Raw genomic sequence first — 144,179 nt, 5'->3', positions numbered from 1 at the left:
CCTTGCTGCCCGAGACAGTTACTTGCTGCTAATCAACAGCTAAGATTTTTCTTCTCTGTTTATTGATAACATCCTCCTGCAGTGAGAATTTGCCTCAGGAGGTGGTGCAACCCTCCACAAATCCTCATGGGAGGCTTGGGAAAGACTGGTACAAAACAGGGGCAAGAGCTACTGAATAACAATGCAGCCCTGTCTGATCAAGCTCAGACTTTCTTTCCGTTGTGCTGGATATAAACATTGTTCGCTTTATGCAGTTGTATCACATAACAGTTTATATATTTGCAGTGCATTTTCTTATACATAATGTCATTCTCTTAAAACGTGGGATGTGTGCCTATTGTTGCTATTGAAGGTGCTGATGGTGTTTTTTTCTGGGTAGTCCACCAGTCTGATCAAAAGGCAGGATATTCAGGCCAGCCTCGTGCAGAGTTGCCTCTTCACAAGGTTAAAAGCTCTGAGGCTGTTTCTAGCACTAGATCCACAAAGCAGGTGGTTGATGAGATTATTGGCTCAAGCAAATAGGAAATTTGTGGCTGGGCCCACTATAAAAGGAAATTCTTTTCAATGATTTACAAATAAATGAACTTCAGTGGAGGCAGGATCAGACCCTTGACTATGAAGAGTCTTTTTACTGTATATGGAGACACTAGAGAGATCTTTTTTAAACAAGAAATAACTTGAAAGAGTATGAGAAATGGGGGGGGGGGAAGCAAATTAACCCTTTTTTTGACTTTTGGCACTTAACCTCAAGTGGCTTTTTAGTAGAACCCTAAGGGAGTTCATCTGCAAAATGCTACGATTTACAAGTGGGTTTAACTACAATATGTTGCTTTTCAACCACAGACAGACAGGAAAAGATCCAATTGACACCTGCTTCAGACAACAAATGGGACACAAAAGACGAAACTCCTTTCAAAGGGTCTATTTGTTTGTCCCTTGTCATGGATTAAACCAGGGGGCCACTATTTCAGGATAGATTCTGCTCCCATTCCAGTCAATGGAAAAAAAAAGTCTATTTGTGTGAATAATGCAGAACCGGCCGTTGGCGAGGAAACGAGAGTTGGTTGTTGCTGAAGTTTTACTGACAATTCTGTAGTAAGAGAGGATATAGTACTTCTGAAATGCTCGATTTGCAAGCCAGATGTTTGAAATATGAATATTCACACTTGCAGAACTTTAAACAGACCGATGAAAATTCACTGAAAAACAATTGGGAATACAAGAATTTTTTTTAAGAATGCAAAGTACCACAGTGCTTTTTAAAAATAGGTTTTCATTTATTTGATTCAAGTCTAACTCAATTTAGAAAATTCTTCCTGTCTAAAGCAATTTCTCTGTGTGTGTGTAAGAACAGAGAAAAATTGCTGAAATTATGCTTTTTAGAAATTCAAACCAAACAAAAAAAAATTACTACCTCATTGCCAGCAGTTTCATTAAAGGACATAACGAGATGCTAAAGCAGACAGTCCAAATCAATATGCTTAAACAAAACCCCTGGATACAAACTGTTACAGGGCTCCCCTAAACACACGCATGCCTAATAAACAATTTGCACTTTCTGGTTTGGGCCCAGCAGTTGTGCTCCCTGGGTGCGGGTGAGGCCGTGAGCAGTTCGGCTGCAACCCAGCTATGCCTGCCCAAAGGAAAAGAAAAAAAAGCCTGACATGAACATTTTGGCAGCTCTTTGTTTCAAAGAGAACAGAACTTTGTCTACTGCTTGCTGTCCTTTGATTTTTTTCATGGATGCGGCAGTGGATGGGGTTTCCAAATCCCTGTCCCTGCCAAACAGCAAGCCAGATTTTGTCCTCAGATACCTGCCTCTAATCCCCCGGAGCTGCGCTGAGTTTGGTCCACACATAAGCTTTTGCGTGTGTATTTAATCACTGGGGGTGGTGGTGGTAGTTAGAGCCTCGACTGTTATCTGCTGTTCTGCTCTTACAATTATTCTCATGATCACTTGGTTTTTTTTTTCTTCAAACTTCAAGCTACGTGAGTGTATTAAATTAGTGGGACATTTTTAAAATATATATTTCTAATGCTGACATATATATAAGAAATAACAAAGTCAAAGAGGCTCCAAAGCAGAAGACAAACCCCAGTAGCTGCAGATTTTAACTCCCAGCTCCTTACCTCTGAGCGCTTGCAGCCAGCAGTGCTGGCGAGCCTGCCTCCAAGAGGTCTAAAAGCTGCATTTGGGAGTCTTGTGCATGGTGGCGTTTGCCACTGCAGAGTACTCATAGTCTGGAGGCCACTACCGTCAGATGACGCTGCAGAAAGTAGACTGCGTAGGCAACCTATGAGCAGCCAAACCACAACGTACTGTGCCTATCAGAGCACCAGTTCCAATGCACACACGCAAAGAAGGTGATGGTGCACAGGGGATTCCTAACTCTGAATTTCCTGCCTTTTGTAGCAAGTATACAGTGTTAAAATTCCATTAGCAAATAATTTTGTGTTAAATGCTAGTTTTTAGCATGCATTTGCTGAAATGCTTTAAATTGATTGCTGCCCTTTTGACTCCCAATGGTTCCTTGAGGCTAAAGGAGACGGGGGTTTTGTATCAGTTTAACTCTTCTGAGTTGAAACTGAGATACTCAAATACTGTGGTGCAACTGCCCCCTCTCTGCAGGTAGAAACGATGCAAACATAAAGTGTATTCCAATCTGCAGGAATAACCTACACAAATATAAAGCACCTTTTGCTGTTAACCTCACCTTCATTAGGGCTTTCACTAACTTAACAGTTTCATTTAAAAAAAATCAACCCCCCTAACTGAAATAGAAAGAAAATCTATGCATAAAACAGATACAGGATATAAAAGGACTGGAAGGCGTGGTCATTCCTGGCTAATAATACATTTTGAGATATTAGATCTGAATAGATCAAATGGATGTGTGTGAAACTAAAAGCTGATGATTGTTGGTGCATTAGATGACAAAAATGTTAGCAATGGTTAAGGGTGCTGAGCCTGAACCCTGCCCCAGAATCCCAGACAAACTGAACTGTGTTATATGATTGTTACATGGTATATAATCTAATTTAAACTGGACAGCATTTGGCATCTTGGGGGAAAATGAATGTGTAAGTGTTTGAATTAGTCTGTTTTATCTCTTTTGTGATCATCAAGGCTGCAATATCTTTTAAAATGAGTTGAGTATGGCAGCTTTAAATCTGTCTTTAGAAAACACATGGTAATGCTCTTGGAAGCTATTAGACTACAAACAGTTCTGGTTCATGTAGTGCAGTGGTTATGTGTATAATGGTATCTACTTATTGTAGACATCAGTACCAAGGAAAATAGTTGATATGATCATTAAAGAAATAGAGCACTTGCAAGCATAATATGAAAAGAGATATGATACCTCTCCAGTCCACTAGCATCCTTGACTGTGTCAGCAAAATAACTGACAAAGCTCGCTTGGCCTTACAGAAAGAATCTTACTAGAGATTATTAAATGAACTGAACAATCATGGTCAAAATGGCAAAATTCTACCACTGACTGAAAATGATTTAAATAGTAAAAATTTTTTAAAAAGTGGTTAATACACACATATATATGTATGTATGTGTGTATATATATAAAACCTGAGAAGTGATGTGCTAAATTTGGCAAACTGATAAAGCTAAGGAAAACTGATGGAAAATACGAACTAACTTCATTCCAAATAGAAAATGCAACAATGAAGAAAGTCAGAGTAGCAAAACGTGGCAGAAATGATGTTGCAAAAATACTCCCATGCATTGATTGATGCTAAGGGAACCCTACTAACATGGGTGCCAGTGTGGATGCTCAGGGTCCAAGGGAACTTTCCCATGTGAGAAGGGACCTGGAAGGACCAAAAGAAAGGAAGGGAGCAGATATACGAGTGGACAGAAAATGCCTAGTTAAAATAGCAACTGGTTTACACAAAGCGAAATGACCTTTTCCATACTGTTGGACAGAAAGAATGCAGCATCATTAAATGACATGACTTCTGAAAGCAAAAAGGAGTATGCTATTAAAAAAATAATGCCTAGCACTGTAGAAATGAGTAGTGGGATTCAGACAGAAAAGCATTGAAACCAGAACAAAGAATTTCTCCAAAAATCTAAGCATTTTTATGAGACCAAAATCTCTTCCACTGATAGCATAACATTAGCAAAATCAGTGGTCTTCCATCTAGTTTCTAATGTGGACTGCTGCATTTTTTTCAGTAGACATGGATCCCTGTGCAGTTCCTGAGCCTCCTGATGATACATTTACTTTTCTTAGCTGCCTGTTGCTGACCCACAGATTCATAAGCTACAGACTGAAAATCTCTTCTAAAGGATTTCAACCCTTGGAGCTCAGGACACTGTCATCTCAAAACCAATTAAAAAAAGCAACTAGTGATGGGAATGGAAAGATTCTCCATTGGACTTAATTATCTAGGGCAAGGAGAAAACATCCCTTTCATCCAGGGATTGCATAATTGTCTATTATGGGCTACAGTCTTAGCTTTAAAATGAGTGACAAAACTCATGCTGAATTAAACGGAAGAAGGATTTGACCCATGAGGGTTCAGACATTTTGAAGCATCTGATTTGCTGATCACTGACAAAAAGAACCTGGGAAAAATAGTTCAGTACTTAGACAATATACTTGCAATGTCTGATAAGCTTCTTTCTCAAAAAAAAATCAAACCCAAACCAAACAAGAAAACTGGGCTGATTCTGCCTGTCTCCACAGTATACATGTGCATTTATGAGAGAAAGCAAGTTTGCATGTTGCCCAAGTGGAAGTTCAGGCCATACAGAGAAAATAAATTTTGTGTGTAATTTGGGGGTTTCCTTAGGCTCAGGAATGTGTGTGTATATGTATTATTAAACAGAAGTAGAGTATAGGAAATCCAGAAATAGGCAACACTCAAAAGACTGGTCAAGGCTATCGTTACAAATAAAGAAACCAGGCTAAGAGACCAGTTACAGTCTGTGTTAGGCTGGCAAACTGGATTTTAAATTAAGTTTTAGCTGGAATGAGTGTCTGAAGTTATTTTTAGCCTCAGCCATGTGAGAAGCACATGGCTCCATAAATGCATTTCCCTCAAGAATAAGTTAACGGGGGTGGGGTGTGTGGAAGGAAACGACCTAAACAATTAATTTAAAGTTAATAGCTGAGTTAAGAATGTTATAGCTTTATTTTGGAAACATTTGTCATTAAAGCATGTTTCAATTTTGCAATAACATCTATGCGTATACTGACAGTGCATGGGACAGTAGACTGATGGGAGCATTCAAATGTGCCACTATTAGTCTATAGCAGCCCTGGGTCTCCCTGGAGCTGAGCAAGAGGGGAATTATTCATGAGAGCATTTTGGTGCTGCTGTGGTAGACTCTAGCTCTGAAATGCCCCACAAAGGAACCTGCTTTTTCCTCTGCACATTCAGAGAGGGCTTTGGGAGAGTCAGCCTGCACGAAACACTCCAGGAATCATTTTGGAAAAAACTCAAAGAAAAGAACAGTCGTGCAATAATGCTCATACATTTTCACCAAATACAAGGTGAAGGATCCACTGAATGCGCTAAACATGTTTGGCCTTCCAGTGGAAGAGGGAACTGAGAAAGGACTTACGTGTCACAAATCTGGTCTGGTTTCCCAGCTACATCAGCACATCTTACAAAAAGGCAGTAGTTCCTCTACGAACCTCCTCTTTCCTCTGAGTAGAGATAAAGATGACAAAGGGCTTGTGCAATTAAACAGTATCATTATGTCCTCAGTGTGCAAGCTTTTCAGTTAGGGGATCTCCTTAGCTTTAGGAAAAAAAAAAATGGGTGGGGGGAGGAGAGAGATAAATGAGGCTACAGGACTTGTTTATTCTAGTTCATTCCCTGACTCAAGAGGTCACAGGCCGGTCGCTTGGGTGCTGCAGCTCCCTAGGCCTGCAGGTTGATAAGCCAATTCAGTCCTGGTAGGAGAGCAGACACACAGGACTTTGCTGCTTCTGCAAAACAGAGGCATTTTGGTAATTTTGTTAAGTTGACATAGGCAACAAATCGCTGCTGCGATGGCAAATTTGGCTCCCAGTCTTGAGGGTACCCTCTGAGGGGTCTCCAGGACCATCTGTGGCCAACAGGGCCATGCAGTGAGGGCAGCTGGACCTCCATGCTGATGAAGGGCCTGGAGGACTTAGCTGGCCCTTCCAGGTTTGCAGCTTTATTATTTATTTTTGTTGTGCTGGATAGGAGGTGTAAAGGTTTTTTCCCCTCATTTTACATGACTACTTTGTTACGCTGGATTTCCTCTAGCAGATGATCCACACAAAGGTTAAAATACATGCAGTCACTATGAAACCCAGAAAAGGGACTCCATTAGCTGAAATGGCAATGAATTGTATTTTTTGGCATGCTGGAGTCTGAGTTTCACCTCCCCACTTATATGTCCATGTGTGTACCTCTGACTCTGATTTTCTTAAACTCTACAGAAAAGTTTATCTTTGATTACTTCTACTATGGACTACTGGCTTTGCCTCTTTTCAACCTACAGATCAAAGACGTTATGTAAAAAGAGTGCAATTATGACTAGAATCAACACTTTAAGCTCTGTTACTGTGATTTTATCCAGATTTTTTTCAAGGTTTGTATTAACACTCATGTGACTCAATCAGCATTGGTAACCATAAAATACACATGGTAGTCCCCTGCTGAACCGTCATTTGTACCCAGAAGACTTAAGTGGTGCAGCTTGTATTTTATTTCCTTTTTCTAGCCTCTGTCAAAAGTACATGCCCTTATGAAATGTACATGTGATACTTAGAAATCAAAAGAACTACTAATTAATTACATCCCACCTCCTCATATGGAATATGGATCTAAACTAGCATCTAAAACACAATGTGTTCGCTTTAAATAGCCAAACGCAGAGGGACCAGAGAGATCTGTGGGGAATTTTTGGCACCATATGAAGATTCTTTTAGCCCTCGAATCCCCCACCCTTGAATTCTGTGGTGGGTTGGTAGGGAAAGGATATAAAATTGTGGAACTTTTTGTAAAGGCTTTTCTCTTTGTTTTCTATTCTCTTTGGCTGTGCTCTTATATTTTAATACCGTATAATAGTAAGGAACAAGGAGGGTCATTCAAAAATATTTTTTTTTAATCTTTATTAAAAACAGAACTGCCTTTTGCTGCTGCTGGACCACATTTACCTACAAAGCCCTAAAATGGCTGAAAGAACTGTGACCACAGCTTCTACTTAGGGGTTTTGAGGGGTACCCACACAAATCTGAACGACTGCTGGCAGTGGAGAATACCAGTCTCTCGCTAACTTTTTACATGGTGCCGACCACTTCAGTATCAAAGCATTTCCCAGGGGTCCAAAATTAGATACCAGCATTGCTCTTTTACTTCTGAACAAAAAAGATGCTTTGCTTAGGCCTGACTTTTTCCACTTAGCCCCCCTTTCATTAAGGCATATTTAACTTTAATTCACCATGATGGGACAGTAGGATGAATTTAAAGGTTTTGGTGAATGAGGAGGGGATTGCTCATGTATTAATAGCTATGAAGTGCCATAACAGAAACAGATGGAGTGAACGCTCGGTCTTGGCTGTGACATGAGTTAGTTCTCTTGCTTTCAAGGAGTATACGTACATTTGGGCTTTTTTATAGCTATATACATACTTGCACCTTCAGACTTAATGTTACTGTTTGTGCCGGAAAAAGGAACTCTAAAAGCCTGAATAAGGTTTCTGGAAGGAATAAGAAGGGTATAGGGAATATGAGGGTTTAGAAGAGAAGGTTTAATAATTCAGAAGTATTAAGGCTGGCCCAGCCTATTCCAGTATGGAGGATGGAGTGTCTATATTTGCTTTTCCTTCCTCCCACATGCTGTGCAATCCCAGCATCTATTGCCATTTACAAAACCCAACAATAAAGCCCTGAATTACTGGATTTCTTCCACCTGTGGAGATTTCAATTTCTTGCCCAGATTGTAAAGGATAATGTGCCCCCCAGCTTCCATGCCATGGACAAGATCTCAAATTTCTATATGAAAGAATTCAAACTCACTGCTAATACTTATTGACACTAATCAGACGATCTAAGTGCTTTGCTTACTCACACAGACACAGCTACTGGGAATTGAATTGCTGACATAATCTCGTATACTATATGGAACATAACATGGAACTATTAGGAACACTAATATAAATTAGCAGTCATATTTAATAGCAAATAAACAAGGATTAACTAAACATAGAAGTTAGAAACAGGTCATTTTAAAAGAAGGAGAATTTAAATATTTACACACAAAAAGAAGAGCGATACAAAAAAGAACGGTAATTTGGCTTGTATAATGCATGAAGATGTCTGCACTCTCCATTATTATCTTTGATTTTGAAAAAAAATTTCTCAGAAAATTAGGGAAAAATAGTCATTAAAAAGAGGAACATGCCGGGTTAAAATCATATGAAACATTCTCATTAGTGCATACACATCCTACCTTTCGCTCTGATGTGGTTACAATGGTGGGTTTTTTTTCTCATAAAGAATGGCAAAAAGACAACTTCAGTAAATACTGTGTACCTACCAAAAGAAATGAATCAACAGCATGTCATCCTGAATTATCTTGGGAAAAATATCCAGCAAAAATTACAGCAACATCACAGATATGCAGACCAAGTATCTTAGACCAGTCAAAGTATCTATTATTGCTTGTTTTTATCTTTCTCTAAAAGGAAGCTATGTTTGACCTCTAAGGAAGGTCAACAGCTTAATTATTGTACTCAAGACAAAGCTACTCTGTGCACAGGAAATGAAAGCTAAAGAGAAGCACTTTGAAAAGAAAGACGTTTTACTCTCTTAGATAAATGAGACCTGCAAAATTCAGTATTGTTTTTGTCCTGACCAAGTCTTCCAGCTGAATGCTAAGCGATGTTCATCGGGTAAAGATGGCAAATCCAGGAGCCTTCCCAGCTTTCCAACATTAGAGTTGAGCAGGGCAAAGCATCTTGGAAGACAGTAAAAGAAAAAAGTCTGTGCAGGGAGGGGTCTCACAGCCATACTTTGTTAGAAAGCCAAATCCACTTGCTTGAGAAAATGGGCACCTTGAGACATTTTGATTTAAAAAATCCCAATTTTATGTTAGGGCACTGCTTAGAAAAGGATAGCTCAGATCTTCTAGCAAGTTGCAATTTGAAGAACAAGGAAGAAGCAACAGCAGTCAGTCTTTGTGGCATGACACCTTCTGAGAGAACACCTAACATTACAGTTCATCCAAAAAGTCCAAAACAGAAAAAAAAAAAAAAAAAAAAAAAAAAAAAGGGTGTGTCACCATCACAAAATATAAGCACTGTGCTCTGGTGCTGAGCTTTTTAACTAATACTGCTCTGCCAGCTTGTACCTTAGTTTTTATTTTACTGCCACACATAGGAGCTATGAGAGGTTTGATTGATCTTTGAGGTCCTTTCAGTAAAAACGCTGTGCTGTCTTTCGGGTTTGAGCTAGCTGGTGGTAACCAAGCCACCAGGAAGGATAGGCTGTAGCTCACAGAAAGCAAGGAAGGGTACAGCAGGAATGTGAAGTGTTAGGGTTACAGAGGGAATCCAGCTTTACCAAAAAGCACAGAAAAGGGATGCTATTCACCAGTGTTGGAAAGGCGTGGATCTTTAACTAGGGTGGTCTGGCAAAGGATGTAAATCTCCAGCCTCAAGGCTTTTCCAGAGAGGAAAATATGCCACTTCCAGTGAATAATGCAAAGACTGCAGCCCTGCTCTGGGTGGTGGTGGTGGTGGAGAGGCAGTGACCACTTTACCATCAATCAGATGAACGTCCAGATTACATGACTGGATGAACATGGGCAAGTATGTATGTGTGTGCTACCTCTTTCTGGAGCTTAACAATAAATTTTTCCAATATTTGTACCAAAGTCTGTGCCCACTGACCATAAGTAAGCACCTCCATAGAAATGGCCTGATTGTCACCAGTGTAGAGTGTTGCAGCTTCTCCTTTTGTTAATGGGAAGTGTCAGCAAAGTGCACTGTGACAGGCAGGCTGCTTCTGCTGAACCCTCTGCCTATGGACTGAAGAACAAACCTCCCACCACCCATCATCGTACCGTGATGTATTCCCACCCTCGGCACATCCCAGAAGCTCCATTCACCATCACCGCCACCGTCAGCTTTGAAATACCTCCCTGGTGTTATATGGAGGAAGGTGGGAAGTCCAAGAGCCCTTCTGGATTCCTACCTGTGGTATATCTCCACCTGTGGGGCTGGCTGATGCTCATTTTTGGCGGTTTACCTGCTGGGTGGTGACTCAACGGGATGGTGTTTTCCAAGAGCACACCAATGATTTGCAGCTCATGTTGCATTTTCAGAAGTCATGTAGGACTTAGGAGCCTGTATTAAAAATAATGCAAACGACAAATCAATAAGTTAGGGGACCTGTGGAAAAATCAATAGCAGTCATGCAATAAGAAGCTATCTTAATCCCCACTCACATGGAAAATTAATTTGCACAGATAACCTTAATCCTGGCATTTCCTACCATTTGAATACTGAACAAATTATCAAAACAATCTGAACTGCTCAGTCTTGAAGGTTTTATGCACTTTATGCAAAAGTGATCTTTCCAATCCAACATCACCATCTATCCACAGATCCGCAGCAATGTTTCAAACTCTCCAATTTCTGTAGGGCCTTGTTCACTCACAGTTGGCAGAGCTGCTCTAAAACCATCAGGTAATTGGTGTGATAAGTGGCAATGTTCATAAATGCAGGATATTCACTGCAGATGACAAGGCATTTCAGAGAAAGAAGAACCAACTAAGTTTCAAGTTCAAAATCAGGTACTTTCTGTGTTTTTTTCTAACCAGTAGGAAAAAGGGGAAAAAATTGTCCCAAGTAGGCAAACTTTCACTGAAGTCTGCACAGCCACTGAGAACTGATTGGTCTGGGTAACGAGAAAGACCAATTATATACATTTAACAGAAACAGATTTTGGAATGGCTGGGATTGGATTTAATCTGTCTGCATGTATGTATTGACAAAGCCCATAGGCTATATCTGGGCCAAGGCTTTCACAGTCACGGCTTCCAGGATGTAAACTGTCATCTGTTGTCTTTGCTCTCAAATGTAGGACCTTGCATTTTGCTGTTTTAAAACACACATTCAGAGGAGTTTAGTTTACCGAGTGTCGCAGTTTGCCTTGCAGGCTCGATCTGTCTTGTTCATTTACAACTATGGCTTATCTGCAGCTTTTCTAGCAGCTAATTTATTTAATTTTTCTTTCAAATCCTTGATAACAACAATGAATAGCCTGGGGGCAAGAACAAATCGTGCAGAACATTGATAAAAATACCCTCCTGATACACTTCTGTTATATTGATTTACTCATTTAATATGTGTTACTTTTTCGGTAGTGACATTTTAAAACTATTTTGTACTGTCATTTTTATTATCAAAACCATGCTGACTGATGTCATTTGTGTCACCGTCTCTTTAACTAGTGAAGCTCTCTGGAATTTCCTTAGTACCTTGTGAAGTACGGGGGTCCACAAGAGATGTTGATATAAAGTACAGACTGTTATAAGCAAGAGCAAAAAATCTCGGCCTTGAAGCTTGGAAACAACGTTGTAGAACTTGGTTTCAACCAGATCAGTATGGAAATGGACAATATTTGGTTCTGTGGATTAGCAACCTATCCTGGTTTTGATTCTGATGTGTTCAGCTCCCTTTGAACAACATTAAATTTCTGCAATTTACACCTATCAAAAATCTCTATCGTCAAACTACTGAATCGTGCTGATTCCAGCAGCAGCACGACATGGCATTACCAAGTGCTGCCTGGTTTCCACCTGTTACAGTAAATGTCCTGTGTTCCAGCTAAACTGCACCCCAGCTTGCAAATGGCAGCACAACTGGCCTGAATTGTAGGATTTTATTACCTCCTAAAGCAGTCAGTTTTACCTGGTTTTGAGTTTGATTAGGAAAGCTTTGCTCCAGCTTCAACCGTTTTTAAGGGTAACACGGCATTACTACACCTGTTAAAAGTGTAGACAAGTATTTGTCCTTCAGGAGAATGTCACTGCATGGAGACATCACTAGGATACAGTCTTTGACAGCTGACATGTTTTTCTAATTTTTTTTCCCTCAACCTAACTTTAAAGGCTCAGAGAGAGATGGTCTTTGGCTTTTCCCTACCACAGTACATGAATTGTCTCCTCTTTCACACTTCTGTATTTTTAGGCTGTGCATACATGGAGCCATTTTAATGGAATAATAGAGTTGCACTGAAGTCACGGAGTGCTCTCTGAAGGCCTGACAGATAAACAGATGTCAAAGAAAGGGAGTTCCTAGACACCAAGGAGCAGTAGTCAACAGGTACAGCTCTAAGGAACAGCAGGAAGTACATGCAGCTATGTCCAGTTGACATTTCTCCTATATACGCTGGAGATAAATTTGTTCTACTGAAAATTCTGCCTGTCTTTGACACTGAAATCAGACCCTTAACTCTGGAGGAAAAAGGATGCTTAAATGCTGATATCAAATTAAGGGAAATCCAGCAAGAGAGATGTCTTTAGTTAACGATCTGTCTTTTAAGAGACTCCCCACAGATTTCCAGAAAACATAAAGTAGATTCAGCTGCTTTTCCTCGTTCTTCTGAAAAAAAAGAAAAAGAAAAATACATAGTTAGAGTCAGAGATCTGACTTGTCTTTTTTGTTAGGGTACATCATATCTCTTCGCTTAGGATGTTATTTTCCTTTCATCAAGAAGTATGGTTTTCACAGATACACTGTTTACATAGGCACAGGGTCAATCTCTGCATTTTCTTCCACCCCTACTCACAACAGAGAGAAACTAAAATTGCATAATAATGGAATAGCTTTCACCACTAGTTTTAGGGCTCATCCAATATCAGCATTTCGCTTTCAAGAATAACTCCCACTTTCAACACCACAGAGGTAGAACTGGTCTTTATTCTTCATTAAACATCCAGAGGGCCAGATACCCTGCTGGAGTGCATTAGAGTAGTGGCCACTGAACTCAGATAGAACTCATTCTGCATCATGGTTTTAGTTCTTGCGGACTCTGAAGGTTGGTTTCCCCAGATGAAGCCTCGAATGCACCTACAGAGACATATTCCTAACCTTGAGAGGCAGTACAAGCTCTGTATCCTTCATTTTCACACCTACTTCTTTAACCATTTATTCAGGAGGTCAAAGTTTTAAACTGTTTGATGCATTTTTGTAAATCAAGAGCAGTCCTGTTCAGCAACTCTTCCATGGCAATATAAAATTGACCAAAATGTTTGGTCAACAAGAGTATATGAGGAGTCCCAGTGGTTTAGAGAAGGATGGAGAGCTCTAGCTGTAGACTTTGCACCTTAAAGTCTGCTATAAATAAATTTATTCCCTGTGAAGTTCATTCTACTGCTTATATGGCATTTCAGGACATGTCCTATATATACGTAAGCTTTTTCATTGATGTTCCTCAAATTTGTAATGGAAAGATTGTGCTGAACAGTGACACAATAGTTCAATCATACGCCTTTGGTTCTTGACATTTCTGCAAAGACTTCACTCAATGCAAATTTGGGAGCACTAGCTGTGATACACAGTGAGTGCTATCCACCAGTGGCCAGGCAGAGATAGCCAGCCTCTCTCTCTCTCTCCAAAATGATAGCAGTGGAGGCCCTACTGCGCTTTCCCTCATGTATGTTATTCAGATCAGGAGTAGGAACCACCTGTAATAGCTGCCTGGTTCAGCTAATTTTACTGTAATCACATCCTGCATCTTCTCTGATCTAACTAGGTGCAAGCTCTCAGCAAAAATATGCTGGCTCCCTCTTGCAGAATTAATTCTGCAAGTCTTACAGATATTATTTAAAAAAAAAAAAGGAAACCTCTTAAAAAGAACATCTTTTGTCTCCATTAATAACAAAGGGTAGAATTCATTGTTATCTTGATACACTTGTTGCCAGGTGAAGTTCCTTCTAAAGTGTAAAAAGACACTGAAAATCAATGTGTTTCATTGATATAGCACTGATACTAGAGAACTTTAAAAGCCTTTGTTGTGCCGCTTCTTATGTGGAGAAAGTGTCTAACTCTGTCCGTACACACATAGGGAAATGCATTGGTTTCTGTCTGTAGCTTGTGTCTTGGGCTACAGTGAACAAGCACTGCAATTTATACCAGACACTGGAGAATATGAATATTTTCTTTACTACTCAGCTCCAGGAAAGGATAATTACTGTAAGCAAAACCAGATGAAAATCTGAGAATATTTTATGATCCACTTTCATTAAAAAAAGTCTCTATTAGCCTTAGAACAATGGGGCCAAATTCACACTTGGGGTAACATCACTGACATCAGTAGAATACTACAATTAATTTGGCCCATGGGATCTACTTGAAAATATAACATACTGTCACAAGGATGACAGCCAAATTCTGTGGAGAAAAATCTTTCTATACTGACTAATTTGGCTTTAAAAAGACAGCACAGCTGTACAAGTAGTAATCCAGTGGGCTGGATCTTCAAGTGCAACTCCCCTTACACCTGTACAAAAAAGCTCAGTTATAACTAACTACCTGAGAATCTAGCCAAGTGCCTTTTCCAGACCGAATGGGAGATTACTTTATAAGTATTATTTGACACCAGAATGGTGCTTATGTGACATTCAGAAAAACAAAGAGAAAGATACTGGGAGCTAGAATTTAAGAGCAACCAGGTAGCCAAAGATCTAAATGAAATGCTGATAACCCTTGCTAATCCTTTCTTACCCTCTCTCCTTTCTCTCCCACCAAGCAGTCTCCTGAATCACATTAAGCTGCAGGGAGATTCATCAAGAAAAGCAAAAGCCTCTTTTGCTGTTTCTGTCGTCATTTACTTATTTTTAAACAGAAAATTCTTGTCTGTTTCAGTGATGACGTTTTAATGAATCCATCAATCACTGCAAACTCCAAACTAGAATCCTACATAAGAGAGATCTATTTGTAATACGTGACCTAAGCCCATACCTAATGAAGTCAGTTCTCAGGGAGACAATGCAGGTCTTTCATTGCTGTCGTCATGGAATTGTAGATGATTAAGCTGGACAGGGCCTTGTGGGTCCTCAAATCCAATCCCCTACACCTAGCATCACTTTATCCTTGTGTTGTTCCCTTGAGTGCGTTATCTAATCCTTTGCTGACTGATTGCGACCCGCCTTACAACTTCTCTTCCATGGGCAAGTTTCCATTGTGTGTTGCCTAAGCAAGGTCTTGATCACCCTTATAGGTCTTCTGTTCCACCGTATCAGTGATTTTTAGGGTGTTTGGATCCACGCTATCTCCTCTTCCCTAAATGATTTAAGTCTTTCCAACATCACTTTTTGCTTTTCTTGATTTCTCACTCATTTTCTCTTTATGTTTCAGTGCTGCAGGCTCTATTTTAAGGGCAGCCCAGCCAATGCTGCCTCACACCTCTGCCACCATGTTGGGCTCCTCAGGGCACATTCATAGCCAAATCTTTGACTTTTTTTTTTTTGCCGCTGTCATGTGCAGTAAATTCCCAGACTTCACTACATCACGACTCAGTTCTTTCCTTCCCCTTTTATGGCTAACAGACCCATTATGATTTCCTTTTATTACCTTTGCACCATTTCTCTCAGGTTGATGTTTCACAATTCTTACTTTATGCCTCCGCTTTCTCACCACATTGTTGTTTTCTTTGCCACTTTTTTCCTAGTACCTACAGGATCTGAGTTTACTTCTTATGCCCAGATTGAGAGGATTACTTAACCAGTTGGATTGAGAGCATTCTCCCTACCAACTCCTCTTCCCCAAGACTCTCCTCAGTGATGCCACTTAGATGCAAATCCCTAAGATGATTTTTAAAATAAAATTTGATTTTAGAGGAGATCCTGACTCCACATTCAAAACTTCTGAGCTCTCTGTTCTTCACTGACTGTTATTTTGGCCGCTGGTGATTTAATCTTATGTAGATGACTTAAATGAATGCAGTGTGCTGCATCCATGGACAAATATCCCTGCCGGCTTCAGAAGCATCAAAGAAAGCAGTTGCTGCTCCCTCGTGGTCATCAGCATCATCCCTGTTCTGAAAGTTACCATTGCTTAAACTTTGCTTCTATTTATGATCTTCTATGTACTATCTGTCTACAGAGATGCTTTCATCTATGCTCTCGGGTAAGTCAAAGCAAATGAAGGTAATGAAGACTTACTACTGAAACAGCTTAAATCAAGCCGTGCCTGCATCCTCGTGTGACAACTCAGCCAGACTCATATTTGGAGATTGTTAGTAACAACAGTGTCTAAAGTAACTGGGCAATCCTGAACTCAATGATTTCTCTCCATCTTTGTCCACTTTCTTTTTTATCAATGTTTTCACTGACTATATCTCATGCAAGTACTGTCTGTCATGACTGTGAAGCAATTTTAAAACTTAGGTGGCCCCTTGATTTTCAAAGAACAGAAAGAGACCAGAACACTTATATTCTATACAAGACAGAAATCAAAGCTTAGACGTTATCACACAGCTGACCTCCTTCTGTGCTCACCATGGATGGCATCACACAGTAAATCTGCAATTATAAAGTGAATGGCAATTCAAAACTTTTCGAAAAAAATATCTTCATATATTGGGAACGGCACAAAATACTTTGCTGTCAGTGTGCCTTTATTCTTTTGAGGTCTATTGTCCCTTACTATATTCACTACCAAGATATTTCTTTTCCCATCTGTTAAAACCCAGCATGAAAATCAGACAGGGCTCTTGTGCCTGCTTCTCCCTATTTTACACTTGAAAGCTGGCTTTACTCACTGTTGCCAATTTTAGTCCTGGAAGGCTAGTATCACAAGTGGCTAAATGGAGACCACCCTCAGAGAAGAATCCACTTTAGCTGTTTGTCTCTTAGTGATCAAACATGCCCAAATTTCCTTCACAGAACTAGTTCTGAGGAAATATATCACTTTTTATTACCTTATCATTTTCCATCAGGACTGTAAGAGTTCTGTGGAAAAATACTACTGGAGCATCTGTATCTTAAAGCATTGTCCTCTCTCTGTTGGTGTTTGTTCTTGACCTATTTCCACATTATCACTTGTCCTGAATAGAACACCATCCTTATTTCCATCAGCTTTTCTTATCTTCTTTGCAACTGGTTCTCATCTAACATTCCTAGTTACGGAAGAACAATGCACCTCTCTGCTTTTTGGGTCCACATTTTTCCTCCCTTGTTCTAAACAACCAAGGAACCTGTCTGCTGCCATGGACACACATGTCATACTGGTGTGGTGGGATATCCTTTCCTGCTTGTCTGAAAATCAGTCTGTTTTCCCTTTCCCCCTTCATTCTCCCCTGTGGAGTCTCAATCCTGGCTGTCTCCACTGTCTTGTCATTTTGTCTTTGGGGGGTAGTTTCCCTTCCTTTCTTCTTTGCCTCTTAATTGTTTTCCTTCTCCAGTTGAACAAATTTGTTGCTTGGCTTCATCTCTACTGCACTAGCTAATTTCATCCTCTCTCTTTCTCTTTGGTAGGGTTCTCCCATGGATATCTTTTCCCATCTTTCTGTTCTCCAGGCCTTCTTCTTCAGAAGGTGTTGTGCTCTAGTGTTGCTTTTGCTGTCTCCTCAGGACGTTCCTCAATCACAACTTTGAGTTCCTGTCTGAATGTGAAGTTACTTCCACTTGCCTCTTTAGTGCTTACATCATTTCCTCCACGACTGTGGTCAATTACATTTCATACTTCTGCACCTTCCATCAGGTGCTACACTGCATTGACACGCAACTGGGAAATTTTGCAGACACCCATCATCTTTGTGAACCCTTTCCTTTTTTTGTCCATTTCAAATTATTCTTCAAAAAAGCCTAACAGAGTTAGGTACCAAAATTCCACTGATACTAGGTGCTAGGTGCATTGGTTTATAATATATGTTAGAGAAGCAGGAGACTATCGCAAGCTGTTAAGCAATAAAAATCCCTGCAACATGATCTGTTGTGGTTGGACATTTTATTGAAATCCTGGATAGTCATTTGCAAAAAAGCTGACACGCAGGGTTTGGATTTAATCTTCACATTTCCACTCAAACTGTGGCATTGTTTGAACACAACAGCTTTGGGATCCTGGCAAAAGAGTAAAACTGTCCGAGCTGTTCCACTCTGGTTTGAATTATCTCTCTTTTTATTTATTTATTTTTAGCTTTGAAGTCTGTGTACTTTAAAAATCAATGAACATCATATTAACAAGCAGACACTAATTACATTTTAACAAACTGGAAATGCTTGGCTACAAATCTGTGAAAAGATAAATTCACATTTTAAAAAGCTTCCTAATCCAACTGGCATCATTGTAGCAAGACACTGACAAAACCTTCACAGAATGGAAATGTTAAAGAATCTCTTTTCCAGCAATTTTTCCTATGATTTATAATTAGTCTTCATCATTGTACTGTCTTGTACACTAGGTCTGGTAAACAGAGTACTCGTGACTTTTGCAGCATTAATAGAGAAGTTCTGAGATGTAGAAATTAAAAGATCACTCAGATAATAGCAACAACACTTAGCTCTTTTGTAGCTCTTCTCATCAGTTCAACTTAGTGTTTTACAAATAAATCAGGATCACTATCATAGTTTTACAAAGGGATAAAAATGAGGCAAGGAACGCTAATGTGTCTCATCTGCAATTACTTAGCAGAGCAGACAAATCAGAACTGTATCTCTTGCATCCAGTTTAGAGCTCTGGTCCATAGGTTACAGTGGTTTGCTGAGTAATTTTTAAAATCCAGGTACTGGAGTGTGCAGTGCGAGTCAAAGAGTTTGTATCAAGATGTTCTGCATGCTGGGAAATGCCAAAAGTATAATAGATGATCCAGGAACTATAAGAAATATCATGCCTCTTCTGACCACTCTGGCTGCATCCTTGGTGCTAGGGTTTTTTGAAAAGCAGCTCCCACATGAAAGTAGGATCCCCAGCAATGCACAAAACAGTTTCTGGAGAGTGCAGAGAGCCAAGTCATCATGAGGTTTGTGTGGTAACAACAAGGGGAGAGTAGGACACACACAGGATACTTGTGTCAGAGCAAGCTCCAGGAAACACACACGGGAAGCTATGCTTTTGAAATGTCCCCACTGATTTCTTCACTTCTGTGCTATTCCAGAACAGCTGCTGGAGAGGTCAGGAGATGGGTAATGCGCTTCAGACAAGAGTCTATTTGCAGCACAGCAAAAGCCAGCCTGTGCCAAGAAACATTTACTCACTGCAGTGCCATGGACCATATAGGGTCATATTGGACCCAAATAGGCTTAGCTGTCCACTTTATGCTGTGCTCTGCACTGGTAAGATGGACATGCTGCTTGCTGTGCTGTGGAAATGAAGCTACCGAAGACAAGGGCAGCAAACATGATGGTACTTCATAATTCATGGCATGAGAGATCAGTTCCATGCTCCAAGAACTGGCGGATACATATACCTTGTCCCATTCACAGGATCCTAGAGTCAGCTTATGTTTGTAGCAAATTCTTTGAGATGATTTCAAGAAGGGTGATAGGAAAGCAAGCTTCACCCATCACATCTGGCACCATTGAATCACAGAATCACAGAATATTAGGGGCTGGAAGGGACCTCGAAAGATCATCTAGTCCAACCCCCCTGCCAGAGCAGGACCACCTAGAGTAGGTCACACAGGAACACATCCAGTCGAGTTTTGAATGTCTCTAGAGAAGGAGACTCCACAACCTCTCTGCGCAGACTGTTCCAGTGCTCTGTCACACCCACAGTGAAAAAGTTTTTCCTTATGTTCATGTGGAACCTCCTGTGCTCCAGCTTGGACCCATTTCCCCTTGTCCTGTCATTGGACATCACAAGAAGAGCCCGGCTCCATCCTCCTGACACTTGCCCTTTACATATTTATAAACATAAATAAGGTCACCTCTCAGTCTCCTCTTCTCCAAGCTGAAGAGACCCAGGTTCCTCAGCCTTTCATCATAAAGGAGATATTCCACCCCATTCATCATCTTTGTGGCTCTGTGCTGGACTCTTTCAAGCAGTTCCCTGTCTTTCTTGAACTGAGGGGCCCAGAACTGGACACACTATTCCAGATGGGGTCTCACCAGGGCAGAGTAGAGGGGGAGGAGAACCGCTTTCGACTTCCTGACCACACCCCTCCTAATACACCCCAGGATGCTGTTGGCCTTCTTGGCCACGAGGGCACGTTGCTAGCTCATGGTCATCCTGCCGTCCACCAGGACCCCCATGTCCCTTTCCCCTAAGCTACTCTCTAACAGTTCAGTCCTCAACCTAGACTGGTACATGGGGTTATTCTTTCCCAGATGCAAGACTTTACACTTGCCCTTGTTGCATTTCATTAAATTTCTCCCCGCCCAGCTCTCTAGCCTCTCTAGGTCTTGCTGAATGGCAGCACAGCCTTCTGATGTGTCAGTCACTCCTCCCAGTTTTGTGTCATCAGTAAACTTGCTGACATTGCACTCTGTTCCCTTGTCCAGGTCATTGATGAATATATTGAATAGTACTGGTCCTAGTACTGACCCCTGAGGGACTCCACTAGAAACAGGACTCCAACTAGACTGTCCCGTTGACCACAACTCTCTGACTTCTTCAACCAATTCACAGTTCTATGTCACACATATCAAAATGTCTCTGTCTTTTACTGCAGGTAACTACTTATGAGAATCGATTTTCTAGACTTCTTACAGTGTCCTGCTTTCATGGCTACATCTTGTCGTTGAGCTGATTTCCCAGAAATTCATCTGCTGAAGTGACCTACAGGCCATGTCCTTCTGTATCTGCAAAGAAGAGGACAGACTGTTATGCCTGTCCTGGAGCTGCATCGGTTACACCTGGCAGACCAGCACAGGCAGTTGTCACCATACCACAGCCACTTCCAGCGGCAGCCCAATGAGCACATCACAATTATCAGTGATGCTCTGCACAGTTGTCACTGGAATGACCTCTGAACAATTTTCATCAGCAGCATTGTTTTCTACAGATGGTGGCTCAAGCATTAATGCAAACCTGGCTACCCCAGTAGCACAAGTTTTTCAACTCAGGTATATTGATTACAATTAATACTTATTGGCCTTGTCACAGCCTCTGGCAGAAGTGACTCTCCAAAAAGAATCTATGGAAGGTAATAGAGTACCAAGTGTCAGGGACATCTGCTATGACACCCCATGTACCCTGACTTCTCTTAATAAACAAACTGGAGTAACACACAGGGTGCAATAGCTCTCTTTGCCTGCTTCACAGTCACTGTTTTGATATTAAAGACAAAGTTTTCTACCTAGCTGGTCAAAAAGATGTAGCAACTTCTGTAACGCTTGCACAAAAAAATTCTTTGCACACAACTGGATCTAGTGTAAGTCTCCAGGTCCACCATGTCTCTCCAGATCCTGTGCCTCTATATTACCCTTTTCATTTGATCAGCATGTGATATAAATGGATTTATCATTGCTCTCTCATATCACTTGTCTGTGATATGCTACATAGCTGGAAAGAAATGCACTCACCTCTTAGGTAACTGCTGAGCAACCGGTCTGATGCAGACCCCAGGCTCCTGTTCTGATGGTACAAAATTGTTATTTTGTGTGGTTACTTGGGTGGTGGTTTTGGGGCTATCCTGACAGCTCTGAAGCTCTGTCTCGCTAATGGTTAGAGTGAGATTCTCATTATCTTGTGACAAACAGCACTGGATGTACAAGTAAATGAGGGAAACACCTAGATCCTATTTTTTGGCAGCATCTGAGTGGCTAAAATGTTCAACTGCCAGTATTGGAACGACATCTGCCGTTTCTCAGCTGGTGGTGTGCTTTCTTTAAAATTTGGTCCTGATCTGTGCTTTAATTTGAAGAACAATTAAACTTTATGTACAAATAAAAAGCAGATCACATATTAGAGAATCTCTATTGGATTTCTAAGCAGGCTAGGAAGTACATGAACACCTTTAGTGTAAACTGCTTTTCTTGCATCGTTATTCTGTTCCCTGTCTCAGCAGGACAGCAAAATATGTGATGCACCTTCAACCAAACACATTTTGGATAAAAAAGAAAAAGAAAATTAAAATCCTACCTTAAATAATTGCACTCCCATCTCTCAGTCCTCTGTGAAGAGCAGTGGCTGTGAAATAGTCCAGAGTCATCAGTGTTCAAACCCTTCTGAAATAAATGCAGGCAGCTCACTTCACACTGACAGGTTGCTCTCATGGTTGCATTAGTTTTAAACCAACAGTATCGACTTCAAAGCAAAATTTAATCTGATCTACACTTGCATGAGTGATAGATCAAGCCCATTTTTTGTTCAACAGCTTGGGCAGTTCAGATTTGGTTCATCTTAGAAAATCAGCACCATCAGTAGGAAACTTTTATTTGAAAAGTAAAGATTAAAGTCTACAGGAGTTGATGAGGATACCAGGAAAAGCAGGCAGAGCGAGGCAATGCCTAAAAAGCCAACTGTTACACTTCAGGTCCTCTGCAGCTGTGCTTTCCCTTAGACCTAGAGGAGAGAAACTAGGAGGATATAGAGAACAATATAAAGAAACAGGAGAAGTAGATGGGAGAATCACCTTGACAAGCTCAACAAACTCAGGAAATTAAGGCTTTCTAAAAGATGAGGTGGGATAAAGGTACAAGAAAGGGCAAAGAATTCAGATACTCTATCAAACAGACAACTCTTCATAGCATGAAGGTCAATCAAGATTTTATGTAAGATAACAAGATGCTGGAACTGCAGCTTGCCAATAACAAGTTAGCGTATTCATAGTTACAATTCCACTGGATTAAAATATGACAACTTGAGCAATTTTTATTTATTGAAGGCAGTTCTTCAAAACCTTCTAAAACAAGCAGAGAACTGTATCTCCTGGGAACATGCGTGCCTGAAGATGGAGTATATTCTAGGAAATATACGATCCTTATGCTAAATGTGCTAATTCTCTAATAAGTACTCCATCAGATCTTTTTTTTCCTAAGCTAGCTAAAATAAAGTTGCCAATGTTGATCAACTCTAAACCTATTAAAATTGATGTAAATCTGGAAAAACTCCACTGAAATTATGGTAGTGGAAAAGCCAGTGCCAGACCATAGCTAAGCCTCATGGGAAAAATCTAAAAGTCTGAAGTTCCTGGGAGTTTTGTTATTGCACCAGTGGAGCAGGGATTTCTCCCTAAATGTTGCCCAAGCCCAGGGACAGTCAGCCTGTACTTTCTGTAATGTGTAAGGGATGGAAGAAATCAGAAGAGTGCATATAATAAATCAACTGACAGTCTCTGAAAAATAGCTGTCCTGTCTCCTTAATTTGAGAGAGAGTAATGTTCTGAGGGCAGGAAGAATTTGGCTTTAGACAGAAAACATTCCCCTATAGAGAGACAAAAAGTGATCATTCTGTAGTTTAATCAATCTCAGGCCTCTCTTTGAGGGAAATAACATGTTGCCTGCAACAGCACGTGTAATAATGTTTGCTGAAATATAAACTATGGTCGTATACCCCAAGATGGAAGGTCAGAAGTCAATTGAGGATCTGGCCACAGATGTTCAGCAATAGACATCAAAATGCAATATATCCAATGCAGTACTTTTCCTCAAGGAACAGGTTGCAGAAATTTCTCAACCCATCTCCTTCACAGTAAGTGCAGTCACCCTGCATGTAACAAAGCTGGACATCACAAATTGCCAGGTTATTTAAAGACAAAGTTCACATTTCCTAATTTTTTCTTGTCCTATGCTTGGGTATTTTAATATTTATACAGTGAGTCTGCTCTTACCCATAAACACAGCTCCCTTGAAACTCTGCAATGTTTTTCAAGACTGTCTATCAAAGTGAAGAATCATGTGACACCATTTAGTCTTCCCCCAGCCCTTGATATAATTTTCCTAAAGCCAACATTTGATATGATGGAATGTGTTGTAATCAATTCTTAAAGTTATGGCACCACTAGATTTTTATTAACTTACACAAAAACAACAACAAAAATCCAACAAAAAATGGGCCCTCATAACCAATCAGCCTTGTTATATCCTGAAACCTGCTTTAACAAGCAGGGAGTAATATAATGTAATTGGTACTCCACAATTTAATTGTTCTGTTCTTAAATCTAATATTGCAGCTGTGGGTTAAGTTTACACTGCAGCTTTCAAGAGAACATGAAAGTGTGGTACATCTGTGCAACAGAAAGCTAAACATCTCTCATCTGATGTGTTTACAATGACATTTGATAGCGTGGAATGGTTTGGAGTTCATTCTTAAAGCTGCAGAACCACTTTTCAACGCTGCAAAGGCGGCAAAACCCCTCCAATCTCCTTCAAGCAACTCAGCCCACATAAGTCTGACGATGATGCTGCTGCAGGCATTGCAGCAAAACTGCCAGCTGTAACAATTCCTTCAAGTATCTTTCAGCATTTCAAGTATCTTTGAGCATTGGGCAGTGGAAAAGGGGGCAAAGGCATCTTCTCCCTCAGATGACGCAATCAATTACTTGAAAAACCAACCGCTCGAAGTCTGCAATTAGACAAGTAAAACAATCCCTGACATGCATAAACCAGACAAAAATATTTCAAGAAATGTTATTAAGTGGATGACTTTAGCACATTTAGAAATGGCAGAGTTTTCAATTTAGCAGGTGGCTGAACTGCTTATGGTATCTTAAACTTCACATTCTATGTAACTAACAGCTTCAGCATTATGTACTTGTTAGTGAATTTATTAAGCCCCTAAGTAGTTCAAGAAACTTAGGAATGGGCCCATAAATGTCATCTGCAGTTTGTGAACTGCAAGTATCTGACTGTTTTGATCAAGTTTTTTACGGGAAAGTTAAATGGTTATTAAAATTATTTATTACTGCTACACGAGAAGGGAGCAAGCCTGCTGAAGAACTTATGCTGTGATAAGATGTGATAGACTGTAGGTCAAATGCGTTAGCAGAAAAGCATTTCTTTTTATGTGTAAGCCCAGATTTTTGTACATTATGAAGCTTACAGCGTATTAAAGTGTCCGAGAAAGGGTCTGTGGAGGGGAGGAGGCGTTTTCCCTTTCCCATAATCTGCTGTCAGAAATTCATGATCTGATCAAGCTACTTTTCTTGTTCTCAGCATTAGCCACCTTCTAACATTTTTTGTCTTTGGAGGAATGTATGATAGGGCAACTTCGTTAAAGAGGTTACTTTCTGCTTATTCCCCTGTAGCAGTCTTGATTTATGCTCTTTAACAGATAAAAACAATCTCACTGAAGAAGCTCATCTATATTACCATACTACACTGGAATACATTCAGTTTTTAAACTTTATTATTTCAGTCACAATTAAGACTATCTGAAGCCTCTTCATAAAAAGAGGCCATAACAAAAGCTGTACGTTAGCAACTCAATCAATGGATGCATTCATTCTGCATCAAAAATACCGTAAGAAGGGCAGATCTCCTGGGGAGGCAAACCTGTATCAATATTTCAGTCTCTTGAATACAGAAATTTGATACAATAAAATGCAACACCTGAGCTTCCCCTCCTTTCAATTAACTGAGAAATAAAAATTGTCCTTAGAAGGGAAGAAATGCATTTGTATTTTTTAGTTTTTGGGTTTTCCCCCCTTTCATAGCATCATAATGTTCTCTTCATGGGTGGAAAACTTAATCTTCAAGTTCAAGCCTACTTTCTTCATACAGTTCAGGATGAGATGACTTGGAATACCGGGAATATTTCAGATGTAGAAAATCACCCAATTCATCCAGAGCATTCAAAACCTGTAAGACCATTATACTGTGTCAGTTCTCTTGGAAAAGAAATGAAGTTCTAGTAACTTCTACTTTACAGCAGAACAAGAAGATCATAAAAGCATCAATTAAAGAAAGTTTAAAGAACAAACAGGCAAATTTTGCTTTCACTCTCCTGTAGTGAACATCAATGCAGTCATAGATGTACAATAGCATCTATGAGAACAGAATTCACTCCTTCAGTAGGTGATGGTTTATTAGTAAGTATATTAATTGAGCACAGATGAAAAAAGACCTTTTTCTGAAAGCACAGGAAGATAATAAATCAGATAAAAGCTACTTTTGCTTATGCAAAAGGGATGTGTAAGGCAATACTTCAGTATTTCCCTATAGATCCCAAAGACTGGAGTTGCAACTGAATTTCTTAGATGGGACTCAGCCCACAGTGCTGATCAGTCATCATAAATAGTCTGAATAGTTTAGTGCATTTCATTATCTTCTTCTATTAATATAACATGCATAATTAATAATGCATTAATATTGTAACGCAATTTACTTAGCTGAGTTCCCAGCTCTCAGTAGATTCAAAATGCAGCCAGGGAACTCTATAACACAGAGAAGCAGCTCAGTGTTTTGCAGCATCTGACCCACACTCAAAAGCAGCCAACCTTTTGGCATCAAAGAAAACAGCAATTTTGATTTTGAGCCTGTTTCCGTTAAACCACTAAAATGAGCTTGAGAACAAAAAGGAGTAATTTAGTAACGGTTTATGCAGAGAGATAGCTTCAAGGTCATTAAGGAAGTTATTCTTGGGAGCTTGCCCTTTCATGAATCTTTCCTCTTTTTAGTTCCAGGCTGAGATTCAAAACAAATTTTGCCAAAGGGAAGTTTTCGTTGTGCTTGTTACCTGTTGTTACCCTGGATTTAGGCATATTCACAAAGCATTTGTCCTAAAAACTTTCCGTCTGCACGTAATCAAACTCAGGGCATTTTCATTCCCTTGTACTGTAAGGACATTTAAAGAATGCCACAAGTACTACAGCAATGATCCCACTTTCAAAGGCAAAAATATGGCATGTTCAAGAGTGATGGCTGGTGAGCGTTTCAGACCTTCACTGGTACCAGGAAGCTGCAATGTGCAGGCAGCAGGAAGTGAACAGGCAGTGATGCCCCAAAAACGTAATGGGCTTGACATTTGGGAGCTGGCAGGAGGGGAGAAAATCAAAATGGTAACCTTCAGATCAACTTCATCGCCTATTTCTGGTTACATAAGCCAAAATCTGCACAGTCAAACAGCAAATGCTGGCAATGACCAACACAAGCACATAGCTATGCCCTGTTCTATGCAATATTATCTTCACAGTTTTATACCTTGTTAATAACTACTGCACCTTTAAGAGCAGCAGGAATTTTACACTGCACACATGCAAGGCAGATTTTTCAATGTTGTTTGAGAGGGATCTACACCGGCATGGGAGCTGGTCAGCCAGGCAGGCCTCCGGCCTCAAGCTCCATGTGAATCTCAGGATGCAAATGGAGAGGCCTCTGCAGGCACATGTGCTCATCTACGTGAAGGAGTGGCATCTTTAACTGAAATGCCTTCCGTGTTCACAGGTTTTTTTCCTTGACCATCATACTTGTGCAAAGAGAGGAAAAAGAAAGCCTGAAATTTGTTGTTAAGCCCCCCGTGTTTCATGCCTCTAAGTTGGCTTGTTCCGAGATGAAAGAACGTATATCAAGCCAGGCCAAAAACACCTTCGGCAAGAAAGGGAGATGGAAAATTTGAAAGAGTTTATTTTAAACAGATTTCTGACTGTTTTGGAATGGAGGTTTCTGATGGAAGTCTAAACATACTCTTAACAGTATTTCTGGTATCACAGAAAGACACAGAACTGAGACAGGCCAGACAGCACTAATTAAAATTCATTAGGTTCAATCAGTTCCAAATATTATTTGCAATTTCCACCTGTACCCCCAAGGCTGTCCCATATACTTTTGCAATTGAAGACACACATGGAAATATGGAATGAAAATAAGGGTACAGAAAACTTGATTTTCAATTATTTCCATATCGTTTCAGGTTTCCTACTCTGATAGTTTTGACCTCGCATTTAACTTTTGTCTTGCTGTGCTCTTCACGTAGTTCTTTATTAGTGATGACAGATTTGGCCACTATTAGAAATAGATGAACACAACAAGTTAACTATCCCATAATTTATTTTAAAAAATAAAATGTATAAGGCTAAAATGCCTCTAAAGATCAAGTGATAAGGCCAGAAAAACAAATGTAAAAATGAATTATGGAGATTCAAAGTAACAGACACACAGCTTCTCCCAACCTGCTTTGCATCTGAAGTTAATTTCAGCAGGACATCTGCTGTGCTTACCGTGTCTAACATCTCCCGTGTATGTGCAGCTGACACACAAAATCGAGCCCTGGATTCTGTGATAGGAGTAGCTGGAAACCCAACCACAACCACACCGATATTTTTTTCTAACATGCGTCTTGCAAAAGCCCTAAGGATCAAAGAAGAAAAAAAAGAAAGTAAATGATCTCCAGCAAACTGACCACAGAGAGAATACATTCAAGTATAATAAGACCATAGGTAAAATCCTGTCTTCAACTGAAGTGGATGGTAATATTCTCATTGAATTCAACAAAAGCCAGAATTTTACCAGTAGGACTGAGATTCTTTGCCGCTAAACAACTCATGAAGCCAAGTGAGTGCCAAATACTAGAAGTATGATGGCAGAGAGAGCATTGTAGAATAGACACAATTCATTTATGTCAATGAAAGACTTTGAGTGCAAATCAAAATGCATGGGCATTCGCAGTCCCTAAGCATGGAAGAAGCTGGAGCTTCTGGAAGGTAGGAGAGCTGGATTCCTGCATATCAACAGGAATAAAACAATCTGTGTGATGGTTTCTTTGCTCCCACAATTACTCGGCCAGTTTAGGAACCTTTTGTGTGGTATGTACTAGGCCTAGAGCACATAGCTCCTCTAAGCTACTTGCAAATACACCCCACAGCTCAACTCTTACATTATGCTACTACTGACTTCTGGTCTGCACATCCAAATCAGTGCACAACTGCTGCTTGATGGGTACTGAATGGTAAAACATACAAAGACCATTCAAAAATCAGGTAGGGGAAAAGAACATCCATCCAAAACAATTCATACTTCAAAGGCAATGTATCTCTTTTAATGATTACAAATTAAAAAAAAAAAATCCAAATAAAAAATGCTATCAAAAATATTAGTCCAGAGCAAGTTAAAAAAGGATAAGAAAAATTTTAAAAATTCTGAATACTGGAACAACACAAAATTAAGTCTAGGGCTAAATTTGAAATAGAACATAACTAAATGATGAATTCCCCTAACAGTGGATGTTTCTCTTGTGAAGCATCTACTGCACATAACTACATTTTTCACAGTGTATACCAAGCAACTTATGAACTTGAATAGGTTCTTTTTGCCAACAGTTTTCTTTTCAGTACTTACCCTATCTTACCAGGCATATAAAGGAGTAAGGGGACAACAGGAGAATCATCATTGCCATAAATGATGAAGCCCATTTCATGCAGTCTTCGTCTGAAGTACCTTGTGTTTTTCCCTAGCTGGCGCACTCTTTGGAGTCCTGAAATGAGTCAGTCAGGAGAACAGTCAGTGCAAAGATCATAACCGGAGTATAGTAACAGGCAAGAAACAGGGCTGTGGGTAACAGTTCAAGAAAGTTTGGCTGAAATGTTATTTGATTCAGGTGAAAACCATAGAATGAGCTAAATGCAACTGCATCGATGGTTATGGCTTTGTAGGACAGATGACTGATGTTCTTGTACTTGTGAAGTGCCTTCCCACCGGCAGGAACAGCATGTCTTCTGGGGATTGAGAGGTGAACAATTCCCTTTCCTGTATTGCACTGAATAAAGCCTAATGAATGACACATACCTATAGAGAGGTAGTTTTATGCCTCTGTGGATACAGGACATGTAAATGAAGTATGTTCTTTCTCAATATAATTCACCATAAAGGGAAACAACCAGTGTCTACAGATATTGCTACAGATGTCAGTATATGCCTATCTTTTCTCAGTAACAGTATTCCACAGGGGTCCTCTTATATGCTAGTTCTGTGCATACAAGTTTGTGGGTTTTTTTTTCCAATTCTGTGACTGTAATAAAGCTTAAAATATTGCATTTTGGGTCAGCTCAAACTGATGCTTCTGTTGCAATTTTTTAGACAGAGGAAAAGCATGTGATAATCTTTGTTATTACACAAGGTTTGATCTTCTGCAGTTTGTAACCAACATTCAGCATAATTCCGGTTACCTTAATATGCATCTCTATATATAATTCCTTGCTGAATTCTACTCTGTTTCTCTGTCCTCTTATCTTGCTATTATTACCTCAATATTATCATCCAACAACAGACTTGAGTCATTCAAGACTTTCAGACACGAGTTTTGTTCTCTGCATTGCCCCTGGCCTCATTCAGTCATGAATCTACTGATGTGTCCCCCAGCAAAACTGACAGGAGAGTTGAAAACAATTATTTTTAATGAAGGAAAAAGACAAAAAAAAGCAGAGAAAAAATGTGCTTGAAAAGTCATCTCAGCCTTTTCTTTTGTAGTTCACTACGGAGGTTGTTTCTAACAAGTGCGGTTGCTTCCCCACCCGTTGCATACAAAAGGGAAAAGCACACTCAACATTACTGTAGGTAGGAGATACAGTATGTCCTTTCCCCACTCCGCCTACATTATATTTTGTCACTGAGCTGATATATGCACTGCTCTTCCAATTCTATAAGGTGCTGACAGGGATTGTGCCACCTACCCTGTAACCACATGCTGCCCTTTCCCACTGCCTTCCCAGTATCAGTCCTAGATTCACACAGCCACACGATGAACCAAGCCAGGTCTGTCATCTGCCTGACCTTGCCAGGAAGAAAACTGCCAAACCAATGTCAAACAGATCGATTCTCTAAACCTAATCGCTGTGCGGCTGCTTGTGCCTGCCCAGCAGAGGTGGTGGGAACATGTGGTAAGACTGGGATTTAGAGGGATACATCTCAGCTACACTCTTAACTCTCATTTTCCTGCCATTCATCAGCCCATACTTTCAATATTACTTACATTATGTCCCCAGACGTGAACACTGAAGCCTCCAGTACAACTCATTTCCTCTTTTTCAATTTGCTTTTAAGATGCCTTTGCACAGATGTATTACCTTTTCATTCTCCATTTACTTTTTCATTTTACTTCAATTTTCATCTGCTTCATTCTTCATTTACTCCTTTCTGCTGTCACCCTTCTCTGACTGGATGCCTGTTTCCTAATTTCCCATCTTCCTCCTTGTAGCCACAGCGGCCAGTTCAGCATTGGTAGCTGCCATCACCTTCGGCAGATTTGTCCTCAGACCACATTCTGCCCCACCACCTGCTGTGGCCTTTCTTCCTATTCCCTCTTGGCTAAGGTGGGGATCATCACACCTACATAGACCTCTTTCCCATTAATCATTTCTGAGCATGCACACGTTTGAACAAGATCTACTGCTTCATCTGTTCTGTATCTTCCCGAGTCAAGGTTCTGTCAATGTTCTGGCTGGGAAATTTATAGGGAGACTGGGACTTGCTTCACAGTGATCAGTGTTTTGCTGAACAAATTAAAAGATCTCATAAAACCAGTACATTTGTAACTTTATGCACAAAACTGCCCACGCAGACAACCTGTTAGTTATAGTTTCAGTCATTCAGTTTAAAGCATTCAGTGGAAGAGATCTGCTGGGTTAGAAAAGGCCACAAATAGTTTAACCATCTCTCTAATGCTGCTAAAACAAAAACAGCTGTGCCAGAGCAAGGAAAACAAATGAAACACAAAAGCATCCTACTACAAAGCTTTCCAGTCACTAATAAAAACAATAGTCTGTGGTATTTCCAAAAATATTTTTCGTGTAGTAGATCTCAAAGAACCAGGAGGAAATATTGAGGAGGAGGAGGAGAAATGTGGCAGAGGAGATGGCAAGGAAAGGGAGTGAGAGAAGAACTGCAGAATAATGTGTCTGCAGTCTAAAGAGAGACTTTTTCCCTTGTTAGAATTTGTAAAGATGTTATTAGCACTTCCCAAATGCCCAAATTAGAAGGAGGAGGGTGGAGGAGTAATCTGAACTGCAGTTTAAAACCACTGCTGCTTCTTGCTATCTTAGCAGCCCCTAAGCTAGTTTCCAAACTCAAAGTCTACAGCATTTGAAACTACTAGATTTTCAATTAGGGAAAGTTTTCATAAATGCAGATGTTCTTGGCGGGTGCAGTTTAAGACTTGCTGCCTTCTCCTTTCTATTCAGCTGTTTACCACAAAGCTGGAAACAAAGTGTCAGCCATGCAAGATTCCAGGCTGTTCAGTATTTATCAAACCATATGTGCATGGCCCAGAGTTGATCAGTTTGTCTCCACTTATTTTAGGTACCAGAAATTTAGACTCCAAAGCAAGAAGGGAAACCCAGCAAAGGAAACATTAGAGCTGAAAGAGGACTTTTAGGCAACTCCACAGAAGTCAACCACCTCTTCCTTTTCCAATCTTCTCTAGCTAAATCTATATCCTTAACCATTTTGTGATGGGACAAATCCCCTTTTGAGACTCCCTATGGAACTCATTTCAAACCAGCCAATGCCGATGCAAAAGAGCTGCTTTAATGTTTTAGCAACATCCCAGAATAGTAATTTCATTTGCAGGGATGCATTAAAGAGCCAAATAAAAGATCAGAGCACTCACATATATCTGGAGGGGAAAAAAAGCACATTAGGAGACGATTGCTACACACACTGTATTTGTGGGTGGGTGGCTGGGAGGAACCTATTTCTTTACCAAGTGTCAACACTTTCCTTTCTCATGTTAAGTTGTGTGGTCAAAGACCACATACATACATCATATACACAGTCATCTTATAGGCTGTCCTGATAAGAGCAATAAACCCCTTAAAGTTTGTAACTGTATTTCAACGCTCTTTTTTTATTCCTTTATGGGACACTCCAACATCAGATAAGTAGGCAGATCTGAACAAAATGTTGGGTTTTTTTTTGTCTCATTGGCCCAATTTTTCCCTCACGCTGCAGATTAAATCAGTGTAAGAGTGATGAATTCAGTTTAGAATTAGATCTTAGTCCAAATTCACTGTGGTGTGTTTAACCAAAGACACTGCATTTAAAAACTATTTTCTTTGATTATTGAGGCTGTGGTCTTGCATCCTTTGTCATTTATTGGGTGAAAATCTGCAGAGTCAGACTCTTGAGCTAAAATGATATAGCTGTGTCTACTTGAGTGTAAGAATTTACCTGTATGGCACCAATTAGAGGATCAGGTCCTTAGGCAGTAACCTATTTGTTCAAGAATCTTTAGTTTGCAAAATACTTGAGGATTTACAGCCTATGAAAATAGCTTATAACACAGCATGCAGGATATCCAGATCAGTTATATTCCATAAAATATGTGAACCACAATACAGCATATGTTTGGAGAAAACAGCCTGGACAGGGAAAACTGACCCTTAGCTAATTAAAACTAAGCCCACTAATGCTCCAGAGTTTTCAGCTAAAGTTGAGTATGATCTTATTATGAGCTCTACATCTTTTTATTAGCTGAATTAGGAAGGGACAGAAAGAATGAAAACTGAACAATAAATGATTCTTAAATTTCACAAGTTATCTTCAAGCTGCTTGGAACATACACTGATACACAGCCAGCTTACTGAGATTTTGTTGAAATACGGGATTAATTGCCTGGATGGTACAACAAAAACAGATTTACTGCATATGCAACCCACCTACTGCTGGCAAATTCAGAGTTTACATTTGTTGCACCACTTTAAAAATATTTGGTTTACTGCAAAGTTCTAAGGTGTTGGCAATTCTGGGAAAAGTCCAGATTATATTTTTATTTGACACGCATTATTGCGTATTGCCAGTTTTAGCTCATTAATTTCTGCAGGCTTTTAGAAGTCTTTATAGCTCAAAATTAATATGGTTTAGTTTAAGGAAAAATACAAAGAGAAGGCAAGAGAGGGAAAAATGATAAAAGATAGTGGCTTGCTCATAACTTCTTTGAAGCAACAAGATTTTTAAGAGAGACACTTGGAGTAACAGACTTGGTAGATGCTTTATCACATGCCAGGCTATGGCTTCAGGCCTGGGTTCAGTGAGGAGCTGTTCTGGAGTTTGACAGCAGGAAAACATCCTGGCTACACGTCTGAGGGCCTGATCTCAGGCTGCTGTTACCTGGCATATCTCCACACACTTCAATAGAGCTTTGCTATTTGTGCCAGCTGAGGACCTTATCCTGGCAGCGGAAGAGGCAGTAAAACTATCAGCTCTCTGAAACAAAAGTTTGTTTTCCTCTTCCAGAGATGTCTGCTTTTCACTCTTGCAAGATTTTTAACAAGCAGAGAAGCTGGCTGCATTGAATTCCTGCACAAACATTCTACCTTTGAACTTTTCCTTTAGCTTCTATCCTTGGAAATCTTGACTCAGTATATTGAAAACAGGAATAAGCAACCTGTAGCCTTTCATATCAAGATCTCAGGTGTATTTTAATTGAAGGAGAGCTATTTTCCCTGAATCAGTTACAGGAAAGATAATCCCATGCCATACTTTTTTTTGGCATGCCTTAGGCTCTTCAAGACACAAATCCACCTGTTTTAATCTTCTCCAGCTGTTGGGTCATAGGGTCTTTCTAGATAATTAGTCACACAATCAAACTTTTACATACCAGTGTCAGTGTGTCTGTTCAATCTGTGTTCCTTGGATGGAGAACTCCACTCCCTTCTCTCCTCTACTAACAACTAGATAGTAAAAAGCAAGCTTTCATAGGCTGAAAAAAAATTTGGAAAACAATAGTTCTTCCCCACTAAACTGTTGCAGATGGACAGATTTTCTTTTTTTTTCCTCTGCTTCCATTATAAGAGTAACACACATATACCTCCATGTGCATTAAATCACAAATAGAGTGCTATAAAACTAGGCTGCCTAAAGGAAATATGTTGTCAGATAAAAAAATCTATATAAAAAAATGACTTTGCTATGAATTGGGGAGAAGTGAAGACATTTTCTTCTACAATCTAATGCCAGCTAGAAACCTAGTAATTTCAACTTAATTCAGCTGCTAAATAAGCCCTTAAGGACTTATTTAGTCAGTCCAATTTTAACTGTGAACTGCTACAAAACACTTTCCAGAGCAGATTAAGGCGGAAAGAAAGTGACAATTTCAGCTGAAGCAGAAAGGAGAAAAATTGTACATATTCTATCCTTTTTTCATTATTTCTCAAATGAGTCAGCTATGCCTACCCAGCACTTTAACAATATTCAGATATATAATGTAAGCATTCAATGGCGCGCACAAAAGCGGGGACAGAGCAGCCAGCCTTGGCTGAGCCTTATTTACTCCCAGCACAGGTGATTAATCACAAAGCACATCAGTCCCCCTGCTGAAAGCCAGCCAGTGCACAATGTGCTCCATCTGTATCACATTAGGTGCTTCTGAAATGCCAGTGATCTAAATACCGCCGTTAGAAAAGGCACTTCTCTCCTTTGTGCTCCTCAGGCTGATAACAGTGCTGGATTCCTTGGGCAGCGGCAAGCAGGATCTGGAATGGAGAAGGGATCCTCATGCTCTATCCCAGCAGCCAAGACCCGCTTAAAAGACAACTCTGTCATGGAGTTGCGTGTTTCTGTCCCTGGTGGAAGTGTAGCTTTCTTTGATGGAGGACAGGCTACAAGTCACACCCAAGTCTGATCATATGCCTCCTCTGCCTGCAGTTAATACTTATTTGTGAGTCCAGGGGACACCTAACCGTGGGTAGGATCTGCTGGAGGACTACAGCACTGGTTTAACTTTGACTATGGAAAAAGTGACTTCAAATGAGGTAGAATTTCATCAATCCGCAGAGCTCTTGCAAATCACTGCAAACGCTATACTCCAAAGACCCTGCTTCTCCAGATCAACTGACCCTCCATGGATACATATGGCTTCCTTTAGGAGGTGGACTGCGTGGCAGGTGGCTCCACTGGAGCAGCGTGTCTCACTTATTTTGAGTAAAGATGGCAGGATTTAGCTCTGTTTCATCATCCACTGCTGGGAGAACATCTGTGATGTTCCTTTTAGACGAATAATAATCATGACAGCATGTTACCATCATTAGCATTTTCACCATCACAATGACTGGGAGCCCTAGTCATGGAGCCAGTGCTGTGCAAACAGGATATACATTCACTTAAGCGCTTTAAATGTAACCACATGCTTATTTGGAATACCAAAATTAAGCCAGGGTTCAAGCATTCTGCCTGATGAGTACCTGAGAGAAGCAATCATCTCAGAAATAAGCAGAAAAGTGAGAATTTGAGAGGGAACAGTAAAAAGATACACTTTGATATGACTGATTGTGCAAGTTGTTTCGAGCAGGTTCGAGGGGTCCATCACCAAGTAGCTTGCAGTATTAAAGCTTACAGCTACAGTTTCATGATCAGTTCAGTCTGGCACAGATTTATTTTGCTGCAAAAGGGATCATTCCTCTCAGCTCCAGCTGCTCAAGTCCTGGCACTGGGATTCACATAGCCATATGGTAGATTGGATCAGGGAACCAGTTTGGCTGTAGGCTACCCATTTGTGGGAGGGTCAGTTATTTTGCAGCTAGATCAGTTCTCTGATTCATTTCATTGCATGGCTGCATAATCGCTAGTGCTGGCATAAGGAAAACGGGCACGTATAAGGGGATAGGCAGGGGGGAGAGGCAAAAAGGAGAGCGAGACTGCCCTTCCTTGCACCAGTGCTGGTTGCAAGTTTCTACTTGCACCAGAAACGAAAGTTTTTGACTTTACAGAGGACACTGACAGGCAAAGTTAATCAAAAGATTGCTGAGCTTAGATAGCAGCGGAAAATGTTGGAAACTGAACATTTTAAGAAGATGGTCTCCCAGTTATACAAAAATTTAAGGCAGACGGAAATGTTCTAAAAATGAACTTTTTAAAACCAGATCTTTTTAATACCAAGCCAAACCAGAAAGCAGCACTCTGCAGCTTCTTGCAATCTGAATGAGCTCAAATGCAAGAACTCAAAGTCTGCTAAAAATGAAAATGAAAAGTAGTAGTTGCGAAAAGATAAACCAATCAGCATAAATGGCAAAGTAAATTAACATTGTAAAGAAACACTTTCTATCTAAACAATCTCAGGAATCATCTTTTAACATAACAAGGTCAGTGAATTCCTGAGGATAGGGTTTTAAATTTTTCAGCATCCCATAAAAACGTATGAAAAATGCCTATTGCTGTTGGTGAATTATTGCTTGCCATGCCTTAAACAGAAAAATGATGCCTTTGCAAATGCTGCAATTTGCTTTTTACACCACTATAATCTATTATTAGTCATCAAGAAAATTGCTTTACGTTTGCTAGCAGTCTTAACTCTGTCTGCCTAGTGGTTCTATTTTTTACCTATCAAATTTAAGTGTAAAAATATGCTTTTGGTATTCTCAGGCAGAAAGGGAAAACAAAAAAAGGTCTGAGGTCACAGCTGGAGGGGCTGTGTTGCATGCAAGTAAGTGTGCTTGAAAATCTGTGCAGGTTCCAAACACTCTGAGTCAACTACAGTCTCATCATGGGGATGAAACCACTAAGGCAGCTGCTGAGTTTCCTGACGTATCTCCAGTGGTGTAATGAGAAGCCACGAGGAGAACATATAAAGAATATCTATATTATGAATTCTAAAGACTAAATGCCATGGGAAATTCTGCTTCCCATAGTTCCTAATAAATGAGGACAGACACATTTGAGATGAAAAGGCCACAAGAGCTTAAGAGGGGTAAAATAATTATTTTTTTTTATAGACTATATGAACTGAACTGTGGAACTTGCTGCCTTATGACATTACTGAAGGACATACATCAGCCAGAAGTTCATATGCTTTTGAACAACTCTATAATAGGAATTATGATAATACCTATGACATTATGCTATCAAGAATGAATGTGTCTTGTTCTACAAACCATCGATTTTCAGAGAGTCCTATTAAAACACGGCTTTGAAAAATGCCAGGACTTATACTCTACTAAAACTATGATTTTACATGAAAATGGAAATGCATTTGCAATTTTTGTTGCCATTCTCTGACTCTTCTGATACAAGTCACTCAAGAAACAGGGGACTTGGTCATAGTGATCCCAACCTATCCCTGTCTCCCAGGCAGGAATAACTGTGCATATTAGTTTTGAGAGAACTACTATCTTGTCCTAATTCAGCACTTTTTGTGCTTCATTTTATCAAGTCACAGCACAAAGCACAACAAAAGAAGGAAACTGTAATAGCTGGCTATGGGCTCTGCAGTGTCTTCCCAGTCACATTATCCTGACATTAATGTCTCACAACTATCACAAATATTGATATGGGACATACCCATACATTTATAGACGGTTTCTGTGGGATATACCGTGTCTTCTCTGTGTCTTTTTACTTATGTCAGTGCAAGGTTTTTAAAATGAGGACTTCCCCATCCAAACTGGAGTCTCTTGTTGCAGAGGAAGGCAAGCACACATCTTGCTAGTACACTTTCACAGCAGTTTGTAGATCAGAGAATTACAAGGAACATCTGAGGTACCAGCACTTGTTTGGAGGGTCATGAGTTTGCTGTAGTTTCTTGCAGACACATTTGTCCCTCTTCCTTTCCCTCTCCTTCCCCACACCAGGCCTTTTTTTTTTGCAGCCTCTCCAGCCTGTCTTCCCAGCATCTCATCTTGGTCCTAGTCTCCATCCGTATCACCCACTTGTTATCTATTCCCTGTTGTGTCTCCTTTGCCTGGCAGAGTCTCTTCTCTCTTTAATCTTCCTGGCTCACTTCCTTAAATGTCTGACAGTGCAGGATGTACACAGGTGCTCAAAGCCCCAGTTCTCCACCCGGACTCCAGGTGTGGGATACTCTGTTCAAGCCACCCAGACTGAGCTGGAAGGTGCTCCTTTACTTAGTGGATCTTGAGATTTGTCAATGTTTATTTCAAGTAGTGATTTTTTAGAGACTTGCAACAACACAAGACTCAGATGGTATTTCATAGACATGGCGAAAATTATAAACTTGGCTATTGTAATCAAAATCTTTATCCCAAAGCCTGGAGAAACTGAAGATGTTCAGAGGAAAAGTATTTTTAAAAAATTGTTCTCCCCTAGATTGTCAACCTCCTGTATGAACATCTAGCCTTCTTCTGAGGAAGGACTGAACCTTTTTTGTTTACATGAAAGAATTGTAGCCTGAAACACCTGCTGTGGATAATTTCCAGCTAAACAATTTAGGTTTCACAGAATTATTTTTAAAGTGCTAACCTATTCCTTCCACGTAATGAAGCTGTAACCCCTGTGTCCGTAAACATCTGTTGATATCCTGCAGCCATGCATCCCGTATACTGATCCTGACTTGGAAATGCACACCCTGATTCCTTTTCCAAACAACCATATTCTTATTAATTGAAAATAAAGGAAGAAAATATAGGAGATCAACCATTTGGGTAAACACCAGGATAAATACAAGCAGTATTGCTGCATTTCTGGCCTCTGGCGTTACCCACTATATAATTCCACCTATGCTACTCTTTCCAAGATCAACTGCTTAACAAATTAGTGGAGAATAATTAGCAAAAAATTGAAGGGAACATAAAAGCTAAATATCTGGGAAAATATAAAAAACGACTGTGTGAAGTGCTAAAACATATAGAACAAAGAGTTTTCAGAGCAGCAGTTTAAATGACCAGATCAGTTTTCCTTTTCTTAGTTTTCTATTAATCTGCTGAAGAGTCAGTCATGAAGTTCAGGTGCAAGAATATGCTGTGTTAACACATTTGTCATCCCATTATTTCATGGTCTTTTCAAGAAGAACCCTCAAGTTAAACATGGAAATTTTGGCAAAATCTCATTTCATTCTTTTCCAGAACATTCCCAGTATTTTTTGCAAGGCTCCCTCCACTACAGAAATGCCCTCTGGAGGACAAGCCATCAGTGGACATCTCCTTATAAAGGATTCCCCAAATCATCCTGTAGGATGAGAATGCCATTTGAAATAAGTTGCAAAATAAACTCCTACTATAGATTCAACGGGCTTCCAGAGAACAAAGGGTCCATACCACCCTATGGCAACTCTGGTTCACCTGAACCTTCTCTGCCAGGTGTCTCTGCTACACGGCTCATACTTTTGCAAGGACAGCTCACATGCAGGATTCCATTGTTTTCTATGACAGTGGACCAAAGGAACTCCACTAAGGCCGCTGTTGTCCTTGGAAACATAAATATATAAGAAGACACAGTGCTTTCTCCTTCTGCTCTCCCCTCCTTTCTAAGTCACCACCTTCCTCTCTCTGATGCCAAAGCAGCACTGTAGTGTGGTCCAACACAACATTTTTTCCTGTGTTTCTGGTTGTTTTATTTATTTATTTATTTATTTATTTTGTAGTCCACAAGACAGCCTAATGAAGGGAGGCCCACATGAAAGCAAAACCAATAGACTAAAATAATGAGTCTGGCTCAGAAGGACGAGAAACATTTTTACACATCATAGCCAGTTTGCTAGCCTTTGTGCCATACTCTAAGTTGTGATATATGATTTATTCATTTGTTTTTCTACTTATTTACATTTCATATTACAAGGCAAATTGAAAAAAAACCTGACAGAACAGTAATTTATTTCATAAAGGATTTGCAGAAGACTTAATAAGCACTTATTTTGTGCGGAAATACAACATTGTGTCATTAAACAACACTGCTTCTGAAAGACAAAGTGGTGCAAACTCTTAGCCCTAAGACGGTCAGACATGCACATCTTAAAAGACTACATCTTGAACAGAGTTCTCCTGTTAGCCTGCACTGAACTGCGTGCAGAATCACGCTAGCAGAAGATCATTTTTAAGAGGCTTTGAAGGTTTGGAAATGCTCTGCATGTTTAATATTTTACACACGGCATCTATGAGAGCCTAAAGTATATAACTCTTGGGCAGGCTCTGTGTAAGATTGCCCTCTGATGGCAAGCATTTCCTAGAGCTAACGCAGGGAGCAGCTCAGCAGGACAGGTTGCACGTGTAGTCCCCAAGGTAGAAGAAACATGTCAGAGATGGTTTCTTATATTGAACAGGATGTAGGCATCAGCATATACAACCTTGACCTTTCAATTTCAAGTTGGAAACAGTCATTACACTCTGACTTCTCTGTCAAAATGACAAAAGCATCTTTTCCTCATTGTCCACACACTACACTGGACTTCTGCTGCACTTTATTATTGCACTCAGCAGAATTTGGCACTGAGACTCGATTGTCTATCCCTCCTTTTGTACACCAGGATCAGTAAATTCTGGCCACAGTGAAGGGCTGCGATAAATGTCTTAATAGCCTCATGTCTATCACGGTTTGAAACCACCCTTTAGGGCACTGCAACAGAACAGTGCAGAGCAGTTTCTTGCTCTCATATAGCCTTTTACCTTTCCATTCCCACCTTACCCCAGTCATATCTATCAGGCAGGGTTAATACAGAATTACTCTGTTAGTCCTACACAAGGTAAGAGAAAATAGCACAGCACAGTGCTGCTGGACCAGTATAAAAGAAATTGCAATGCAGACCAGGACCTGTACCTTCAACTGCATGTTACACAATGACATGATTCTTGGGCATTCCTGACAAAAAGTATACAAATTCAAAAACCACCAGTCTGAGTTAGGATTTAAGCCCTAGAACATTGAATATGTCTCAGTATCACTTTGAAACAGCAGCAGATAGATATGTCACGGTTATTTTGTGGCTTGCTGCATAGAAAGCATGTTACACAGAGGATTGCATGGTAGCTGCATCTGCAGCTTCAGGAAAAGACTATAAATAAACCTGATTTTTCATAAAGAAACCAAGTAGTCAATTCTTCTGGGACAAAATGTACTTTAAAACTAGCTTTAGGACACTATACTTAATGACTGAGTGAGGAAGGAATTATTAAGATCATCTTCTCATACCATCATTTAACATACACCTTCTTTGAAATTCTGTGCCATGCTTGAGCTGCTCGCAATTTTGAAGATTCAAACTTACAAAGAAGTTAAACTGACAGCTTCTAGCCCATTAATGAAAGTTCATCCTTAGGAACCCCTCCCACGAAGTCAGACAATCTACTAAAGGGCAATTTGTGCACTTCTGTTTGTTGCTGCAAAGCAGAGTGGGCTGGCAACTTACAGAGCCAGAATTCCAGAGTATTTCCGTCCTTGCTGCACGTGGATGAGTATGGAAAAGAAATAGAGTCGACAGTACTTTTAAGTATGATGATTTGTATATTAATTTTCAGCTAGAATTATTTCTTTTGCACTGCATTACCATACTACTTTGCTGCTGGATGACATTTTCTGTGTGCCTGTATGTAATTTTCTGGTAGTACTTGAAATAAGTGCAGCTAAAGAGAGTGGCTTACCTTGTGTTGTCCCGTCTAGTCCCATGAGACATTTCATTGCCCTGATGATTTGCTCTGCTACGGGTGGACACATAGATGTAGCGTACACAGCACTGTGAGAATGAGTTCGTAAAAAGTCCACAAGGTCCTTACACAAGCAAAACAAAGTGTGAATGAGCTTTGAGGTGGCCAAACAGCAGATCTCCCTCTTAACTACTGCAGGAGTGAGAACATGCAAAAGGAAGAGGATGTTTCACCAGTTATTGGTTTGCTTTCTTGACTTCTGCTGTTAATGCATGGCCTGAAGAAACATCAGGCAGGTGCAAATACTTTACAATATGAGCAATTACAGCTGAAACAAAGGTCTGGAATAGAACTATGTTTACTTCTGTGCTAAGACTTACTATAAAGAAGCCAAAATAATCTAAAGACCAATGAACAGCTGCACTTAAAATATTGCTCGGTTCCTCTCTGGGAATGAAGCAAAGCCTGCGTGACGTCAGTACAGTTCCTCCACCACAAGAGGTTACCTAGGAAAAGCAACCTTACTGGGATCTATCTCTGGCTATTAGCATATAAATTTCTTTCAATTGAAACTTCCCATCAGTGTGTCAGGGACACATAGAGTTGACATAGTTGCTTTAACACTTCCTTGTATAACTGAGATCACAATCTTTGAGAAGAGAAAAAGCATTCTGCACTGTATGCATGTTCTAAAGCATCAGTAACTCTCCTGAATCCGGGGATACTGTAGGAATTCAGCACTTGATTAAGACCATCGTTGTTATGACAGCTTATACCTCCCAGTGCAAAATATCAGAATAACAGTTACCACTCTAAGAGCTAAATGCACGTTAGTGAGAAACGGATGAGGCCTGCTTAAAAAACTACCTTTCATAAAAAAAACATCACCAGAAAAACCCTGAAATATAGTAACACAAATTATTGGCAAAAAAGCTGTATGAGTCTATGCCATAACTCCAATGCTAAGGATAAAGATTTACTTAACCTCATACAGCTTATGCTTTGCTGTGTTGCAATTATAATCCTAAGGGTTGATCAAATAGCTGAGAAGGCTTCTGTGCTCTAGCTGATGTAATAAACAGTACTACAGTGAGTTTTTGGCTGGAGAAATGATTGTAAGTGTGCTAAGTGTGCTGAGTGAGCAGCTGCTCCCAAGACCCGGAAGCCCGAGGCAAAGCTTAGTGATACGCACAGGCATGAAAAGTGTGACCCACTTTCTTTTAAGAAAACTTCCAAGGGTTAGGTGATGAATTAGTTTAGACTGCTTTTCACAGGTCTAGGCTTCTTACAATTTCTAGGTGCACTAGCCACGCTGTCTTTGGTAAGAGTTAAACAGTCAATACATGTTCAGGAAGCAAAGGAAAGGAAACAAAGATAATTGATTCTTGATGTATTAGGATAGCCTGTTTTAAGAGCTCCAGGGCCAAAACCAAAAAAGACAGTAAGAAATATACACTTTCTACCTTCTTATAGCCCTTTTATCCTACTCAAGTGCTACCTTTATTAACTTTATCCTGACAACAACCATATGGGCTGTCTAAACAGGCTTCCTACTCATTCAGCAAACTAAAGAAATACATTCAGCAGGGTAAGAAAATGGTAAATAATCAGCAACCACTATCTCTGTCAAGCAACAAAACTGATGACATTTCATGATGGTGCTGATTTTGTTTCCTCTTCTTCTACACCCTCAGTTAAAACAAGCTTAGCTCTTCTTTTTGTTGATATGTTGTTGGCAAGAAGTTGTTTTGTTAATGTATGCAGAGTGAGTGAGGACACAGATTTTACTATTGCAAAAGGCCCTCAGTAATCCTCTTTCTCCATCCTCCTAAAAATGCAACTATGACAATCCACAACTGTTTGGGAATTTTTTTATCAGTAGATGAAACTGTGGCTTTAATCTCTCAATATTGTTCCACACACTGTTTACAAATGTGAAACAAAGTACCAAGCAGTCTGCGTGCGAATTAGTGTAGCGAAGTGTATTTAGTCAACCACAACATGTCTAAAGGTTTCCAAGACAAACAACAGTCATCAGGGTGGCACAGAAACACCCAACTCAAGCAAATTACATAATATGAACATTAGACAAAAACAAGAGAGTCTGACTGTTTGATGTGCATTTGGGATCCAGACAAAAATGGTACTAACAATAGAATAGTGCTCCTGTAAAACAGTCTGAGCATAAAGATAACGAAATATACCATACATAATAATAGGGTACTTCCACCCCCTTGATGTTAAAATGTTTGCGTTTTCATCTTACCTTTTTGCCAGCTATGTATCCTCCAGCTGCGCCAAAGCTCTTTGTGAACGTTCCCATTAATACGTCAATATCATCAGGACTCATACCAAAGTATTCCACAACTCCTCGGCCCGTTGCTCCCACTGCACCGATGCTGTGAGCTTCATCCAAGTAGAGGTAGGCTTTGTATTTCTTCTTCAAGGAGACTAACTCTGGCAATCGCACGATGGACCCTTCCATACTGCGGATGGAGAGAATCATGGATGAACAACAAATCCTGTACTCTCTTTCTCTTTAAGATACTGCCAGAAAATACAGGCATTAATTGCCTTACTCCATGAAAGATCTTCTCAAACCTCAATTTGTATTTATAGTTCAAGGAATAATTGCAGCCCTTTCCCATCTGCAGGTGAACATAAAATAGTCAAACAGTTTTAGAATTCAAACAATCAAACCCAGTCAAAGTCTGAATATTTGCAAATTTTCAACATACCAGAAACGAGAAGCAAAGGTATAAAGCAAGGGGGAGATACTCACCCAAAGCAGCACGATACAATTCACTACAAAACAAATACTGTAATGAATTATAAGGAAGCACTATAATTCAGTCTGGTCCTTGCTTACTTCGTTGTCAGCTACTGTGGCAATATTTGGGATAACAACTCTAGAGCAAATTGCTCTGGTGCAGAGGAGTTGGGTCTAACACACATGGGAGACAGGCCACACAAAATGCACAGATGGTGCCATAACTCTAAGCAGCCCCAGTCTTCAGATTGGACAGACTCAGCGATTAGAAATAGGAGCTCAAACACACTCTTGCCAATTGTTGCTCCCAATACGTACTTTTTAGCAAATGTAGCCTGCTACCTGGTACTCAAAAGGAAAAAAGTTTCCATTCTTTTTCTTTTTACTTTCTTACAGCCGTGCAGGAAAAGAAAATATTTTGAACTTGCATTAATGGCGTATTGAGATTTGTAGAAACAAGAAAAGATGATAAATTTGTATCGTTTGTAATCGTGTCAGTAAGTCAGAAAGCACAGAGGAGATGCACAGCAAAATGAAAGTCCGGGAAGATAAATAAGAAATGCACTCTAATCCCATAAAGATGAAGTATCAATAGTGTTGCTGTGAAGATTATTATGTCTTTACAAAACTTTGTGAGATGACTACAACTGTGCTTGGTTATGCTCTGATGCACTCAGTATTCATTTCATAATGAGTTAAACATGTTCGCTTCCACTAGCTCCAGCGAGCGGGTCTTTAAATTCTAAATACTTCCTCTCAAACACAAAATCAGTGCACTGTGTGCCAGGAAAACCAGTGCTCCGTGGCTAAGGCCTGCGGCTAAGGTGTATTGGATTGCAAACGCTACAGGTTTCAGGTAAGCAGAAATGTCGAGTTTGTTCCCAAATAGAATATACAAAAAAGCAGTGGAATTAATACAACTTCTTGGCAATTTTTAGATCCTGGACCGGTGGATTTCACCAATTGTTTTATTGCCCCTCTAGCTTGCATTATGCAGCTGGAAGTTTGGTACCACAAAAGGAGCAGGATGTGCTTTTAGTACTTGGGAAATTTCTGACAATTTTAGTCCTTCTTCATCCTTTGGTCTCCTGAGTAAGCTGAGAAACAGCTTGGTCTCCAGTTTTGAAGGAGCCTTACGGGTCTCCATTAGTTTGAAAGAACAGCATGAGGGAGCAGCCATGGACAAGGGTTGTCTGTGCTTTTCATACTGGGAAGTTCAGAGAGCCTGGCTGTGTGTGCCTGGAGGCAAATTTTTGGCTGTCAGGTGACTGCTAGCAAATCTTGCCCTTCTGTCTTGCCCAGCCATAGAAGAGGCAGCTGTGGGGCTGTATATTTGTACCATGGTCTCTTGGAGCAAAGAAGGGTAGGCTTGTACCACAAGCTCCTGAAGACTGGACTTTCTCACTTTTCCCAAGTGGCAATTGGCAGCTTGGGGAGAAGCAACTTGAACTACCACAGCTGTTTTCCTAACAAATCCAAGGGCAGACCCACAGTCCTCACACAGCCCAAAGTCAAAGCATTAGTCAGCTAAAAATTATACCGAGCCACTGGGTGTACTTGGGCATGCAGCACCATACGTGCTGGGGATGGCAGCTTTCATCCGCGTCTTTGCTGTCCTGCAGGTTGGCTGTATGGCCAGAGAGTGAGAGTGGTGCCAAGGAGCACCTCTGCAGAGGGAAGTGAATAGGCATCCCACCCTCCACCTTGCAGCAATACTTGGGAAGACCAGCTAGGCAGAGAAAGGCAATAATAGTTTTTCCACATTTACATGGACATCATTAGGCTTAGTGGCTCATGGAGATTCAGATGTGAGAGACAGCATTTATCTTCAAAAAGACAAGAGTAAAAAAGGTAAATTAAAAATACAGAGGTTGCTTTGCTGCATATTTGTGGAATGGAAGCAATGTTGTTGCCGAATCCCAGAATACAGAGAGCTGGTACGTTGCTGTTGCAAGATATAACCATTCAAAGGATTTAATGAAAACTTTTCTTACTTGTGTGAGTAGGCAATTTCTCTTTGAACTCTAAGCTGCTTAGCAAAACAACGCACTTGTATTCAGTTTCAGTGTTGATTTACTGCTCTTGAAAGATGCTGGCTGACAGAAACGTTAGAATAGTTGACAGAAATCCTAACATGGCCTTGAAGTGTTCGTGGAGTAGATAAAGTGCTGCTGGTTTTATACACATTTTCTGTGCTGCCATTCAAACAGGCCTCAGCTCTCTTGATGGCAGAGATGAGAGTTGTTTTGCTGCCTATTCTGTTCTGGTCTCTTTTTTGACCATAGGAGATTGTTTGTGGTATGAACACCGCCCTGTTTAGAATTACTCCAAGATAAAGCTCACTTCACAAAACCCATTGGGTAGCCCAAATGGAAAGTTTACTGAATCCCTCAGTAAATATTGATGTCGACCAAGTTTAAAACAGAGAGCCAGAAGTGAACTGTAATTGTTCTGTCTCAGTCTGGTGGTGTCACTTTTACAAAGCTATTGATCTATTTCCATATCTGCTCAAGCACACAGGGCACATTGAAAAGGCTAAGTGCAGATGAACATAAGCTGGCTTTGCCCAGGCTAGATGTTCTCATTACATGGTATTACAACCTGTCTTGTAGCAAAAATTACTAGCTTGGTGGCAGGGATGTAAATCTTCTAGATTGCAGCTGACTCTCATCTCCCTCGTTTGGCAGGCAGGCACAGAAACTTGCTTCAGTACACACTCAGTCTGAATCTACTTCCAAATGTGAGGAGATAATCCAAAATTTTGGGATCACTGAATTTTGAAACTTGGTTCAATCCCTACTGAGCCACTGCGGTTCTTCCTGATGCAGCCCATGAATTGTGGAGCCAGGTGCTTTGAGAAATAAGAGGCGTTCTCTTGTGTAGGTCACTTTGCTTGGAACACAGGCTCATGCTTGACAGGATACTGACAGGTTTTGTCCAGTTCATTTTGAAACTTCTCAGGAAAAGAGTTCTCTGCATCCTAATATGGTACAACAATTTTTTTTTTTTTTTTTTTTTTTTCTGTCAGGACAATTAATTTACTGATATTCAATCTATTGTCATCTTCATAATTGCATCACTCAACATCTCTAAACATGCCCTATAGTACCACTATCCTTTCAACATTCAAAAACTTTATCTCTTCTCCTTTCAGGCTAGTTTGTAATTGGGAAAATCCTTCCATTCCTGACCTGTTACTCCCAAGACATATGCATTCCATTTTAACGTTTACTTTAGGTATTGTTTTCTTACATAAACCTTGTGCATTCATACAACAATCTCTGTTTTGTAGTTTAGAACAACAGTTTTAAGAAAACCTTGCCCTCAAATACAATTCGATACACTGAAATGATAGAAATGTTAACCTTTAATGCTGGTCCCTGGCCAAAGACATTAAATGTTACCCCATTCTTTTCTGGAAGTCCAGCCACTTAATCCCAGGAAATAAAAAATAACCCTGATAAATTTCCTACGGTATTGGCATTGAATCCCAAGGAACTTCCAATGCACATGAAAAGGCACTGGACAATACCTAACCTATAAGAGCGCTGTTTTCTTAGCTGGAAGGGAAAATATCCAAATTAAATTAAAAGCAGGGAAAAAACAAATGAAAAACAATCTGTTTTGATCAGTTTCTGGAGCCCCATAACTCCTGCCCTGGGCCTTGGCCTACCTGACTCCTAGGTAAATACTTGTGCAAGAGAGCAGAAGCCTACCACAAAAGATGTAAGCGCACAATAGCTGATTAATCCTGAACTGGAAGTGGTAGAAGCCAATGAAAACATTAGTTGGAATTTAAGTAATAGAAATATGATTTAGCAAGTCAGTTTAACTTGTGCCCTGGACACTGCCAAAACTTGTTCACGCTTTTTGTACTGAAGATTGATGGCTACATGTTCTCTCTTTGTTTGGAACACAAAAGGTATATATTTGCTCCTAGGCTAGTCCAAGTTAAGAATCAGCTTTCATTCGTAGTTACATTTACTTCTGATAATTTTTTTTTCTACTTTTAAGATAATAGAGACATTAAAAAGTAAACAAACATATACTTATTGCTATTTATTTGACACGTAGCTTCAGTACTTCCCAAGTCAAGGAGCCAATTCTGCCTTGAAGTTGTAACCATGCAAAATCTGTGGCTTATGGTTTCACACAAGTCTGATTTCCAGAAATGCTCATGTTGGCTAACAATGATCCTTTTCAAATTTTGCCAGGTGCTAAGTCTGGGCTTACGCACAGTGTAAACACTTTAACATACTCTTAATGGAAACAGAAGGCAAATTTTTTTCCATACCATCAACTTCATCATACTAAGACCATGGTGTCCCACATAACAATATTTTTTTAAAGAAGGAAAGCTTAATGTTTCTTTTGCATCTCTGGAAAAAACACTTCTGTAAAAGTTTGCCAAGCCAAACTTGCACGTCAAGACATTTTAACTTGGAGAATGGCTATGACCAAGCTATTTAAATTCTGTATTTCTTATCCCTGAAGCCTAACTGAAGTCTTTTAAGGGCGAGGGGAGGAAGTAGTATTAACTATTGTAAGAAGAATACATTAACAGCACTCTACCTCCTCTTAAACCCTCTAGATGAATGTTAATTTGGCATTTGGCACATCTTCAAGAAAACTAACATTAGCCAATATGGGGTTGGAAAATTTTAATCTGTTTCAAAAATCATGAGCCAAGAAAGGAAAGACCATGCACACAAAAAAATTAAAGAGTGTTTCTAATGTGTCTTTCTCTAGCTTTTCTTTTGCATACGAAACGTTATTAGCTACTTACTGGATTAGACTACACGGCCTGTGAGTCTGTTCCCAGCAGTGCTGTAAGGATAGATCAGCTGTGTGCATCTCGGGTTGGCAGTGATGGCAGGGATACAACATGGCCGGGTGTGGTGGTATTCTCCCTCAAGTCAGAGCAGACTTGCTTTGCAATCAAACCACAATCTTCAATTCCTGATCTGCTTAGACTACGAAAACAACTAACCAACCAACCTAACTACTGCTAGGGCTAGTTTCCAATGAGAGACTATTAGAGAGCTGAGCTTTGTTTTTATTTTACACCTTTCACAAGCAAAGACACTCAGAACATGAGTGGTCTTAATATTATTTAGCCCTTATGGGACTGAAGGATCTTTATGGTTACTTTTTAGTGAGGTTCTCTGAGGTTTAACATGTTTTTATTTTGTATTCCAACAGAAGGTTCTTCAACTTTTGAGAACGGAATCTCCTTTAAAAATGAACTGCAAAACTATAGGAAAAGAAATCTCGATATCAAATATACATCTGGAAATATAGTTATAGTTATTATATCTGTTATTATATATACATAACATTTAACAGTGGGTTTGTCCCACTGCTTGGACCGATCGATTCTGCTGTGTGACCAGCCTACCTACTTCCTCCATAGTGGTCAACATCCAAGGTGAAGGATTTAAAAGTGAACAAAGCTCAGCAGCTGGAGCATTTTCAGCAGACCATGTGACTGATGGGAATATTTGTCAGTAAAATGTTGGTGGTCCACTTAATTTCTGCGTGATCAAAGTCCTTAAATCTGAGCTTTCTTTTAGTAGTGCCAAGCTATGTTTATTTGCAGTTTTTCTCTGTTTATTCTGCTTGAAAGGAGACGTTAAGTTTGCTTTGGATCAGCTGATCTGCTGCCGACCTGTTTCAGCTCTGAGTGAAAGGTGTTTAGATAAGGACTGATTTGTTTTCTTTACAGATGGAAAATGTTAGGTAAAGAGAAAGCACTGACAACTATGAAGTTTTCATGACATAAGATTGTAAAAGATTCCTCACGAAAAAAGCTAATCAGCTCAGCAGTTGCAGCGTTTCTTAATAAAATGGCATAAACAACTGCCCATCCAGACTGGCTCTATTTCAGCAAGACATGATATGATCCCTACACAAAGTTTAATGTTGCTTTCACAAACCATGTCACATCCTGTGAATGAGTGGTTCTGGTTCCCTTCTCCTTGATGCAGATGGCACTACTCCCAAAACTATGCTTCTCCTACTCACCCCCTCTCCTCCTCATCATAGTAGCCTTGCCTAGATCCGTGCAAACCCTATTACTGTTCAGATCTCTGCTTCTTCAGCCCTTCCCTCTTCTTCATAATCTCTACCTCTCCCTGCTCCAGCTCCTTGCTCAGCAGTGGCTCCTGCTCCATGCCATCCACCAGCCCCATGGCTACCTCCCAGCAACCTTCTCCTGATTTGAGAGGTTGCCAGGAGGAAGCCCAGGATGGTGAGCCTGGCTGGTGCCCCTGCTTTGCTGCTCATCTGCTTTCTGGTTGGGTGTAAGGTGCACCACACTAGTGAACCGGCGCTATCTGCCTATGAAACTCTATAATTAAATGGTATTACTGGTGCTGATATTATCTGATGGATTCTCAAAGGCACTTCTCCCATCTAAATTCCTCCAGGGTCTGGGGCTACATGAGATACCACTGTATAATTCTTTGAAAGCCAGTCTTTTAATCGCTTTTCCTGTTGAAGTGTGAGTCCATTATATCTAGCACTAATTACTAGAAAGGTGCTGACGTGATATGTTTAGCATGAGTTTTTAGATTCCAATAGCTGGGTAAGAACTGGGGATGCAAAACTTTATTAGTTCTGCATAGTTGTCTTTTGATCTGCCTGTGCATAACAAACAACTCTAGAAAACTCAGGTTACTCACTTAGCAAAACTTCTGACCTACTATACTCCATAAATATCATCATATCTGTGACAACATACATCAGCTGATGATCTGTCTTGCTTTCACTGTACATCTCCCACTCCACTGTGATTTGCTAAATCAACATTCAGAACAACACACAGGATCTAACTAGAGCAAGTTACACCAGGGCTCAGACTGATGTAATGGAAATCAACATATTTATGAGGTCACAGAACGTTATTTTAACCTCCACTCTCATTAAGATTTTTCTCAGATACCCAGAGTCAATGTTCACTTCACTCAATATATCATTCTGTCCTCAGAAATGATAGAGAGTACTCACATTTCCAAAATACAAACTCACCTGTAAATGCCCTCCACGAGGATGATAATTTTTCTCCATGCTCTGTGACTTCGAGGCTGCCCATATATTATTGCATCCCTCAGCAACTTCTCAAGGCTTTGCATATCTTTATTTAAATATAAGAAAAAGGAAGAAGGAAAAACATTAACAATGATTTTTCTGAAAAACTTTTGACTTTCTACTGGGCACTATTTTTTCCTATACAGAAAAAGATACCATTAAAAAAACCTGAGTCCTGAAGATATATTTCCTTTATTAGTAGGCGAGACCAAATGATTGATTTAATTTGCCTGAATGCAATCTAGTAACAAGGACAGTTACAAAAATCTTCCAGTTATGCACCTTATCTGGGAAACTTCTAGAAATTCTTGGCATAGATTTTTATTTAAAGGCAAAAGGGAATCACTTTCCTTAAGTACTAAGGCTAACTTCAAGTTCTCTGTATAGGTTGCTGATACTCATAATATCTCAACGCTTCCGAATAATAGGTTTTTAGTTGCTTTCCAACATCACCACAGGCTTGTGAATAACATGCACTGCTTCAGCAAAGGTTTGGATCAGGCTGCATGAAGCACATCAGGATGGCAGCAAGAGAAATCTTATCATCCTCAAGAAGGAAAGTGAGTGAAAGATTGTTGATAAGAGAGGGAGAGACAAGTGTATACAAACACATAACACAGATATACTAATTTGTTTCCAAAATATTTGGCACTGGCAGGACTTCGATATAAGGAGGCCTGGAACAACATTAGAAACTTAGCTGCTTTCTCAAGAGCTGAGTGTAGGTAATCTAATAAAATACTTGAAGGAAAGCCTCTAAAATTTTGAAAAACATGGAAGAAGCAAGAAAAAACATCACAGGAATAAGGGTCAGACCAAATGTGACTCTCAATGCAGAGTTGAAATCTAACCAGCATTCTGGTGTCTACATATGAATGAACGTTCTCCAGAATGAATTATTCTTGTACTTCTCAGGAATCTGGATCAACATTTCAAAATGTTTTCAAAGAACATCTTACAGAGAATTGTAATACCCCAAGGAACACACAAATCAGCTCAAATTATGAGTTGAGAAAATCAATGGTGTTTTTTTCAGAATATAACTCCACTTTTCCAGCAACACATCTTAATGCAGTTATTATAACACTTTCTAAAATAGGACAAGGCTAATCTTTAAAATACAATTGTCCTGACTGAAGAAAGTACACCTTAGCTATATTAATGTTGACCTATATCTTGGTTTCCACCTGACTGGAACCGGACCATTTACACAGTAGCTGTCCATCATGAATAACCTGTGGCCTGAGAGATGCCCAGGTTATGACCGGAACTCTTCCATCCTGATATCTCACCTCTTGCTAGTACCATTTACTGTTGTCAGTGAATGATAAATTTCTCGGAAACACCTGTGCCAGTCTGCACCTTACCGTGTAATCTCTTGACCTAGCAAGACCTTACTGTAACTTACAAAGCACAACACACGCATGATAACTTGCCCCTTATTTCAATGGTGCAATCATCTGCACAGCTCAATGAGCTCTAAGATTGAAATGCTATTATAAATAATGCAATGCAGACAGCACAGTTTCCACTAGATGGCAATCAAGGAAATAAAAGTTCCTTGGTGGTTTAAAAGCAGAATTCATAACCCAGCTAAGCATTTGCAGCATGTGTATATTTCACAAAAGCTGCTCACCTTCTCTGCTGTTTTGAGTACATAATATTCAGAAATCCTTTTGAGTTCTAAGAATTAAAGGACTCCACAGGATGACAGAAAACTCAGTCACTCAAAGTAAAATTTGGTTGCCCCCTTTGCTCTACTGATGTCATTGTCATCTAAACACTTTTGGGACCTTTGAAGACCTCCTCTGAATAACACAAGGTCTTTCAATTCAGTATTCTGTTTACACCTCAGTCCTGGTTGGTTCTAGACTTCAGGAAAATCAATTTGCCCAGTCCTCTGAGCTAAAAGCACAGTTTGAAGATTCAGTTTTAACATACACCCACATGAAAAGAAATAAAGGAAAAAGGAGAGGATAGAGAGAAGCGAAAGGTATACAACTCTGTTTAATAGAGCTGTTTAAAAAAATACATGGATGTGAATAGCTCCTCTGCACAAACTAGTGTGGAATATGAGACTGCAGACAGGGAAGAAGCTCTCTGAGGGTTGAGTTTGCCTGAATTTACACATAACGTAGTCCTGCTGGAGTACAGGCTAAGGACATGTCTGTTTGCAAGATCAGGTCTATCTCACTTTGTTTTTTGATGTCTCATTCTGAAAACATACAAGTGTGACCCTTTCTTAGGCCTGTAACAGTCAACACAATTTGTTTAGGTGCAAATAAATTTTACTGATATTTTTACTCTGTGCTTGTAGTGCCTCATTTGGAAAGGGGAAATTGGGAGGAAGAGAAAATTTTATTACCTTTAATCTTCCCCCCCCAAAAGCTGCTTCTGTTATTCAAAGTAAAGATGCAGTGCTCTCTTTGTGTTTGTGCTCAGACTTCCCAGAAAGTGGGATATACTGAACTCCAGGAAAAACAACAGTGCAACCCCAGGTGACTTTTGGATATCAAATTATTTGTCCATTAAATATAGCTAGCCTGTGAAACACTGGGACATTGAGAGGATGAGTTGCACAAGTCCATCTTGACTAACCAGTTACGGGGAAAATAACTGTCCTTCCTTGTTTGACCATCACCAGCACAGGCTTTTCGATGGTAATGGCTAACAACCATTCAACAGCTGAGGAAGTGGTATTAATTAGTCAAGGCACAACCAAATCTATCCTTGTCTCACTTTCCACCTTCTCCCTGTGGTATGCTGTCCAGATATAGAAGATAAAATTTCCTAAGTAGGGACTGTGGATCTCTTAGGTTTTTTTTCGAATTTAATGTAGACTTGCATAATCCTTGTTTGAGATCCTTCACAGTTACTCCAACAGAAATACCAACAACACAAACTGCCAGTGGGTTGAAGTGAGCCTGAACCTGGGCGGGCAGCCGTGTGTCATGCTGCCTCCAGTGCAGGTGGGACTCCAGGCTCCTGGAGGAGCCCCTGCCCTCTCCCAGGCACACTCAGTGCCTCCTTACAGGGAGACACTGCGTCTCCACCCCTCATCCTTACATTGCGATGCTGGGTATGTCATCACCATTCCTCTGCGTGGGCTGGAAATCTCCTGTGTGATGTCAGCTGAATCCTTTTTAATTAAAATAAACAGGCTACTACTACCCTTATCACATTCTTCTTTCCTTCAACTTGTGTTTGCCACTCTCATTTGCAGTTTCTAATATTTTGCACTCTTATGCAAGTTCATGCAGACTCTATGGCTACCTACCCCTTCCATCCTCCCATGCAACCACCTCTCCCCTGCAGTACATCTGCTGCAGCATCCACCTCCTTCCCTCTTGCTCTTCCCCAGCTGGTACCTTTCCTGGTCACTGTCCTTTCGTGGGTGACTCTGGGTGACTCAAGTGGCTACCTCCAAAGCTGTCCCTCCTTGCAGATCTCTAAAGCAACAAAGGGAAATCACCGCAAGGGTTTTGTTGATCATAACAGTAACTGTAAGACTATAGAAAGTGGTTTTCATTCTAGTGAAAACAAGTCTGTGAGAAGTCCCTGGCTGCTGGCACAGCTCTGAACAGCGAAAGCATCTTCAGAGTAACTTTCCTGAAATCACAACTTTGAACATCTTCCTTTGGAATGGGGTGGTGGGAGTGGTGATTACTGCAGCCACAGTAACAGTCTGAGACTCCCCTCCCTGCCCCTCGTTAAATACGTGTCTCTGTGAAAGTAAGGGGCAGAATGCTCAGGAAAGCTTGCTTTTTGCACTTGGCAAGTCAGACATGGCTTTCTCAAATCAGAGAGGGCAAATGCAGACACAGCATGCTAGGAGCAGGATATACCAGTCTCCTCTCTGTGGCAGCGTCTGTATGTGTCACAGGGAAATACACGCCCAGCCGGATTAGGCTGCGGTCCACATATCTGGTGCAATAATCTTGTCTCTGATAGTGGCCAGAGGCTTCAAGGAGGACAAAACCTTAGTGGGTAATGTGTCTTTCATCCTCGTTTGTAATAGCTATAACACTGCCCTCCCATCTTAAATTCAAGGGCCGCTTACACCTTTGGAAAAAAAAAAAAGTTATTAAGTGAACCATCTTGTACTAAGCCACTGAAAACTCTTTGGTTTCTGCAACCAAAGAGATTTTTTGCTCATTTTTACCTGTTCATTCATCTCTTTCATTTCCCCCCTATTTTATTTGCTTACTTGCTTAAAGGCATGCACTTAGAGTTTTCCACTTTTTTTCCTTTTATTTCCTTCTTTTTTGCTAGAGAATATATTTGCACTGAAAGGTGAGGGCCTTCTGTTACCTAAAAGGTCTTTCACTGTGAAGTACAATTCTTCCAGGTAGCTGTGTTTTCTCTTTAAAGTGTCCTCATGGCACACATATCTGAACTCCAAAGCATTAATTTGACTGGGTAGACTGAGAAATATCAAAGTTGGATTAACATAAATTCATAACTGTTGTCGAGGCAGGAAACTATATTTTGTATGGAAACCTGAACAGCTCACACCTGGATGAGGCACTTCTGTCATCAACCACCTGATTTGTGAGAACCCAAAAAACCCCTTACTACTTTCACAACACTGAAAAAGTGCGTAAGGAGGAGCTAGGAATGTACTACTGTTGATTCCCATTTCAGATGTGGATTCAAGCACCAGATCAGAGGCCAGATTTTCATCTAACCAAGGTGCTTGGTTGTGCCTTACAATTGCCTGCCGTCCTCATAGTATCACTTGTTCTGATTGCATGTTGAAGTGCCCTTGCAATGAAGGAAACTGGAAATTTTTTTTCCACATGGCCTAATTTCTGTGCGTAGTCATGATATTCCCACAGACTGCTCGTACAACTGCAAATCTAAACCTGAAAACGTGACCGCAATTGAGTTCCTTGATGCTATATGGGGAAAATGTAGTAGAAGTAGAAAGAATAAACAGCTCCTAAGCCTTGTACAGCACCTTCTTACACAGGCTGATATGAATAGAATTGACTTGGATGTAGTTAGCCAGTAACACACTCATCTGTCCCCTGAATGAACAGAAGATAGGCTCTCACCTGATATTAGTATAAACTGCTGCACCTGATACAAATGTAAGACCCAGAATTACTGTAACAGAAAACCCTTCATAAAATCACAAGTTGATTAATGGTTAGCTATTTGGTTTTGCTTTTCAAGTTTTATTAGAAGGGTCAAGGGATTTTGGCTAATATTTAACCAAGATAAAGGTCAGTGGTTCTGAAAAAGTGCTTTAAAATATACGATATTAATACAAGATTGTTTTAGAAATAAAAAAGAGCAGGTGATAAGTCAGTCTCTCCCTGAGTCAGGAGATAAAAACATCCAAGGGTGTAGCTCCCATATAGCTGGAGCCCAGGCCTGGTAAGGGTAACATCAGACACCTTCTGACACAAAAGTAATCAAGGCCAGGCCACTACTACCACAGAGGTGTGGAGGTGCTTTAGCCTCCTACCTTCCTGCCACTGTATTCTAGCTTTTGGACCATGCTTTTGGCTGTATTTAAAGTGTAGAAATGCAGATTTTTTCCACCTTCTTATACAAATCACTGCCTGGAAAATGGTAGCTTGGATGGTGCCCACATCACAGTAGGGAAGGCAAAAGGCAGATGCTTTATGGGCAAGTCAGAACAATTTTAACCCACTAAAAACACTATGGCATGAACTTAGGATGCTTATGTCCTAAAATAAAAAATAATAATTAAAAAACATCCCCCTGTGCCCATTCCTCAGAACAGGGGCTCAAGGGAGCTGAGCTTTGCTGTCAGTATCCACAAAAACTCACAGGTCCATGGAACAGAAAAAGTCCCTTAAAGACCAAATGTGCTGCGGCATACTGCTGTGACATTGGCAGGGTGAAGACTAGCAACAGCGCTAATGAGAGCCCACAGGAAGGGAATGCCCTGTTCAGTAGTTTTTAGTTACAGGCCTGAAATGGAGTATTCTCTTAAATTTTTTCTCACACAGGTGATCTGTAGGTGCGTGTCTGTGTATTTCTCTCAGCCCAGACCTGTAAATTCCTGTCTGTTTACAAGGAAGGGATCACTCACTGGGAGGCAGGATGCAGGGCACATTCCTATGTCCAAATAAAAACGGACTTTTAGGTCCACAGCACATTTTTGTTCTATTATTCACCTTAAGGCTTGAAACCTTCTCATACACCTGCACAATGTTTTTGTCAAAAAGTAGAAACATCCCAATGCCTTTTATGTTACTTAGGAGAAGCATAGAGGTCTAACAATTTAAACTGTTCTAGAAAAACTCTACAGAAAAGTGTAATGCCTAGGGGAGCTACCCACTTGTTGAAATAGAATTTCATTAACTTTTGTAAGAGTAAGAATTATATTATACATAAGGCAATAGGTGGAGATTACTTCTTGGCTTACTAATGTAATAAACCATTATTTACCTTTGTGTAATGACAAATAGATCCAGCATTACAGATCATATGCTTTGAAATAAAATATAGCAGTTTTACAGAATTAGCTACAGCATAGCCTTTGAAAGATGAATGTGCTTCAGTAGCAAGTTTAAAATGGCAAGGTTTACTCTCTTTTCTGTGAAATATTTTTACCATAGCATGAAGTTTCCTATAATTTTTCTTTTAAAGATAGTTTTTCCATAACAAGGAAAAAAGGGAGGGGAGAGAGATTTACAATGCCAAGCTTGTTAGAAAGGGAGGTTACTACCACACACCTGTGCGTGTTTTCTGTATAATATTCAGGAAGTAGCTGGTTCAGAAAATATACCATTGCTCCACTAAATTGTTACATAATTATTCCTCCTCATTTTGATAACTACTTATAACAACTGCAACCAACATTCACACCTCACCCTTCTCCCGGTGTCTCTTCTACACATGTGCAACCAAGGAAGCCAGAGCCAAGGTAAATACGTTTTAGGCAGTTTTGTCAAGGGTATTACACAGCATTTCAAAAGGGGCTGATGTAAGCAACAAGGAGAATGGAAAAAAGTCTGCTTTCTCAAGCTGCATTCTAATAGCAAAAAAGGTAACTTCAAAATCTGCTGCCTGATTTGAATTTATTTTGATTCTCCTGCACAGAAAGCATGTGGTGGTACTGCCTGGAATCTCTTCTATTGTCTTTAGCATAGGGCAATATTGGGTCAAACAGTATGTGTGTGTGGCTTGGCACAGCTCCAAAGAAGGTGAGCCAAGTCATGCCAGCACCCAACCTGGCTCTGATATATGCAAGCAAGCACAAAATGCACATTAAGCCCTAATCTGTTTTGATGTAGGACTCACATTTATTCTTTGTTTATGCGCCTTGCTGGAGAATAGCTCCAACTGCTCATCAAAGGGCCCTAGCCAAGCCTTTGACACAACATCTTCCAGTTGATGTCCAGAGCCAAGATCTTTAAAGGGTCATTGATTTCCTTATATGAAATGACATACATCAATCCCCTGTCCTTGGAAAGAAGAGGCAGAGGGTATTGCCTTTTTCTAGTAGAATACAGAGGAGGATGTTAAAAAGCAAGACAAAACACATTACTACCTGATGTTGAAATCAAAGCTTTTTAAGAACTTCAAGTGGTAACTCAAGGTACAAAGTTTTCTATTCATCCACAAGGCAAATACAGCATAAGGAAACTTTCTTTTGCATCAAGCACTGTGACCTGGATAATGGCTTAGTTCCCCTGTTCATAAGCATGGCAATGGCAGCACTAACATACTCTCGATAATTGGGGCATGTATGCGCATGCCTATATATATGCTACATATCCACACATGAGCAAGAAGGATAATCTGGGAGCATAAGGAACACAGCTCTGATCTAACAAAACAAACAAGCACCTGCCTAACTGAAAAGAACCTTCCCAACACAAACTGGAAGTTTTGGTTATGTGTGTACTTAATTTGCTGTACTGGCTTTGTATTATACTACTCTGACAGATTCACAAAGAACAACACTATCCACTTTGTTTTGGGTGAAACTTTGCATCCTGCAAAGACAGTTCTGCTGGATTACGCTTTCCACTGCTATCGTTCCCCAATACACACCCTATCTTCTCCAAAGGAAAAGGTACATGCATACATTTCTGCACATGTGATTTTAAAAGCTGTTGGTGATGTGGAAGTCACGAGTATGATTAAGGAAATATTCAAAAGAAAGAACTTTCTAACCATGGAACTAACATACTGAGAGCTCATAGTGGGCCGAGAGAGAGAGAGCATGAATGTGTGAAGCTGCCTCATATGAAGTGCTCTCTAAATGCAACTTAGGTTAAGTCTCAAGGCCTATGAAATTGTGATGACAAAAGCTGACACTAAAATTCCAAACAGTATTTGCATAAGTTTCCACGGTTTCATTTTGAAAACAAGTTAAGATCATGTCTCATAAATGGTATACAAGACTGACTGGCAAATTGACTCTCTAATCTAGAAAACAATGAGTTTTTCCAAAGCAACCTGGATGGGCTTCCACTAATGTTTGCCAAGACCCTTAAAGGGTTTGTCTACATTTTCCAGTGCTGGATTTGTGCTTTTCGGACAAGTCACTATCATCTTTAGGTTCATACATTATTCACAAAAGAACACCAGATTTAATTTATCATAAGTGCAAGTAGAGGCTGGTTAGGTATGAGCTACAATTCTATGATTCTTGGGAGCAGAATGAAATATTGGGGGATGGTAGGGACAGAATTCCTTAAAGCAAGAATGAAAGCTCAAAGTGATGTCTTCACTGCTTCCCTAGCAGTTGAAAGCAATACACTCCTCGAACTGGAATGTTCTTTGAAATGCTGTGGGAAGTGACACAAACCATCTGGGCTGCACGCAGCATAGATGGGTGGAGAGGCTGAGAACACTTGGATTTGGGTAGCAAGAGGTCATCCTGCAAGACATAATGCAAACCCATTTGAATGGGATAAGGCGCTGAACAAAGGAAGAGTTGAGAAAAGACTGGTATAGCAACCATGCCTAGCATATCCAGATTCGTGGAAGAGAACCAAGATGGGGTATGCTACAGGCTAACATATGAATAATTACTTTTGTAAAAACATTTATGTTCAGATTATCTTTAATTCTTGAATGATCTTCAGAAATTGCTTCTTGCCCAAATTATGAATAGATATTAATTATAACAACATCTTATATTATAATTATAGTGTGCTTTTCATTCCAGTGGACCTTTAGGCCTTTTACAGCATATGCATAATTAATTTTGCTCACCTCAGGGCTGAACACAACACTTAATAAAGAGAAGGGACTGTATTAGCTATTAACAAAGGTGATCAGACTTTTCTCATTCCTCACTACTTCTCTATCTTCTTAACATCTGTTGCAATCACTGCCTGGTGGCAGCAATGGGGATGGAAAGGAGAATTGCAATGAGGAATAAGGGTAAAGAACAAGCTCTTGTGATCAAAGCCAGTCACAATGTCTCTTACAGTAACCACAGCAGCATTAACAAAATAAAAGTTAAAAAGCGTGAATATTTTAGAAGATAATTATATGATTGCAAAGTTAATGTGTGATTTCTATGTTAAAATTATACTTCAAAGAATATTTGGGATGATGCTCTTGATATAACCATCTGCCTTGTTGGTATAGCCCCCTGAGAATTCAAGGTAACCCTTTCAAACTAATGCCACATTAATGTAACTCTGGTTGCACTGAAACTGCTAGAAACAGAAGCAGGAAGCACGCAGTATGTTTTTGTAAGTATGTTTGTACTATTTCGGCTATAGTGACAATAACAACAAACCTTTGTGACAGCACACAGTCATTCAGCATGTCAAAAAGACAGCACAAGATTAAGACTTGATTTTGGATTTTGAAAATAAGGTCCAACTTGATGACCCAGATCCTGCACAATAGCAATTATAGTATTACACTATTAATTTTTCCCTATCAGCTATCACTCATAATATTGAACGGTTAATCTTTCTGCTTGGACAAAAGTATCATTCGGGAGCTGACAGCAAAGCAAGCATTGAACGGAAGCTTTCTTGCCTTTGAGGTGTAAACAACTCTGTCTCTAAATATTTCCAACTTCAATACTCACTATTATGCTTGAAGATTCTAATAGTAGCACCTGAAAGCCTTGCACCAAGAACGAGAGAAGTGTGGTTCAACTCATCACTTAAAATGAGGCAGCCCTGTGGAGAAGGAGTACAATAAGCATCTGCATGAACTGGGAGGCTATTGACATGCGTGTGTCAGCTTACATGTGTGTCTATGATATAACATTGCACCAATTAAGTTGTAAATATTACACATGAACTGGATTTTCTGACACTTTTCTGAAGATGCCAGGATGCACTGCAAAGGCAGGCAGAAACTGTGGGATCAGATTCTCAGGCATTCCCACGTGGTGCAAAGGAGCCAAATATTTCCTGTAACTAGAAAGTAGTGAATAACCCTAGTACAGACTAATTGCTTTATAGTAAAATCAAATTAAGTTTCTTCCTCTATACCTGTCTGCAGTCTATTTTGCGTTGCAAGAAAAATGCAGTCACAACCCCGTATATAAAGATGGCATGACAGCAATGTAAGAAGGAGTAATACCGAGGCTGGACTGACATCAGCACTTTGGGCTTCAGAAATGAGATCAGGACAGACTGCTGCCTCATAAATTCCACTCCCATTAAGATGTAAGTGGAGACTATGCACCAGGCAGAGTCTTTCTCTGGTAAATGCATGTGCAGTTCACCTGTAGCATATTTTTGATTAATTAACCCAGTTGAAAACTCATTTTCTTTACAGAAACTAAAACAGAGATGCAGGAGAAATAACCTTGTGTATTATATCAACTGTATCCAGGATTCATGGTTGAAATTCAAGCTGGAACCCTAATTCAGCTCTGCTTTGTATTACACAGTTTGTGCTGTGTTTTCATTAGCCAAAGAGCAATACAACATTAAGTAAATACTTATTTTGGAAAAACAGATCATGCCTAGGTTGAGAGATACACAAATCTGCCTAAAGACTGGTATGCAGAATAACTGTAAGAGTATGTGTATCTTGAGAAGAAAATGTAGCTGCTAGGCTTAATTATAGAGGACAATATAGGAATAAATTTAGGAATAGGGCAATTACACAATATCTGTAATATAGATAATATATTATAATACTATATAATATTAATATATACTAAATTGTTATAGTTATATTCTATATAATACATATATAGTATTATCTTTAGTAATAGTAATATCTTTATTTGTGCCAATTAGATCTAAATATCCCACCTCTGACAAAGGCCTGAATCTCCACATGAGGCCAGCCAAGTAAGGGAAAATTATTTTATAGCTAAGCAAGGGACAAGCATCTTATGCTGTTACGTATGCTGCAATTTCATAAATTTACCTTTATTAATTCTCTGTATCTGTTCCCTTTGAAACTACTGAACTTCTCCAGCACCACTGCAGCTTGAAGTTCGTGTTCTGGGCAGCTGAAACATTTCTCCCTGCTCAACTCTTGTATACAAGTATTTTAGGAATCTTACAAAAGCTGGATTCATCTTCAACAGTGACTGAGGAAGTGACTTCACCTCTATGCTGGTGCTTCAGAAGAAATCTTTATCATACGCCACACAGTGAGTTCATTCCAACTCCACCAAGAGGGAAACACTCTTTCACATTTGCCTGACATACTTCATACTGTTTCACACTTGCATGAACTAAAGAGGAGCTACCCACTTTCTCAGGTAACAGCACAGTGTATCTGCTTTTTATGTCAGGAGCTGTGATGACAGGATGATGGATTTTCATGCCTTTGTGTAAGCACTACAAATTGGAGACAGTGTCCCTTCAACACCAAATAAGAACCCAACTTTTGTCACATGGTCACAACTTTAGACTTGCATGTACTGCCAACTTTCTTTGCAGGGCTGACTGGAGATCCGTTCATCAGGAATGTTAAACACTATGCTTTCTCTTTTCTGCAGGTGTTGTAAAACATATCTTAATAGTTATCTTTTACCACAGGCAGGTGGGCAATATGTCTGCAAGTATCTTCATCCCACAACACCTGAGACATGGGATGCAACATCTGCTTAGTCTTTACAGAGAAGCAACTTCATTAAGAGAAGCTAAAGAACCATATCACTCATCCTTAAACAGACAGTAGGTTCGTGTGACAGCAACACCCAGAGCTAGAAAAAACGATGAAGAAGCATATTTAAGGTCACAGGGTCATCAGCCTTATGACTCATGCAGTCCTGGTATCAAGCTTTGTTCCTCAATCAAGCCTTTCCACTTAATGCATGCCCAGAATACTGCAACAGTTGCTAAAACAATTAATAAACGATTGTTCTTTGTTTTCCTTCAGGAAGTACTCACCTTTCCAACAAGGGCTGGAATATTCATCGAGTTAGTTGCAAAGCCCATGCCAAACACCATAGCATCTTCCACACCAAGGAACTTGGCCACAAGTTTCTCTAGTTCTACATGTTTGTCTAGGGTGCCTGCAGAAATAAGTACAGGAAATCTTAAATCTCATTAAACTGTGCAAGTTATTAATTCCAAGGACATTAAACATACAAAAGAACAGGCTAGAAGCATGTCATTAAGCTATATGACCTAATGAAAGTTTTCCATTTATATCTTGCACATGTGGGATAATGCAAGAAAAAGCAAGGATGCAAATCAGCTATAACTAATGCTAACAAATACCGTTGCTGTTAAGGTAGCAAAGTAGTTGCTTTGGGAAAAAGTTTCGTTTTTCCATAACAACAACTTTTAACAGTTTATTCTGAAGAGTAATTTTTTTGCCTTTTTCTCCTCCTGCAATGAGTAAAAAAACCCCTCCTTTTTATAGGAAATGTGGGACAAACATCTCAGGCATTGTTGAGTTCTCTCTGGATGTAAATTCAAAACTCTTTGACAGCAAAATTATTCATTTTTTTCTTGGGTGCCTATGTATGTGTACAAAATCCTTAATTATTATTTTATACGGATAGACAAACAAAAGCATTCTCCATTATTTTTCTACTTTGGAAGGTAAAAAGCTATGCCACTCCCTCTGATTGATGATAACTGTCCTTTTTCCTCCCTCTCAACAGTCAAACATAAATGATAAGGCAACACTAGAGAGCCTTCTTTATCTCATGTTACTTATCTAATATTAGTGTCTGAAGTCTCCAAACAAATAAGATGTTCCAGCTACCTGACAAAAGCAGTATCTTCCCCACCCAGCTCACAATGGAGGATGACACAATACAAAAGGCAACAAACGAAAAAGTGGTGTTAAGAGATCGAGACAACAAATAACTTTGAACAGTAATGAATCATCTCAACTTGCCAGCTCTCTAGTCTTTGGTTGCCTGGCTGTGCATTGCAGGTACCAAGGCAGAAGGAACTCATACAGGATGATCTGTAGGGAAGAAAAGAGAGTGGCGTGTGGATTTCCCCTGTGAATAAGGCTGTAAGCAGGAACAGAAGAAAAAAAAAATAGGGAAGTGAATACCTCACCTCGCTTGCGCTGCACAAATTGATGTCACAATAAGACAGGCAAGGTGAATTACAATTGATGGGAACAAGAAATTCGTGTTCACTGTGATGGACAAAGGGCAGATGAATGGAGGAAGACAGAAGCTTGGCTAGAGTGTCTTGACAAGAATGATGAGGCAGGAAGATCACAGAATCACAGCACAGTTTGGGCTGAAAGGGACCTTTAAAGGCCATCCAGTCCAACCCCCCTGCAATGAGAGGGACATCTTTAGCTGGATGATCTTACCTTCATCACAGAGGAAAGCTTATTAAAAAAAAAAAAAAAAAATATATATATATATACAAAAATAGCAGCAGTACAGTTTCAGCAATAGCACTAACTCAGCTGGTTACAGTGAGGTAGTGTTTTCACTATTTTTTTTCTCATTGAATATCCAAAGTAAGAATGGTATTCTCTTGGAAACAGAATGTAAAAAATATCATGCAGGTGGGTAACTCTCCAATAGCTAGGGAGATAAGGAGCAAGGATATACATTGAGCTGGGTTGTCTCTGGCTCTATGCTCTGATGAGTTAGGTAACATGGCACAGAAAATCTGACTCTGCAGAACCTCTAGTAGATGTGAGCTGACTCTGCATTTGAGGATGGCTACTTTTTGCATTTGTAGATCCTGAGATACACAAGGATACATGCTGTCTGTGCACGCAGCCACCACTTAGTAGTCAAGCTTCATGAAACACAAAACCACATAGTGTTTCAGAGCTGAGCCACTCACTGGAAGATATGTGTGAGAATCTGTTTTAACTGGGAAGCCCAGTAGGTCTCGGGGTGTATTTCTATGGTTTGTTCTATAGTTTTTGCATTTTGGCCCCAGTTAGTCTTCAACCTGGTTACAGCACTCATTGACAACTGAGGGTTCCCGCATGGGCAGCTGCCCTAGAGTTCCCTTTAGATGTTATTTTGTCTCTTGAAGGCTACTGGCACACAAAGAGAAGATGAAGTCTGAAATGGAAGCTTGAAACTGACTATGTTATGGTCATAGCTTGAAATAGAAGGAGGTTTGTAAAAGCATGAGAAACAAGCAGTGCATGCTTTGCAAAGCAGGCATTTTAAGGCATGAGAGAATTGTCCCCAACTCTTCCAGGGGTAAATCTGACACTACTGGGGTGAAGTTAAATTGCTTTTTAGGGTTGCATCACATGTTTTCTGTTTTTACAAACAGGAAAAGCCTGGTAGCCAGTTGAACATGAGCCAGCAGTGTGCCCAGGCGGCCAAGAAGGCCAACAGCATCCTGGCCTGTATCAGACAGTGTGACCAGCAGGAGTAGGGAGGTGATGGTGCTCCTGTAACCAGCACTGGTGAGGCTGCACCTTGAATACTGTGTGCAGTTTTGGGCTCCTCACTAAAAGAAAGATATTGAGGTGCTGGAGCGTGTCCAGAGAAGGACAACGAAGCCGGTGAAGGGTCTGGAGAACAAGTCCTGTGAGGAGCGGCTGAGGGAACTGAGGTTGTTTAGCCTGGAGAAGAGGAGGCTGAGGGGAGACCTTATCGCTCTCTACAGCTACCTGAAAGGAGGCTGTAGTGAGGTGGGTGTCGGTCTCCTCCCAAATAACAAGGGATAAGACAAGAGGAAATGGCTTCAGTTGTGCCAGGGGAGGTTTAGATTGGACATTAGGAAAAATTTCTTCACTGAAAGAGTTGTCAAGCTTTGGAACAGGCTGCCCAGGGAAGTGGGTGAGTCACCATCCCTGGAGGTATTTAAAAGATCTGTAGATGTGGTACTTAGGGACATGGTTTAGTGGTGGAGTTGGCAATGCTGGGTTAGCAGTTGGACTTGATGATCTTAAAGGTCTTTTCCAACCTAAACGATTCTGTGACTCACTACAGATTATTCTGTTCAAGCATCTATTAGATGAACCAGAACAGAGCAGCATGGTTTTGACTATTTATACTGATTTTGTGATGATGAAGAGTGGGACATTCTGAAAGTGATCGATTCCTACTTATTTACCAATCTTAACAGTGAATCCAGATGATACTGTATATCGCTATTGCCTACAAATCCTGGAACACAAATCGGAATCGTTGAAAAACTAAAACCTGAATGACAAGGGTTTGCAATATATTTTTGGGCCCCTCTCTACAAGAAGGATATTGAGGTGCTGGAGAGGGTACAGAGGCGGGCTACCAAGCTAGTAAAGGATTTGGAGCATGTCTCGTGTGAGGAACGGCTGAGGGATCTGGGGTTGTTTAGCCTGGAGAAGAGAAGGCTGAGAGGAGACCTTATTGCTCTCTACAACTACCTGAAAGGAAGCTGTAGCGAGGCAGGGGTCAGTTTGTTCTCCCTAGTAATGAGTGACAGAAAAAGGGGAAATGGCCTTAAGCTGCACCGGTGGAGGTTCAGGCTAGGAAGAATTTCTTTACTGAAAGGGTTGTCAGGCATTGGGACAGCCTGCCCGGAGAGGTGGTGGAGTCACCATCCCTGGAGGTGTTTAAGAGACAGGTAGATGTTGTACTTAGGGACATAGTTTAGTGGTGTTGATAGAGCTAGGACAAAGGTTGGACTCTATGATCTTGAAGGTCTCTTCCAATCAAAACTTTCTATATTCTATAAGCCCTAGCTTTGAACTACTTTAGTTATAATGGCAATATAGCAGGTGGTAGGTGAGGTGTTGCAGAAACAATACAATGCCCATCAGTACAGACAGTGGGAGGTTTGTGACAGGTTTGTACATCGAGTAGAGCTGATAAAGTGTATCAGCTGGCATTTTCCCAGGTTTAAAGTAAAAGGGGTATTTATTTAATAAAATATGCAATTATTTAATCGCATCAGAATATTTCTCCAGTATGGGTCAGTCCTTGGACACCATATAAACTGCAACAATTATATCACTTCACTCCACTGGAGGAAACAAGGAGTCAGATATGCTCTGCTGGAAAGAGGCTTGTTCACTAGCTTTCCCAGCAGGTCACAGCAACAACCCCGACAAGCTTATACAGCAGTACCAGACAGATGTAAATTTGATTCAAAGGAACTTCCACTGGCATAAGATTCTACATTTCATGCTACATAAGAAAGGCAATAATCACACTAGTCTTCATTAAATACAATGTTAGCAGTGTCAGGTCAGGTTATCCTGGCCCTCAAAATGCCTTGTGTTGTGCTGGATTCAGACCAGCATCACGATCTGGTGAATGGAAATGATATGCTAGATATATTTTTATTAATACACTGTATACACAGATACCTCCTATACACAGATATTAGAATTTTTTCCTATGCTCTACCTGTTCTGATTTTTATGCTGACTACAGCTTGATTTGACCCGAGAAATGAGAATATACGCCAGCTTACTGGGAAAGATTTAAGACAAAAAGGAAAAGAACAAGCTACCTGCATCTTTAAGAGGCAAGACAGAATACTTTCCTTTGAAAGTTATTCCTCACTGCTGAACAATCGTATGCAATAGAGCACAGCAGGTGCTACTGTGTTTCAGGATTATACAGGTGTTATGGACAGTAAAATTGAAGATCTTCTCAAAAGTGGACTTTCACGTTGTGAGCCACGTCCAAAGATTCCGATGCTTCTCAAAGCAAATCCTCTCCTTTTCAAAATCTGATGACCCAGTTCCCTCCATTAACTTGCCACTGCACTCTGGGGACAGGGAACATGAAGTACACTCTGCTTTGGTAGGCTTTCATAGGCTTACTCACGCTCTTGGGTTGAAAGTCATTGTCAGTCTAGTAGACAGATAAAACTTGAAAATGCACTTCCCATGATCTACACAGTCCATTATTTAGCTTTGACACTTCCAGCTTGGACAAGGTGATTTATGCCACTGGTTAGCCTGCCCAATACAGTCTTTCAGGTTCTTAAATGTTAATGACATGTACTGGTTAAACTGCTGACACTGGCAAGAGTATCTTTTCATAGAATTTTTCATTTGGAATTCTGAGACCCAAAGAACACAAGAAAATACCTCCTCACTTCAAGTTAAACAAAAGCTGGAGGATTAAACTGATATAAGCAACAAGTCGTTGAAACAAAAAGAACAGATTCCCAAAAAAGCCACTTCGACGTATGAAGAGCAACTAGGAATCATATGGATCACTGATGTGACTCACCAAGGTGAATAAGAACCTTACTCTTTGAAAATAACAGTTTATCAAAGGTATCCTTAGGAGGGCGGAGAACAGAATAGAACACCTACACTTCCCCACTACATTTGAAACTTAAGTTCACAAAGTCAGTCTGGTAAAACATTTGTCAGAGACGAAAAAATAGTATTAGTGAAACACGTACACACTTTTACAAAAGCAAGATTGGATGAGTTATTGCTAGAAGGATGAAGAAGCAGAAGATGTAGAAAGTGTATTATTTATTTATACCATTCTGCAAGAGTGGATGATGCAGGTGGTATCACTGTCCTACAGAACAAAGCCCAAACTTGTAGAACGCTACATACTGGCAAGAGAATGGAAGAGAAGCACACAGTAATGGTACGTAGCTGCCTAATTTAACACTGCATGTGCATAGGAGAGCCCCAAAAGTGGGTTCTAAGGAAGCATTTGAAAAAAAGGAAATGCTCAAGCTTTCTTAATGTTGCTGCCAGCTGATAGTGCTTTCACACCACAAAGATACTGTGGGTGTCATAGAGATAATAAAGTACCTGTGTAATTTAACTGATCCTCAGAACAAATTTTTCGTTTTAACAAAACTTCTAGTTTAATTTAGGTCTTCCAGATTTGTTTGCTTTTTTCCTTTGCAAAAACACAAGGCTAAAATTTATAGTTGAACTCCAGCCTCTTCATGCCAAAGCCTGGATGACAGTGTCTTAAATGTCTAAATAATTGCATGTACATAGAAAACATTATATATTGAAGATATTTTGGGTTTTAAACAGGTCACAAGACCCTTAGTTACTCCTGATGCCTTCAGTTGCACCTGCCAGAAGATGGACTGTCAGAGCTTAATCATGTTTTACAAAGCATACTATTGCAATGGCGAAATACCGGAACAAACTTGACCCTTTGAACATAAGTTGGATCAGTTATATATGAGAGGGTAGGCATAAAAAGGAAAACTATGTTAGCACAAGATGTTAAAGAAGGAAAATTCCTCTCATGAACTGTTTCCTAATTTATACCATACCCTGTCAGAAAGTAGCCAAGATTACAAAATATATATACACACACACACACACACACATATTCACATTTATGTAGCTGTATTTCTCCTCAAGCTTCTACTTGGAAACTGTAAATTATGGGAACTTTAGTTCTTTATCTCTTTCTTCTAACTGAAAAATCGACCATTTATTTCTATTTCTGTGTTTGTACAGTACTGAGTTTAAAATAAGCCCTGGCCCTAATTAAAGCTTTGAAGTGGTATAAAAGAATGTCCAAAAACCTAATTTTACCTTCTTGACATGCTGCTAGAAATTCATATTAGGCCTTAAAACCTAACAGAAGGAAGTGAAGGAGATGGAGCTACTATCGTAGTTTAAATGCTGGTGCAGGTTTTCAGATCTGCTTTTTAGAAATCAGATCACAATCGAATACAAAAAGTCCTCAAACAAAAAGCCCTACAACTGAGTGCAAGCTAGGCATTAAAAGGTAATCTCCTAACCATGCCCTCTAGAATGAATCACCCTGCAAGTGTTCTGTGCAGGCTCCATCTTGTCTTTTGGTCCAAGGCATAATCACAGGAGAAGGATTTCAAAAGCCGGGAATCCTGCTTGGCTGCCTAAATAGCACTAATGATACATTTGCTCCTATTACTCACATATGTCATCTCCATAAGGAATAATGGTGAGTTAGATAAATAGAGCATTGGAACTACTAGCTGCTCATGTGACAGCCCCATCACCACTCTGATGCTAAGACTGGGAGTGTCCAGGTCACGATAACCTGCCTGATTTAGAAAAAAAATGTGTAACTACTGATTTTGTTATCATCTGCAATCAGCAAGCAGGAAATAGTGTTAAATAATCATTTGCATATTTCTCATTTAATAATTTTAAGTTGATTAGAAAAAGTTGACTATAAACGTGACAGGATGAGCTCAGACAAAAGGCTTGTGAGCCTGCCTCTGATAGCAGCCAGCTCCCACTCTAGCCATTAAAATATATTGATTTGCATGGGGAAAAAAGGACTTCACATTCAAGTTGTCATTCTTTTCATTATATAGAGGGAATACATGCTATTTCAAATTTTAGTTTCCTATTATTAAGATGAAAGCAACACTTTTGAGAGGAAGAGTAACATAAAAAAACAAACCCAAACAACATAGTACAGATTTTTTGGGGATAGTTTACATGAAATATGCTAACGTTCCAAATACTCCAGTTACTTGAAAAGCTGGTATCCAGTTACTTAAATCCTTCCTCATTTAAGAATTACTGTTTATTCCTGGAAAATAAAACTTCCTGCTTTTTCATGTCCTGATTGGTTTCCTGACTTACAATGAACTCTCCAAAAAAGTACAAAGAATTGGCTTTTTCTGCACCTGCAGGAGAGACTGCTGCTGACAAAAGCTCTTTTAATCTAAATTACACCCACGGTCAGTTTTGTCAGACATGGTAGGTGCAGATCTCTGTGTCCTCTCTTGACACCTCACACAGTTAATGCAGCATCTTTTCCTCTGGCTTCGGAAAGTTTAACCTTGCCATTTAGAATGCTTTTACCATTCCAGGTGAAAGGTCCTATCGTTCCTCCCAGCCTGTCCCGCTGACCAAGAGGGTCCTCATTCCACATCTCCAGCTGCTCCAAAATTTTCTGAAGGATCTTACTTATGCTTAAATTTTTGCTGCCAAGATCCTTCAGGGACTACTTCCAACCCATGTACCACTCAGAACTGAAAAGTCTTTCACCTCTAAGCAGATCAGGATATCAGCAGTTTTGCCTTCTGCCCACTATCTGCAAACAACCACTTTCACACATTCATCCAAGCTGCTGCTCTTAGAAGACATGCTCCAAGCATATGTGCAACTCTTCTTGTTGATCTCTTTAAAGTGTCTTTGCTTAATGTCTTTTTAATCTTAGTGTCCTCAGAAACACTGAAAACAGCCGCTACTGTTTCGTTAGTTCCTTATACGCTATCTCTATCATAAATACTGCCCAACTTTATAAAAATATGAGTATGTGTACATTCCTGATGCAAGCCAAATTTGTACAATGATTTGTTAGTCCACAGGTCCAGTACTAGTGATTGTACAGCAGTGGCCACAGGCATATAAGTAACAATATAAATACTAAACAACTGATTACATAAAATAACGCTAAACAACTAGTATTAGATGCACTGTGCCACACAAAAGGCCCCTTTTGCCCGTAATCCTTCATCTGACAGTGGTCTTGTATCAATGTCTGGGGAAGAATGAAAGCAGGACAGATATAAATAGAGATATATATACACACACACACACATGCACATTAGTATCCCAGTTTCTAGCTAATTTCAGCATAAGGACACCCTGAGTCAGATAACAGTTTTGGTATTTCTGGTAGCTATCAATGATCTCTCCTCTGGATGTCACCACTGTCCCCTGGAATGCAAGGGAGTGTAAAGTTTTAACACCTGCAGCCTCCTTTGCAATGAGTTCCTTGGGTCTGCCAGCCTCCGTGTGAAAAGCTGCCTCCTATATTTAGGTGGAAACCTTCTACCAACTTCATACAGTGCCCTGCAGATCTTATAGTGGAAGAGACAATGAACAGCCAACTGACCACTCTTCCATGCTACACATAATTTTGAAGATTTCTATAATTTCCCCCTTTAGGCTCTTTTCAAGCCAGATGACAGGCATTTCTGACAGCTGAAGACAGCTAGCCCAGTAGCTCTTCACCCAGAAGCCGTTCGAGGCCTTTAATGATCCTTGTTGCCCTTCTCTGCCACTTTCCAGTTCCACTAAATGTTTTTGACCAGAACTGCACAGAGTACTCAAGATGACAGTAAACCACAGCTTTATGCAGTAGCATACTGAGGTTCTACAGTTGGCTTTCTGTTCACTTCCTAGTAATTTCTAGTATTTGACTTGCTTTCTGACCACCGAACAATAAGCTAATGCTTTCAGGGAACTACCACTTATAACCAAAATATCTTGCTCCTAAGGGATAATAGTTAGCTTGGTCTTAAAAAAAAAAAAAAAAAGAATATACTTTTCTTTTAGATTGAATGTCCCACAAAAGCCTCAGGAATGTGTCTTAAATGACACTCTTATGCTAAGAAAGTAATTTATTATTATTATAATTTAAAAAGGGCATGGAATTAAAAATGGAGTGAAAAGCCTTAAATCTGTTTGTGGAGGACAAATCTAGGAAGGCCAGTCACTGTTTTTGTTTCCTCTCCTTTTGTGCTTAAACAGGAATGTCTGTTCAAGTGGCATGTGCATTATTATTTTAGAGAAAGCATGAACAGAGCTTCACCGAAGTTAATTTCTGAACTATGTTTACACGCAATCTTCAGTTACTTTTCTAGGAATGTAGAATAACTATTTTACACTTAGCAAGGTTTAGCTTCACTAAGTTTCCTTAATAAAACACAATTTTGTAAAGATATAAACAACTATGTTAAAAAGTCCATATTATCTTATTCTGAGAGCAAACTACCTGCAACAACATTCTGATGTGACAGCATTTTGTACCACTCCGCAGTCAGCACAGTTATAAGAGAAGTAGTTTAGGCAGAACACCACAAAAGACAGTTTTACCGTCATGTATTCTTTCAAACATCACTTGCATAAATTCTGTTTCTTTGTTTTCCTTTCCATCTGAAATCTTCTCAAAGTAGTAGAATGATCTTTCCCAAAAAGAGAGACCTACCACTGCTTTGAAGTAAGCTCCCCGAACATGCTAGGCACCTACATGCACATAAGCAGAACAGTACTTTCAAAGTCAGTTTGAAATCACAAATATGTTCAAGTGCTCTCTTGGATTAGGACCCCACAGGCAATTTATAGCCTTGACTCCTACACCTCACTGCATTTGTACTTCAAACCACTTTATCTCAGCCACACAATAACAGTAAAAGTTTTGAAGTCTTATCTGCTCAGGAATGAAATCATTCTATTCTATTTTCTAAAATGAAGATGGTAAATCATAATTAAAAAAGTAAGAACTTTATACAGACTCTTCCCTACCTCTGTCTCGAAAGTATATGTGTATATATTCTTAACTTGGATAGAATTTCTAACATCTGCTCAACTGCAAACCAGAATAGAGATGAAGTAGTACAAGAGGGTAAAGGAGAAAAGAAAAGAGGGTATCGACGCTCCAACGGAGCCAGGGCCAATGAAGTAACCATTGCTCAGAATTGCTCTGTGGAGTAAACTCTCTGTCCACTGACTACACAAGCAAAGCCTCTCGGTTAGCTGCTTAGGACAAAACGTTATGACTGCTCAATCTACACCATCTAAGTGAGGTCTTAACACCATGCTTTCCTATTTTAATAAGTCCTGATGTGCAAGCTGCTCCCTGAAATCCTCTCCCCAAAAGGCTGATATTGACAAGACTTGTAGAACATTCTTTATTTGTAGCCCTTTCTTGCGTTGTGAATAGTCTGAATGAAGTTCAGAGGGCTATTTGTTGTGAAAGAAATTAGAATGAATCTAAAACTTTGCCCAATCTGTCAAGACAACTTTGAGTACTGCACAGGAGTTCAGATGAAGAGAAAGTCCTAGAAATCTGTATACATTGGCTTTCAAAACAGACTAGGTGAAGTTAACTAATAAGATGTTTAATATTTGGAGACAGAATCAATCTTTTCATAATTTTTTTTTTTTGAGAACAAGTCAAACTTATGCAAGTCTTCCATATACAAAACTCTGCCAAAGATAAAGAATGAGGAACACCAGGCATATCCTCTGACGCACTGAAAACACCTTGGAATGTTCTCAGATAAAACAGAATCCAAGAAAAAAATACAGAGAGAAATGTTCCTTCAACACCTTCGATGACTAGTAATGGTGATCACTTTCAAGCATGCAATTCAGGTTAAACAATGTATTGCAGTCACCAGATGGGTCACCTACAAAAGGGAAGCGCGATCAGTCTGTAAACTCTCTCTGAGTGGCGTCACTGACATATCTATTATTGGCAAATCAAACCATGATGACAAGATAAGAAGCAGATGACAAGGTTTGTATTATTATTTTGCCTGGAAATGAGACTTTAAATAAAAAACCAAATGAGATACAATATTTTTTCCATAAGATTTCTGGAGGAAAAGATTTTGCTTTGAGTGATACAAAATGAATTTTTTTCAGGCTGCTGGATTAAAAAAAATAAGTCCGTAAAAGACTTGCCATGCTGGGAAGCTTGTCTTTTTTGCCTTTTGACAGCTCCCAAGAAAGATAAAGCCTGAAAAGAAACCTTCTCTTGCATTCTTATGGCTGGAAATTGTTTTCTCTGAAATGTATCTGATTGCACCATCAGGAATGCAAGGCTTTTTTTTTTTTTTTAGATATACAATTGAAGATAACACTACATGCAGTCTACAAACCAAAAAAGCTGACAAATCATAAAGGACATATAAACCAAAAAAGTCAGATGGAGCCTTCCTGTATTTATTCCTCAGAAGCACAGTAGAAATTTCTATGTTGTGCCCATTAATGTCTCATAAAACATTACAATATATTCTTAGAATACGGGGTTGAAAAAAAAATAGCATGTAAAAACATTTTACTGATCAGAACATTCTGTATGTGGTAGCTGATATAAATTTATGATGCAATTAAATTTGCCCTAGAACAATTCTTGAAATCTCAAGGTTTATTTTACTTCTTTAAAAAAGTAAGCCTGCTGCTTCCATCATTAAATATCCCAGGCCATTATATGACACATTTATTTTTGCTTTTTCAAAAATCAGTAACATTTTTCCCTCAAAAAAAAATCCCTGTGTGACAATGAATAAAACACAGCATCACTTTCAATAGTGAAACAAGTAATTGTTGATGTGATTCTCTAAGTATTCAACTACTTCAAGGTATCTGTAAGAAAAAGCATATAGTTACAGAAACTTTGATGACCATCTAGCTGTTTACTCACCCATTTCTTGTCTGGTACTGCAGATTCCTGTCCCATATTTTTGTAACTCTGTGGCCACAGTTTTCAAAGCATTAACATCCGTTTCCGCAAAGCCGAGGTAGTTATAAGAACCCATATTGATTACATTCTTGATAGTCCTTCCTGTAAACCTATAATTAAAGCAAATTTTAAAGAATAGTGGAGCTTTCCTTCCAACTCCAAACAAATAGAAAAGAAAAAAACCCACAATTTTCCCTCCAAATTTTGTTCCACTGTCAAATTCCTATTTGGGAATTTCAATCCCCATACTTTTAACGTCTTGAAAGTTTTTATAGCCTTTCTATTTCCTGACTAAATACTGCATCCTGCTCAGAATATTTTCCAGATTCTAAGCTGTAGATAGCAATATACTGGTATTAGGTGAAATGGTGCTTTTATGATATAAACAAACAAACAAACAAAGCTAGGACTTTTTATATGGAAGAACTTCCAGACACCATTTTTTCAAGCAAATTGTCAACAGCTTCCAGAAAGTTGTGAGTGTTCACACACACACACACAGAGAAATTAAACATGAGGAAAATGGTGTGGGATACATTCTGAATAACCTGAAACCTAGTCAACCTGCATGTTGTCTATGTGATGAATTTCCATATCTATTTAACTCAGTAACAACTGCCATACACTGAAATCGTCAAGCTGCAAACTGCTTAAAACGCTCTGCCAAAGACTCACTGTGTCATTAAGTTTCCACATTTATACAATGCAAGAAGTTATGGTTTAAATCCTAACCACGGGATACAACAAATTTTGTTGTAATATTCTGCCTGAAGGTCTGTTGTTACAAATGAAACGTAAGCAGTCTTGTACTGCCACAGCCAAACAACACCCATTTGTGACAGAGTTCAGTCCCTTCCATACTGCATTTCCAAACAATATTCAGAAGAAAGGGGACAGACTGTCAGCATGGTACTGCTTTCAGAAAAAAAAATGCTGATTTATATTAGTTGAGGATCTACATATGAAGGGCTCAGTGCAACTTTCTGTGCTTTGCAGATGCATCAGGAGTATTCTTATGAAGCCGACAGCTGCAGAGTGTAAGCTGACTCACCTAAATGTCCAGTTGTAATCATCCGTAATGCGTTCCATGATGTCAAATTGTGGCCCTGGGACACTGCAAATTGGACGATTCCAGTTATCCCGTATTCTCATATAGAGGTTTCTGGTGTAAAAGTTCTCAAAATCTTGATAAAGTGGCACAAAATCCTGGTTTGAAAACAGGTACATGGTTACATCGCTAGGAAAATGTTTGCTTCCGTACCCAAGTTATTCCCATTAAAAAGGAAAAACTGATTCATTAGCAAACAATGATCTGTAACAGCCACAGGTATTTATGTCACAAAGAACTCCAATCAGCAAATATCTTACTTTAATTCCCTTGAAATACAGTGTTGGCTTTTTTAGGGTGGCGTGGGTTTTTTTTTTGGTTTGTTTGTTTTTTAAGTTGTCAACAAGTTGGCCTAATTCTCCAGTCCAATGTTTGAAAAGTTGGAAATGGAAGAACTGATTCTTTCACTTGGAGAAAACAAATCCTACAAATTGAGCATTTTGCTATGTGTGGAGCAGGTTGCAAAACTAGGATAAACAACTCATTATTTTTCATTAAATGCTGCTTACATCAGATTAAAGCTAGTCCAATGTAAATGATCTAGGCATTATTGGCCTAGACAGGACACGCAAACACAGCCATTTAAGACAACTAGTTTGGTTGACAATTAATTTCTCTCTGTGGATTTTACTTGGAAATGAAATTAAAAGAAAGGTATAGAATCTAAACAAAGTGTTATATGAAACAGCAATATAGCCATATTAGACACTGGATACAGTAAACTGATAAAACAACATGGCATGTAGTTACATATGTGGGAGACTGGAAAATTAAGTGAACATGCAATCCGTGGTGGATGGTATAAAGATTTAACTGGCATGTCTGGAATCAAATAGTTCAACAAATGGCCAAATTGTGAAGTGAATTGAAATGGATATTCCACGAGAATGCTGATAAAAAGTCTGCACCATGGTATTTCACTAAGTAGCACATACGTTTCTGAAAAGTCAAAACAGGAAACAATTTCAGGGATTTTATTTGTAAGAGGAACAGTAATACTATTCGGTTTTTTCCTACATTATGCCAGGTGTTACTGTAAATGGTGGCTCAAACTGCACAGAGAAGGAGGAGCAACAAAAAAATCTAAACAAAGTTAGAAGGCAATTGACCTTGCTGAGGTGCAAGTTTCACTTAGAACTATGCAGGATGAAATAATTTCTAAGTCAGGACTCGCAAGGATTCAGGCTACAGTCGCTTTGTGCTGGGACAACGATTCCCAAGTGCTCTGTGACCAGCAGTCCAGCAAACGTCAGTCAGCAATTACAAAGATGTTTGCAGTGTCTATCACAGTGAAAGACAAAGTAAGATATGTTGATGTGACAAATAAAAATTGGGGTTTAAGAGACTTGGAGAGATGATATTTAACAATAAGGCACTTCTGAGTTTTCTCTTTCTGTGGATTGACCTAATACACTGAGATTCTATTTTGCTGAGAGTATTCTGACACTCTTAGAACAAGGTGAACATGTCTCTGGGTGAAAATTACGATTTTACATATATATAGGTACATACTCATACACATGTGTTTAAGTATACTGCAGTGCGTGTCATTCCTCTCATTCCTATGCAACGCTCTTCTCTAAGATGAAAGTTGTCTGCCTTGTTACTTTGGTAGGTTATTGTACATAACTTGCAAGCAGGGCAAAACTCAGCTGTGGACACGTGATATCTTTTTCATACATACTTTTTGTTGTTCTCTCTCTGCAGCAACGTTACGTTTTTCTAGTCCCCAGGCTCTCATAAAATCTCGCAGGTAGCCAAATATTGTTCCCACTCCAAAACCCACGAAAGTAAGAACAGCAACATACATTGGTGCCTGTTCAAAGTGCTCAATAAATGTTTTTTTGTAGAGAGTTCCATTTGATATGCCATTCTTCTGAAAATATAGAACAGAAACTTGTGATTAATACATTTAGTCTCATCAAAGTTTAGACCTTAGACCTTGAGGCAAATCTTTTTCTCTAATACACCACAAATCAGGAGACACATTTAGATCTTACACTGTAAACAGCTGATGCAACCTATACCTGAAGAGGAGGACCTTTAGCACTGCAGTTGTTACTGACCACTACAAGTGTCTTCCATTTTCTGTCCTCTCCAACATCCTCAATTGCAGGTGTCTTCAACACCACTCCCTTGTCTATTTTGAAACATGTGAAACTCATGAAAGATTGGCAACATATTATTGTGTAATTGGACAATTATTTCAAAGGTGATTAAATGCAAACCACAATACTTTGTTCTTGCAAGACAGAACTATAAAAAGGGAAGGGCGGCATTAAAAACTCACCTACACTGCGCCTGAATTTGCTTCTGGAAATCTTGTGTAACCCATTGCAGCAACTAACCTATATACAACAAATCCTGTCTAAAATAGGGCACGTTCTTCAGATCTGAGGAAGTATCCAAACCAGCTATGATTCCAGCCTTCTATTTCTCTTCTGATTTTGCAAATGCTTTTAATAGTATTTTCAGTGACATCTTCCACACTTCTAAGTGTACTTAAAAAAAAGAAAAAAAAATAAAAGAAAAAAAAAGAAGAAAAAAAGAAAAAAAGGAGACACCCACAGACACCCTGCTTGTTGGAATTAGTGACCCTATTGTAAACGACTTCTAGAAATTAACAACCATGTGTCGACAAAATATTTTATCTTGAAAATATTCTAAAATTTCCTTTTTCAAATTAAAGCAGCTAAGTTTTTCAGTTGAAATCTTCTCAAACCAACCAATGTTCAGTAGCCTTATCAGATTTTTCTACGTAAGAGAGGTATTTCTGCAAAATACGACAGCATTTACAGTTACCGTCTAGTAACAGCCATTATTATCTGCATATTATAAAGCAAGATATATGGTCTATGAATGATGAAAACCAAGAGTCTTCAGATAGCTCAAGGTTAGTACAAGGCTGGGAGAAAAAATTAAACACAGCAACAACTTGTCTAAAAACAAAAGTGGGGAAAACAAAGAGCATTTCATCCATTCCTAGAGTCCCACAAAAAAGTAGAGAAAGGGTCTCAGGGCTGGAATAACAAAAACAAGTGGATTTGCTGCTTCTGGAAAGCGGATGCTTTTATGCAGCACTTCAAATCCAAGCATTGGGGCATGGGTGACTGACTGAACATCATGAGGAAGTTCAACAGCTTCAGCCAACATAAATGCTCAGTGGAGCATTTTGTATTACATTACGATAACATGTAAAAAAGTCAACAGCAAAGTTTTATTTGGAAGAAAGAGGTGGAATTTGGGGCTGTGCATTTAAAGCACCTAGATGGTGGATACAGATGTAATTACGCTGTTGCTGGCACCAAAATCAAATACAGCAGATCTACAAATGCCTGAAATGATTCAGAGATCACTAGTTACACTAGTCACACTAGTCACACACTGGATGCTCTGCTGAATTGTACACTCACAAGAATATTATTATCTGTAATAACACCTGCGGTAGAGAGTACATTTTCTAGCTCCGTATCTCAAATGTAGCAATTCTAAGTAGCAGATGACCAGACAAAGATTCTAAAACCAAAAATAGATAATGATACTTTTTTCAGTATATTCTCACAACTTCCAGCAATTGGTAGCTTTGAGATTTCAGGAGCCTGAGATTGTTTTTTTGCATTTAATAGTCAGCAGGAGATAACTATGAATTTGTTCATCATTTTTGAACCCACAAATACTGTGGAAATGAATTGTGAATTTCGATAATTGATTTAATCTGTAAAAAAAGTATTTGCTTTTTTTATTATAAAATTACCTGATAATTTAATTTCACAATTTACTTTGATCATTGTCTGTTCAGCTTTCCCACTCAACCAATTATACAACTCACAAACTTCTGTACCAAAATGAATTCTGCCTTCCCACTTATCTATTCCCAAACCGAAGATTTTTAATCTATTTAATTCTAGCCTAGCCTAGTGTCCTTGTCCTTTACACAGATATAAAAAGAAAAAAAAAATCTATATTTTAATGCTCAACTTTCTCTTCAATCTACAAAGTTCAATAGTACCTTTTTGAGTTGCAGAGGAAGGGAATTAAAACTGCATACGCTTGAGGGCACAGTATGGATTTATACATCTGCAAATGATGCTTTGTCTCGTTTTCTGTTTCTTTTTTAAAGATTGTTAACATTCTGTTTGCCTTCTCACCACAGTTCACAGTTTCAGAAAAATCTCTTGTGTTTACAATATATCCTTCCTCAGCTGCAATAAACACCTGATTTGTACTTCTTAGGATAATTTCCCTCTCCAATTCATTAACTGATTTTTATTCAGTGACCTGCAATTTTGTCTACAGTTTTATCAGCATTACACGTTAGCAACAAGACCTTTCTGCAATGTGGGTTGTCCAGAGTTAATTTTTCACTACCCTGAAGAATTTGGTGTTGTCACCTATTTCTCCTCACTGCTTTTTCCAGACCATTGGTGAAAATATGAGAGAACATATGTCCAATAAGAGATTCCTGTGGGACTCCATTCCTTGTATCTCCCTGGTCACCTTTTCAAAAACCATATCTCATTTGTAACCCTCCATTTCTCTTGCAAAAAGTTCGACTTAAGCAGGAAGCCCAGAGTTACTCAGCAATTTTATGTTTGTCTTCCTTTAAAAATCTTGAGTAAACACCATTTGTGATTCGCTATCCACATTTTATTGGCTTGTTTTAAAAATTCCACTGGCGTTCCAAATCAAAATAGTTTCTCACTATTTTGCCACAAAGTAAGTATACTTTCCAGGCACTAATGCAAAGTAAAGACACCCAACACAGAAAGGCTATAGATGAAATTAATGAATGGATGTTATACCATGAGTTTGACAAATCTAGGTTTTCATTGGCTTCTTGGAAACCAAAAGCGCAATCAGGATACGCAACTTCTGTGTGTTCAGTCTCTGCTTAGCTTATTAGATCATGCTGTCTTGCACTCTCTTGATACCAAAGGCCACACTGGCAGCTCAGCCTTATAACTCTGTAACACATAGTTATAGAGAACCCGTGTCAACAGATTTGGCAGCAGCCTTAAACCACAGCTGCAAATTTGCTTCCAGTAATACACTCACAGCAAGAGAATTCCTGAGCAAGATTTTATTGCCAAGGAAGTCAACAAGAGTGATGCCAATGTAGTAAAGTCAGCTTTAAGTACTCTTAGATCCCCATATTCTGTAGTTACTCAAAGTATTTTGAAACTCTCCCCTAATGAAGAATTCCCTTCTAAATGCCTTCAGTTTTTAAAATGGAGAAATTAACACTAACAATAAATCTAACTGCTATTAGAGTGGGCATCAGTGTAAAATACTGGATACAATGGACAATCTTAATCAAAATAACTTGCTCTATAATAATGTAAACTAATCTCAAAGTCTATTAAGCACACTCCTGGCAACACCTTTATAAAGAATAGTTGCAAAACATGACATTTGCATTAGCAAAGAAAAATAAAAGATGGCTATGCAATAGCATGAAAAATCTTTGTTCATACTACCCTTAAAGTGAGGAGAGGATTTTTCGTTGCATTTAGGTCCTGCAGTCTCTAGAATAGCGCTCGTTGGCATGGGCCAGATTTGTATCAAGGGGAGAGCTAAGACTTGAACAACATAGACAGAGTGTCACAGTAAACCTGTGTACTGGCCCTGGTTAGTTTACTAGCAAATATTTAGCCGCTCATGCTGGCTTAAGTTAGGAGTAAACTTGTGTGAGTGGAGTTGTGTCGAGGAAACTGAGAACCAAGAAGTCATGTTTTCATACAAGTCTGTTCTGTAGAGACAACATAAAGCCTAAAGAAATCCAGAAATCCAAATTTTCTTTTTGAAACCTCTTCTTAATTAAATATTTTCTGAGCTATTATGGCCACATCTGATACAGCAGCAATAGATGCAGACAGGTATATCCTTGAAATAAAACTACTGGGAGAATAAAGTCTTTGTCTTTAAATATAAGTTCCCCACTAGGAATAAAATCTGATCCAGAAGCGGATGGAACTTTGTTTTACACTGCCTCAGTTTAAGAATACGTCATCTGTTTCTGGATCAGATTTTGTCATGTTGTTGCATACAACCCATTAAAAAAACAATGCAAGTTGACTGATCTACCTAAAGCTTCCAAGACAGATATATATACATGAAGAGAGAGGTGTTGAAAACTGTGAATCAAGCGATAGCCGTGATTGCTCAATATCTGCCAGATTTCAAGATGGCATTGGAATCTTGAGCAAATTGCGACAGTGCGTTGCTACAGCTAAAAACTGATGGGAGAACAGACTGATAATCACTGATGCAACATCTGATTGCTTGCAGATGGTTTGATTCTAAACAGATGTTCCCTCACTAATATTAGAAAAAAAGCACGTGGGACAAGATCCTAAATGTAGGTGATTTTTAGATGTCCTAGGACATGTGAGACAGCCACATGGGGATGACAGGATCTATAGAGACCCATACCCTTCCAGAGCAGAAGCTGAAGACAGGGTACTACATGGTTCCATTTTGGCTGCAAGGTACAGCTGAATCTTACTCAGAGCTTGCCACTGGATAGTCACAGTTTGAAGTAGGTGATGTGCAATTCTATCCCCTATGGATCACTGTCATCAGAAAGCTGGGTCTCAAAGAATAAAACTGTCAGGTTCTACGCAAACCCACCAGGTTGACTGCTGTAATGATTACGTTTTCCCAAAACCGTCGTACCTAGGCATCCATTAGACATTGGAGGATTCTTAATGATTGTATGCAGTCCCCAGGAAAAGAGAAAAGGAATCTGAAATTATGAAAATCAGAAGTTTCCTATAGTGAATATATTATTGACACAAATTGCTATCACTTCACATATCTCTTCAGTTACTGGTAATGGTATCCTTCACTTTAAGTATGTGGTTTCTTTTCTGTTACAACACATTTCAGATCTTACAGGCTGAAGTTTCTAAAATGAAAACCAAAAATGGCTACATGGGGAGTTCATAGCTTACTGAGCTATACAGTCAAGACTTAAAAATAGTTGTGAAACATGTCTAGAATGTGCTAAAATGAAGGTCACAGCCTCTTGCAATGTGACAAAGCCACAGGAAAGTAAGGTCTTCACACAACACAAGCTATAAATAGCAACCAGACAGAGAAATCTTTTAAGTTCTTATTACTGTGTGTCTTCAGAACCCTTGTTTAGACTGATTATTGATTTCTGCTGAAGTTTCAAGAAAAAATATATACCTAGTAGTAAGGCAATCGATAAGGACTAAAAGTAAAATTTCCAAGACTGTCCAGAAGGTTTAGGAAAAATAAGATGTCTTCAGAATAACTTAGGAATCCATGCACCATTGAACTTGCCAAAGATTTAGAATTTAACAGCTGAGGAACTCTGAAAAGTTTGCTCCCTGTAAACAGTATTTACTGCTGCTTGAGGTTTGTATGAAGATTCAGTCCTTTCATGATACTTTTTCACAAGCACCAGGAAATGGCTTTTGATTTGTTAATCAACTGTCTGTCTAACTCCTGACTAAAAACTTGCAGCCTCTCTGTACAAATTCATGACAGCATACTACAGGCAAATACCAACAAAGGTATGAGAAGACAGGATCTTCATCTTCCAGACTTCCATGATGTTTTCAGTTGAGCACAGGTGAAACTCCAACATATTCACCTTACAATAAATTCTTTCAGCACCAAATAATCAAGTCTTGCAATGCCAACTATGATGCTAATACTGTGAAAATACAGATGTGAATGACAAGCACATTAGAAATATACTGTTAAATAGAAAATACTGTTCTATAATTAGGAAAACAATACCCTTACTATATAATTTTCAGACTAACACTTTACTCTGGTCCTAAAATAATACTTTTGAGTGCAACATAGGAGGTTGGAAGGATGCAGAAGACTTACTCATAAACAACGTTCAGGAAGAAAAGAAGTTGGTCAAAGTCCAGAGACAGTAGGGGCAAGAGTCCAAACTAGAACAAAGATGAACTGGGAAGGTACACACTTCATTGTTTGAATCTGGTAAGCTTTAATGCAGATATTTATATCAATTCAAGAAGTGTCTTAGCCTGGTATGCCAGGATGTCAATTTCTAGCCCTGCACATGCTACAAGCAATGTGCATTCTGGCATTGATGAATGTTTATTTGCAACTATCAGGTAAACTCTCTACTGTGTGCAATTTTTGCCAAGCTTATAGATCAGCACAAGTTTTCATCTGGTATGAATTCAGTCCAGCAAGTAGAACCGCACATTGCAGAATGGTCATACCACTGTGTTTGTCAAAAGAAAAGCCACATACGTCTCTTTCCAGCACAGAAGGTTACAGTGATGCACACAGACTCAGGACAGATGCCAGTGGCAAATGGTGAAAATGCAATGTGATGATGGGGACAAAAATCTAAGGAAAGGCTACTTTAAACTGTAGGTTTCAGAAGCTGCAATATAAGCCCTAACAGATGCTATCCAATACCAACTAACCAAGGCACTTACATCAAACAGTATGCAGAAGATAAAAAATATTGCATAGTAAACTCTTCTCCCAATAGCTTTACAGTTGTACATTGCAAGCAATAGCAAGAAACACTAGAAAGAAAAAGGAATACGTATGCCTGATACAGCTCTTATTCTGTTTGCCATTATTCCCAGAAAATTCAAAGTGAACTCAACATAACTAGGAAGACATGAGGGCAAAGATGGAGCTTACAAATTTCAAATTATTAGAGACAAAACGATGAAGTTCACTACCCAGAGAGTTACTTACCAACACCAGAAGGTATTTCCTAACCTTACAGCAATTACAAAGTAGAAAGCCAGGCACGTTGAATCAGACAGAACTGGATGAAACGCCTAGGTTACAGCAATCCTGGCATAGTTCATGGCGTCAAGTTGCAGCAAGTGTGTGCTATTATTTCCAAAGTTGATAGTAAGCTACAAGATTTGCACTGCCTGGTCACATCAGAATATCGCCTGATCATTCAAATCCTATGGTTTTGGCTTCAAGAATAAACAAACAAACAAGATGATGAAGTGGTACCACTTCAAACACTGTCAGTTTCTGCACATCACTGGTGATGATCTACTAATACAGGAGTTTTCTTCCAGAAGTGATTTAGCATTTAGGGATTCATTCCATGGATCTCATATACATTTTTGATAAGAAACTAATATTTGTTGGGATCAAGATTGTAACTGAATGGAAAGTTACCTGAGACGATCTAACCAGACAGTTAGTGATTTTGCCCAGTGCGGATTCTAAGCCAAAAAACTACATGAAGTAATCCACCAACTAAATTTCCCACAAGGGGACTTTGCAAAGAACACCAGAAAATGTTTTACCTAGCAACAAGTTGCTCTCCCTGCAAAATTCCCTTGTGATGAAAACGCTATAGTTGAACAGACAGATCATATGCACCAATTTGCATAACTGAGTCGTCATTGGATCCCAGAGTTTTTCCCATTACGTAGCACAAGAGCTTCAAACAGGGCCAGGATTTTGCACAGGTGACAAATGTGAACGCATTAACAATGAGACACATATTCCCCTATCAGAATGGATGTGTCCCTGAACTTTCCTGGATCACGCCAAATACATCACAAGCTTCAATCTTAACCTGTTAAAACATCAGAAACAGTCTCAGGCCATCATTGGTTCCTGAGACGGCAGCACCAGTTGTGATTAAGACTTCTGGAAGGCATAACACATCAGGCCTCTTGTTCGAGCACCACAAATGTAATTTACAGCATTCACACTTCCCACCTGAAAGTTGCATGTCATTAGAATAATTTGTACACTATTCTGAGAGTTATGCACAGGTTAAGTTGAAACACTGTGCCCTCCAAGGCATTTCTATTATTGCAAGGATTAACGTATCATATTTCAGAAAGGTGACAACAGAGAAAAATCAATGCTGGTTTTGTTAATGCAGTCAGAGTTTTAGCTGGATTTATGTTATCTCTTCCAATGTAGTTAACTACTTTCAAATGATATTTAAATGCAGATCTCTTGGCATACCATGGATGGAGAGGAAAGAGAGAAATATGGAACACTACAGTAAAAAAATTACCAATTTAATAATTGGGAAAGCAGAATTTCTCAAGAACAGCTGGGAAAGAAGTAATCAGGATTTGTGTTGCTAGTTTTACAGGTAGGGGAACTAAAAACTCAGTAGGAATTTGACCATCTGTGTAGACAAGTTCCTTCTCTGACCTGGCATAGGACTTAAGCATCAAAATAGAGCCCTAAGGAAAAAAAAAACCCACATTCAGAATAAACTTATTTATGGTATAGTATATAGGTTTTAGGACAGAATAATTTGAGGAAGATGAGGGAGGCAGTCATCCCACAAACATGCCAATAGTGTCACAGCACATCACAGCCGGAATAAAGTTGAGTAAATGAATAGCTTGACACCTTCAAACATAAGACGACGGGAATTCATTTAAACAAGTTAGGCGACATGGCAGCTGTGCCCATGGCATAACTGAGGTCAGATGGACTATATACCAAAGCCAGCATCAGAATTAGCATATGTGATCAAATTGATGCACCATTTCACAACATGACATGGGCAACCCACCTAACCTCAAATTATCTTGTGAGAACCCCAGAAAGTTCAGAGTAAGCTGGATTCACCAACTTGTGCCCTAATGCAGAAAAGCTGTATATTTTAACAGATGACAACCAACTACTTACTTTAGATTTTTTTTTTTTCCACCTAAAACTCACAGAAACAGTAACAGCCTTCTCTAGTTATTTTTTGTTTGGAAAAGATCAAGAAAAGGTGGTTTCAATCCATTATGGTTAAGTAATGCCCACCTCTATACCTAAGAGGAGCTCACAGATGGCCTCCTCCAGAATCCCAGAGGTGGTACAACAGTTCTGCAAGAGGCTGTCTCTTCTCACTGATTTCAATTTCTGCCTTGTACAAGTGGAAAAGATGATCTGGACCTTGATGACCTCTTAATGTCTATTTAACTGTAACGATATTCACTAACAATTATTAAATTGGCTAATTCTATCTTAGAGCTCAAAATAAAATAATTGTGTTCTACTCTAATTGCTACAAGATTAATGAAAAAGAATCTAGAAATAAATTGTTACTTGATTTTTTGGTTTTAGTACATTAAACATTAAAATTAGCTTTGTAAGTTGTTCCGGTAATTATGTTAAGTCATAACACTGAGGATGAGAATGGCTGGCTTTCTCTCATCTGAACCTTATGTAAGCAGCAGGTTCACGGAAATCACCCTTAAACAAGTGTTCTCCTCAGGTTTTATAGCAGTCTAGACATAGACAAAAAAGAAAGTCCTCACCCTACCATATACTAATTTTTGTCAGTAGATCCACATCTACCTAGAGGCAAACACCTAGAGGCTGTGGTTCTTGGCTGAAAAGACAAGGATTAGGAAAAAGCAGTACACCAGAAATTTGAGACAGAAATCAGGTACAAGAATATTGAAGGAAAGGGGTGACTGAAACATGTTTTGTTTGTTTAGCAGAGGAACATGCCTTTTCCAATGCATAGCAGGAAGTAAAAAGTCAGTTTGAGTTAGTCTTTGGATTTGAACAATTTTTAACCTGTTTTCTAAGAAAGCAATGAGTTATGCCTTCACATTACCCCTCTATCTGCAAGTATCCCTCTAGTAGCTTTTGAGCTCATGGACTAATTTCAACCATATCTGATGGAAGAATAGAGTTTTTTCAGATATGAACTTTCATGAAAGCTTCAGGAAAATCTGACCTTGATAGTGCAAAGAGATCCAAATCCATGGGCTGAAGGAAAGACAGCAGTAACTTGGCTCTTTAGCCATTCTTGGAGTGAATGACACTAGCACAACTGTAACGACCCATGAGTCAGCACCTGCACAGCTCTGAACAAGGTTCGGCACATTCTGTCTCTTGCCTATCTGGAAAGTAAGGATGTGGTAGGCAAGCTAGGATGTTCTGTAGTGGTAGAAGATGGTGGACACAAAACAAGATGAAAGCACGCTTCATTAGACCCCTTGCTTATGGAAAAAAGTTGTGGACATTTCATAAGCCTTTGTCTTACCTCCAATATAATTTCTTCCTATATTGCTTCAGGCCAAATTAAAAAATCGTATTCAAAACACTGCTGCACCTTGGAAGGAGTTTAAGAGGACACTAAGGTCTCTTCACTCAAAGTTTTCATTTATACAATCATAAAATCTTAGAAATCGAGGGACTTAGGAAAAGGAGGAAACAGAACAGCAGAATAACAGATTTCAGGAGAGCACAACTGTACTCAGAAATAGCAGGCAACTCTATAGGAAGCAATATTAAAGCTAAAAGGAGCTAAAAACCCACTCCAGCCATCTCTTAAAACATCAACACTATTGGCAAAAGGACAAACCACTCTGGTGCTACTAAGCAGTATGCAGGCCTTGGCTGAAGTAGTCCATCCAGCTTTGGGCAATGCTTTTTGAGAAAGAAGAGGTGAACCAAATAGAGAGAGCTGGGAAGAGAAGTGTAAAGTCTGGTCAAGTAAGTTATAAGGAAAAAATGAAAAAAAATTGAATGAAAAAAATTTGAATTGTCTAGTAAAGAGAAGAGAAAACCCTAATAAGTGGCAGCCTAAGAGTCTTCAAACATGTAAAAGGTAACTGCAACAGGAAGAGAATAATCTATGCTCTGGAAAGTGTCAAGTTGCTTAAACTACAGCCAGGGTGATCTAAATCAGATGCTAGAAAAAACTTTCTACTGATAAAAGCAGATAAACATGAAGCTAAAGCAATGGAAATGTTTAAAATGGGTATAAACAAAACTGTCAGGAAAATTTTGTGTATAGTCAAAGTTAATATTATCTAGCAAAAAATATGAGAAAGCAGTGCTGTTAGTCTCTTAAAATCTCAAAACAGACTAGCAAAGTTTATGGACTAAGAAGCTCCAGAATAGCCTTCAAGATATTCTAGCATAAAACTAGCCCTGGATAAAACAGTCTGCCTTCTTGGACAGAAATGGACTAGGTGACATTGCAAAATACTTTTAAGCCTTTTTACCTATTTTTCCCATTTACCTTATATTCAGAATCCTCACCATGACATGAAATATTGAACAGAAAACACCAAGCACTCCAAAAATAGCTGATGCACGTTTTGCATAGCCTGAAATGCAATCAGATAGAGAGAACTTCTAAACCATGGATGCTGGAAGAAAGAAGTAGGTATACAGAGATTCTGTTTACAAGTAAAATAAAATTGACATGAGTCTGGCTTTTGGCAACTTTTTTCTTCTGTGGCCACACGAAACCCCATTATCTCTATCTCACTAAAATCTTTATGTAGCACCGTTCAGTCCTCTGAGAGATAAGATAATATTCTTTTGACTTTTCCATTAGGATAACACTTCTGTTCACACATCTGTACCTGTGCTTCTAAATTTGGGAAGCACCTAGATAGACCAACAGTAGTTGGCAAAGCAAAAACTAGGAAGGACCATCTAGAAGGGATGTGCTGAAGGTCTGATTAGTCATACACTCTCCTGAGCAACCTGACATGTTTCAGGAATAACAGAAAGTGCCTATACACCAATCTTATTCCTCTAATATGACCATGGTCAACAAAACCCAAAAGGAAGGGTCGGTCTCTCAGAAACGAATGTAGTTTTAAAGCCCATTATAATTCAATTATTTTAGCGTACCAGTAAAACAAATAGCCTCATATGTCTGAAAAAAAATTTATTGTTGTTTAAAGTCATACATGATATAACATTCTGCCTTTCTATAATGCCTGCTACAAATATATTTGTGCAATAGGGCAAATAACAAGCAATGACAAAAGGTGCAGGTGGAGAGAGGTTTCAAATTTGTTCTGACAGTTTTAGTTCATCCAGTAACTGCTCTGAGACATGAACTACATATTTACATCTTACCATCTAGCAGAGAAAAATATAATTTACTTCTGAGGAATGTCCATGTGTGCAAAGTAATATGAACTCACTAGCATGTCCCATGGTATAAATCAGTTGAGAAAAATTAATAAAGCTCAGTTATAGTGGAGGACAAAAAAATAAATTACCTTGGGTCTCATGAACAAAAACTCCCCACAAAATCTGTCTAAGGAGATGCTCCTATAGGTAAATATTTCAGACATAATACTTCACAGTGAATTCTGAAACAATACTAGTATACTCTGATAACTCCTTGTTTTACATTCTTTCCCATTCCACAGGGAAGGAAGCTCTGTACTCCCTTCATTATCATGTAGGAAATTCATCATCCTAAACTGAATTAAAAAATTTTATGTGTCCATCCTGACAGCTCCCTTATGGACTAATGCAATAACTTTAGCATGTGAAAAAAATCAGTTGATACAAAACCAAGAATGACAAGAAGGATATACAGAAAAACCATTACAAATCAAGAATATCCCCCTTTGGTGACCAAATTCATAATTCATATCAGAGAGTATGGTTGTCTCTTTTTCACCCCCCCTTTTTTCTTCATTTTCATGGATCAAAACTAATCTCTTAGACCATAGTAGCTGATGGAAGACAAAAAGTGTAGGAAAACATTATTTGAAGTTCCTACTTTTTTTTTTTTTTTTTTCCTCCTACATTCTGCTCAGAGGAAGAAAGTGAAAACTATTAGAACAAAACTCAGGTGGAACTGCCCAATGGCAGGGACTCATGAGGCAGAACCCAAGGCCTATCAGTGGGGAAATATGGCTAAGGCACTGTGAGCTCTAAAGAAAACACAACTCAGTACTTCAGTACTCAGGAAATGCAGCTATGGGCAACAGCACAAAGCCCTGGAGAAACTTCTAAAAAAGATGAATCTTGCTTCCAGAAAAAACAGAACTGTCATCTGCGAAGGCTAAACTATGTGATTAGCTTGAATTACCTGTTTAAATGATTGTTTGAATTATGTGAGGACCTGATGTTTCCAACCATGACTCTTACTCTTCTCTAACCAACAGCGCTTCCACTCCAGGCTGGCAGGAGATCACGCGTAATGGCCTCCACTGCCAAGCTACACTCCTTATTTTGCAGTAAGTCAGTCCATGTGGCAGGCGATTTCTGCAATGCCTGAAAGCAAGGTCTTGCCTCAGTGACATGCAGGGGCTCCTCGCTCACAGCTTGTACAGGAGTGGGCAGGCTTGCAAACTGCTTCCTGATGCTGAGTTTTACAAAAGCAAGATACCTTGGCAGAACCTTCCCTCTGCAAGAAGTAGTGGCTCTGGAATCAGACTCAGCTCAATCAGAGCAATGGTCTGGCTTGAGTTTTGCCTATATCCACACAGAAAGAGATGGCAGTTCATATTCCCATCCAGTTCTAGAGTCCAATCCCCAAAGTGTACTATAAGCCCTAGCTTCAAGTCAAGTTAAAAGAAACAAATGAGAGATTTCTCCTTTTGGCTGAAAGGAGAATTAAAGTGGTTCAGACTAAACTAAGAGCTTAGTATAGCCATGTCCACTGAAGCTGTTGTGCGGAAACAATGTAGAAATGTACAGTGAAAGGCACTGGCTTCCCTGAGGGACCTTGAAAGGTACCAACGAAAAATTATGCCCATTTCAGACGAGTCGGAGAAAAGCGTGCAAAGAGATTATATCGCTTCATGTCAAATACCCTAAAACATAAATTCTGTGTTCAGGTAGTTTACTTACAGGTTTACCTTACCAAATGCATTGTTGCTTCATTCTTAAAGAATCACTATAATCCAAAGCATGGGTATAAAATCCAGTATCCTTTGTTATTTATTAATGAACAAAACAGATTAGAAGTTGTTTTGGAAAGAAAAAAAAAACCCTGAACAACAGAAGAGTATCCAGACTGAGATTCTACCATAGACACACTGCCCAAATAGGTAGGCTTGGCTAGATCTATCCATTGTATGCCAACATTGGTTGAGGACAGAAAGTAATAAGATTGGATCCTACAATATGCCTTGAGAACTGAAAAAGCAACTGTCAGACAGTGCAATGGTAAGTGGAGACTCACAGGAAGAAAATAAAATATAATTATGCTTAAAGTTCAGATTGTCACTTATGCCTTGACTGGAATGGAATACCAAATCTTGTACCCTTACTCAGGTGTGTCACACCATGTAGATTGTTTGCATTAAAATAAAACATAACTTCTGGGGGAGTGAATTCATGCCAAGAATGGAAAATATTTGACACAGGCATTCCTGTGCTGCCAGGAGAAATGATCACAGACCACAGAATTTTGAAAGATTTTTATTTTCTGTAGGAGCCATTCCAAAAATCTGACCACTTATTTTGCAAAGCAGAGCTGAATTATTTTGAAATTCCATATATGTCTCTGTGTCTCTGTAGTGAACAAAAGCTGTGTTACCAGCTTTTCTGTGTTACAAACCTCAGTAGAATAATATGGAAGGCTTGCATTCCTACACAAAAAACCTGCAATTCTATCCTCATTTCCTAAGTTCCATCTCAGTCCCACACAGACCTCATATCTGCTTTTGGTATCTTAAAAGACATACTGCAGAGAAGACCACATTTCCCCAGAAATACTACAGCCCAAATTTGGATTTGGAAAGAAAATTGTAAAATTCAAGAATATGCTTCAAGAATGTATAACAAAATGAATTCAAGCATTCTTACTAGCCCAAATGAACAGAACAAAGGTGTTGCAAACAGTTACAAAAAAGGCTAGAGTTCTCCTAATGGGAGTATGGTAAAAAACTGGCAGTAGCAGCCACAGCAAGCACTACTGCTTTTGTTTTAACTTAACTTTCAGTTAATGTATTTCACTTCAGAGTACTATGTGTTAGTCAATACACACATTGGCTGTGAAATAATTAATGTTTCTGCAGCTATCTGCTTGCCAGTCCTACTTATTTGATATTTGCAAGAAAAAAAAAAGGAAGGGAAAAAAATAATCGACTCACTCCCTTTGAGGTTACAGCTGCTTATAGAGCTACATCTTCCCCTCCTTGTGCCATTCCTTCCCCTCAGCTCCTTTGCCTTCATCCTGGCTGAGATCTCCTGCCACAAACTCAACCCATCCACCTTTCACCTCCTCTTGGCTTTCCCTCTCTAGCCTCCGGCTACACCGGCACCTCCAGTGAGTTTGACACTCCCCTGACCTAGTTCTCACAGAGCATTTTGCTCCCTCGGGCAGCTCCACCTTACACCACCTGAGCACTACCACACAGCTGAACACAGCTTGCTCCTCTGGACAACCAAGCAAGCCAGACTCTCCAGTTCAACTGCTGCTTTATCTCACTCCCCAATTTTCACCCTGGCTGGCCAATTGCCACTTGGGAGAGAGCTCTTTGTCCCTTCTATTGACTAATACAGATTTAACTGACCTTGACTTGAAAGTGAGAAGGAGTTACAAAAGTTCAACTATGAGTCCTTGTCCCTGATCCTGCCACTTGAATAATTAGAAATTGTGCCAGACAGGTATGGCTTATTCACTAGCATGCTTTTCTCATAACAGATGTGACAGTGGGACCTAAACCAAACTGTTTATTTATAATTGTAACCTGCTTACCTTATGACTTTGTATCTAGCTGATAAGTAATCTGAATATGCAAAAGTAACCAATATTAGATAAATTAGATAATATGTAGCTCAAGAGTTAATTTTCCTATTCCAAAAGTGACCAGTATCCGTACATAAGGACCTATTTCTGGAAAACTTAGGGTCATCCTTCCCATCCAATGTCTTACATATGTGTGCGGTTTTGACTTCCCCCCCCAATTTAATTCTCTTTTCAAAACACAGAATGCTGCAAAGTCCCGGCAATGTTCTTACCTACTTAATTGTTAAAACAGTCTTGTTTATGAGCTCTGCTAAATCTTACATGTTGAACAATATGGGCTGACCAAAACCCCCCAAAATCACAAATTCCTATTCAGTTTTGCAATGATCTGCCAGAATATGTGAACAGATAAAGTGTAGGTGGTGTCTGCTTCTTTTAACCACGGCTAAATGAGGCTAATAAAGAAACAAGACTCCAGCAGTTGTTTCAAGTCAAGAAAAAATGTTCTTTGTCTAGTAGCATAGAAAATAATACTGGTTCATTTGCTTCTACCGCAAGTTTCAAGAAATTGTGCCAGAAGATTTACCAGCAGACTTGGTAATTGTTTGTCATCATGATCTCATAGTTAAAGCTGTTTCCTATTCCAGGAAGGTATAGCTGGCAAATACGATTGCCTGCACATGATCGATACCCATCTCTCATACCTCTGCTGAAATATTGCATTGCAAACCCTGTGTGAGCCCTGTGGAAATGGCTGGGGTTTTTTGCCACACAGCTAAGTGTGCATGTAGCACAGCCAAGAATGCGACACACTGTGCAATGGTGAATAAATGTAGCCTTGAAATATTAGCCACAAGCCAGGAAGACATACAGGGCTGGAAAAAAGGAAGATAGGAATAAGCAGCAAACAGCGAAGCCTGCAAACAAATTATTGTTAGTAAAGCATGGTAGTTACTTAGTTACTTACTGAGAAGCGTCCGGGTGCGGATATGTGTTGGTTAACTTCCCCAGCAAAACATCACTCAAAATAACATAAAAACTAAAGAATCCTCAAACCTTCATCTGCCAGTCTTTTAGACTACATTTTTAAGGCAGAACCCTTCCCTGACCATCTGGTTAAAAGCTCTTTAAAAGGCTTTCCACACTGTTCACATGTTATTCTACGGGTAGCATTGAAAAACAAAATATTCTAATTATGACCACCTAAAGCTCAAGGAAGAAGTAGTCAAAGCTCCATAAAATGCCTAACCATCAACCTTCAGCCCCAGCTTACAGAAACTAACTGTCACAGAGTGACAGGCTGGCATCCATTCCATTTTTGTCTTTATGCTGATGTCCTGAAATATAACTCCACTATTTGATCAATAGGAGGTGAATTGAAATCATGCAGTGCTTGTGAAAGGGGTAAACGCCAGCCAGATTACAATGATGAGTCTGCATCTGCTTACCTTTGGACTAGTCTCCTCTAACTATGAAGAACCGCTGCATGACTGAACTAGAATTGAATTACTGCAAAACAGTAAGTATAACAGTTAACTGAACTCAAGTTGCATCTATAGACAGACTGATAGAGGAGAAATGTCCCATGAGAAATGAGACCAAGATACATTTCTCTATCCTGTCTTACTAGCAGCAACTAGAACAAGAGATAGGTCAACTGCTTTATACAATATTGATAACAAATCACTGATATTTGAAAAAGTGGGAAGACTTTGATGAAAACCCCTGTGAATGAAGGTACACTTAATAGATACTGCTCCTATGTGTACCAAGTGTTTTACAAGAAGAGGACAGAAAGTAAAGTCTTTATCTCAAAAAGTTTACAGACTAAATAAATTCCAGAGAAATGCAATAATAAGATATGCACCATGCAGAAATGAGTTGGAGTAGAAGTAAACAGAGCACTGTGAACTCTGTGAATAATAAATTCTGCATGTGTCTCATGTTGACTGACTTTGGTGTCAAATAAAGCAACACACTGACAGAAGCTTCCTTCTTATTTGGGACACAGGTCAAATATCCTTTCTAACTGCAGATTCTCCAGGGTGCTGGAGAAATGAGCTCACACTGCAGTTTCTCTTTCAACAGGGAACGTGCAGAGCCTTTCTTCTGTGCTCAGCTGCCTGCTTTAAGGAAAGAGTGGATGATATGCCTTTGTCAAGTCTGGCTGAAAATAGCTGATTAGTTCACAAGTCGTTAAGGAGTTGACAGACAGATAGTATCACTAAATAAGTCTTGTTTCTATAGGAAAGAGACCAAAACCAATCAAGATTGTATAATGTTACCATGCTGAAAGAACAAACTATGTAGGTGGGTTTTTTTCCCCACACATACAATCTCCTCTTCCCCAACCACATACATTTTTGACACCTATAAAGTGTTCAGCAGGGAATAAAAATAAGCAAGCCTTATGTTTTAAGAATCTGCATAACTTTTCATTGAACGGAATTTTGTTTCCTGTAAATGTTAACATCTTTATAACAAAATCACAGGATAACAATGTTTTGTTTCTCATGAGGTACATATGAAAAGTCAAAAAGGACAGTCTTATAATAAAGTGTAGTAATACTGACGAAATAAATTAAAAACATGCTTCACTTCACTTACACAAACCCATGCAATTCTCAGCCCACGTGAAAGACAAGTTTTCAAAAGGTCTCCAGTTATACTGAATCACTGATATTAAAAATTATTAATAGTGTCTTATCTCTGCAAATTTTAAAATATTTTCCACCTATTGATGTGTAAAGGAAATTTTTACCTTCCAATTTACTTGATTTAATTATGCTGTGCTGAAAGCATAAAAAGTTCATGCCAACATTTTCAAAAGTATCAATTAATTGATACTTTGGATTAGGGGTGAGATGTAAGCTGACAGAGCTCCATTTTTTGTCTGTCATGCTTGGTAATGCCATCTTGTTCATTATTAGCAGAGTCTCTTGATTTTCACTCTTGTGTAACCTCCAGAGATGGATCTCTAATGCAAAAACCACAATGATTTCTTTACCAAATCAAAGAGGTGATGACAGGACTTTCTTTATATAGTAAGATAATAAAGAGATTTTTCTTGTCACAACATAAATTTAGGAAGAGCCAAGACGTTAATGAAGTGCAGAGAAAAATCTTGCTGGAAATGGAGAGGTGAACCTGTGTGCTTGGGAAGACATTGCAAATGGAGGGAGATGGAAGGATCTTGTAGACATTACTTTATGCTGAAAACTGCTGCTGTAACAAGTCCTCTGTTAGGCTTCTAGACTGAGCACCAATGCCCAAGGGCCAGGACTTTGGGGCCAGCCTGCTCAGCCATCCATCCTTAAAACTGACACAGGAAAAAAAGGACAACCTCCTTGCAGCCCTTCTTGATCCTGGTATATCTCTGGTTAAAGACAGGCCTCTTTTGCAGAATTTTATTTCTTTATCTTTCCCTGGTGAGTAAGCGATGTGAGGAGGCCAATTAATTCCTTTTCAGGAATGTAATAATTTTCACCTCACCTGAGACAAAAGGTTTAAACCCAAGGTGAAACTGAATTTTATTAAAGCTACTTCTCAGTTCTCAAAGCACATCTCCTGTCTAATACACAAACTTACTCATAATTATTTTACCAAGTCTTACTAACACACACAGCATATCCAGCATCTCACACTACTGCACATCAACATATCAGTTTCATTAATATACATATGAAAATAAAGACAGATAGCAGAATTTATAAGCTTTCTATCCTTGAAAACATCTGTAGATTTTAAGAACAAGCAATTAGACTTAGCATATATCAACAGCACACTTGTCAGAATGAAAAATAGAAATGTTAACTTTTTTATGTAAAAGGTGTAGATTTAGGCAAATGCTGGTTTTTACTCTGGAATTTGTACTTGTTCTTGCTTGGTTATGGATAAGAATTAGATTTTAGAAATGAAGGTTCTGAGTTCAACTTGAGGAAACATTGTTAAGAAGTGTATTGAAACCCAAAAAATACTAATAGACAAAAGTTCCACCCATAATCTTTTATTTCTTAACCTAGGATGAAACACAGAAAGCAGAACCTCCTTTGTAACACCCCTTATATATTCACCTACAGATGCACCAATCCAATCCTTATGAAAATCTCACTATTGGTTCTTTTATAACTTAAAGCAAGTGAAACTGATAATAATGGCACATAGGTGAAGGATGATTATGATTAGAAGAGAGGAAAAAGGGTGGAGATTGCATCAAAACAGTTTGAACGGGGTTTGTTTCCTTTGTGACCAAAACAAAACAATAAAAAATGAAGATTTCCCCCTTTGGGATTAACACACCCTCGTACCTGCTAGAACCTCCCAAACAATCTTACTACCCACGTATGCAAACAAAAAAGCTGTTTATATAACAATGATGCAAGGAAAAAATTGCACAGGAGAGTGATGCCTTATATAAAGATATGACATCGAGACACATGCAGACTCAATTTTTGTGCCAGAGACAAAGTAAAACGTTCCCTTAGAGCATGCCTGATGTCAAGAGATTGCCAGAAGTTCAAAGGCTCAAACTCATGAACTTTCATGAATATGACCTTAAAAATCTGGCAAAATATAATTGATTTTTCTAATGCTTTCTTGAACCATGAAATACCTTCAACAAAAGCTCATTTGCTTTCAGTTTTTTTCGTTGTTTGACGTTGGTACCTGTGTAGCACCTGAAACGTCGAGGCTGATCAGCAGGTGGCCTGAGTAGGAGATATATTTGATCAGATCACAGGTCTGGGATTCTTTCAGGGAACAGCTGACAATGAGGTACAATGTGACAAGCACAAGTGGTCTTAAGTTTAATTCTCAAGTCATATTCCCTGGCCTCCAAGGTTCCCATCTAAATCACTACAGTCACTGACACATGGCTGCTAGGACTGGGTGGAAACATCTGTATCCTGCCCTCTCCAGACAGTGGCTTGGGTGATCTTTATATAATCACAGAACGGCAGGGGTTGGAAGGAACCTCTGGATATCATCTAGTCCACCCCCCCGCCAAAGCAGATTCATCTGGAGCAGGTTGCACAGGGCTGCGTCCAGATGGGTTTTGAGCGTCTCCAGGGAAGGAGATTCCACAGCCTCCCTGGGCAGCCTGTTCCAGTGCTCTGTCACCCTTAATGTAAAGAAGTTTTTCCTCATGTTCAGATCTCCCACACAACAGTGTGCACAAACATCTGATCACACCTACTTTTACCCTCAGGGAGTGCAACCTAAGGACCACAAAAGGAGAAATGTCCCTTTCAGAAGACAAACAAAGTTTTGTGGAGACACAGGAATGGGCAGGAAATTGAAATACAGGGACAGACTGAGGCACTATCTTGCAGAACAGCCCCAAGAAGCTCAAGAACATACAAATGGCTGCTGTGACTCCATGTGTAGGCTGACAGCTTTGTGACTGTGAGAAGATTAGCCAGGTTGAAGTCTCAGATAGCTATGTCTGAGTCACAGAGAGGGATGCATGGCAGCTCTTCAGACCACATGAATCATCAGAAGCTACAGGGAAGCAGAAACTCAAATGGAAGTTCCTGGAGGAAGCAGAGTGCAGCATGATGTCAGCTGAAGTTGTTATGGATCTCAGCTCGTCACCACAGAATTGTCTTTCCATATTCCTGTTGCTAAGTGAATAAATCCTCACTTCTTGGTAGGCTGGGCAAAAAACCCAGAATTTTTCGGAAGAGGGGGAAATGACAGACCACGTGCCAAAGCCTGTGCTTGGCCAAATGAACAAAGGAAAGGATACAGCTGAATCCAAAAAGACTGAGATGATCTGAAGAACAGACAAGGCTTTGGTGTGTTACATCTACACTGGATGTTCTACTAGAAATTCAAAATACTTTGGGAGAGTGAAAGTCACCTGGCCAGAATAGGCTAAACATTACTTTGTGCTGAAGACATGGGTGCACATAGATGGTGTCTGCCTTGGAAATTCAGCCCTTCACCTTGCAGTTTTACACTAAATTATCTCACTGAATGCTCTAGCTATCTGGCTGAATCAATATATCCTGCAGTGAGAAACGCTTCAGCTCCTCTCCAGTCTGGCACACAATACTGCTGGTCCTGCTGCCTGCTCTTCTCCTTAAATGACATTTCTCTTCCCAATTCAACATCTGTCCCACAATGGCAACTCTCTCAGACAATAGTCTCACAAAACTTCTGGCTTGGTTGCTTTCTAAAAGTGTTTTCTGTGGAAAAATTAGCTGCCAGGAATGGTAGGAATTCTCTGGCTGGTCATTGTAGGAAATTTAATTTTCTGTTTTGCTGGTTAATGCCACAGTCCTAGACACAACAAAAGTTAATTTTCTTTAAAAAGAAATTAAAAAAAAAAAATCTATGAGAAAGTTCCTACATATGTCTGCAGCAGAAACAGAACTGCTTATCATGATAAATTAGGGGATCTTTATGGTTGTCTAGTACCCTATAAAACAGGATTTGAATCACCACTGCACACTTGCAGACAGCAAGCTGTGAGAGGCAGCATGATGTTATCCATTATTCTAGTGAAAAGTCAGGTTTCATAGAGACTGTGGGAAAATAACGGAAGATCAGTAAAAAGGATTATAAACAAGTGACCTGCAGCTGAGGTGTAGAAAAACACATTTACCATACTAATTGTTGTTTAACCTTGTGTGTTGGACAAGTAGAACATCTGTGTTTCAATAACACAGGCCTGTGATAGACTTAGAGGCACCCTGTTGAATATGCTTGAGATTCCTTCCCTGCTGTGGGAGAGATCAAAGCACAGTGGTAAAGTACACCTGCACAAATCCCTGAAGTACAGGCAAAAAGAGCAGGTTTGGTGATCCTCTAGCAAGGACTGAGCTCTGCTGTGACTTTGTCCCCATTGTGTCTCTCTGCTGGGGTGCTGCTTTGAGGATGCCCTGGTTGGTGATGTAACAAAAATAAATGTATTGTTTGCTTTTCATCCACGATTTTGTGTTTGTTCCTGCATCCTGCCAGTGCTAGATCACACAGAGACACAGACAGTCCCTAAGCAGCCGTTATCATTCTGTCCATTGTATTAGTGAACTTGCTTCTGCAACGGAGTACAGCCAGCTACACCCCTCACCGACATAGCAGGTAGAAAATGCATATTACCTTACTTATTTCTGAAAGCTAGACTGCCACTTACAGCTTGCAAAGATAATTCATTCTCATGCTGAAAGGACATAAATCGACAGGCAGTGGGACTAGCCACTTCACAGTTTTCTTTTACTAATTACCTCTACTGAGCAAGAATTACCCCTGCTTGCCAGCTCTACTACCCATAGAAGCCTCACTGGTGTTCTGCATCAATTCTGTCCATTTTTAGCTCACCACAGCTGACTCTCACCAGAGAAATGCTGCCTTCTTACACTAAAGGGTCACAGACTCATTTAGACTGGATGGGCCCTCAGCTGTTCTCTCATTCATCCTTCATCCTCACATTCAAAGGCAGGTCAACATGAAATTCCCAGCACGGTGCTAAGGGCTTTGCACAGCTGGATCCTGAAAACCTCCGTGATGGAGGCCCCAGAGCAACATGTCCCAGTGCAGTGTTATCTGCATCTGGATTTCCACCCCTCCTCCACCACCCCTCCCGCCCCCCCCCCCCCCCCCCCCCCCCCAATATAGGAAACCTCTCCAGCCTCCAGGCCAAGTATGAACCATTAACCACTATCGTTTGAGCCCAATGATCCAGCCAGTTATTAACCCATGTAGTAGTCTACCCGTTGAGACTGTAATGTCCTAAGTAGCATATAAGGATGGTATTGCTAAAGTCAACGTAGATTACATCCATCACTCTCCCCTCACTCACAAATCTAGTCACTTCATCATAGAAGACAGTCAGTCAAACATCATCTCTATTTGTTACACCCATGCTTGCTATTAGCATTTACTTTCCCCTCTACGCTCCCAGAAACAACATTTACTAGAAATGATCTATGTTTTGAAGACAGGTGGAACATTTACCTTTCTTAAGTTATCAAGGTTCTTCTTTGATATCATGACATTTCAAAGATGATAGTGTGTGATATCACTATGACATCAGCCAGCACACTTGGATGCTTCCCTTTTGGTCCCATGCACTTGTATGGGTAGAGATTTCTCAAGAGATCCATGGTTAATCTTCTTCTACTACTGGTAGTTTGACGACACAGAGGCTTGGAAGACTTTGTTGGTGAAAACTGAGGCAAAAAAAGCATGGAGTACCTCAGCCTTACCTGCATCTGCAGTCACTAAGTCACCCACACCATTCAGCAATGGGCCACATTTTCTGTGTTTATTCATTTACTACTAATGTAGCAGTAAAAGCTCTTCTTGTTTCCCTTGATGTCCCTTACAAATGTTAACTCTAGATGGGTTTTGGCTTTCCGAACATCATCCCTACATGTCCCTGCAATGTTTCAGAATTCTTCTTTTCTAGCCCATTCCTGCTTCTACCTCCTGTACATTGCTTTTTTGCACTGGAGCTCAATCATGGGTTATCTGGTTAGCTAAGCCAGTCTCCTGAAATGTTTACTTGTTTTCACAAGCACAAGGGTGAACTGTTTTTGTGCTAAGAAGAGGTTGTCCTCAAAGACCTGACACGCTAAGTCTGTTCAAGCCAAATCAAATCAATACATGCTATTTTTGTCAGGGCTTAAACTTCCAAAATTTATTTACCTGAATTTAGAGATTTCCATGTATTAACAGGGTAGTGACTCCAGCCCTGCTGGAAACTTACTTATTGTGCTATGTGAAAAATCTCTAGCCTTGCAGGTAAAGTCTTATGCACCACACTTAAAGCTTTGCTACAGGAGTCATTGACTGTTACATGTGCCTACAAACTAGTCATATCTCAGTTTGCAGAAAGATGTCTTCAACATTTCCTGCTTCCAATGCATTGAGCTCATCACATAGCAGGGTAGATGGATGACAGAAACAAGGGTGTGGAATTGAGACCTGTGATTATTAGACGGGAGAGCTGGTGCAAAGCAATGAATTTCTAGGGCTCAAAACCAAGGAGAAGAGAAGGTAGGAACTGAGGATGAGGAGGTCATGGCTGTGGTGCTGCTGAAGCAACAGATATAGTAATAGGCAGAGAACTCTGACTAGAAACCAGTTCTCAATACCTTCCTGTTGTCACTACAGCTCTGAAAGCCGGAGGGGTTATGAGGATTGCACTTTCCACTAATACATGCACAATGGAACAGGTCCAAAAGACTTAGGTGCTGCAGGTGAAACAGTCTGGGGCCAATGAACTTCCCTTTCAGTTTGTTTTTAGCCAAAGCAATGCCAAAAAAATTTAAGATATTTCAGAAGTAAGTGATTCTGTTGGTAGGTCATTATGGTTGCACAGCTGAAGCCGCAAACATTTGGAAAGGCTGTAGTGTGATCAGCCTTAACCCTCCCTCCTTTCTCTTATCTTATTAATAAGCCTTATCACATTACTGTAATTGTGGGAATTAGATTTTTTTTTTTTTTTTTTTACCGCAGGACTCATTAACATTTATATTGAGTTTGCATCCAAAATTCCCCAGTTACACGAACTATTGCAAAAGCACATGAAGTACGTGCTATCTATACATGTGAGAAGACAGAGCACAAAGAAATTACAGGGGGCATCTACAACACAGAAGAAAATTATTCCTATGAGAACAGTTGCATGGCATATTCCTTTTATGTCTCTCTTTTTAAGCAATCAATGTTTTCTCTAAGGCCTTCATTGAGGAGTAAATGACATTGTAGTGCAGAAAAAGGAAGAAAAGCAGGGGAGCCAAAAGCATGGAAGGGACTAACATTGTCTGCAGAGTAAAACAGTTCAGAGGAGGTCCAGATGTCACAGGACAGAAGGTAAATATGATCATCTTCCAAATTTTAGAGCCCCCAAATGCTGGAGACTATCAGGTTTTCGGGCTGTCAAATAAGTGGGGCAGACGTTACTGGGTTTGATCTGGTCCCAGGTTCTTTTTTGCTTCCAGAAAGGAGCATGAAAGCCCTGAGAAAGGCTGTAGTCTTGTTCACTGCAAGTTTCTTCCAAACTACTACCATTCTTGGTGCAGACCAGAAAAAAAAGAATTTTCAAATAGCTTTATAATGACTTGGTGGCTCTCTAAGACATCCAAGGAGATGATCTATCAAAGAAAGAAAATTGTTACATGTGTACTGTAGGAAAAAAACATTTCCACTGGACAAATATATTTATAGTTCTAAAAATCCAAAGTCCTCTACAACTGACACCAAATCAACAGCAATATAACAGCAAAAGAAACCATCACTAGGAAAATACCTCCTCCTGGATAGCACAGTTACATAAATAAATAGGTTACCTCTTGAATTGTGCTTTGGATAAAGGCAAGTCCTGACTACAGGTTCTGGAAGAACACAAAGAATCTGCCTGTATTATAAATACTAACAAAGTGGAAGACATGGCCCATGACACCCCTCCCAAAGCTTAGGTCTTACTTTGGCCCAACTTCCAAAGAATGCAAGGGTGCAGCATGGTTGGGGGGATGTGGTTAGGCCTCGTGTCCATTGCTACATGGGAGTCTGCTATCGGCTGGAATTGAGTAAATCAGACTTAAAATAATCAGAGAAGCTATTCAAACAAGCAGTACCACTCCAAAGTGGGGTATCTCTTCTCCAAAAGCAACAGCTTCTCTTCTGCTAGGATGCTTCACTGCTTCTTTATCACTCAACTACCTGTTTTCCTGGCCTTGGTATGCCACAGATTGCTAGAAGCAAAGAGAGCCTCCCTACTCCCCCACATTTGATCATCCCTAATTACCTTCCCCAACCCATTAAACAAAATCCTTTCTTCAGAAACCTGGGGGTTTTGCTGTGTCAGAATTACGTCTCTATTTCTGTCATGCACACACCGACACACAAAATGATTTTACAACATTAAGATGCAAAACACATTTTTCCTGAGACAGTGTTTTCAAAAGTGGTGTTTCCAAAGTCCGCATTTCCTGAAGACAGTGCTTCCTGTGGGCTCCCTAGAGAAAAAGGGTTTATGAAGCTAATTTCTGCAAAGCCTGATGTTCCAGTCAGTCAGTTGTGTGCAACTATTGCTACACGTTTCTGGCTTAGAAGCCTTCACTGTGCCATGCTCTCGCTGCAGCCTCTGCACCACCAATTGCCTCTCTCCAACCAGAGCACGTCTCCCTCATCCTCTCCTTGCAAAGTAACACAGCTGTAACTAAACCCAAGAGCTTCAAACTGCCACAAGTCTCAAGTGCTAGAACCAGCATCATCAGTCATGTCCCCTGAATATCCTAGAACTATATTTCCCCTCCTATGTAGGGTGTTTGATGGTGAATTAATTTACTCTATAGGCAGCGAACTACATATACATGTGTGTGTTGTGTCAGAGTGTTAGGGAAAACTGAGGCAAGGTGCAGAAAGAGCAAAAGACGAGGAAGGGAGGAGGATGACTGGAATCATGACAAACCTCAGTCTAGTTCCTGCACAGGCTTCCTTGTGCACCCAGCTGCCATATTCCCTGCTCCTCAGATCCCAGCTGTAAGGTGGGAAGAACACCTCAACGAGGTGTTGCAAATATAAACACACTGGAAGACTGTGTGAAGTCCCACACCTACAGCAGTAAGTCATGTAAACAGATCAGGTAGGAAGGAACAGTATCTGTTCCTGCAAAATGGCATAAAACATAAGTACTGAACAGGGTGAGGCAGCTGGGGCGGGGAAACAGACCAGACAGGAATGGGGAGATTCCTGCCAGGAATGAGATTCCTGGTTCATACAGGACTCTTGTCTGTTATTGTTCCCTTCTTTCCCAATCTGTGTTTGAAGCAGGAAGAGAGGGGAAATGGTATGTAATTCAGAACACTGTGCTAGACCCAGACTTACTATATCTGCCTTTGATAAGCCTCCTGAACTTTCTAAGGCTTCACTTCCTCACCACTTCCTCAGCCACGGATGGTATTTGCCAGTGGTTCAATGCTTCTTTCACACATCACAGGGCAGGGTAAAACCCCTTCTCCTCCAATCACATTGTGCTTGTGCTTCACTAATCTATCAGGCACATCTACTAACATTTCCTTCATTTCATTGCCACCCTTTTCAGGCCAATCTTTATCTTCTTTTTGCTCACCTTCAGTAATGTTCTACTTTATTTCTCTAGTCATGTCTATCCTATTAAGGAGGAAATCCTAAGTAATCCCCTCATGGGAGTTTACGGCTTTCAAAACCGCTCATTTACAGCAGGTTAACAAAAACTGAATGGCAAGGATTAGTCCTTGAAATACGCCACTCGAACTGAAAGCAAAGGTTTCAGACATCACCGTGGCAAATAGCAAGTATATAAAATGTTGAGGAGATGTATGTGATATATAAAAGGATGCTAGATTAGGTTTCTGGGAGCGAATCCCAAGAATGGCCTTTTCAATCATTGCACAAGCTTTTTTGCTTTCCTCATCTTACACAAGCCAATGACTGGGAAACACCCATACCAAGGGAGACACCTAAAGCCAGACGATCATTAAACAGGACACTAGGCGTGCCTTCATTAGAGTGCTAGGCTAGGTGCGTGAAAGCCCCATTTAGAGAAAGATAGGAGATAGCAGTTTATTTGTGAAACAGCAGAGCCCTCACCACAGTCTTGTCTAAAGCTTTCAACAGGGATGGTCAGGTGAGCGCTCAGGCTCCAAAAGCAACCTTCTCCATCCCCTTCTCACCATCACACTGCACTGTAAACCCAGCCTTTTTCTAGTCACTACAAGACTTTCTACTAATGATCACATCAAGATCCAGAATTGGGACACTTCAAGACAGACAGTACGTCCCCAGTCCAAACAGGTATCACAGACAGAAAAAATTTAAGATTTGGGGTTTTTTTGGCAAAAGCAAACCTTTGGTTTTGTGGTTCATTCTTTAGGATGCTACATACCAACTGTTCTACAAAACAGTTCACATAAATGAGAAGCGCTGGTTTCAAAGAGGACAGCTTGAGAAAATAGTAAGTAAACTGACTAGGATTTTAAGTGGTACAAGGCTAGAGAGCAGGCATCAGCAAAGTACAGGCGTCAGTTAAACCAACCTTGCAGCAATGTAAACATCAAGAAAAGAGAGCTTCACCTGCATACATTTTTTTGGTTATACTTGTACAGCAATAAATCACACTTTAAAAAGCACTCCTCACACGATTTCGTTTGATAAAACAACTTTATGCTAGTGATTAATACTTTGTAAAGTCAACTCCACCATCAGTTCAGCTTTAGCAGGAAGCTACTACATTTCAGTGTGCATGTGTTGTGTTTGATATGAACTAGAGGCTAACTAGTCCACAGGACCAAAAGTACATTGCGTGAGCATTCGCAACTCTTACTGCAGTTTAGGATGACAGAAAAAAGAAGCAGCTTCAGGTCCCAAGGTTATAAAACTTAACACAGAAGCCTAATCCATTCAACCTGTTCAATGGAGACTAAGACCGCCATAAAACTAGATTAATAAGTAATGTTGCAACTACTTATTTATTTTAAATATTGAGACAATTAGGGTAAACAATCAAACCTTACCTTCATTCCTTTAGTAATTCCATTTTTCTTATAGATCCCACTTTTTAAGAAGTTATTCTGTTTCTGGTGATGATGATGAAGATGTCCATTGCAGACAGCACTGGGATTAGCCATCTGTTTAAATTAGTCAGATTCTCAGTTCTTAAGGGTGTCTCAGGCCTTTCTACTGTAAAAAAGACAGTGGGATGAGCAGATAAAGTTCTTGGTTAAGGCCTGAAAGGTATCCAACTGGTCTGTCAGGATTTTCCGGGATGAGAGGAGGAACTATCTTTTGCAATATCTTAGAAACTTAAAACTGTTTCTTTCATAGACCTTCAGCCCCAGCAAGCTAGAACGCAAAATACATAGCAGGAGGCGTGCTCTTAAAATCTCTGAAAAATACTGCTCATTGCTGGCTCTTGTATGAACACCGCTTCTATGAGTCAACAAGAGTGCTGCAGCTATCAAGAAGTGGGTGGATTCAGAGGCGGAGACACTTAAAGATACATTACCTCTTAAATATCTCTCACTGAGGAACATTTTTTTTCTCCTTATTACACTCAACATACAGCTACATTATTCCACTTAGAGTAATAAAATGCTTTGAAAATTTAAACAGAGTAATCTTTAAAATTACTTGGTTAATCTTGGTGAGACTATATCGCCTGAAAAAAGTATTTCGCTGAGTAGAACGGAGAAACTTTTTTCTTTTCTTTTTTTTTTTTTTTTAATCTCGTCTTATACAGGTAACAATATTGACCCTGAAAGGAAATGGAAAGCATTTTAATATTAAAATGAAATTTTATCTACAGCTAGAAACAATGTATTTGGCCCTGTGCTACAGATGTGTGCACAGATGTTTATTAGAGTGAACTATCCCCTTAAACCTAGTTTGGCCAGTACTAGGATAAATGGTATGCTCTTAAAATTAGGAGAAAGGGACTTTTGTAAAGGTGATTAATTTAGTTTTAAAAGAAGTCAGGCTTTAATCACATGTGAAACTATTAAGCAGGACTAACATACATCCTTGCTTTTAAGACAAGAGTTCATTGATTGCGGAAATACTCACATATATTGTCTTTGCTGAACCCCATTCTCATGTTTCAGATTTTAGTGGCAAAACATAAGAGTATAAGCATCTCTGGCAGCATTTGATAGAATCCTTTCCTTCCAAAATAGTTAAAATTAACATGGAGACAGATTAAAGAAAAGCTGTATTATAATACCCGTTGTGGAAAACAGTAAGGATGAAAGGCTGGGAAAATAAAAATACTTGAAGCGTTTTAATTAGAAAAAATTACTATGTCATCTTGGCAATGAAATGTAAGAGATATACAGAAAAAGCAGCCTACAGCTTGAGTACGTGGAATGCAGGAGATTAAATGTTAAATAAGCTACTTTGAAAATATGTAGAGAAACACATTACATTCATTTTGAAAACTTGTCTTTGACATGTATTGAATTGCTAAAACGTATTTTCTACTTTGAAATGCTTTGCAAAGTCGGATATCTTCAAATTTAAAAGAAATATCTGTACATCTTTCCTTTTGCATTTCATCTCATTTCATACCATCCAGTGGTCTGCAGAGACTTCCATTAAGATCTGCAGAAAACCTCCATGATACTCTAGAGTAGCACAACTGAAAAAAGCTGTTCCTTTCTAACTAGTTTTGATATTTATATCTGTGGAAAGAAGTCTTTTACCTACATATTCCAATTAATAAAACAGTAGTAGTTTTGGTCAAGAAAATATCCCTTTAACTGACTAAAATGACACAGAAACAGTAAAACACCAACGTATTTTGCTTCACAATTACAACAGATTCATCATCAGAACTCTGATTTCCAAGATTTTTGTCTTTTTGCTGTTTTTCCTAGGCAGGAATGCCTCATTTCTATGTGAATCAGTCTTTTTTAGTCTTCATTAAGGCATTTTTAAGGATAACTCAATTACAGATTAATTGTGAATACGTAGTGATAAGATAAATTGTTGGTCATGATAAGTGGCTAGGAGTTCATATTTGCAAGGAAAAGACTGAGATGAGGACAAGCCAGACGTAGGCGGAAAGAATGGTCGCTAATACTTCCCTGCATATCTATTACCTATGGTACTGTGATAAATGGAACAAGATAACGTAGAGCATGCTCTCTGCACCTGTCAACCCCCTCCTACCAAAAAGAATTCTTCACATGGGAATGATTTCCTTGTTTGCCACAGCAAATCGCGCATCTGTAAAACATGCCATCTGCTCAGTCAGTTACTGATCATCTTGACCCTATTGTCATAAAGGTAACAGAAGAAAACTTACCAGGGTAGTGTTCTTCCCCTCAATGGCTTCCAGTGTCTCTGCTAGCACCTCTGCCAGGTATGCTTCCCAACAGATTCAGTATCTTCCAGGGCACAAAGTGATATCATTAACATCTCATGTGTGTCTTACTCTTTTTTTTTTTTTTTTTTTTTTTTTTTTTTTCAATTATGTTTATGGGGGAGTGGAATCTCTGATTAAATAACAGTTCAGGTGATGCAAATTCTGTCTCTAGTCCCAGGCTGTAAATCTACACTTGTTATGTTTCAAGGCCCATGAAATACCAGTTCCCTTATAAAACAATGAATTAAATATGCTATATTAATTTTAATTTTCAATGGCTCTAACATTTAAGAGACTACATCTAAATATGAACTTAAACGAGCAATTTTATAAACCTCAGACAACAGCTGTCCTTCTGTACTTCTTTTAAGCACGCTTCAAAAGCCAGAGCTCACGAAACAAATACCACTAGGGGCTGAGTAAAATTCCTGCCCTGACTCCATTCAGAGCAAACGATTTATAGAGGGGATGAAGCTGGCGAAACACACACAGATGATCTGTAAACAGGATGTAATATTTCTCCTGCAGCAAAAAAAATGTTGAATTGTGCCCTTCATAACTCCATCTTACTCAGAGCCATCTGTTACTTAGGCTTCTATATTCATATATATCACACCACTGATTAGCTGCATCTAAATCTATTAGTCAAAAATATGAGAGTCTATGCTGCCTGGACATTGGAGCAAGGACCCGATGACTGTATACTTTGCCACATCGAAAGCAATACCCTGTCTCTTTTTACTGTGCTGGGAAGTAGGAGGAAAAAATTACTGTACTTCACTGCGGGGCACCCCAATCCTACTAAGTGCTTCTCTTCAGCAGCTTGGGTACTGGTCAGAAGTAACAAAGCTGCTCTTCGTACATTGGCAAGAAGACGGTGAATTTCTAAGGTTACTAGCAGACCACACACCACGTTCTACATGGATGCTAGTAAAGTTTGTAATATGCAGCTACAATTACTGTAAATCTGTAGGAAACCCACCAGTGAGTTCCCAGGGTCTAGGTTTTATTATCATGTTCATGCCATTGGGTGTTTGCTGCTGTACCTCTTGAAATAAGGACAGAAGCGTTTAAATCCTTTGTAAATGCTCCAAGAAAAATGGCTGAGGAGTGTGATGTGAAAGTGAAGTAAAACACATACAGTTAATTAGCCAAGGTTTATCAACAGAACAGAGAGCAATAGGAAGGGTAGGGCTCTGTATAAGCAGTCTCTCAGTACTTGAAGAAAATAACTTTTCTGCTATGCACTACCATTGTTATACAGGATGGGTTAAAATGCTGACCTCTGCTCAGGCAGTCAAGAAACTAGGACAAAACCTTCTAAACTTCCATTAGACTTTTGGCCCAGTCAGACCATTTAGTGTCATTAGAGCATCCACAGGGTCCCCATACAATAGCGCTACTGGATTACCTACCAATTAAAAAAGTACATGTTGCAGGAAAGCGTGAGAGCTGATCACCAGAAACCAGTAAAGTCATAAGCCAGAAAGATTTCCACAGGATTCCTGCTCATCCCAGAGAACAGTTAGTTATGGCATAGTTACGAAATAGTCTTGCAATCTAGTTGCAAGACCTTGATAATTTCAGTTCATGACAGATGCAAATTTACATGCCACATGAAACAATAGGTATCTACACAAAGACATTTACTAGCTTTATCCTTATTTTCACTGGACAGGAGCTGAAAAAACTGTGAGCCCAACTCCGTTCCTTTGTTAAAAGTTAGTTTTAATAATCTTTCAATTAGTCGCACAGCATGTCCCACTAGTGGAGTGCACAGTTAAAAAGCCTTCTTGCTCTCCCAATCACTTTTCTTACACCAGAAGTCTACCTTATAAATTCTGTATACCACTGATGACTTATTCTCTGACTAGGATTCCAGTCTGTTTGGTACATGTGGACACATTGATATCTGAAACAATTCCTGCCTCAGATAGAAGTCACGATATAGCAACACCAGTGAGACTGAAATAAATGAACAAATAGGGAGACACCTATAACTATAACAATAAAACAACAGAAGCAAGTACGAGGTAACAGCTGGCCAGTCATCTGCCTGGGTGTCTTTCCAGATTCATTGAGACTTCACCAGCACCGGCTGTAGGCTAAACTTCCTAAATGTTCACATGGAAGAACCCTTAATCCACATTTCCTGCTTTAAGCCCTATCTAGCCAATACATATGTGGGAATGAGTAGCTACATTCTATGTGGGAATATCAGCCTACACCTGGGTGTAAAATCTCATACCAATGGTGATGGGTCCCCTCAAGTGCCCTTGCACAACTACCCCTTGAAGGACATACAAAATGTTTTGAAATTGGGCAGGAAATAACCCTAGAGTGTCTCAGAACTGAGACCCATCACATGGGCAGATGCACACAACCAGCACTGCAACAGAGAGGACATGGTACAACAGGCAGGGCTCCTCCAACTCTGGCAGGTCCCTGCATCATCTGCAGAGCCCTGGGGCTAGCACACTTGCCTTTTTTCATGTCTGCAGTCTGTGAGCTGCAGGGGAGAGAAGGGCACAAACAAGCTCCCCTGGGGTGAGGTAGAGGGGACTATATACTGAGTTACATCAGATCTTAGTGGCTGAGAAGATCAAGCACAGGGAAAATTTGCACATTTTACAGCTTTACTGGGCTGTATGAAATTCTAGAAGAGAGGATGTGAGATATCCATAACAGGAAGATCCTGCCTACAAGGTAGTCTTGCACCACTTAAAAAATCAGTTCCCATGAATTTGCTGCAGAATGCTCACACTCTGTCAGGAAAAGCACAGCCAGATGTGCGGGCACAGGTGCAAGAAGCCATGTCCAGCTGTGAAAGCTGAGTTAGCCCTAGCAACCAAGAGCCAGGGGAGCAGGCAAGGACTTGAAGAGTACAGTCTGACATGCCTAGAGCTGCTGCACCACAGCCTGTTGTTGGATCCAACTGTTAAACAAACAGATTAGACTTATTTAGTAATTTGATTGCTCCTTATAAAAACCTTTCTGGGTGAAGCAAGAATAGTAGTTTAGCAATTTTATCCTGTCAGCACGTACAAATGACTACTGTGTGCTAGGAAGCAACCTTTTTTTTTTTACCTACTTATGTAAACTTCTCTAGCTTTTGCTCTACAAGTATGTATCAAATCTTAATGAGTTTTCCTCAGCATTGCTCCTGTTCTAACGGACATGGAGATTGACATTCTGCTGGCAGAGGTTCCTCCTCCACACCTTGGACTGCAACTAAATCTTAAAAGGGATGGAGGTCCCTTTAAAGGCCAGTGGATGGAGAAGTGTTTCTTGCTTCATAGCTCAAAATGTGACATTAGGCTTCTGAACTGCATTGGTTTCCCTTAACAGACATTTTTAGAAAATTCACTCTGGCTTGTGAACTTCTTAGGGATCACGGATGCAGGTATCTAAGGAAAGAAAGCCTGTTGTACAAACTTGCAGTCTTTACACGTGGATTCACACATTTGAGGGGCCCACAGAAGACTGAAAATTTCGCTTGGTACACTGTGAAGCTACAGCAACTGTTTTGCATTGAAAAACCTTTACCTGTCTCCTCCCCCACACACCCCCCAAATGGGCCTTGAAAGTTTGTTATTATTTAGTATAGCAACAGCCCACATGGATTTGTTGATTTTTATCACAGACGTGAGATATTACTAACCTACTTTCAGGCTCAGACCTCAAGGAGTGGCACAACAGCGTGATTCTGTGTGAAGCCACGTGCGCACAGGTGCATGAAGAGAGCGCTTCCACAAAGAAAATATGTAATTTTGAGAATTCGTATTGGATGGAACTAATAAAAAAACGTTTGCAAGGGTATGAGGAAGGGAAGATATTTCCAGTTATAATCACAGGCTAGCAGCAAAGCAGTGATATATATGACTATTTATTGAGAATCAAAGGTTTACTTTGATGTGAGTCAGGTCACTCAACTGGTCAGAGCATGAAATCTACAGTATACAGGCATAAATCAATACACCCAAAGATATGGAGAACCAGGCACCCGATATAAACTCTTGTTAGACCACCCAGGCTGGCAGTTCCATATGCTTTCAAAAACTTTTCTTCAGGCTTGTAACTCCTATGAAGACAGGGGTGAATTCAGTTTAACAACTTGATTACACTAACTGGGTTCATGAAGGGATCAGAAAACATTTTAAAAACAGATGACCCTTCTTATCTCAGAAACTGTTTGCTTAAGGGATTGAACAGAAGTGCCAGTGAAAGAAAAGAGTTTTTGACAAAACGCTGCTGAGAAAGGGATGAAATACTGGTAATTTAAGTGGAGATATGTTTCTATTAATTCTTCATTTTGAGGAGAAAGGAGAGAAAGTTTCCTCACACCTACATGAAACTATGTCTTTTCAGAGGGAAGTTCAAACATTGCTGACTAGAGCAAATGCCTTACTTATGCTGCTTGCACACCCCTGGCACAGAATGTGTTCTGGATATGGCTTCCCACCAGCTCTACGTCTTTTGTTTCAAATTTGTTGTAGGGTCTTCAGAACAAGGCTCTCATTTTGCGTATTGAACATAATGGAGCTCAATCATGCCTCCAAGTGCTTATATAACACTGGAAATAAATGATCTTTTCTTGAAAAGTGGAATAAACTACCGCAGAGAATTTTGCTGTTTGGTATCAGTGCAACCAGGTCTAGTTTTGTGCACTAGTGAAGTTAATTATCATAGAATCACAGAATGGTTTGAGCTGGAAGGGACCTTAAAGATCACCTAGTTCCAGCCCCCTGCCATGGACAGGGACATCTTCCACTAGACCAAGCTGCTCAAAGCCCCATCCAACCTGGCCATGAACACTTCCAGGGATGGGGCATCCACAGCTTCTCTGGGCAACCTGCTCCAGTGTCTCACCACTCTCACAGTGAAGAATTTCTTCCTCACATCTAATCTAAATCTACCCTCTTTCAGTTTAAAGCCTTTACCTCTTGTCCTATCACTACACACCCTTGTAAAAATTCTCTCTCCAGGTTTCTGTAGGCTCCCTGTAGGTACTGGAAGACGCTGTAAGGTCTCCCTGGAGCCTTCTCTTCTCCAGGCTGAACAACCCCAACTCCCTCAGCCTGTCCTCACAGGGGAGGTGCTCCAGCCCCCTAACCATCTTTGTGGCCCTCCTCTGGATCCGCTTGAGCAGGTCCACGTCCTTCTTAGGCTGGGGGCCCCAGAGCTGAATGCAGCACTGCAGATGGGGTCTCATCAGAGTGGAGTAGAGGAGGAGAATCACCTCCCTCGACCTGACGGCCATACTTCTTTTGGTGCAGCCAGGATATGATTTGCTTTCTGGGCTGCAAGAGCACGTTGCTGGCTCATATTCAGCTTTTCATCCATCAACACCCCCAAGTCCTTCCTCAACTAGGGTTGAAGTCTTTTTCTACTCCTGCACCATAATAATACATTATTTAAGTCAGTATATGTCAGTGGAGTGACAGCAGTAAGTTCTTACTTGTGGCAGACATCTTCAAATTCTAATGATTTTTTAACCCTAAACTTTTGTCAACAGTGTGTCAGCAATTTGCATAAGTTTTGGTGGACTTTTGAAAAACACTTTAGATTACTAAATCCATAGATCATTTATTATAGACTAGTAAAAGAGTGCAGACTGACATATTATAACCAGACCTAAGCTTCATATATCAGCACATACAGATCACTTTGGATGCTATTCTTGAACTATATAAGGAAATTACACATTTAAAATCTTCAGTTTTTATTCCAGAGCCATTAATGATGAAATCTACTATTCAGGCCTGTGTTTAGATAAAATTATAAACTATTCTCTGTTTTTTCCTGTTTATAATCAGAAGTATACTTTTTAAATATCCTAAGTCTGCATTAGCTCAGTTGTGTAAATAAATGAGGTTGTAAGTTTTGAGTAGAAAAAACCCAACACTAGGCTTCCAGGTAGGTAGCCAAGTTTCTGTTAGTCAATCAGATGTATTATGTTATGAAGGAAAAGCTTCATGGTTCAGGATAACTCTGTTACCATGCTTAGTAGTTTGAGGTGTCTTCTTGGCATGTGAGTCTCATAGAAACTTTTGTAGGTCAATTAATATTTTAGGGCTGTGCTTGTCTGGACCATTTAGATCTATTAAAACTTAAGGTAAGGTCCTCTGCTGTTTTGCTGTCACTACCATTATTTTCATAGTCCCTTTTAGTTTTTTTTTAGCATCTATAAGCTGTAAGTTAAATTATAATATCCTTTGTATGATCTAACAAGTTTGCACATAATATATGCAAAATAATATATAATATACGTATTTGGGATATATCTTTTGAGAAATGAGGCTCCTAACTTATTTTTCTTACGCTTTTGTTTATTCTAACATAAAAATTAAATCCTCAAACCACGTGTACTGTGTATTAAAAGTCCACCACTGTCATAACCTGATCGAAGGAAAATTCGGTCACAGTTGTACTTTCCTCTGAAAATATCTACTTAGCCTCACCATTTTTGTCATAATGTAGATTACAAAATTATTTTAGAATTGTTTCTATTATTTACTGGATATAGTCAATGTCAGGTATTGAAATATCATAAAACAAGTTTAAAATAATAATGATTTAAGACCAACTCCTTTCTAAAACTTTCAGATGCCTTTGAGTCATATTTTCGAGTATTAATGCAAAATAATTTGTCATTATTGAAAACTAGGAATCTCTCCTGGCAAAAAGTTAAGTTCTAACAGTCCCAAATCACCACAGTTAGAAACCCAGGCTTTGCTGCAATATTCTCAAAGTGTTACTGTAGGGTTTGCAGGGGAGAGGGATTTTTTCCCTGATTTTTTCATTTCGAAGAATTCTGCTAACTCTTGAGTGCTGAGAGAAGTTGGTACAAACATTTTTGTAAGATCTTTTCAGATGGACTTATAGCACTCATGTCAGGTAACAAAAGGAAATAGAGCAAGCTGCTCTGTTTTAGGGAGAAAATATAAGAAATTACCTTGGATTTTGTATTTGGGGAACTACTCACACTCTTAGCACAACGATTACAAGTTTACCTTTTTCCACTCATTGTATAAAATAGTCTTCTGGCAGATAACCTCAACGTTGTGAGAGCAGTCAAGAGTAAAAGAGGTAAATAGTTTATCACTTGTAAAGGGGGCGATCAGAGTTTATCGACATCTCACTTTCCAATCTGGATAAAGCAGTTAATTTTATAATTTTAAAGTTTTTTTTCTAAAGTACACCATTGTGAATACTCCTATTCCTTCCAAACTATAAGTATGCCCCTGACAAAACCCGTGTATTTACCAAGGCACAGAAGAACCTTCATAAAGACTCTTATCAAGAAATACGTTACAGTGAAAACTTGTACTTGGTGTTCTATAACAACCTGTACTGCAGGCCTGAGTAGAAAAAGCCCAACACGTTTCCTTTTTTGTGGAACAACAACATTTGCATTTCTTTAGTTACAAGTCCTGCACATCCTTGTTCTTCATGATGTACAATAAGACGACAGGAAAATGGGTTGCAAGCCATAAGCATATATATTGTCCCCCTGGTTTCTTAAGCATTATTACCAGAATTTGTTCTCCAAGTATATCCAGATGTCAATCAGCTGTAAGTACTCATAACATTAGGAATTTGTTGGCATTTTTGATATGGGGTATGCATATCCTGTTAGGAATCTGTACCCAACTCCAGGACATTTGTGGTACCTGACACTTCAATCTCCTTGCAAGGGTTAAGATATTACAAATTGCACAGCTGCTACAGTTCTGTCCCTATCTTATTTAAAAAAAAAAAAAAAAATCTGACTGGAAAGTAATGGTCAGACAAAACCAACAGTAATACAGAAAATCAGACCTAGACATAAAGAATAACACTACAGTAACCAAGAGCCTGCTGTAAAATCACAGCAATAAGCACAAGTAAGTCTAGTGTTCTATTTTGCTCTTGCTTCTCCCACTTACAAGTATCATACAATTACTACATTCTTCCCTAGTATTTAATTAAGTTGAATCTGCAATTCTTACTCCTTAAATGAAAAATTTCTTCATGTAGCTAGACCCAGTGAAGTCAATAGAACTACTTACCCAAGCCAAAGGCTGAAGGAACTTTACAAGCACCAGGTAGAGACAAAACCTCTTTCTTGGGAATTCTACTTTTCTCTTTCACCAGGGATGTGATCCGTAGCCATGTAACCTCTATAGTTATCCAAGACAGACTTTGGTCTACTTTTCTGAGACCTCCCACCAATCAGGCTAATTTGTTTGCTGGGCTCCATAATTTGGAATGAGCCAGTGTGGTATTGTCACTGTTTCCAGTGGTTGACGTGATGAATGGAGCAGGGACAGCTCTGTGCCGTCTATTGCTTCCCTGTGTCATCACCACATCAATTCAGACAGGTCATTCTTAGCTTCAAACATCTGGAACATTAAGACAACTAATACTTAACTAGGAAGACAAATCTCCTTAATATTACTAATAAAACTGAACCAAAAGACAAAGCTTTATCCTATGTTTAATGACGAAATTTCTGTCTCTGAACAGAAAATTAAGAAGTGGTTTCACACAAAGCTTACAGGTAATTGCTCATTGTTCTTGTAATGTAGTTGTTTGGTGCTTTTGGAAGCATGAGATTTCTACAGGCCTAGATGAGAACTAGTAATGCTACCCAGTTTTTGTTTTGTTTTGTTTTTTTAAAAAAAGCGCAGCATTCCAAAATACCCCAAATACATTCTTTGATTGAACAACAAGTGGCTCCGTTTTGCAATTCTTACTCATTCAACAAAGCACTTCATGTGATTAGACCCAGTGAGGTCAATAGCCCGGCTCAACCAAGTAATACTTATGCTTCAACACCTTTTTATTAGCATTACTAAACTTACTTGCCTTCCCCATTGCCAGTGAACAAATCATTTCAAGATGTGACACAGAATTAGATTATTGTTTTAAATGTGACTCCATACATGGGCTGTCTATAGTCTCATTTCCTATTGTCATTGCCTATAGTTTTGTTATTCATCATTTCAGTTCTGTCCATTCTATATCTTAGGAAAATACAGGTTGAAAGAGAAAAAAAAATAATCTGTGCTTATTACCAGTTATTACGGTAAAGAGCTGGTAGCTAAGTTGCCTTACAAAAACGAAAATTTTTTCATTCAGTTTCCTCATGATACTTTACTGTGCTTGACATTAGTTATTTTTACTCTACACTGTCAAACAGATGGAAGAAATCAAATTATTGTTCACTTTACCTACCTACTGTAAAATTTCAGGAGGTTTTCCAGATCCATTTTTTTCTATTTTCACTTGTGCAGAATTTCTTTTGACTTTTGAGAGTTTTGCTCCCTCTACGGCTTTGCAGACTTAGCTGCAATTCTTTCTCAATTTCATGCCTCTCTGAAGTCAATGGAGCTCTGAAGAGGTACCAAGGGTAAGACAGGAGGATGAAACAGTGAATGAGGATTTAAAAATTCACCTTAGAAATTGGTCCCAAATACAGGAATGGCAATGTCACAAAATTATCCAAAGAATTTTTAAAATCCACAAAGTTCTGAGACAGATGTTCTTTGAGTTGGTTTAAGCCTTATATTTAATCACACTATATAATTTTTTCAACAAAATAGAATGTTGTTGTTCCTTACTTGGGGTTATTTATATTTAAGATTCAGTGTACAAGTCTGAAACACCCTGCCTTTGTTACAGAAGCTTTCAGAACACACTCTGGTATTCCAAAAACACTGCCATGTTTCAGGAGCCAGGACTCCAAGAGTTCAGCTCACAGCTGGTATATATACCAGAGAATAAAATCATCTGAAGGTTTCCCAGAGCATCAGGTTTTATTTCAGTACATTAGTTTCACTCACAACATTTTCATTAAACACGCTCATGTTCTTACAGGAAGCTAATTCATGATTGGAGTCTTTTAACTGTCATACCAAGACATGAGAAAACTAAAGCTTCTTTCCTGTGGTGTTCATTCGTTTTCATATTCCATATAATCTCTAATTTTAATATTATGCATATAAGTTTGACAGACCTCAGTGAAGAAATGAAATCAAGGGTTGCTTTTTTCCAGTCTCTATGTTTCTCTTTTGAAACAAATCCTTGTCAAATACAGCAGCGTATTTTGTACCATTGGAGAAGGCTAAGCAAGTTGGGCCTTAGAGTACTTTTAGGCAGGCCTCATTCCACTCTCCAGCTACATCCCTTACCCTGGAATTTAGCAGCCTACTGCTTGCAGTGGATTTCTAAGTAACCTTTCCTGCACATGAGACTGCAACCCAGGATAGAGGTCTTGTGCTGCTTTTTCAATGTTGCTAAAATTTCAAGCTATTAAGTCATCAGCTACAACTAGCTCTGAGACTAGTGCATGTCCTTCAGTTCCAATGCTTTCACTGTAGTCAACAGATATCTAAAACAGTCTTTTACATTTAGTAGTTCTTTTCCTCACTTGCTATTTACTATGCCGTCAAACAGCAACTGATGTCATAGATTTTCTGCAGCATTAATGCAGTTTCTTTGCATAAGGTTTCCTTCTGTTCCTTTGCTGGAGGGAAGCCTACTAAAAATAGAACAGAGGTGACTCAAGACGGGGATAAGCAAAAAACCGAATACTCAGCAGGGTAGGAGAGAACTGAGGGTGGGGAGGAAGCTTAATAGATTCCGTTTTCTCTGAAAACAGGTGTATAGAGGAAAAGGGTGGAGCAGCGATTGAGAACTGTCAAGAGAAATTCTGGAAATTGAGGTTTACTATCCTAGTTCTGTGAAAGAAATACAAGCAAAAAAGTCCTTACTCCTTCCTTCCTTCTCATAGCAACTGCTATGCTTCAAACTCCAACCTTCCCCCGTCAGCTCTAGCAGCCAATTTAGCTCCTAGGATTTTTAGTCCTGGTAATGGAGACAGCTGAACCGTGGCTGTTTTACTGCCCTAGCTGCTGGCTGTCCTAGATGACTGCCTCTTTTACATTACTCTTAAGGCAGTCATTAAACAGATCTGGTAAAGAAGCACTAGTGTTTGGAGGCCAATTTCTACAGCCCTATGAACCAACTAACTTAGATCAACAGCATCATATGTGCTGTGCCTTGTCATGTAAGATTTTCAGAATTCTGATACTGTTTTTAACCCTTTTAAAACAGTATGAAGATTACATCTTTATCTCTAGATTTCTGAGGTCACAAGACACCGCTATTCTTGAATCATTATATCATTAAATTCAAGATCAGTACAATTTTACTCAGACAGTTTGGTGCTCTCCTGGTTCATAGCCTGGTGCTCTATTAGTGATCTGGGTTTGACTGTAGGATCTCTCCAGAAATTTCTCTGATTTAACCAGAATTCCTCAACAATAGAAAATGTAATACTTTAGCAATATGTTCAGGATTACCCAGGTCCAGATTTTAATGTTTAAGACAAAGACACAAAACACACACACAAAATTAGTAGTCCCATGTAAAACCAAAATCTAGAGAAAAAAAAAAACACCCTGTGATAACTCTGCAGCAAGTTGTGGCCCTCTCCCTAAGAACAGACTCAGACCAGAGTCTATGTAGGCCTAGTTTAGGATTGCTTGTATTCTTACTAGCTTAATCCACTGTGTCTTACGGAAACTTGACAAGACAGTTAGATATCCACCCTGACATCAAGCTCAAAAAGTTTCAGACCAAACTCACCTTCCATATGATGCTTAGGGCAATACTTTAATTAACTTCAGGAAACTGTATAATTAAATCCCAGATTTCATATAGTATAGAACAGCAAGTAAATCATCCACATATTTCCTCTTTTCCATATATGCTTACTTAGAATTGTCAGTAGACTTTACAGGAACTCAAACCACTGTTCACCATCATGACCTTTTGATAACACAGAGCAACTTTGAATTCAGACTTTTTGTCTAATTAGTCACTCCCAGAATACCAGAGAAAGCTTTTCTTGCAATCATCCCTGCCTTCCTACAGTCACATACATAATTTGAGTATTTCCAATCAAATTAATACAGCTTTTCACAGTGTAAAATTTAAGGCTGAGAATAACTGCTTATATGATACAGCAAAATTCCTAAACCATTCACCAGGACTATGAAGGTTTCCTAGTTAGTTCAAAGCCAGTGCTCTTAATATGTATTTACTGGGTTCACATTTGAGCTATATACTGTAAGAGGATTCTCTTCCCACACAGCGTTGCCAACTGTCACAGTTTCATCAACAGTTTAATAGCATTTAATATTTTCTCCAATAGCCCTAGCTCCTGGAGCAATGGGACTTTGTGAGATTAGCTTTATATTTGTTTGGTTTATTTGTTTGTTTTGTTGGTTTTTTTTTTAATGACAGTAGAGGAACACTTGAATTAGTGTTTTTTGTATTTTCATGTGTTCCTCTACAGGCAAAGGCAACAACATGGTGACTTAATGAAAGCTGAGATTTTCAGATGATAAATGGCTGTGGGAACTAGGCTACAAGATAAATAACCAATATAGTGAGATCTATGTTGAACCTGAAGCCTTGGCAATTCTTGTTATGCAGCATTTTGTAATATTTATTATCCTCTGAGACTGAGTTTCAGTGTTTCTTCCAATAAAATCAAGTTAATAAATTGCTTTTTTGATTTTTAACTGACCTTCTACACTTGAATTTTATTTTCATAGCTTAGTTACAGATAGAAAGCAGTTCACATTATTTCTGCTGTCCAGGGATTTAAAATTTCACAGATTTTTATCTATGTTTCAATATTTCTTTTTGGGTCAAAATCAAAATTGTTTAGAAAGCTTTTTCCTAAACAAACCCTTAAATTCCGTCTAGTTACCAGTTTTTGTTGTTGTTTACCTTTTGAATTTGTCTCCAGAGGGAGAAGATCCCATAACTGATTGACCATTTTTATAGTGGGAGACAGAAGTTCAAATTCATTCTCTGCCAAATTCACAACAGAGATTCTCAGCCCTCTTCTGCAGCATGGACTTAAACTGCTAGATTCACTGTCTTTCTTTCACTTTCCCAAACTATAGCCAAATAAAATTTTATTCATGTTCGTCTAAGGGAAATTTTTCAGTGAAACAGATGCACAGGGTTACAGAAGTAAGTTCTGGTTTGGGAAAATAAGTTCAGAAATTCCTGAACCTTCTATTCCTCAGAGTTTTGTTATACTTTCTATTTTTAGCAGTTTATAGCATTTTTTTAAAATAAATAATACATATTGTAAAATCAGTTATAAATCCACAGAATGTAGACTTTAAAACTTTATTCTCTTTAACTGAAGACTACTTATATTTTTTTAGAGGGCACTTCACCATGGCCCGTTGAGATTTGGCTCAAATGAGCCACTGAAATGATACATTACAAGGTGCAGCATCTTCACTGTAGCTGTCCTGGTGCTCAGTCATAGCAGCTTAAGCTTCATAACCAGTAAGATTAATGTCAAACGGATCTCAAGGAGGTGCAAGCATTAACTAAAATCTAGAAGAGCACTAGGTATAGCTATTCCACTCATTCCAGTTCTCTGGCAATTACTGAGTTACACTCCAAAAAACAGAACAAACATGAAGTGGAGTTTTTCCTGGCACACTATATGGCATCAAGATATTCACATAAGAACATATTTTGCATTTGTTAGCTTTTTACAGTTCCCAAGAATCTTCTCATGTAGTAAGATGTCACAGACATGAAGGCTCATTTTCATATTTATCAAAAACTTGTTATGTAAAAACTGGAGGAATAAAGGACTGCTCAGATGAATGAACTTGTACTGACCTCTGATGGCTGTGAATGTGTATGAAACACAGTCCTGCAATTATTTGTGCTTCCTTAGGAGCTCCAGTGCTCTGATTAAAATAATGTTGACATGACAAGAAAAAAGCTTTTGAGATAGAAATCAAATGATTTATAAGGGAGTCCTGGAATTATTTTTTCTTTGCATCAGCATTGTCTTTTGAAAGCATGGTAAAAATGTATACAAGCCCAGTGTTTGCAAAAAAAAAAAGTTATTTCCAATGGAAAGTCTGTTTTTCTGTCTTTCAGCTGTTTGGAAATTTCACAATAAGATTTTATTAAAATACCCGTCCACCTTATTCTTTCTTAATAAATAAGTTTCTCTTTCTGATCATAGGTCAGAAAACACATGAAGCATGAAAATATTACTGTCAAAATCTCCCACTACATAAGACCTGATTCCTAGCACTGCTAAGCTGACAGAAGCACATGAAACATGTCACTGTCAATATGCTAGAAACCGTCTTGAGATCTTTGGAATGGGCCCACCTGGGCCACCAAAAACGTCATCGAAGTTGGGGAGAAGCTGCCTTTGTTCTGGCAAGATTTTCTCACAAGGGTTTGTCCCTGAAGGAAACACTGAGAATTTCTAGATCTTTATCAAGGAGTCTTATTAGCAGCAACTTTCAGCCTCTTAAGTGGAAATACCACTCTCTATTAAAAAAACCACAAAAACCCCCAAAAAAACCCCAAAAAACAGAGCCACACCAAACCCCAAAATCAACCAACACATGGGTCTTGTGGAAATAGCCTAAACAAGCCCCAAAAGCTTTGGGAATGAAAGAAACAAGTGCCTATGTTCCCTATCTCAGGAAGGAGCCACAAACGAAACATCTACTTAAGTATCTACTTTTCTGTAGATAGACCTACATTTTGAGTCAGTCCAAAAGAATCATGTCTCACAGAAGTGCAATGGCAGAAGTAAAATGCAGTATATATCATCAAAATTACTTTTGCCCTTTTCAACAATGTACCACTATGTTTTCAAGAAAATCAGCTGGTCACCAGCATACGGTTCCTTTCCAAAAAACTGTTCTGTGAGAGTACCATCTGCTCCCTCTATATGTCCAGAGTCACATTTGATGACTTGGGTGACACAAGATATAAATTAAAAACTGATTGGCTTGATTCTTTGTGTTTAGCTTGAATGGCTGAGGAGCAAGAGGCTTTATTTCCTCTTGGTTCACCGTGTTGCACAGAGCAAGGCAGAGCTGAGGAAACAGCAGGCTCCCAGGATGAAGCATAAGGAAGGTGATGAAAGAAGCACTTTGTACTGGTAATTTCTTATCACTTCTACATGTGTTACCCTGAATAGGCAGAGAGGATCATGCAAGTGTAATAGAGGAGGTGATCTGTTCTCTTGTCCTGAAATACTTCTGGTAGCATCAAGAACTTGTTAGAGTGCTCAGAACCAACAGTGAAACCCTCAAAGCAGTGTACTTGAATATAGGCATGTGGACATGTGACTAGTGTTACTTCTGTGCTCCATCTCAGCTCCATATTCAACACCCCAATACATACTAGCTGCCCCAGGAAATCTGTTTTTATCCCTAACAACAACCAACCAAACAATAACAGCAGCTATCTACATTAAAGTCTTCAATATTTATAAAACATTCTTCCTGAACATTCAACATCACAGTGTTTGTAGAGATCCAGTGATAAGGCATTAGAGCCAAGTAATGGTTCATAGCTGATTCCACTCAACTAATTCTCTGGCACAGCTGGAATTCAGTGTAGAAACTGGGAGCCTTCTCACTTTCTCCTGTTGAGTTAAATGTGGATGTTTAGCGCATATTTCCTCCTGCCAGTTGGGTCTTCGTGGAAGATAGCACCAGGAATTTCTAAAATTAAAAGAGACAGAAAAAAACCTCTTGGCCTCTATAATCAGTCTGAAAATTCTTTGGTCTTAAAAGTTGAGTCCAAAGTCATTCAATTCAAGAGAAAGATTCCTATTTGTTTTGGTGGGCACTGAACCAGCTCCTTGGAGCTCAAAAGCACAGATGGGAACATTAAACTAGCTGCAGAATTTCCATCTTGTTGGATAGTCTCACTTCTCATGATTTTATTTTGTCCTACTTTGGAGAAAAATTCATGATCCTGAAATACCAAACACACTGGCAATTCTGAAATGCCTTTGATAATTTGATATTAAACCTGGAAATATAACATAATATTCTGTCAAAATACAAGGAAATGAGAAAGACAAAAGTAAATAAAATGCAAACAAAATCAATTCCTTGATTTTTTTGGAAACATTTACAAATATATCTGTCAATTATGTAGTTGGGATGGAAATAGTACTGCAAAAAATTATTTTGATGAAACTACATTGTTTCCAAAGGAAATGTAAAAGCAGCAGTCTTGGCACAGCAACCCCAATACCCTAGACGTTGCCAAAAGCCTCTCCTGAATTACAGAAGTTCGGTTCTGCTGCAAGGAAGGGGCAAGGAGGGTTTTATGTCAACTTCTTGTTGATCGCACAAGGCCATTAAAAGACTGTTTCAGTGCTCATTTTAAATTAGAGGAGCCTAATTACTGCACAATCTGACTGTATTCATATCAAGACAGAGTCTTTAAAGGTTGAACTTGCCAGACAGGATCTGAATCCTTCTGAAAAGCTCTTGCCAACCTCAGCTAGCTGGAATCTGATACTGAATAAAGCAACTTAAACCTAAAGCGGTCATTAAGAAAAAACCCAGCCTTTGAGGGAAAAACTCTCAGCAAAATCACAGCATCCTCTCTACACCTATTTCCACTTTCTCCAAGGCTTTTTATGCTGCCAGAAAAGTGGGCTTTGACAAAATCAAGAACCTTGCTTGTCCGACGTATCAGACACTTCTGTAGCATGCTGAAGTATCACTACTTGTGAGCCTTAAATACAAGCAGGTATGATTCTGTGTAAGAAAGGATAAAGTAAAGTGGTCATGAAAGAACAGGTTCTTAGCTTACACTACCTAGATTTTTTGAGAGGCAGGTCATATTACATGTCATAAATTGAGTTAGAAAACACAGCTGTCTTAGTACAGCACAGCACTCGGGTGAAGTTTAAGATCAATAGGAAAAGTACTCCTTTGCAAGAGAAGAGACAGAATATCCTGAGTGATTCAAATCACAATTCTTTTTGCCAGAGAACTGTTGAAAATTGGTGCCTGGGTGGCACCTGCAGACTTTTTGCTGCACAGGCAGCAAGCAGTGATGGCTAGCAAGCCTTTGAGCTATAGACTGCTCACACAGATACATTTCAACATCCAAAAATACATCCATTTTATTTCTTATTTTAATAATAATGGCATATTAAAATGTCCTGAGAATACAGTGGGTAACATACATATGTGCCTTGATAGTTTAAATTAAAAGACAGCATATATACACACACACACACACATATACACATCATCTACGCTGGTTTTAACTTCTGCCCTGGCTTGGATTGTACCAGTTGGATGGTGCCTTAATATTGAGCATCATGATTCAAGACTAGAAATTCAAGCCAATGTCTTCAATCACTGGAGTGTCCTTAATGCTGAGAATGATTTGTACAATCTGAAAGAATGAATAAACTTCTTGGGTCAAGTCCTTGCTTGATCGATGACTTTTACAGCAAAGGGTCACAAATATATTATAGGACATACAATTCACAGGTCATTTTCTGGGATAATCACCCAATTAACAGGAAAATCAGCCAATTTATCAAAGTTTTGAGTAAGTTTGAGAGCATTATGCTAAATCCAGCTTCCGCTCACTTGAATTTTGGTTTCTGAACTGCCACTCTTAGCACAGGTTAATGAATATTTCTGATCAAATCTATACCTAAGGCTTTTTGAAGAGTGTTTCTGATTAAATCTATACCTAAGACTTTTTGAAAGAAGATGATGAATTTTGTTTTACCATGAAGTGGAGGAAGTAAAACTAAATTCATACTTAGTGGAAGATTTTTCAGATTGTGAGAAGCAGGTTTTTCTAATCTATATTGGAAAGGCTTGGACACTCATAACTTCTTTACTCTCTTTAGTAGACCGAAAAATATTGCTGGTAATATATTTTCTAGAATTATATAAGAGTATTTGAGTTGAAACATTTCACGCACTTTGTTGACCTCAGAGTTATGGTCAACCCTTGTGCTGTTATAAAGTGAGACTGTGTGCTAGAAAGTTCTTTATAATGCTATGGCTTTCTTCAGGGCACTCAATGCAACTTAACCAGAATGTGGGTTGTTGGGAGATATGTCAAGAGAGGAACAGGTACACAAGTGAACTTTTAGGAAAATAAGTGAAAGATATTTCCAAGTTAGGAAAGCACAATACACTAAGAGATATCAATCAGTATTAGTACCTAAAATAACCCAGTATAATTTCTTTAATAGTACAGTCAGGAAATTCTGGGTGCAGCGGGAATGTAAAAAAGATTTTTTTTTTTTTTTTTTTTACAATGATATACAGACTTTTTGCCATTTTACACTGAAATGAAGAAGTCAAGTGACACAGGAATAAGGTCAGGATCCTGATTTATTAATTGATACTTAACAGAGAATAGAAACAATTAAATAAGAATCATGGGAAATTGAGTTTGTCTATTTAAGTGCAAGCAAGTCAGAAAATCTCAGGCTGCCACTCTGGGGTTGAAGGATAAATTGTGCAGAGATATCCAATACTGTTCCTATGTTAATTACACCTGCTTTAGTGGAGAGCAGATGATAGTGGCATAGGAAGCCTACAGCTGGATAAGCACTTCAGAAGTAGATAAATCTGAGCAGGTACATCTGGTAAAGAGAACAGCAGAGTGCCACACATGAATGAATCAAACTGAAATATACAACTGAGTAATGAACCAGGAGAGGGAGGAAGACTGCTTGCCTATGGGAAAAGATAAATTACTTCCAAGACAAGTATTGTACCGTCAGCATTGTGATCTCCATACCAGCATAAACTAGGAATGCTGCAGTTAATTCATTCATTGCTCAAGGTGCTCTGTGTTTTAGATGGGGTTATTGGTACACACAAGATTGTGTGAGGTTTTGAAAAAAAAAAAAAAACAAACCACAACACAGCAAAACCAAAAGACAGCAATGTCAAAGTACTTCAGTTTTACTGTGAGACAAATTTATCTAAGTCAACCTTAGGCAGATGTATAGCACTGATCTTGTAAATTGAAGTGTCTTGGCTTCACTATGTTTTACCTCAGGAAAGCTAAGGTGTATTAGTTACCCTCAGGTTAAAAGTGGGGGAAAAAAAAAAAAAAAGCCATAGTGAAGACGAGTAGTCAGTTTAATTTATTGTAAGGTAAGTAGAAAGGTTGTGCCTAGATAAGAATATAGCACTGGCCTTACATACCTAGCCAGAGGCAAGCACCTGAAGTGTCACCTTTCCCTTCAGTATTTGTAGTGACATAATCCACATTTGTTATCTTGCTCTAACAAACTCATCTATCTTGAGCAATGAAGGCAAAACCTTATTCTACTTTGGTTTTGGGGTCAAAGGCAAAGCTTGGGGAAGGTTATTAACACAATCAAACATATTCAGAATTGCTGGAAAACCATTCTGTTCTATTAAAAAAATTAGTTTGCTTTTGCTCCCAAATTTGAGAGTTTTTCTTTTGCTTTCAGCAAACATGAAGTATCTATTATCTTCTGTTGAAGCTGTTTTACCGTTCCCTTGCCTTCAGCACAAACTAATACATCAATTCCTGTGTCCTACTCCAGATTTAATTTGAGAATTAAGTTATTTATGCAGAATAAAACTTGTACCTTCCTCTGAGGTTAGGGATCTGTCCCTCTTCCCCAGGAGCTTCTGGAAGTGAATACCCCCAAACAGCAGCAGTCAGCAATTTCAAAACCAGATCATTTAAACTAAAGGGGAAAATCCAGGCTTTACAGATTAAAATGGAGGCAAAGCCATGGAATTCCTATTAAATATAACATAAAATCAGAACCAGACTAGACTTTTTTTGTTACAGTTTGCTGACTAAGCAATAATAAAACCTTACATAACAGAAAGGCCAGCTTCTCTTAAAAACAGCACACAATCTGTGGGACATCTCCCCTGAAACTGTCTAACCTTTTTCTTCAATTCTTTCAGGGACCTTGTGTTCGGGTGAGAAGACTCTTTATTAGCAAGAGGGACATGAGCATTACTCCTATTCTAATAGTTGCATGTACAAAGACTGGAGTGCCTTTGCAATTGAATTGTTAATTGAGTTTGGACTGAGGCCACAAAATTTAATTCCTATACATATTGTGAACATGTTCGCCTATCAAGGGTACGAGGTCATATCAAAGAGTAATTCTGATCCTCTGCTAGGGGCTACAGAATTTATAATTAATAAATTCTGCCTATGTGATTTAAAAACTCTCAGAAAGTTACAACCCAAGTGGCAGGCGTTCAGCTCACAGTAAGATCTGTAGGGATGTTAATAAGCTGGCCTGCCCCAGCTGGTACCCTTGTTCTTCCAACTGGATCGATTCAGTGTCAGCTCAAGTTATTTAGAATGTAATATTAACCTGCTGATGATAACATATGGGATAAACGCATCACAATCAGAAGCTGTCACAGTGTAAGCCAAATTACCAGGAAAAAACCAACAGCACAGGAATTCAGAATATGAGACATGATTATCACATGGAATGCAGTGGTCAAATTCTTGGTGTTTGCAAACAATTTGAGTATCTCCACCAAAGCAATCACACGTCAAATATTGACAAAGGATGTCTACCACAAAGCATGGCAAAAAAAATCGTTAGTGCAGAGCAACCAGTCTAGCCTTCTGCTCCGTTATTTAGCATAACAAGTTATTAGGACAAGTCCAGGGACAAGCTAGCTTTCTGTTCTACACTGACATGCATGTTGAGATCAGCTGCACATTTGCTCTCCCCAAGCAGTGGATCAGTGCTGAATCCCTCATTGTTGATGGCAGCTGGCCACATAGTCCTGCAGTTACTTGTTACTTGTGAAAAGATGCAGAAAACCTCTGTACAACCAGTAACGCGCTGATGACAAAGCCTTGCCTACACCCCAGATGTCTGCAGCACTCCTAGGACCCATTTTCACATGCGTACGTTTTCTTTTAGTGGACCTATGCTCAGCCTGGGTTTAAACTGTCCACAAACACCATCTGCTCTTGCAATGAGCACTGTACTTGTTCCTTTCAGGGCTACCGGCAGCCCACACTGGGACCTGGAAACCAAGCATGTTTCTGCACGATCCAACAGATGGCTGTCTTGCATCTCTTTCCATTAACAGCCATATTTCCTATAGAGAAACAACTGTCACTGTTCTCTGGAATCTATTTCTCATCATGATTCTACACAATTTTGCAAAAAGAAGGAATAAGAAATTTCCTAAACTGTTCCACATTGTATATGGAGGAAATTTTAGCTATGACACAACTGATGCACTGCTTAAATATGAAACTGCTATAATAAACATTCTTTTTTTTTTTTTTTTTCGCATAAGGCCCCATCAATTACTATACCAGATTATTTTTCTACTTTTATTTAAACCTTTTCAGTATATTTACATTCAGCAGAATTAAAACAATGAAAGTACACAGATATAATCATCATCTAGCATAACTAGGTAAGAGTATCTGGTCTACACCACCTAGGGAATCAGAAAAATGATCTAACAGTTCTATCTAGCCTTTAGAATCTGTAGGTCAACAGTTATTTATATATCCTAAGCAGACCTGACTAAATATCACAAAAAATGGTGAATAATTTTGTCATAAGCACTGTTGGCTCATTCAGTTATTATATGTAGCTTATTATTATTAACTGCGTATGTGTACCTGCGTAACAAATGTCTTTAGCCCTGAAGATGTTCATGAATCCTAAATACTTCACAATAGTCAGTGAGTAATTATTCATGCTGAAAAGTAATATTGCAAGTCATTATGGGTTAGATGGTTTTGGTTATTTTCTCATCTGAACAGACTAAATTATCTAACCATAGTGTAGAAACAGAAGACTTGCCTAAGCAGACAAATCAAATGCTTGAAAAAATATCAGATTCTTAAAGAAATAGTGGCAGGGAGTAGTTCATAAAAAACCTTTGTAATTTTTTTTTTTTAATAGCAAGAGTCAAAAGAATTTTTGAACAATTAACACGTTCATAGAAAACCTCATCATTTCAGGAACAGGACAAAAAGCAAAAAAAGATTAATCAGTTCAATAGTTCATCAAGAATAATTTTGAATACTTCTAATTCCATAACGGACTTAAAGATTTACAATTAATCACCACTGACAGAGTAAAATCCCCCTATTATTGGGGATTTAAAATAACTTAGACTGCATTCTGAACAACTCCGTTGTTCAACAAACATAATAAACACATCTAGAAAGGGTATTTAGTTCAGACTAGTGGACAGAAGAGCTAAAGACAAACTGAAACATATTGCTTGCAGATATTTGCACAGATACCAGTTTTAATTCAATTTTGCCTGTATTCACATTTGCAGTTGGCATTCCACAGAGAACGTGCATATCAGATATATACCAGCAAATATTTCTGCAGTGGTCACTCGAAAATGTACCAATATTTATTCTTCAACACTCTCTGCCCACAGAAAACTGTGGAAGAATCCTCCCTGCCCCATTCTAAATGCTTTAGCCAAAAGCAATAATATTTTGGATTTGAAGCACATTCTTGGAGCTTCATGTAATTTACGCTCCTTTATATGCTGGGGTCAAAAAATAGCTGCTTTCTCCTCTTAGGAAATACATGCAATGCAATATGAAACGTAGCCTTTAGGAAGAGAACCCAGGGCAAAACTAAGGACATAGGACAACATGGTAGGATTTTGTCATTAAAATCTCTATAGTTTTAATGTATTATTTGACCAAGCTGAAAATCAGCTAGGGGTTGTAATTCCATTTTCAATAATTTATGATTTTTTTTTACATAAACTTACTACTTCTTAGAAAGTAGACTGTCTAGACTAAAATTATTTTTTAAATAAGTAAATATCTAAATAAGTATTTCTGGTGGAAAACAACACAATGAATCCACACAGAAAAACAGTTTCTACTATTCCAGGATAAAAACTAGAATGCTGATTAAAATTTTTATGGCTCAGCCATTGAAAGAACAGAAACACTATTATATGACTAACATGTCAACTCAAATAGACTATTACCTCGTCTGACCAGATGTCAAAGGGAATTTATAGCTCAAAGTTACTCAGGTAGTTATTCTAAACAAGAAATATGTTTGGAAAAAAACCCAAACCTGCTAATTTCAAAACAAATAGGGAAAATAAAATTTATCAAATACAATTTCTGCTGTTACTTACTTAGCATAACACACTATTCTTCAGTATGCAGTTCCTGGGCTTACAAAACTGTGCTATCGGACGAAAGAGAATGATAATGATAGAAGCAATGCGCAATAGGCTTGATTTTTTTCCCTGTCATAACAGAAAAAAATATCTACAGTTACTTACTCTGGGAAAGTTCATACGGTATCAATTCCTTGTCTTGCCTTTTCCCTCTTTCTTGGCAGTGGATCTTTTTTGACATTGCAGAGTCCAAACACGAACATAAGGCCAGTGGATGAGGCCAGAATCAGAGAGGAAGAGGCAGGTGATGATTTTGCGGAACGTCTTTGCCTGAGGAAAGCAGAGTCCAGTCTCCTCAAGTTGCCAAAGACTGTGGGGATGACGATGAAGAGCATGGACCCCAACAGCCCACCAGGATGGTCAGTCACTCAGAGGAAGTCTGCTGTTTACAGTACATTCACATGCTGGTGAACAAGAACAGGTAGAAGGCCAGGGATGTGCCATTGATTGCAGTCATGATATCCCTGTGGTCCCTTTGTTCTATGACTTCATCCTGCAACAACATTTGAAAACAGAAGAGTGAAAAATGAGCCCCTGGGTTGAAAGAGCATAGGTATTTTTATAATCTTAGGCGCCCCTGGATGTAACTCACATTTCTTCTGCAAACTGAGAGAAGACAATTTTGCCTTTACTGTAATGCCCGTGTGTATTTTTTGAAAGCGTATACTGCCCAGCAGGTTTTTCATCTGCAACAGTTGATGGCCAAATATTTTTGTGTAGCACTAAAAAGAAATCAATGGCTAAGTTTTACCGGGAAAATATCTAGCCCACATTTATGTGACTGCTGAATATATTAAAAGACAATACATTTGTGAAGTGAAACAACCACAGGTAAATTGTTCCTGGTCCAGTAGTTGACACAGCCCATAGTCTGAGGGAAAGTTTTACGGTTTGCGTATGTCCTTGCACAGTGGGGACTCACAAATCGAATACCAACACAATCTTTACTGAGAAATAATCTCTTTTCAGACTCTAAGCAACTCTTAAAATCCATTGTCTCATTATCTTGCATACAAAAGGTTTCTTTCTTGCATGACTTTATTTATTTATTTATACACAAGACTGTTTTCTAGTGCTAAGACACTGGGAATTGTCCAGGCTGCTGGGTTCTGCTGAAGTTGCACGACCTCTTCATTGACACTTATCTCCATCTCCAGCTGATACAGTGATTGATAGTCAGTCTGTCATCACAAGCGGGCTATCACCCACAGATGAATGTCATGGCCAGGTCTCTTTAACATACTCCAAGATGAAACTTAAAATCCCTAGCAGTCAAAAATAGCTTCTGGCATTGACTGTGGAGAAGAGCACCATTCTGCAAGTCTTCCCTGCAAGCGCATTGAAGAGGGCACCAGGGAGAGGGGCACAATGGGATGTTGCCAGGACTCCTATCAATATGAGTACTTATTCATTCTGGTCTTGGTGGACATTATCAACACCTTCTTCAAAGAAAACTGCATTTCATGTTTACAGCTAATGCATTCATTATGGAGCTGTCAAACCTTTTACTGTGACTTTAATTTGCTTTCACATCAGTTTGGCTAAAACTTGGGATTTTTCCTGCAGTCTCCACCCCTTCTTTTACCAAATTCCCTCCTGCTTCAGAATATTTTAACTTTCTATGTTTCTGATTTGAAGTTAGTGAGACCTGCTGCTCTGGCAAGTGAACAAACTAGCACGGCATTTCTAGATATGGGCAGAACACTTCACGGTATGGCAGTCTGCAAGAGAGCGCTTCTCTCTCCCAGAGCTCTTGAGTTTCTGCAGTGCCTCACAGCCCTGCCCAGGAATAAGTTTTTTTGTTAGGAAATTCTTCACAGTTTTTGATGTTGGGGATGATATGCAGACTTGGCCTCCTCATCAGGGTGTAGCAGCTTCGGCAGACCATTGTCACTGGAGCTGATTTAAAAAGTACAAGAGAGGCAATTATGATTTGCCTACATCTGCACACTTAACCTCCATGCTCATTTTAAGACTGTTGATAATATTAGGTTGCTATGCATAGATTTTTCTCTACTTTACACGTACTTATGCTTGGCTATTTCAGATTAACAGGCAAACCACAGGAATCCCATTCCTGGATACAATATGGTCTTGGAAGATTCTCATGGTACCCACAAACCAGTAGGTCTTCAGCAATACCTATATGGGCGAAGACTGTGTAGATCATTTCAGAAATTGGGTAGCAAAGAGGGTCTGTGTGAAAGAGATGTCTTCTAGTAACTGTTGTCACAGGAAAGAAGTAGTTTATCCGTAGTTGATCTCTCTTTCTGTAGAGGTACAGGAAGATCACACAGCTCTACATCCAGATAGGTTAGCTTCATGAAAACCTTATCCATCCTTGAACAGGAGAACCATTCTGGATTTCTGCTTCCATACTCTTCTAGAGAGGAAAAGACTTACACCCTGGAGGAACCACTGGACAACAGAGGCAACAACTATAAATACTGTTGGAGAAAATATCCTATTTTTGTAACTGGAGTATGTTCATAAAGATATCTTTTATCAAGTCATACGTTATAGAATGATGTTGATATAAAAAAACCCCAACAACTTTCACACCCAGAAAACAAAGAAAAAAAGGGAAAAAATGCTATGGAAGAAAAAAAAAAAAATCACACACACACACTAGAAAAAAATTCCACTATTATGTCGAGGTCAGTAGCAATAATCATCATCATAATTTCCTCCTTCCTTTGCACTAATATATGTCTTTTTCGACTATTACATACTTACTAACATCCCAACTGGAAAAGCACATACAAAGAGCATGTGGGCCATCCTCTTCTCTGAGGATTGTCTCATAAATAAGTAGGTGAAGTCATTATTAAAACCTCACCAGAGGTTCTTTCATTTAAGGTTCTGAACAAGAAGAAATTGACTGCGATTGTAGGATGTACACGCTTCATTGCTATGACAGTAAACGTTAATTATTCCCAGTCTTTCAACAGAGCATGCATGTACGCTGCTGATCAGATGGGACCCTGCTCTCCTACCGTTCAGTTCACTTCCTTATACACCGTTTGATTTCTAAAAATATTTTCTCATGTAAGCCTTGTTCTCTCATGGATTTTGCTCCTGCAGATGTAGCATGTCCTTATTCCCAGGCCTGCTATGATTTTTACTAAGTTTAACTTGACAAAACAATCTTCAGACTAGCTTCAGACTAGGGACTAGGATAGGCTTAGGTTTATTGACACCGTTGTTATGAAGCTAGACAATGAAAGAACAATGATGGGTGGTAGCACTGTGTAAAATGATTTGACTTTCCCTACTTATGACCTTGGATTTTGTTGCTGAGGTCAGGATACGGACAAAAGACAATATCATAGAAAAAAAGAATAGCAACTATCTTCAAAAAAAGAAGTGAATATCTTTCTCCATCCAGCCACTTACTGGGAAAGTTTATAAATGAACTTTCTCAGTTTCCTGACTGAGTCAGAAGGCTGACAAAGAAACATAGGTCCTTGAATCTATGAGGTGCTGGTTCATATCCAGCCTAAGAATGGTGAGTGTCAAAATTATCCCCATAGAAACACTGTTCATATTAAACAAAACTGCTGAGGTAAAAAGTAGAAAAAAGAATAAATTTCCAAGAGGTAGAAATGCCATGCTCCTCATCACAACTGGCACTCTTTAATCTCTTTTAGAAGGCATCCGATTAACATTAAATCTAGAGATATCCCCAGCTAGCAGCTCAGATACACTGCTGGAGAAACTTATTTTCTAGATCAATATAAAATTAGCAGTTTCTTGGCTTCTAATGATTGAGTGTGTACTCTACTTCTAAAGTCAGTGATAAAGCACATATTTACTACAATGGAGCAGAGCTAATGGAACTACAACACTGCTCTTTAGCAAATACCACTCATACATAATAAAACAACAAATTTTCACAGCTCAGACCTAGACTAGGACACAGAAGATCTAGATTCATCTCCTAGGTCTATTTTAAAGTTCCTGTGTGATTAAAAAAAAAAAAAAAAAAAGTCATGCCATCCCTCTGTATCAGAGTTGTCAGATCAGAAACAGAGCAAAGCAGCCTTCCATCGCTTGACTTCTTGTCTTAGACTGAAGGGATCAAGAGGATTTATCCCCATCTCCTACCTTCTTGAACACCGAACTCATAGGAACATGGTGTAATCATGAAATGCTCATGTAGGCACTGAATCCCATGGGCACAAGTCTGAAACTGGTAAGACAAATATTAAGTAAAGGGCTGTTTGAGCTCATGCTATTAGGGCAGCTAACAGACGACAACTCCCATTTGCTCTGGGAGCCATCTCATCCTGTGCAGTCGCAGAGAAAACCTGAATTTAAACACCTATGAGGCACAAGCAGCTGAGCTGTGTCAGCAGAAAACCTTGAACACGCCGATCGATGTAGTTTTCCAAGAAACCAAATTCGGTATTTCCCCTCTGTGCTGCAGTACTAATATATCCTTTGTTAAAGACAGGACATCGTTCATCTCTCTCTCTCCAAGTACAAATATCTTACCAGTCAATTCTGTGGTTAATGCAAGCTGACAAAAGAGGTCTATATACTGTGCAACAATACCCACTGCCACTCACTCGAAGAGAAGATACTTCAAGGGCAGCCTGCTCCTATGTGACACAACTACTGCTTTGCCAAACGAAACAGATGACTTACAGCGGTAACACTGTTTCCTGCTTTAAGTCCCTCAGCTAGACCGTTAACTTCTATCTCGTGGCACATTTGAAGATTAATCAGTATCTTAGCCTGCAGTGGTCCAGCCAAGTTAAGCACAGACACACTCTGAGGAGAACAGATAGCCTGAAGGAGGTGGGAGGGGAAAGCTGGTGGGCTTTGAAGGAAGCGCAGCCTGCTAATATCTGCAAAATCTGAACAGGAAGTAGATAAAACTAAATTAGAGATCTATTAAAAATAAATTAATGGCAGCTGCAAATGAAATGATATCCAAGATAATCACTGTAATAGCAGGGTCTCTGGTGAGCATTAATGCTTAATTTTTTCTTATATTTGATGACGGCATCTATTAATTAAAATATTTATACAAGGTAGAGGCTTGAAAGGAATACTCTGTGCAGCCATTCTTAAGGGAGCTGCTTCTGTCAATCAGGTGTTTTCAAAAAAAATGCCTCTGTACAAAGGCAAGACTGTACTTCAATAAATCTTATTCAAGGCCTGTACTTTCTAAATATCTTCTGACTAGAACTGTATGGAGCAGGCTGTGTTCTACAGATGATATAATACACTTTCCTTCCCATTGTTTAGTTGGCTTGTACTGAAAATAAACCTTCATCTTATCCTTCCCCTCCCTTTTACCCCTCTCTTATTGTTAACCTTTTATTGAATTGTTGAACATCCAAGTACAAAAGCAGATGATCTGATATGTATGAATGTATTGTACAAATGAGGAGGACAAAGCTAAACACACATTCAATAGTGGGTATGAAAATATTATCAGACTTTGAGGCAGGGACAAACCAAGACGATGTGTCATTAATAAGACTATTCAAAGTAATTTTGATGAAGTTATGATTCTATTGTCATCCAGTACTGAGAAGGAAACACTTAGCATTTGAAAAAAGAATCATTAGTCACTATGTAGCTCTCTAGGGCACTAACTCTTTCAGGATTTTCCTCTTTGGTGGTTGCCCCCCCCCCCTTTTTCCTTTCTTTTTTTTCCTCTCATCTTTTCAACACAGGCAGCGCTATGAAAACAGAGAGGATTAGAAGCTGTCGCTGACATATTTCATTGTAAGGTTGTTGGTTTTGTCTTTCTTCATTTGTTAGTTTGAATTCTGTATGAGGTACCTGTTGGCTGTTGAGAATAAATCAACAGGAAGGTCACAAATGGGTTTGTGTTGTACGCTTGCCTTTTCAAGCCTGTTGGGAGCTCAATGCCTTGCTATACAGGAATAAGTGCTGGAAAGGTGGCCAATCATGCTGCTTAACTCCATTTCATTATGTGATTTGTGTGTGAATTGTGTAGGCTCCCCAAACAAAAGTTAATCTTAAAGTCCTGTTGCCAATATTACCATAATTAACTCAGACTGGTGATGGCAGGAATCTCAACTCATGATACCAGTTAAATAAGCTACAGCTAAAATTCTCCATCATAGCTATCGCCAGGTTGCATGGAGAGAAATGAGCACTGTGAAAGGGCACTTAGAGAAATAAACAGGGAAGGTGATGTATGGATGTAGCTTTCTGAAAGCTCTGATAAAAAGGTCTGGCTGCGCAGTACATCATGCTTGGTAAGTCAAGGATGGGTGGCATAAAAGCAAGTGATGAATGTGTTAAATGTCTAAAAAGAGGAACAGGGGGGCGGCCTAGTACTTTGACTTAACGATTTCTTTTGATTATGCTACTGCTACGATACAGCACTGTGGCCAGCCATGTAGAACAACAGAATAAATGCTGTGAGCCCCCTCCCTTTTTTAATCCAGCTGCAATGCAGTCAAAGGAGGGGACAGAGCTGAAGTGAATTCTGCAGTACGGAATATTTTTCTTTTTAGAAAGGGGAATAAAATAAAACGCATTTTAACACATGACTTGATATACATTACGGCTCATGAGAATGTCCAGTTCCCCCTACCCTTTAAAAACTACAGCTGGGATTTAAATGAGATCTGTTTCTCAACAACTTTGCCCATTTTTTTTTTTTTTTTTAACACTGCAGTATACAGATAAGATTAATGCACTTGCCTGAGGAACAGAATGGAATGCAAACTCATTGCCCTCCTTGGGATGATACAACCCTCCCAAATCCAAAAGTCTTTCTCACCTGGCAGTTGGCTCCACAGGCACTCACTGCCCCTGTCCAAGGAGCTGCACCATTCCTGTGAAAGAAGAATTCAGCACTGATGAAGTCAGAAAGAGGGAGCAAGGCATATTTCACTCCAGTCCCTGTCCTAAATCTTACCTATGCATTTTGATTTGCCTTAGCTGAGTATCTAGGACTTCCCTCACCTTCTGAATTACTCAGAAAAAAAATAATTATTATTTCTTCTCTTCTTCTGTAGGATCCCCAGAATATTTATTTTATTATTATTTATTATTATCAAAGATACATGCTATGGATACTTTCACAACATTTTAGGCCAGTTAGAACTCCTTTTTTTTTTTTTTTCATTAGTAAAAGATACATTTATAGTTAGCTCTCTATTGTTTTCATCAGATTTAATATTCATTAAGTATTTCTTTTCCTCATACTATTTTTTGATCCATCCTTGCAACATGCAACTCCAGCAAGTATCAAAGTCAAAGCACAGCCAGAACATCCTTTCTTGCACAAAGTGAAAGCATTAAGAGTTGTGAGTTAAACACAGTCCGTACTGGAGCTGCCACTGGCTTCAGTAAAGGTGAGACTTTTCATAGTTATTTCAATGTATGGAGACAAATATTACAGACTGCCTTAGTTTTACTTAACTTTAAGGAACATTCAAATTACAGATAATTATAAGTGTCAGGCAAAACTCCCTCAGTTTCTCACCCAGAAAGGTGGTTTCAAATGTTGGTCAATTAAGTTCTTCTTTTCCCCATAGAGTGACTTTCCAATTCCAATTTTAGAGATGCCGTATGTACTGGAATGGTAGGAATATGTATTTTGCAGCTTCAAGAGATTATTCCTGTAGTAATCAAGTAAGAACTCCTAAACTTTTAGCATTTGCCCATTAATAACACATAGCATGAATTGGCCTATTCCCCAGACGCTTCATTCAACAATTAATTCTGATGACACCAACATATTGAGCAGCAAAGCGGAACAGACAATAGGAAAAAGAAAAAAGAACTATCAATCTGTCTCTAAGTGTTAGTGAACTGGCGCTATTCATGGTTTTTTTCAGTTCCACTCATGGGTACCATGCTGCAAGTAACATGCAGTACCAGCTCATGTAATTTGTCATCTTTCTGACAAAGTTAATGGATCTATGTAAGTTTTCGCCCCAGGTAAGAATCTAACCCAACATATAGACATAACATTGCTTTGATAAACTTGCAGAATGAAGAGGATGGTGGCATAACAGGCAAAAGCCTCATTGTGAAGGTAGAAACAGAGACAACTGCAGGCTGTCAGCACAGGTGAAAGAAGAGGGGCTGAAGAACAGAATAATAGTGATAAGTACCAGAATGCGATTTCATTAGCCAGAGAAGACTGAGGATTTTTGCTGGCCATTTTACAATTCTCTCACTTGACTTGTTTACTGATGGAAATGTTTGCCAAGGAACTTTGGAAAAATAGTGACATATGAACAATCTGTTGCGGCATATTGTAGTGATGTTGTTTGTGCTGCTATAGTTACTAAGCTTTTACCATTTTTGTAATTTGTCTTGAAAAAGCTGGAACTTGGCATGAAGTTTTTGGGTGCCTCTATCTTCAAGTCAGATGGTTTTCATATTTTTTGTTACATTTCTGTAGGTTTTTTTTTTTCTATGTGAAGAAAAGCCTGAAGATATGCTGTGTCAAGGAAAAGGAAAAAGTGTGCTCAGTTGAAGAAAGAAGCAGAAGGTGGGAAAAACCCAAATGCATTGCAAGATGAAAAGAAACAGGTGCAAACTTCTTTTCAAGGTGAGAAGAGTGTTTACAGGATACTCACCCGTCTTATGTAACTGCAAAATTAATCAGGCTATGCAAAAAAAGGCCTTGGGGTTTTTACTTGCTTTTGGTTTCAGATCTTACAATGATGATTTACTTCGATACTAGTCTTTTGTACAGGACAGTAGCTTGACTCAAATCCCTGGGTTTCAGTGTGCTTATTCAATGGACTCCATACAGATCAAATCAGCACACTGAGGGAAGTACCAGCATCATATATTTTAACTGTGGACACAAAATGGGTATAAGAAAGTGCAAGGGCAGGTATAAGCAAGTTATGAGAAAATTAACTACGCCATCAGCAACACCACCAAAAAAGCCTGAACAAATTAAAATATGAGTCTCCTGCTTCTGTCTGAGCATGATGCCTTAGCTCTGCTGGCCTAACACCGACCTGTAAGATACATTTTCTTTGTGTGATAAGCCTAGATCAGAACCTCCTGTTCAAGCACTTGAGCTGTCATGTGAGTCTGCTGTCGTGGGACAGAAAAGTACCTACCAGAAACGTGGACAAGCACCGTTGACATCTATTGTAAAGAAGACTAGAGAGGAACTGAAGAACAGGAAAAAGGAAACAAAACCCAAACAAAATTATTATTGAGTAATCCAACACTAAGGAGAAGGAAATACCATGTAAAAATTGACCATGAGGGAAGCTGGGAAGTGATAAGTGTGGCAAATACACTGGTGTACGTTATTCCATTTGGGAATCTTTCCCATCACTTCCTTGGGCTCCATGTTCAGGTAATTCCCATTACTGTTGAATGCATATGAAATATTAAGTTTCAGTCAGAAGAGTAAGACTCTATCCTCCCCCTCCCTGAAGTACAGCACACGCAGAACATCCTACGTTCCTGCCAGACATCATCCTAAACACACAGAAAATCTTATCTGACACGTGTAAGATTAATAAGGCATTTAGCTAGCGTTATGGAAGTCTTCACTTCTCGAACGTCATGTCTTATCACAATTCTGCAATAATTTTCTTGACACTTTGAACTTTCCATAGGTCTTTTTGAGGAAGAAGGCAGCTGAAAGGAGTATTACATGCTACTGCTGAATCTGTTAACAATAATGCTTGTTCTGTGCAACTTGGGGACTATAGACAATTCTGTCTGCTTTTAATATTTTGCCTTTCAAAGTAGTATAAGAGGTGGATGCATACAGAATTCATTACAGCAACTTTAAAATTAGTCAAAAATAACTGAAAAATTATACAGTGTATACTTAACCAATAGAATTAACTCAAGAAAATGTAGCTAGAGGTTTGGTGTGATTAAGTGGTATTAGACATGTATATGTATCATGAGGTATAACCTACCAAAGTTTGTATGGAGAGAGTAATATCCTTTATTATATTACCAGAAATATATATCACTATCCATATATAAATTATAGTGTGATATCAATGCATGTGTTAGAAACAATTATGAACCAAAAGAACAATGGCTAGCTGAGACCTCACCGATCGTTATTAGTAAGAAAATTCCCCTTCTGGGAGGTATATTCCACAATATATTTTCTAATTAACTCTTCAGGAGCTCACATTGGCCACTGTTGCATGCTGGATACCTACTTATGGGCCTCTAGTACTATCCTGCAATGCGACTTCCATGTTCTGATATTCCCCCCATCAGTTGCTGTCCT

General features: G+C 39.2%; 1 protein-coding gene across 1 annotated transcript; it reads right to left on the bottom strand.

Moving 5' to 3' along the window:
- Positions 1–25,582: 25,582 nt before the first annotated feature.
- On the bottom strand, positions 25,583–108,654 carry SPTLC3 (serine palmitoyltransferase long chain base subunit 3). Its single transcript, XM_086460827.1, has 12 exons — positions 108,541–108,654; positions 79,292–79,483; positions 77,551–77,705; positions 76,461–76,609; positions 64,309–64,433; positions 62,031–62,124; positions 51,929–52,034; positions 44,396–44,615; positions 42,127–42,253; positions 29,171–29,306; positions 28,054–28,183; positions 25,583–25,696 (listed from the first exon to the last, which is right to left on the bottom strand). The coding sequence occupies exons 1-12, from the start codon at positions 108,652–108,654 to the stop codon at positions 25,583–25,585; spliced, it is 1,662 nt and encodes a 553-aa protein (XP_086316953.1).
- Positions 108,655–144,179: the final 35,525 nt, after the last annotated feature.

This window comes from Leptosomus discolor, chromosome 2 (assembly GCF_034619465.1).
Source record: "Leptosomus discolor isolate bLepDis1 chromosome 2, bLepDis1.hap2, whole genome shotgun sequence".
NCBI lineage: Eukaryota > Metazoa > Chordata > Aves > Leptosomiformes > Leptosomidae > Leptosomus > Leptosomus discolor.
This window is presented reverse-complemented; position numbering and strand designations above follow the sequence as displayed.

Coding starts and splice junctions, on each gene's coding strand:
- SPTLC3 (XM_086460827.1), bottom strand. CDS start 108,654: ATGGCTAATCCCAGTGCTGTCTGCAATGGACATCTTCATCATCATCAC. Junction 62,125..64,308: donor TTCCAGCCCTTGTTGGAAAG/GTGAGTACTTCC, acceptor CCTTCTCCACAG/GGCTGCCTCATTTTAAGTGA. Junction 52,035..62,030: donor TAGAATCTTCAAGCATAATA/GTGAGTATTGAA, acceptor ATTTAAATAAAG/ATATGCAAAGCCTTGAGAAG.